At 39.1% G+C, this 121,896-nt stretch overlaps 1 protein-coding gene across 2 annotated transcripts; it reads right to left on the minus strand.

Moving 5' to 3' along the window:
• Nucleotides 1-53,472: 53,472 nt before the first annotated feature.
• Nucleotides 53,473-121,050, minus strand: GPR63 (G protein-coupled receptor 63). 2 transcript variants are annotated; one of them, XM_055259199.2, is made up of 2 exons: nucleotides 120,782-121,050; nucleotides 53,473-58,753 (listed from the first exon to the last, which is right to left on the minus strand). In XM_055259199.2, exon 2 carries the CDS (start codon nucleotides 58,601-58,603, stop codon nucleotides 57,344-57,346), a length of 1,260 nt encoding a protein of 419 aa, XP_055115174.1. In that variant the 5' UTR covers nucleotides 58,604-58,753; nucleotides 120,782-121,050; the 3' UTR covers nucleotides 53,473-57,343. The 2 variants fall into 2 exon arrangements, with proteins under 2 accessions (XP_055115174.1, XP_055115184.1); XM_055259209.2 differs by lacking the exon at nucleotides 120,782-121,050 and adding an exon at nucleotides 119,801-120,498.
• Between the last annotated feature and the right edge of the window lie 846 nt (nucleotides 121,051-121,896).

Raw genomic sequence — 121,896 nt, forward strand, 5'->3', positions numbered from 1 at the left:
AATGACTCTTTCTCTTCTATTTTTTTCTATTAATGTCTTCGCCTACCCCTACTATAAAAACCCATGAATCTCAGCCATGTTATTTTTTCTCAATTTTTAATCAAATACATGCTTACTTGCCATCATCTGATACATATTAAATAACCAATGCAATCATGCCCATTTGCTGTACTCAGCTCAAAGCAAACAAAAACAGTGATGCTTTGGCATTGTCTCTTCACAATATCAAAGTATGACAGTGTGACTTTATAGAGTTCTGTGAATAGTCACAGAATATCAGGTAGAGGTTGATCAGCCATGGGGTACTAGGTTGAATATTATTTTGGGGAGTGTCTATGAGGGTGTTTCTAGATAAGGTTTGAATCAGTGGACTCAGTAAATAAGATTGTCCTCTCCAGTGTAGGTAGGCATCACCCAATCCACTGAGGGCTTGAATAGAACAAAGAGACACAAGAAGGATTTACCCCCCTATTGCTTCCTGCTTGCCTGGTTGAGCTGAGACATCAGTCTTCTCCTGCCCTTTGACTGGGATTTATACCACTGACTTCCTCTGGTTCTCAGACCTTCAGACTCAGACTGGAACTACACCACTGGCTTTCCTAGGTCTCCAGCTTTGCAGATGGTAGATTGTGGGACTTCTCCACCTTCATAATTATATGAGCATATATCTTACATTAAATCTCTCTCTAGATAGATGTACAGTACATATCCCATTAGTTCTATTTATCTGGAGAAAGCGGACTAATACATGGTCTGTTCGAATGCAAATTCCATTCTCTTGAGAGTCATTTATTCATTCAACAAGTATTTATTAAGAGTCTAGGCACTGGGAATACAACAGTAAATAAAGTTCTTGCCTATAAAGAATATATATTCTGGTGGAATTCTATCTTAAGTGTGCTATTATATTGTATCCTAGACAAACATTCCTATCCCTACTGCTTGGAAGTAGCTGAGTATCAGCATTTTCATAGGAAGCACCAAAAACTGGAAAGTTTAACAGCATAAGCACTAGAGCCCGATGGAGCAATTTAGTTTTCATTTTGGTTCTGGACACGTCTCATGTTTGTGATTATCTTATCTTCATTGGAATCCAAATGGGTAAAGCTGATATCAGCCTGTGTAACGGGGATTTTCCTTCTCAGATTATTTTTTCTTCCCCTGGAAGAAGGCTAGGCTATATTAATATTCAGGGTTCAGAATACACTTTGGTTTAAAATGTATTCTGTCCGATTGAAATAGTGGAGCAAACCTACTTAAACCCTCCTTCCTCAGATGATATGGAGGAAGAAATCAATCAATGAAGAGTAAGCAGTCACTTCTTGCATATTCTCATACACTGAATGCTCAGGGGACAGTTGCTCAGTGGAGGGCTCCTCAAGAAGGCTGAGGCCCCATCTAGAGTGGAACTTGGAAACTCAACTTCCACCTGCCCCAACAGAATGTGATTAACTGAAAATAGGGGTCTCAGAAAGGAAGTGGTGCCCTGCAGGAGCCATCCTGTCCTGCTCACTGCCAGCACTATCTGTGCAAGACAGGAAGGTCCAGATCAAGTCAGTCCCAGGGATGAGCAGCCAGCAGGTGAAGTTTCTCTCTCCTCTCTCTGTTTCTCTCTCTCTCTCTCTCTCTCTCTCTCTCTCCCCACTGTAGTCTAGCATTCAGAATACATAATCTGTGGAAATATGTACTTGGATAAATGAAAGAGCTTGTCTGTGAATTAAGCCAGCCCAAAAGCCATTCTGCAATATCTCACAAATACCAATACTTCCTCTCACCATTCAACTCACAAGTGTATTGTAAAAATTTAATAAAATAATTTAGTCTTAAATGGTCTAACACAGACTATGTTTCCTAATATAAATATTCACTTAATGTTTTAAGAAAATATCAGTTACAGTTAGTTAATCTATATAAGTGGAAATGTCTGAACATAACATAGCATGGCACAGGTATGTTATGATTTCTAGGTTAATCAGGTATGATTTCTATGTTGTAGACAATGCTTAACCATCACTCAAGTGCCACCAGTGATAGGGATAAAAGGGAAAAGAAGCAATACAAGAATTCCTGATCTACATTCTGGTTATTCAACCTCTCAATTATAAAGATGAGCTAAAACTGCAAAGAACAAGATGGTTGAGTAGGTGGAACTGCCTTTACACAGGTTAAAAAAAATCACCTTCTGACTAGCTAACCACAACCTCTTTTTCTCATTTATTAATATTAACCACCACAATTCTTTAACTCTGGTGCAACTATTCTCAAAGAATAAATACATGTATAAGAATAAAATTACAATAATTACATTCATAATACAATCACAGTAGTAATTATGCTCAATTTATTTGGGAATATGGAAAGCAGTTCTGAAAAGAAATATTTTTAAACAGCTCAAATTCATTTCTGAAAATGAATCAAATGTTTAGAAGACATTTAATTGAGCAAGAAAGATCAAAGGAGCCCCAACACAATGGTGTTCTTTAATAACTGTTTTTAACCACCCAAGGGTATAATTCTCATTGTTTCATTTAATCCTGTCTATGATTTAAGTAGCTACTTTTGCTCTTCACCAGATTTATTGCCATAAGATACACTGCTTTTATTTTTACATCATGCTTTTGATTTAACCAAGGAAATTACTGGTAAAGGATTTAATTCTGATAAAATATGCTTTTTGAGGGGCATTTCTGGAGAGAGGGTTCAGCTTAAAAACAAAGCAAACACACCCAATTTACTGTTGCCAATCAATGAGCTAACCTTAAAATAGTTTTTAAATAAGGTCTGAAACTGTAATAAAGCAATGTGATGTGTTTAAATAGATTGTGAGATCACAATTCTCATGATTCCTAAAAATCCCTCTTTTAATGTTTAACACATTGTGTGCTTTAGTTGCTCTGTAATTGTAAAGAGTATATATGCTTAATTCTACTTAATTCCCAAGTTTCTTGAAGAAGTTTATTCACATAGGACATCTCTCTCTATTACAGATCAAGGACGGTTAAAGATATTCATTCAGTAATGTCATGTTAATAGATTACAAAAATCACATTGCTGTTTTATAAACACCCTTATAAACAATGACTTTTCCTTCTAAGTTTTAAAAATATGAAAATGTAAAAGCTCCAAGGCCATAACTATTCACTCTTAATCATGTGGCTTCTGAGAAATTTCCAACAGACCCTTTAAAAAGCGTTTAAGTAAATTTACTTACTAATTTTACACAGTCAGTGTTTTGGAGGAGGCTGTAGAGTTTTCAGCTCCAGTCAAATTCCCAATGTAGTCATTTCTGCAAATGCCCCTTGCTTACCCAAGCTTTCCAAAAACAAACCTCTGTCCTAAAAGACCTGGATTTGAGGTATGATCACGTAAAGAAGCTATAGAAAATGTTTTCCATATGAAACACATTTCATAAAGAAAAGTGTTACATTTCAAAAGAGTAGACAGAACAATGTTTGCCACCTACATTTTAAATTTTTCTTCTAATTCCAGATTCATACTATTTGATAAATTTCCTGTATTTTTTTTTTTTCGAGATGGTGTCTCGCTCTGCTGCTCAGGCTGGAGTGCAGTGTCGCGATCTCCGCTCACTGTAAGCTCCACCTCCTGGGTTCACGCCATCCTCCTGCCTCAGCCTCCCGAGGAGCTGGGACTACAGGTGCCCGCCACCCGGCTATTTTTCTTTTTATTTTTTATTTTTTTTATTTTAACAGGGTTTCACCGTGTTAGCCAGGATGGTCTCCATCTCCTGACCTCGTGATCCGCTGGCCTCAGCCTCCCTAAGTGCTGGGATTACAGGCGTCAGCCACCGCGCCCAGCCTCCTGTATTTTTTTTCTATCTCACTGCCTTCATATGTCCATGCAAAGGAAAATCACAAGACCTTACTCTTCATTAAGACTCACGGGTCATACCAATCTAAATCTGATTAACTCATACCAGGAATTCCCAAAATACAATTTCAATTTACAGAGAAACATTAAAAGGTACATTTGGCATTTGTACTACAGGAAGAAGTCAGTAGTTTGTGAAGGGCTATCAGTTTTAGAGTGTTATTCTTTCTTTTCTAAGCTTATATAAATTTTAAAAGGCTTATGAAGTGAGTTTTCTAGCCAAGAAATTAGAGAACTAATCAATCCCTAGAAATTCCCCACTAGAAAAGCTTCGAGCCCCTGCTGCCAGGCCCTTCAGCTTAATGAACCCACAAATACACATGTCGCAAAACACAGAGGCAGAAGTGGCTTGCTTGAGAGAATCAAAGTAGAACGTTTTAAAGGATGTAGCTAAAGGAGACCCAAAATCTAAGCATTTCCTTGTCTTCTGTCTCTTTCACAAACCCCATATCCAATCCATGAATAAGTCCTGTCAGCCCTTTACATTCAAAAACTGTCTAGGCCGCCTCCTTTTCCTGTACGTTTATGGTGGCTAGGACCCTGTGCACAAATCCCAAAACCAGCCATGAGCAAGGCTTTCATCACTGCTCAGTAATGTGGGGCTCTCAGCATGGTCACACTCAGCCTTGACTAAACCCACCTCACATCCGAATTTCCTTGCAAATATCCTTCCAGGGTATTATAATATTTGTCAGTGGTAGACTGTGTGGTTGAGAGCAAACTATCTGTTGAGCACTGAGTGCTTTGTTGCCCCTCTATTTGGTCCCTAGAATCTGGCCACCCTGAATATCAATAAGCATACCTCAGAGAATGCAGAGGTTGTCAAGTAAACCCTGGGGCTGCTAGAGGTTCATGTGAGGACTAAGAAGTTTCTGGTGAGTGAATATGACTCCCCAGCTATCATCACCATTGCCGGCATTCCACTGCATCTCAACAGGTAGCTCCTGGAGCATTCTTTTCACAAGGCCTTCTTCATACCAACCCTTTGTTTCTTACCTGCATCCATCAATCTCAATTCTGGACTGCCTTGAGGAAGTTGTAACTGCAAGAATATGGCCTGATTGATGCCAAAATGTTTGCAGAGAGCTCACCTAAGAAGGAGATCCCATGCAAAAAGAAGAATCATCAGGAGAGGGAAAGCAGAAGGCTGAAGCTCAGAAGGAAGAGAAGAAAGTAGGACTCCACTAGACTCTGGTCTGGAGGAGAAGTTGCATAAATGTAAATAGAAATGCTGCTGAGCCCACAGCTAAGGACACCTTTGTTCATCTTCCCAAGAATACTTGCATGTTGGATGAGTGTAGGTGCAAAATCTCCCACGAAAGCACCCTCCCTACAGTGCTATCATATTTCCAAGAGCGTTTAGTTGAGATGACTAGTACTTGTAGTGTGATGAACATAGCATACCCAGCACTCACCCCAACCCTTACGAGTCCTAACCTAATCACTGGGATGCTGGACAGTAGTTGGACAAACTGAGGCAAAAGCCTTCAGTAGTGTCTTCCTCTTTAGAATCAACTTTATTTTTAGACTCTGGGCCAGAAGATTGCCTTCCCACTGAGTCCAAGTTGGAAGATGTGCTGTGAGTAAAGTAATTGGCATGGTAGTAACTGAAACCTAGAAAGGAAGAGAACTCATCACCATTTGAAAGTGTCTTCCAGAATGTAGGCAGAGTCTTCAACTGGGGCAAGATCATCAAGTCAACATTTTTTGCATCACCTAGTGTAGTTACTCATTAAAGGAAACCAAACCCTGACAATTTCCAGAATTTGACCACTTTTCTCCATTACCATGGCTACCACCCTAGTACAAACCACCATCTTTTTTACCTCCACTAATATAGTAGCTTCCTAACTAACCTTCCTGCCTCCACATTTGTCCACTGTAGTCTGTTTCCAGAAGTCACACGAGGCAATTTTTTAGAAATATAAACCAGACTATTTCATTCCTCTGCTGAAAACACTTCAAAGGTGTTCCATCACACCTAGATAAAATCCAAATTTTCTATACAATGGAATGTATTTAAACAAAACCCTGACAGAGTGGGTTGAGGCCCTCCTTGCTCCTCACTGTGTCCTGTGTCTTCCAGGTGACAACTCCTCCAATTTCTTATAAAAGACTAAAAAAACCCTGCTCTCTGGGGGTCATTATTTCTACTTACTTCTTAATTGCTGCTGTCCCCTACAGACCTCCTTATTACTCTCTTTCTTTTGACAAAGACTTTGGCATCTGGCTTATGGTCTTCCTCTTCAGCCCAAGCCCTGCCATCACCATGAGGGACTCCAGTGCCCATCTTAACCCCTGGTCTCTGAGATTTCAGTCTCCCTATGTCTGGTTATTTTCTAGGAACTTTTGAACTCTAATTATATTACCTCCAAAATCAGTTATTGAAATATCCCACAAATTTTCTCTTTTCAGCTGGCTAAAGTATTCCCACTTAAACCTCACTGAGATTTCTATTTTATTAAGCAGTCTTCTTGCTTCCAAACTATTTTTTCAGTACTTTCTCCCTTAGCCATCTTTTACTCCATGACCTACAATTCAAGTAGGTTTTAAACACTTTAAATTTGTTTGTCCTCTTGTGACTAAAACTTCTATTCTTTATATAGAAAAAGTCACAGAATAAAATAGAATGATTCCACTTTAAATTCATGTTTACCAACCTTAACAGGCTTCCAGCATTACCTGGTATTCCAATTAATGATGCATTGTTCAAGTCACTCTTTCCCTCTCCAAAGTGGCTTCGATTCTCCTCCACTCCTTGAAACTCCAATCCTCTTCCTCCCCATGCAATATTAGCAGATGACTCTTAAATATTATTTGCATAAAATGTTAAAATGTAAAGGTTAATAGAATGTCAAAAATGTACATTTTTCAATTTAAAAAATAGAAAGTAAGTGTAGTAATCACAAGACAGTAGAGAGAAAATAGTCAAGTGACTAGCTCTATCTGACAGAAGGAAGAAACAAATTCAAAGAAAATACATAATAATTTACCATGGCACAAATAAATCCAAATATTTTGGTAATTTTACAAATACAAATAGATGGGTGGGAGGCAAGGGGAGGGAAATCATTAGGACAAATACCTAGTGCATGGGGGGCTTAAAACCTAGATGACGGGTTGATAGGTGCAGCAAAACAACATGGCACATGTATACCTATGTAACAAACCTGCACATTCTGCACATGTATCTAAGAACTTAAAGTAAAATAATAAAAAAAAAATAGACTAAAATTTCATTTAAATGACAGAGACTTCAGATTAGATTTTTAAAAATAAAATAAAATCTAGCTATGTGCAGTTTGTGAGATATACCTAAACCATAATGACACAGACAAGTTGAAAGTAAAATGATGAAAAAATGTACACCAGGCAAATAATAAACAAAAAAGGTGGTACATTTATTTCCATGTCATTCAAAATCAACCCTAAGGCAAAAATAATCACTGGGGATAGAGTCAGTACATGATAAAAGAACAATTCTCCAGGAGTATATAGTATACTACTATTGTTCACTCCCTTGCTCACATCTTTCCAAAACATGCTTAAATTTTACATTATGCCAACCATAGTCTGGTCCTGTGGCTTTTGCACTGGCTCTTTCCTCTGCCCACAACACTCTTGCTCCAGATATCAGCATGACTGGCTTCCTCAATTTCTCCAGGTTTCTATTCAGATGCCATCAGTTTGATGAGGCTTAGCATGGCCACCCTATTTAAAATTAGAACCTGACTCCTACCCGAACTTCAATTCTTCCACCCAAGATAATCTAAGTGTTAGGAGGGAAGGGATTTTTGCACACACCATTCACTTATATATCATGTGTGCCAAGAGCAGAACTGGCACAGAATAGGCAGTCAATGAATATTTGTTAAATGAGTATATGGATGAGCAATTCATTTTTCAATTCAATTTTGAGCAAAATAAATCACTAGCAGTAGATTACTTTATTTAGCATATCAATATTACAGACGAGGAAACAGGCACAAATAGGTTAAGTAACTTGTCCAAGTTCACACAGCTAGAGAGTGCTAGAACAGGGATTTTCTTTTATTTCCCCAACACACACATTTTTTAGACTCCTGTACTGTACTGACACTCAATTATTGCTCCTCAACCATTGAGAAATCAAGCAAACAATAACAACAAAAAGAGTGTGACTACAATATTTGAGTAACAAAGTAAGCAAACTAGGCATGTATGAAACTTCATTCCTAGCAAATAGAAAATTCATATTTTTAAGCAGATATAACATATTTCCAAAAACAAACCATGTAACAGATCAAGGAAAATTTAACATCAAAGACTCAACATAATACCACATTATTTTACTTCAAATGCAATGAAACTAGAAGTCAATAAATTAAACACAGTGTATTAGTCTGTTTCCATGCTGCTGATAAAGACATACTCAAGACTGCAAATAAAAAGAGGTTTAATTGGACTTACAGTTCCACATGGCTGGGGAAGCCTCAGAATCACTCAGGTGAAAGGCACTTCTTACATGGCAGCAGCAAGAGAAAATGAGGAAGATGCAATAGCAGAAACCCCTGATAAAACCATCAGATCTCATGAGACTTTTTCACTACCATGAGAACAGTATGGGGAAAACCGCCCCCATGATTCAAATTATGTCTCACTGGGTCCCTCCCACAACACTTGGGAATTATGAGAGTACAATTCAAGATGAGATTTGGGTGGAGACACAGAGCCAAACCATACCAGATAGCTTCAAAAAATATAATATAGAGATGGAACCTAAAAACCGTACTTCTAAATACTTCATGCATTAAAAAGCCATCACAGAAATTTGGATCAGAAAGAAACATAGGCTGGGCACAGTGGCTCACGCCTCTAATCCCAACACTTTGGGAGACCGAGGCAGGTGGATCACCTGAGGTCAGGAGCTCGAGACCAGACTGGCCAACATGGCGAAACTCCATCTCTACTAAGAATACAAAAATTAGCTGGGCATGGTGGCACGTGCCTGTAGTCCCAGCCACTCTGGAGGCTGAGGCAGGAGAATTGCTTGAACCCAGGAGGCGGAGGTTGCAGTGAGCCGAGATCGTGCCATTCCACTCCAGCCTGTGCGACAGAGCAAGACAAGACTCTGTCTCAAAAAAGAAAACAAAAAGAAAAAAAGAAAATAAAAGAAAGGAAACATAAAAAGCACTAGATATATAAACTTCTGGGAGTAGTTACATTTGCTTCCTTTAACGTCTTATATTTAAATGTAGGCTAGAAAACAAGAAAGACCACAAATATGTAAGCTATTTGTTCTCAAGAATCTGAAAACAGAATTTACAGCAAATATAAAAATGTAAAAACAAGAAATAAAAATTAGGGCACAAAGTAAAGAAAACAAAAATAAACATGATTCCCAAAACCTGGAGCTACTTCTTTGAAAAGACTGTAAAATACACAAGTCATTGGCAGTACTGATCAAGAAAATGAGACAGTAAAAATAAACAGTATCATGTATAAAATAAAGAATAATAACAGAGATACTAGAGATTTTGTAATATGAAACTACAATAATAACTCTATGCCAAAAATTTTTAAAACTTGGAAAAAATTGATCAAATGTATGGGAACTATGAATTATGTAAAATGACACAAGAAGAAATATAAAGCTTTAAGTGATTTATAACCATGGAAAAATTGGAGTCAATGGTTTAAAATCTACCCACAAAAATCAAAAAAGAAAAAAAACTCGCTGCAAGCAGAAAACCTTATACCGTATACATGTTCTTCAAAACTATCAACAAACATATAATCTCTAATCCCAACAATTTTCAAGGACAGAAAATAAAGAACACTTCCCTAACTCATTGTATGAGGCTGATAGGATCTTGATGCCAAATCTGGGCAAGACAGTACAAAAACAAAAAAAAAGGAAACCTGGAGGCCAATTTCACTTATAACCAAAAATACAAATATTCTAAATAAAATACTAGAGAACCAAATCAAGAATTTTTTATATATAATATATGAGTAATCTAAGGACTTTCCAGAAGTATGAGAGGTTTACCATTAGAAGACAGATTAATACACTTCACTGAAACATGAACAGAGGCATTTATCTCTACTCCTTCCTGAAACATTACTAAAATGACCATATGGTGATTTTATAAGCTATTAATCCAGAAGGCAAACAGAAAAAGAGAGCAGATGACAGTAGGTAACAAAGAGGCTCCCTCCATGCCCAAACCCCTACAATGAAGCCACCTCTGGCTGTGTTCCAACCACATACTCACAGAACATCCAAGCAGCCTGGTCAGGCCCCACTCTAAGGTAGGAACAGCCTTAACAGCAAACAAAATCCTGGCATTTGTGACAACATGGATGAACCTGGATGACATTATGTTAAGGGAAATAAGTAATGCACAGAAAGATAAATACTACATGGTCTCACTTATTTGTGGAATCCAAAAAAGTCAAACTCATTGAAACAGAGAGTAGAGTGGTTTGTAACTTTCCATTATGGGGATGGCAGGTGGAGGGGTGGACTGAGGAGATGTTGGTCAGACACAAAATTTCAGTTCAGAGGAATCAGCCCAGGAGATCTATTGTACAAGATGTATTGTACCATATGGTGACTATCATTAATAACAATGTATTGTATACTTGAAAATCACTGAGTACATTTTAAGTGTTCTCACCACAAAAAAAGATAAATATGTGAGGTGATACATATTTTAAATAGCTCTTTTTAGCCAATCCACAATGTAAACATATTTTTAAACATCATAAATATATATATTTTTTTCAATTAAAAAGCAAAAATATTTTTGAAAATTTTCAGAAAGAGTTGAAACTGTCTCAAAATGAACAGGTTTTTAAATGAGAAAAGAGATAACTCTATATTACATTAAACTCTAATGACATTAAAAATCTCAAACTATATCTCATTTGCACCCTTCCTCAGGGGCTACAATATTTAGATAGTATCTAAACATGAAAATATTTAGGCATAGTAGTAGTAGAGGCATATCATTAAGAAATATGGAGGTAAATGCCTGAACGGGGAGAAAAAAAAAAAAAAAACAGCTCAAATGTTTGAAGTTTGCCAGTCTTGCTACTGGTGAGCAGGATTTGGAATGGAAACAGTGGCACAAATAACATAGATTTGGGAGGATAAGTCTCGCAGTACAATTTTACTTTTTAAACAATGTGCCTTTATTCCTTTAACAATAATAAAGGTTCACTTTTTAAAAGGCAATGTAAATAATCACATTAACAATTTAAAGAAGAAACACCATATATTATTATTTCTATGTACAGAAAAACCATTTAATAAAATTCAACATCCAGCCACGTTAAAATGTCCTAGAAAAATAAGATTAGAAGATAACTTTCTTAACTTGATAAAACCCTGATATGGTTTGGATCTGTGTCCCCACTAGATCTCATGTTGAACTGTAATCCTCAGTATTGGAGGTGGGGCCTGGTGGGAGGTGACTGGATCATGAGGGTGGTCTCATGAATACTTTAGCACCATCCTCTTGGTGCTGTTCTCCTGGTAGAGTTCTTAGGAGATCTGGTCGTTTAAAAGTGTGTATCACCTCCCTTTTCTCTGCCTCCTGCTCTGGCCATGTGAAATGCTGGCTATCCCTCTGCCTTCTGCCCATGATTGTAAGTTTCTCCCCAGAAGCTGGGCAGATGCCAGCATCATGCTTCCTATACAGCCTGTGGAACCATGAGTCAATTAAAACTCTTTTTAAAAATATATTATCCAGTCTCAGGTATTTCTTTATAGTATTGCAAGAACAGACTAATACAAAGACATTTACCACAAACCTACAACAAATATCATCATATTAATAAAACATTATTGAGCATTTACTAAGTGTCAGACAATAACAACCCTTTGAGATAAACTTATTATACTCATTAGCATATGAGTATACTGAGGCACAGAAACATTCAGTAATTAACCCAACTGTTGCATAGGGAGTAAGCGGCCAAGCCAGGATTTAAATTCGGGCTGTCTAGATCCACCACCCACACTGTTAAGGGCTAAACTATACCATCTTTCATACTGGAGAGAAGTGAGAATCACATGCTTTGACGTCACAAAAAAAGCAAGGATGCCTGATTTCACAGCTTCTACTCAACATTACAAAGCTCCTACAGGGTGTTGTAGGAAAATAAAAATAAAAGTATAAAGATTTAAATGGAAAAAACAGGCTGAGGGCAGTGGCTTATGCCTGTAATCTCAACACTTTGGAAGGCTGAGGCTGGAGGATTACTTGAGCCTAAGAGTTCAAGACCAGCTTGGGCGACATAGGGAGACTGTGTCTCTACAAAAAATAAAAAAAAATAGCTGGATGTGGTGGTGTGCCCAGGTAGTGCTATCTACCAGGAACCCTGTCTCTATTCCAAAAAAATAAAAAGGATAAAAACAGAACTACCATTATTTTCAGATACGATTGTCTACATAGAAATTGAAGATAATCTACAAAACATTACAACTAAGAAAGTTCTAAAATGGGTGCTAAGTATAAAATCAATATAAAATTCAATTCATCTTTCTATACATCAGTGACAATCAGAAATGTAATTTTATAATATACCATAACCAAGAGAAATAAAATCTATAATTTATCTATTAGTAAATCCAAGAAAAAGGATGTAAGATCATTATAAAGAAATTTATAAGACTTTATTGAGAGCTATGAAATTGTTTAAATAAATGAAGCTATGCAACATTCATAAACAGGAAGAATTGGTATTAGAAAGATGCAAATTCAACCCCATATTGATCTCTAACTTCAATACAATAACAATCAAAATTCTCCCAGAAACTGTTATGGAGCTTGATACACTAATCCTATAGACCATATTATATACATTTATTTAATAAAAGTTAAAAATTCTGCATGGTAATGATAGACATCAACTGTAGGAATGATGAAGGCTTCAGTTAAAATTGTAACATTTCATTTCTTAAGAAAAAGGTTTAGCAATCTGAGGCAAATATGGCAAAATGTTAATGTATGTTAAATCTGTGTAGTTAGTATGTGAGTTTTTATTATAATATTTTCTGAACTTCTCTCATTTTGAAATTTTGCAAAATTTAAATACTTTCGGAAGGAAAGTCAGTGATGTCGAGTGCTGCTGTGAGAACAAATAAGATAACTGCTAAATCATCCTTTAGATTTGCTATCACAGACATCACAGCTGACTTTAGCAGGAGCTGATGATGTGAGATGAAGGGGCCAGAACATGACTGAACTGGGTTGAGAAATCAGTACCATAAGTAAATGGAGACAGTGAATATAGATCAGGTCATTAAAAAGCCCATTTTTTTTTTTTAAACTAATTCAACAAAAATGAATTGAAAGTTGTGTTTATGGCACATAAAGCTTTGTAAAACCATCCCTGTCCTCAAAGAGCTAACATTTTGGTGAGGCTGTTTTATCAGTCATCTTCTCACCCTTGGTGGCATGTCTACTCTGAAGGCTCTGTGGCATCGTGGTATGGGAGAGGGGTCTGGCCTGCAATGGTCCTGCACTGGCAGCAGAAGCCATGCTCTCTCGTTGCTGCCTTCAGTCCCACTGACATCCTTGGGACATTTGTGATTCTAGTACATTTCCAGTCTCATGGCTTATGCTGCCATCCACAGCTGAAACTTTTTATCACAACCACGAAGCACTTTGTCATCTTGTAGTCTTCTTTCATCCTTCGTCATTTCCCAGGATGTGGCAGGAGTCTGGGCAACTTTCAGGTGCTTTTTAATGCCACGGTGGAGCTTAGTAAACTTGGAGAGAGTGCTACATCAACCTAAAATGGCTTCCTTTCCATGTTACTGCTGTCTGGAGAGTCAGCCTGGGTGGGTAGAGGTGAAGAGGTCCCAGGTCTCCTTCCAATGGGCACTCACCTGCGCCAACCTGTCTTGCTTTTTGCTCCAAATATCCACTGTCCTTAACTCAAGGAACCTATTTTAGGTAAGAGAGAGGAGCAGCAAGGAGTCACTCTTTTTCCATTTAGTTCTGTATTCCACCAATATTAAGGCTGTTGAACTTCAGAGCTAAACATCAGTGTTTCTGTCCTCTAGTTCCTTCTCCCTACCATCATCAGTATTTTATTATTAAAATGTTCAAACATACAGAAAAGTTGAAAGAATTTTCCAATGGACACCCACATACTTACCATCTGGCTTCTACAGTTAACATTTTGTCCAACTCTCTTTATCATATATCTATCCTCCATCAGCCTGTCATTATTTTTTAATGCATTTCAAATTAAATTTGCAGAGATCAGTACACTTCACCTCTAAACCTGCAGCATGCACATCATTAACTAGAGCTTAATAATTATTTATAGTTATTTTAGGCAAAATTTTTACGTAATAAAATCACAAATATTAATGCACTATACAATGAGTTTTGACAAATGTCCATACCTGGATAAATACATTCCCTGCTCATCCACTGAAACAGCTACCTCATACCCATTCATAGTCGAAACCTGCCTCCTCACCAGACCATTTTTAAGAAGGGTCTAGAAAGTTCCTCTCCTGGAATTTTCCCACGACTAGAAACATGATCCCTTCTCTACTATAATCTCTCTTCTCATGATTCCTGAGCACTTCTAGTGGAGAGAGAAGATGGCTGCAAATGAAATTCTACGATTCCTGCAGAGAGCAGGGTAGTAAGCATGCCTCCTTCAGAAATTTCATTTCCACCCTCCCCAACTAATCCTTTGGCTTATTTTCAATCTGCCCCAGACCCAAAGTCTTATAGATTTTCTCACCTATATACCATTGCATACAAAATTTCATGTGAAGAGGTGAAAAGCCCACACTCTAAAAGGGAGTCTCCTTTGACTTCCTCAAGCTACACCATATCTGCAGAATATATAAATGTACAGCACATTTCTTAATAATGCACTTTCACTAGAAATTTTTACGTTTGTGGCCCATTCTCTGTCCCTAGGTAAATCAATAACCAAATCATCCACATTAGTGTTTATGTTACAGGATCTTCGGAGTGTCGCTTTTCTGGCCAGAATCCTGTGGCTCATGGCGCCTTTGCCCAAGTTTTGCTCATGCCTGCTGGGCTCATTCTGCCCACTCGGCCTAGCAGGCTGCACTCGGCTCATGCTACCAGCCTGGATCCCATGCCTCCAAGGAAGTCTGTGAGTCAGGCATGGAGCAGCAAGGGGTGGATGAGGGAGTGTGAGGTCTGGCCGCTGCGCAGTCAGATATGCCGGCTGCTGCCGCAGGGCAGTCAGCTCCAGGTCCCAGCATGGGCGCTGGCTCTCTGAAAGGCTGTGGCTGGACCAGGTGCACCACAAGCAGCTTCCCCAGCTGGCACTGGGGAATGCGGTGGCACCTGAAAGCTTGGAGATGCCAGGAACTGCAGGGCCCCAAAGAGGGAGTCACAGCCCTGGCTCCAGGAGCTCCCAGGTCTGGGCTCGCCAAAGGGCTGCAGCTCTTCTCTCCTTCTTTTTGCCCGCAACGTGGTGAGCAAGGGGCATGTTGCAGCACTGTTTGTGTGATAGCTCTTTTAGCTTCACCATTCGGCAGGTCCCAAGTTCTTGTCCTGCACCCAGGAAAAATGAGGTACACAGGCAAGTGAAGGGTGAGCAAGACGAAGCTTCTAGCAGAGAGGGTAGCTCCTCTTTGCAGGCAGGACGTCCCAACAAGTGTTCAGCTCCCAGGAGAGAGGGTAGCTCCTCTCTGCAGCTGGTCATCTGGTTGTCTGCTCTGGCTGAGGCTAGGGCTTTTATGGGCCTCAGAGGGGAAGAAGTGCATGCTGATTGGTCCATGGGCAGCCATAGGTGGGCCCAGAAAAGGCACCACTCTGGTCCACAGGACTGGCAGCCCAGCCCCCAGCCTTCAGGCCCTCCTTGGCATCCAGCTACCCTCAGTCCTCCCTCAGCTTCCCCCATACCCTGTGCTCATCAGCGCGCAAAGTCCAGAGAAGACTGAGACAGCAGAGGACTGGTATGTCAGCACTGCCCTGAGTGTGCACACACCCAGCTAGGCTGTAACGGTGCCCAGGCTTGGCCCCAAGTCTGCTGTAAGATCAGAGTGGGCACTGGGAGCAGGGAGAGGCCAGGCAGTGGGACCAGACACGCCAAGCCTTCAGGGTCAAGAGGGGTCTTCCTGGGCCCCCAAGGGTGCAGACTGCAGAGACGCCTGGGTCCTGTGCCTGGGAGAGTGAGGCTTCCGCCCACTCCACAGAGTTTGCAGGCAGCCCCAGCTATGCCTTCCCACTGCAGCCAGCGTGATGACAACAGCCACTCCAGACGGCCCACCACTGCCATCATTTACATCCTCTTTCTGGCCTGTTCAAGAATATGGTCATCTCGTTTCCTCCCAAACAAATGAATCATAGAATAAAAACGCAGTATGCTTTCTATTTAGGAGGTGAGGTAGCACTGAAGGTAGTGCCTAGCTCTACCTGTACTGACCTTGAAAGCTAGCAATTAAGCCCTTCTCCTGGCCAAGGCCACAGCTATTATTTAAAAGCCATCTGGCTCTCATACTCGCAGCTGAGTACAGGAGGAGGCTGAGGTGGGAGGATCACTTAAGTCAAGGAATTCGAGGCCAGCCTGGACAACATAAGAAGATCTAGTCTCTATAAAGAAAAAAAGCCATCTGGAATACATAAATACACATTTTTACAATGATGTTTTTAAAAAAGATACAAAAGCGCCACTATGTTTAGATCACTCATGTGTTCATTTTAAACTTAAGACTATGAAAATTAAATTACACTTACTGAAAAAAAGTAACTCTGTATATACAATAAGGTATTCACTTCTCTTATGAAATATTTTAAATAAATAGAAGTGTCCACTTAAAAACAAAATCATCGGGGCATTATATCTTTCAAAAATACTTTCTCCTATTAAGAAAGCAAATCCTTTCTCTTATGCTTTAGTAAATAAGAAAAGCACACTTTATGAGCTTCATTTCAACAGTAAGTGACATTTGGCAACAGTAGGAGCACAAATCTGTTAACCATGGTACTTTTGTAATAAACAAATAGTATTAAATGAATTTGTTTATTATATTAAACAAGTGTTCTGGATAATTAACATTTGATTTGTATTTATTCCAGGGTCTTTAAAGTGGTGATGGCCACACTTGTTAGGTTAGGAATACTCTTTAAAGAGAGAAAGCCTCAAAACGCTTGTTGTCAAGGATGTTTCACTGGAATTACAGAGTGCTTCAACAACAGTGAATGTGACTGTATCAACTTCAGATTCCCACCTTAAGTACAAAACAGTATCTGTCAGAATCATAAACTATCTGAAAAGAGAAAGAAAGGAGTTTTCTTGGGTAGGCTTTAAAGTCTCAAAAAATAATAATAATTTCCTTCTGTATCTCTCTGTTGCTTATTCAAGCTAACCTTCTTCCTAATCTTCTCCCATGTCACCACTAATCTTTATTGAACAACCCTGCTGCCCCTGAAAAGGTTATTCCAGGAACATGCTAAACTTGTGACTGCAAAGAACAACTGCCCAGACACAGTTCAAAAAGCTTACACAGATCTACACCCTCCACAGGAAATTAGCAATTCCCAATATTAAATTGCTTGCTTGTTATTGTATATCGTCAGTTTGGTTTTGACTCTGTTTGTTTTTGTGAGGAATGCTGAAAATTCTCTTGTATAATTTAGGAAGGTAAGAAAGAAAATGCCAAACTTAATTTCCAACCTAACTCTCCATTTTGATATTGTGGCCAACCAAAATTGAGACTTAGCATCTCCACACACTGACTACCACCCTATTATTCCTCTACCTTCTACTCTCCACCCAAGAAAAAAACAGGAACTACTAAACGAACTAGAGTGAATGTCCTTTAAGTCAATTAACATCAACTGTAGTATTATTCGAGGCAAGGAAAGTCCACGTATAAGAATATCAAAGGTTGCTCCTTTTCAAAAAATAATGTCAAATTGTTGTTAATAGGAGGAGCCACATGAATCTCTCAAGCAACTCAAAGTCTCGACTCAAAAATAACCAAAAATGTTAGATGTAATATTTTATTCCAATACTTTAAGAGGATCCCAGCTATACCTGAGGGGATGGCTATTACTACTACTACTACTACCACTGTTACACACGCACACACAGACACACACACACACACACACCCTTTCCACAATTCTCTCCACTAGATTTACATTTGATCCTCCTCTCTGTAAATCCACAGGACCCTAGAAGAAAAAAAAATTCATATTCAGGATACACTTGAATATCTGCAACATTAGAAAGACCTAGGATTAAATTATATCTGTAGAGAAATATAAACTCTGGAAAAATGGGGAACGAGGGACAGACAATTAGAGGAAAAGGAGTAAGAGAAGACAGTGAGTGTAAGTGGAGGAAGCAGTTCTGTGGCCACTCTAGGGAGGCCAATGTAGTGAGACTCAGTGCTTGTGAAGGACTAGGAACAAAGTGGCTACCCAAGGAGTACAATGCCTCATCTCCAGATCCGTATCTCGCCCTCTCATCTTTGGGGAACAACTTGGGCACAGTGACCTATGCTTTGCAGTAAGAAACTGTTTAGGCCTTCAGTGGTGACACAGGTGTGCTCAGTCACGGACACTGCTCTCAGGCAGTGTCTGGAGCTTCATATTCCAGGCTTCTGCCTCTTTCATTGTGGATCATCTGGCAGCAAGAAGTGTCTTCCTCCAGACTATAAGAAATTGAGGACAGGGGTTTTGTCGGTTTTGTTTATTGCTCTATAACATGGCCTGGAACATATACGTGCTCAATAAACATTTGTTGGATACCAGTTGAATACAGGCCAGTAAGAGGATCGCAGCACCTCGGTGGCAGACTCACGATTAGAAACTGTTAATGTCCAGACTTATTATGATTTTCTCCAAATATCATGTAGTTTAGAAACAATTTGGTTTGAAAAAATGTTCAAACTAATCTTAAGGAGTTAGGAGTTTTAACTCATAATTAAGCAAATATTTAATCCCTTTTAACTTTAAATATCAGAGAAAGAGCAAGTAACCTGGGAACACATACACAGAGAGGGACAAAAACTTTACTTTAATTTATTTATTTTTACTTTATCTTTTCTTTTTTTTTTCTTGAGACAGGTTCTCACTCTGTCACCCAGGGGTAAGTGCAGTGGTATGATCTCTGCCCACTGCAATCTCAAACTCCTGGGCCCAAGCAATTATCCCGCTTCAGCCTCCCCACTAGCCAGGACTACAGGTGCTTACCACCAGGCCCAGCTACTTTTTAAATTTTGTTTCATAGAAATGGGGCCTTGCTATGTTGCCCAGGCTAGCCTCAAAGTCCTGGCCTCAAGCAGTCCTCCCACCTCGGCCTCCAAAACTGTTGGGATTACAGGCATGAGCCACTGCACCCCAGCCTACTTGTATATTTAAAGGGAAGAGATTAAATTTTTTAAGTTTAAATTATACAAATCATAATTTAATGATTCCAAGCTCAGACTAATTATAAATAAAGTAAAATCTAGGAACAGAAGATTTGTGGTGCTTTGTTATTTTATAGAATATTTACGTTAAGCCAAATTTCCCCAAGGCATTTTCTTGGGCCCTGGAGAAAGAGACCTAAGTTTACATAGTAAAGGGCTAACTACTTTACAAATAATATTCACATGTAATGATTTCTGACTAGCTAATATTTTTACAAGGTTTGAAAATCAAAGCAACATTTTTTAAAAGTATACCTTGAGAAATCTTAGTCCCACCCCATTCCTGTCCACCTTGTCCCCACACCCATTACAGTAGCCATTTTTATTTGTTTCTTGATTATCATTCCAATGTGTCTTTATATAAATATAATTACAGATTTTTGTTTTTACTTTTTCGTCTTTCTTAGTTTAATATATACACAATGCTGCTCCTTGCTTTCTCCGTTAACAGTAATACAGCCTGGAGATCTCACACCAGCATTTTATGAATGTCCTCATTCTTTTCATAACTGCATAGTCCTCCACTATGTGGTGAATCAGGTCTCTATTGGTGGGCACTGGTAATATTTCCTGTTTTGTTCTATTGGAGATGACGCCATAATGAGTTTATACATACACAATTTTGTAATTGAGTACATAGATCTGTAAAATAGATTCCCAGAAGTGAGATTTCTGGAGCAATGAGTAAAGTGCAGCTATAATTTTTGGTGATTATTAGCAGACATTCCTCCACAGGAGTGGTATGCTCCATTTGCCACCAGCAGCAATATATGACTCACTGGCACAGTGTTGTCAAACCTTTCAGCTTCCACCAATGTGGCCATGAGAAACGTTATCTCATTTTTATTTCTCCTACTATGAGGGGGGCTGAGCATCTTTTCACACGCTTATGGACATTTCCATTTCTTTTTCTGTATCTATCCACTCCCGCCTTTCAGCCATTTTTCTGTGTAGTGGCTGCTCTTTTTCTTCACGGTATTAGGAGCTTTTTATATAGTAGGAAAGTTACATGTTTGTCTGTGATGTCAGTGGCAAATATTTTTTCCTTGTCTATCAACTGACTTTTGGCTCTGCCTATTGGAGTTTTCAGGTTTTTTATTTCCATTCAGAAAATATGACTACATTGTCCTTTCTAAACATTACACAACCCTAGAAGGTAGCACAATTATTTCCATTATTCAGAAGACACCAAACTATAGGAATATTAATTGTCCAAAAACATACAAATCTGACCACAGATTTAACACTGAAGATGATATAAAATTAATTATGCCATAGTGCCCTCTCACCATAAAGATAAAAAATGAGAAAAGTAGTAATATTAATATTTCACACTTTACATTGGTTACATTTTTATCCTCACACCAACGCTATAAAGAGATTATTTATTTCATTTACATTACAGATAACAACTTGAGACTACTAAAAGGGAAATAAATTTCCCCAGTTTGCATTGACTTTTTCCTCATCTTCATGGATTTATCTACCTTCGATCTTTGATGCTGCTGACCTTTGGATGGGGTTTAACATTAAGTGTTCCATTGAGGACTGAATTTTGCTTACATTGTGGACCCTGAAACTCTTATAAATGGCTATATGGCCCTCACTGAGTTGCATACAAGGGAGCTCAGACTTGAATCTGTGACCCCACACATGGAATTTGTGTGCTCACTACTCCAGATTCTTACTACTACTCTACCCTTCTTTTCTTTGTATTTCTTTAATTTATTTTCTCTTGTTGAATTGTGTATATTGTATCGTCACCTAAATTAATTTTAATAAGAGTGTAAATACATATTCGAATTAAGTATTTTATCTTCATTTTTGAATCATTTAAATATTCCAAAAATATTATGATTGAAACTCTACTAAATCCAAATTATGACTCAAATTAAATGGGTTAATAAAGTTTATTGCATCTGCACCCAAATTTCACTGAATTCTTCTTACTCTGCACTGACCCATAAAACTTCACCAGAGAAGAGCAAAAATGGCAAGTGAATCCTGCTCCGTCAACTGAGGTATGCAGGTTCTCTCACTGGGACTGACTAGGCAGTTGGTGAGACCCACACTGAGCAAGGAAAAGCAGGGTGGAGTGATGACCCAGGAGCCACATAGGATAAGGAGAACTCCCACACCCAGCCAAGGGAGGTGGTGAGTGACTGTGCTACCCCACCCAGGAAACAATGCTTTTTTCACGGATCTGTGCATCCTATGGATCAGGAAATCCCCTCATTAGCCCACCCCACTGGGGCCTTGGGTCCCAAGCACAGAGCTGTGCAACCTGCTTGGGCTGCAGCCAGCAGCAGCAGGCTGGACACTGCCTAAGGCTACCAAGTTCCCAGGCAGAGGGGTGGCCGCCATCACTGTGGCTCCAATCAGCCATTTCTCTGCTGGTGTCAGGAAGACTGGGCAGTTTGGACTGAGAGGAATTTCCTACAGTGCAGCACAGTGGCTATGGCAGATCATGGCTAGACTGCTTCATTAGGTGGGACCTGGATCCATCCCTCCTCACCAGGAGGGGCCTCCCTGCAGGAATTGCAGCAACTTTAGCCACAGGTTTACGGAAAGAACTCTGATATCCTGGAAAGGAGCCCCAACATGAGAACTTCACAATGCAACCATTGTGTCAATAGCTGAATAGACCAAATGGAGCAAAGGATCTCAGAGCTTAAAGACTATCTTGCTGAAACAACACAGGCAGACGAAATTAGAGAAAAAAGAATGAAAAGGAATGAACATAACCTCCAAGAACTATGGGATTATGTAAAAAGATCAAACCTATGACTGATTGGGGTACCTGAAAAAGATGAGGAGAATAGAAACAAATTGGAAAACATACGTCATTATATCATCCAGGAGAACTTCCTCAAACTAGCAAGACAGGCCAACATTCAAATTGAAGAAATCCAGAGAACCCCAGCAAGATACTCCATGAGAAGATCAACCACAAGACACATAACCTTCAGATTCTCCAAGGTCAAAATGAAGGAAAAAATGTTAAGGAGAGCCACAGAGAAAGGCCAAGTCACCTACAAAGGGAGGCCCATGAGGCTAACACCGGCCACTCAGTAGAAACCCTACGAACCAGAAGAGATTGGGGGCTACCAATATTTGACATTCTTAAAGAAAATAACTTCCAACCCAGAATTTCATATCTGGCAAAATTAAGCTTCATAAGCAAAGGAAAAATAAAATCCTTTTCAGACAGGCAAATGCTGAGGGAATTCATCACCACCAGGCCTGCTTTACAAAAGCTCCTGAAAGAAGCACTAAATATGACAAAGAAAAAACATTACCAGCCACCACAAAAACACATTGAAGTACACAGAACAATGACACTATGAAGGAGCTACATTAACAAGTCTGCAAAATAGCCAGCCAGCATTATGACAGGATCAAATTCACACGTAACAGTATCAACCTTAAATGTAAATGGGATAAATGCCCCAATTAAAAGACACAGAATGGCAAGCTGTATAAAAACACAAGACCCATCAGTGTGCTACATTCAAGAGACCCATCTCATGTGCAAAGACATGCATAGGCTCAAAATAAATGAATGGAGGAAAATTTACGAAGCAAATGGAAAGCAGAAAAAACCAGAAGTTGCAATCCTAGTTTCTGACAAAACAGACTTTAAGTCAACAGAGATCAAAAAAGACAAAGAAGGGTATTACATAATGGTAAAGGGTTCAATTCAACAAGAGGAGCTAACTATCCTAAATATACATGCACCCAATACAGGATCACCCAGTTTCATAAAACACGTTTTCAGAGACCTACAAAGAGACTTAGACTCCCACACAGTAATAGTGGGAGACTTTAACACTCCACTGTCAATATTAGACAGATCATCTAAACAAAAAATTAACAAAGATATTCAGGACTTGAACTCAGCTCTGGATCAAGTGATCCCGATAACTATCTACAGAACTCTCCATCCAAAAACAACAGAATATACATTCTTCTTGGCACTACATGGCACTGACTCTAAAATTGATCACATAATTGGAAGTGAAACACTCCTCAGCAAATACAAAATAACTGAAATCAAAACAAACAGTCTCTAGACCACAGAGCATCAAATTAGAACTCAAGATTAAGAAACTCACTCAAAACCACACAACTACATGGAAATTGAACAACCTGCTCCTCAATGACTCCTGGGTAAATAATGAAATTAAAGCAGAAATCGAGAAGTTCTTTGAAACCAATGAGAACAAAAAGACAACATACCAGCATCTCTGGGATGCAGCTAAAGCAGTGTTAAGAGGGAAATTTATAGCACTAAGTGCCCACATCAAAAAGCTAGAAACATCTCAAATCAAAATCCTAACATCACAACTAAGAGAACAGGAGAACTGGCTGGATGTGGCGGCTCACACCTGTAATACCAGCACTTTGGGAGGCCCAGGTGGGCAGATCACCTGAGGTCAGGAGTTCGAGACCAGCCTGGCCAACGTGGTGAAACGCCATCTCTATTAAAAATACAAAAATTAGCCAGGCATGGTGGTATGTACCTGTAATCCCAGCTAGTCGGTCAGCTGAGGCAGGAGAGTTGCTGAACCTGGGAGGTGGAGGCTGCAGTGAGCCACGATCATACCACTGCACTCCAGCCTGGGTAACAGGGCAAGACTCTGCCAAAAAAAAAAAAAAAAAAAAAAACACTCCAAAGCTAGCAGAAGGAAAGAAATAACCAAGATCAGAGTGGAACTGAAGGAGATAGAGACAAAAAAAAAAAAAACTTCAAAAAATTAACAAATCCAGGAGCTGTTTTATTGAAAAAAATAATAAAATACATGGAGCGCTAGCTAGAATAATAAAGAAGAAAAGAGAGAATAATCTAATAGACACAGTAAAAAATGATAAAGGGGATATCACCACTGACCCCACAATAAATAGAAACAACCACCAGAGAATACTATAAACACCTCTATGCAAATAAAGTAGAAAATCTAGAAGAAATGGATAAATTCCTAGACACATACACCCTCCCAAGACTGAACCAGGAAAAAGTTGAATCCCTGAATAGACCAAAAATGAGTTCTGATATTGAGGCAGTAATAAATAGCCTACTAATCAAAAAAGCTTAGGACCAGACAGATTTACAGCTGAATTCCACCAGAAGTAAAAGAGAAGGTAGTATCATTTGAAACTACTCCAAACAATTAAAAAGAAGGGACTTCTCCCTAACTCATTTTATGAGGCTAGCATCATCCTTATATCAAAACCTGGCAGAGATATAACACAAAAAGAAAATTTCAGGCCAATATCCCTGATGAACATTGATGTGAAAATTCTCAATAAAATACTGGCAAATCCAGCAGCACATCAAAAAGCTTATCCATTATGATCAAGTTGGTTTCATCTCTGTGATGCAAGATTGGTTCAACATACACAAATAGTAAATGTGATTCATTAGATAAACAAAACTAAACACAAAAACCACATGATTATCTCAATAGATAGAAAAGGCCTTTGATAAAATTCAACATCCCTTCATGATAAAAACTATCAACAAACTAGGTATTAAAGGAACATACTTCAAAATAATAAGAGCCATTTATTACAAACCCACAGCCAATATCATACTGAAGGGGCAAAATCTGGAAGCATTCCCCTTGAAAACAGTACAAGACAAGGATGTCCTCTCTCAACACTACTATTCAACATAACAATGGAAGTTCTAGCCAGGGCAATCAGGCAAGAGAAAGAAATAAAGGATATTCAAATAGAAAGAGAGTATGCAGCCAACAGACACATGAAAAAATGTTCATCACTGGCCATCAGAGAAATGCAAATCAAAACCACAATGAGATATCATCTCACACCAGTTAGAATGGTGATCATTAAAAAGTCAGGAAAAAACAGGTGCTGGAGAGGATGTGGAGAAATAGGAACACTTTTACACCATTGTTGGGACTGCAAAGTAGTTCAACCATTGTGGAAGTCAGTGTGGCGATTCCTCAGGGATCTAGAACTAGAAACACCATTGGACCCAGCCATCCCATTACTGGGTATATACCCAAAGGATTATAAATCATGCTGCTATAAAGACACATGCACACGTATGTTTATTGCAGAACTATTCACAATAGCAAAGACTTGGAATCAACCCAAATGTCCAACAATGGTAGACTGGATTAAGGAAATGTAGCACATATACACCATGGAATACTATGCAGCCATAAAAAAGGACGAGTTCATGTCTTTTGTAGGGACATGGATGAAGCTGGAAACCATCATTCTCAGCAAACTATCACAAGGACAAAAAAAACAAACATCGCATGTTCTCACTCATAGGTGGGAATTGAACAATGAGAACACTTGGACACAGAAAAGGGAACATCACACACCGGGGCCTGTTGCATGGTGGGGGGAGAGGGGAGGGATAGCATTAGGAGATATACCTAATGTAAATGACGAGTTAATCTGTGCAGCACACCAACATGGCACATGTATACATATGTAACAAACCTGCACGTTGTGCACATGTACCCTAGAACTTAAAGTATAATAAAAATATATATATTTAAAAAAATTTCATGAACTAGGAAAAAAAAATAGGAAGAGAGGAAATCAAATTGCCTTTGTTTGCAGCTGACATAATCCTATACCTAGAAGACCCCACTGTCTCAGCCCAAAAGTTTCTTAAGCTGATTGGCAAATTCAGCAAAGTCTCAGGATACAAAATCAATGTGCAAAAGTCACAAGCATTCCTATACATCAACAACAGACAAAGAGAATAAAATACTTAGGAATACAGCTAACAAAGGAAGTGAAGGACGTTTTCAAGGAGAACTACAAACCACTGCTCAAGGAAATCAGAGAGGACACAAACAAATGGAAAAACATTCCATGCTTATGGATAGGAAGAATCAACATCATGAAAATGGCCATACTGCCCAAAGTAATTTATAGATTCAATACCATTCTCACTAAACTACCATTGACATTCTTCATAGAATTAGAAAAAACTACTTTGAAATTAATATGAAACCAAAAAAGAGCCCATATAGCCAAGACAATCCTAAGCAAAAAGAACAAAGCTGGAGGCATCATGCTATCAGACTTCAAACTATACTACAAGGCTACAGTAACCAAAACAGCATAGTACTGGTACAAACACAGGCACATAGACAAATGAAACAGAATAGAGAACGCAGACATAAGACTGCAAATCTACAACAATCTGATCTTTGACAAACTTGACCGTAAAAAGCAATGAGAAAAGGACTCCCTATTTAATAAATGGTGCTGGGATAACCAACTGGCCAAATGCAGAAAATTGAAACTGGACCCCTTCCTTACACCTTATACAAAAATTAACTCAACATGGATTAAAGACTTAAATGTAAAACCTCAAGCTATAAAAACTCTAGAAGAAAATCTAGGCAATACCATTCAGGACACAGGCATGGGCAAAGATTTCTTGACGAAAATGGAAAAAGCAATTGCAACAAAAGCAAAAATTGACAAATGGGATCTAATTAAAATAAGGAGCTTCTGCAAAGCAAAAGAAACTATCATCAGAGTGAACAGACAACCTACAGAATGGGAGAAAACTTTTACAATCTATCCATCTGACAAAGGTCTAATATCCAGAATCTAGATGGAACTTAAAATACAAGAAAAAAACAAACAACCCAATTAAAAAGTGGACAAAGGACATAAACAGTCACTTCTCAACAGAATACACTTATGCAGCCAAAAAACATATGAAAAAAATTTCAACATCACTTATCATCAGAGAAATGCAAATCAAACCCACAATTAGATACCATCTCACATCACTAAGAATGTTGATTATTAAGAAGTCAAGAAACAACAGATGCTGTTGAGGCTGCAGAGAAACAAAGTGGATCTTTTGCTGCACTTGGTCTATTCAGCTATTGATACTAGTGGTTTTAGACTATTGGTGAGAATATAAATTAGTTCAACCATTGTGGAAGACAGTGTGGCAATTCCTCAAAGACCTAGAACCAGAAATACCATCTGACCAAGCAATCCCATCACTGGGTATATACCCAAAGGAATATAAATCATTCTATTATAAGGATACACGCACATATATGTTTATTGCAGCACTACTCACAATAGCAAAGTCATGGAATCAATCCAAATGCCCATCAATGATAGACTGGATAAAGAAAATGTGGTACATATACACCATGGAATACTACGCAGCCATAAAAAGGAATAGATCATGTCCTTTGCAGGGACATGGATGGAGCTGGAAGCCATCATTCTCAGCAAACTAACGGAGGAACAGAAAACCAAACACTTCTCACTTATAAGTGGAGGCTGAACAATGAGAACACATGGACACAGAGAGGAGATCAACACATACTGGAGCCTATGGGAGGTGGGGTGTGCGGGGAGGGAAAGCATTAGGAAAAATAGCTAATGCATGCTGGGCTTAATACCTAGGTGATGGGTTGATAGATGCAGCAAACCACCATGGCACACATTTTCCTATGTGACAAACCTGCACATCCTGCATATGTACCCCAGAACTTAAAATAAAATGAGAAAAAATTGAAAATGAAAATTTGTATCTCTGTTAAGGGAAGGGTCAAGGCACATCAGAATTATTTTTAGCTTATGGCAATTGTCTGACATGCTAATTGCTACCTGGTTAAATCAAACTTCTTAAAGATGATTTTTTTTTTTTTTTTACTAATAATTTCTTTGAAGCTAAACAGACATGGAGCTTTTAAATTAAAGTTGAAGTTGATACTCAAAACATAATCTTCCTAGAAATTTTTGGGCCCCTATTGCTGCAATCAAATCACCCAAAGAGGCTGGGCGTGGTGGCTCATGCCTGTAATCCCAGCACTTTGGGAGGCTGAGGCTGGCAGATCACTTGAGGCCAGGAATTCAAGACCAGCCTGGCCAACATGGCAAAACCCTATCTCTACTAAAAATACAAAAAATTAGCCAGGCATGTTGGTGCACACCTATAATCTCAGCTACTCAGGAGGCTGAAGCATGAGAATCATTCGAACCCGGGAAGCAGAGGATGCAGTGAGCCGAGATCGTACCACTGCACTCTAGCCTGAGCAACACAGTAAGACACTTTCTCAAACAAGAAAATAAAATCACCCAGAGAGCTAACTAAAATTATCTGAAACATTATTTTAAAATATTACTTTTTACAGAACAGAAAACTTATTATTATGTAAAAAAAATCCAAATGTACTCTAAATCATATCACTGGTATCCTTTTTCTATTCACCTTCAGTGAATTCCTTATACAGAACTATCTAGTACAATGGAGAGTTTCCCTCTGTTCTCAAACTTCTCTCTATATCACTCCACTCATGGAAGGCTGCCAGTGTATTCCACTTAGGAAAAGTGTATTATACAAAATGAAAACTTAGCTCATTGTGATTTTAAAAAACCAAAACTAAGATAACACAAATGTATATATCTATCTTAAGAATAAAAGCAAAAAGTTTTCTTCCTCTTCTTTTGTCTATTTGTTCATTTGTTTTTATTCTGTTTCTGATCTTGTTTTCAGTGGGACTGTGAGCAACTCAGTATTTACTCTCCCTAAGCCTTGGATCACTGTATACTTAGACAAGCCGAGTTGAGTTACCTTGAGAAAAATTGGACTTTAGACTTTTGCATTATTTTTAACCTCGGAAAACGACAGTGTTCCTGGAGTCTAAAATTACTATACCTGGAGGAGCTCATTTTCATCTGTGCTTTGAACTTAGACAGAAGCCACACCTTTATCTATCTGCCTTATAGGTTAATTTGCCACAGGATGTTCTGTCTGGTCCTCTCTGGTATTATTTAGCTGATAAAAACTGCTTGGAAATGTTGCGACTACCCACATTTTACCCTTGTTATATTGAATCCAAATTGATTCAGATCATCCCAGCTCTCTCTTTCTCTTTTTTGCCTCTGAAATTTGATTTTGCTGTTGCGAAGAATGAACTGTTCCTTAGGGAAACTGGTAAAAATTCTGATTGTATGTCACCTTGAACATAGGTGTCAGGTAATTTTAGTTTTTCCTCAATTTAAAATCACTGTTTTATCTTCTTATGTATCTTTGAAGGGAGGTAGGGAGAAGAATTGATCCTTATAAAGTCATTTACCACTCATCCTTTCAACTATAGCATATCTACTAGCAAGGAATTAAGCTATCCCCAATCAGCAAGAATTAGTATTTAATAGAGCTATCAAAAACAAAAGGTATATCCCACACTGATAATAAACAAATCAGTATACCTAAGAGTTAAATTTTCATTTCAAAGGAAAAACACCAGTCCTGATTTTCTGGGTTGGGATTAAAATCTTAGATCTTTCTGTTTTTCATCTAATTTCTGGGGCCCTTGTGAACCCATTACTTTATTACCTACAGCCAAAAAATCTCCCCTAAGGCTGTTCTACAGGTACGGTTTCTTGCCAAGGGCACAAAGAACAAATTTCAAGTTACTATAATAAGCATAAGAAAAAACGCCCTGCTTAAAAAAAAAAAAAAGAAAAAGAAATCTTAAATTTCAAACTGGTAAGCTAGATGCCTTAACACATTCTTCCCACTGCCTAAGTCACTTCATCAACCACTCTTCTCCCTCTCCCTCTTTGTTCTCCTTCTCGTTCTCCACCTCCTTCTCCTTCTTCGTCTTCTTCTTTTCTTCCACAAGGTCTTGCTCTGTCACTCAGGCTGAAGTACAGTGGCGCAATCTCGGCTCACTGCAACCTCTGCCTACTGGGTCAAGCAATCCTCCCACCTCACCCTCCCAAGTAGCTGGGACTACAAGCATGTGCCACCACCACGACCGGCTAATTTTCATGTTTTTTTTGTTTGTTTTCATTTTTGTTTTTTGGTAGAGATGAGGTTAAGCCATGTTGTGCAGGCTATCTACTATTTTCTTCTTATGCCACAAATTTGGAGACATAAAGTGAACAGTTAAAGGGGAAACAGTTAAAGTTTCAAATTTATATTTTTAAAAAGTATTGAATAAAACTCTGGGCCGGGTGCGGTGGCTCACGCCTGTAATCCCAGCACTTTAGGAGGCCAAGGTGGGCGGATCACGAGGTCGGGAGATAGAAACCATCCTGCCTAATACAGTGAAACCCCGTCTCTACTAAAAATACAAAAAATTAGCTGGGCGCGGTGGCGGGCGCCTGTAGTCCCAGCTACTCCGGAGGCTGAGGCAGGAGAATGGCGTGAACCCAGGAGGTGGAGCTTGCAGTGAGTCGAGATCGCGCCACTGCACTCCAGCCTGAGCGACAGAGCAAGACTCTGTCTCAAAAAAAAAAAAGGGGGGGACATGGATGAAGCTGGAAACCATCATTCTCAGCAAACTATCGCAAGGACAAAAAAACAAACACCGCATATTCTCACTCATAGGTGGGAATTGAACAATGAGAACACTTGGACACAGGAAGGGGAAACATCACACACGGGGACTGTTGTGGGGTGGGGAGAGGGGCGGGATAGCATTAGGAGATATACCTAATGTAAATGATGAGTTAATGGGTGCAGCACACCAACATGGCACGTGTATACATATGTAACAAACCTGCACGTTGTGCACATGTACCCTAAAACTTAAAGTATAATAAAAAAAAAAAAAGAAATTTGCAATTAAAAAAAAAAAAACCTTTGCGAGAAACATTTAACCAGAGCAGAAATGCAAAGAAATCAGCTATGGTATATAGTTATTAAGAAGAATGAGTTGTATCCAGGTAGACCAACCTATAAAAACAGCCATGATCTATTAATTTGAAAACAAAACAAAGATATTGTGCAACAATATATACACCATGACCCGATTTTTGTAAAATGAATAAACAAGTAAACAAAACTAAACACAATAGAAGTTTGTAAATCTCTATGAACCCAGAGGAAAATACACAGGTACATCCAGCCAAAGGTTAGCATTAGCTACCTCAGGAAAGCGTAATTAGAAAGAAGAAAGTAGAGATTAAAGTTCTCTGTCATATTTCTGTATTGCTTTGACTTTTGAAAATAAAAGTTTATTATCTTATAATCAAGCAAAACAAAAATGTAACGGATAAAAGGTAAACTAAGGAAGACACATACATAACACATGAGAAATAATTTTTGATTCAATTCAGTATTTGTTCAGTGTATGGACTGATTAGATATATATTAGATATGGTGCATTTTGCTAAAGTAATAGAAAATCTGATTCTAACTGGCTTAAACAAGGACATTTATTGGCACACATAACTAGAAGTCAGCTGTGATGTGGGTTTCAGGAGTGACACCTGTGCATTGATTTCATCCTCAGTCCAAAGAAAAAAGAGGCAGAGTTCTGAGATATATCTCCATGTCCAGAATATGAGCTACCTCCTTTTTGGAAGGTACCCCAGGAGATGAAGGAAATGCTTTCAGGAAATCTTTCCTTGTGCTTCATCAGCTCAAATTGTATTGTGCACCTAATCATGATAAACTCATTGGCAGAAAAAAAGAATATTTAGATCAATCAAGCTACTGTTAGAGTGGGCTGTGAGGATGGCCTCTTCTGAGGACCACAGGGACGAATATCTGAACAAATTTCCATTAGCAAAGAGAAAGAAGAAATTGTGGCTATGGTCAAACAACAGTGAACAATGGTGGCATGTCTTTACCCTAACAGTGTTTACACTGTTGCAGAAGGCAAGCAATAAAAAGAAATTCTAATTGTGAAGAGTGTTATGAAAAGGCAAGTATATACAGTGCTATGCTTTCAGAACAGATAGCGAGGATTTACCATTGACAAGTGGGGGTGCGGAAGCTTAGAGAAGACCATCCTGAGGAATGTTTAAGACCTGAGGAAGAGAGAGAAACTCTATTAAATCCAAATTTATGATTTAAATTAAATAAATAAAATAAAGTTTACTTCATTTGTACCAGAATTTCACTGAATTCTTCTCACTGTGCACTGACCCATAAAACTTCACTAGAAACTTGTGATCATTTGTATCTCTGTTAAGGGAAGGGTCAAGGCACATCAAAATTCTTTTCAGCTTAGGGCAATTGTCTGACATGCTAGTTGCTACCTGGTTAAGTCAAACTGCTTAAAGATGAATTTTTTACTAATAATATATGAAGACAGGAAGGCCAGTGGGTGTGATATGTTTAAAGAACTGAAAGCAATGCTGATGGCCAGAGCCTAGAGAAACCAATGCTAAGGGTACATCTGCTGCATGTTAGGAAAACTCCCACAAATTATCAAGCAAAAGACAAATGCCCCAATAGAAAAACGGGAAAAGTAGTTCACAAGAAATAGAAAAGGAAATAAACATGAAATATTGCTTGGTCTACTAACAATAAAAAGAAAAGCATTTTGAAATACGTTCCATTTTTCATTTACCAAAATAAAAATCAAAAACTAATTCTGGAGTTCAGTCTTCAATTAAGACATAGGCATTTGCTAGAGTGAATATAAATTCATACAACTTTTCTTTTTTTTTTTAATATTATACTTTAGGTTTTAGGGTACATGTGCACAATGTGCAGGTTTGTTACATATGTATCCATGTGCCATGTTGATTTCCTGCACCCATTAACTCATCATTTAGCATTAGGTATATCTCCTAATGCTGGACCTCCCCCCTCCCCCCACCCCACAACAGTCCCCGGAGTGTGACCTTCCCCTTCCTGTGTCCAAGTGTTCTCATTGTTCAATTCCCACCTATGAGTGAGAACATGCGGTGTTTGGTTTTTTGTCCTTGCAAGAGTTTACTGAGAATGATGTTTTCCAGTTTCATACGTGTCCCTACAAAGGACATGAACTCATCATTTTTTATGGCTGCATAGTATTCCATGGTGTATATGTGCCACATTTTCTTAATCCAGTCTATCGTTGTTGGACATTTGGGTTGGTTCCAACTCTTTGCTATTTTGAATAGTGCCGCAATAAACATAAGTGTGCATGTGTCTTTATAGCAGCATGATTTATAGTCCTTTGGGTATATACCCAGTAATGGAATGGCTGGGTCAAATGGTATTTCTAGTTCTAGATCCCTGAGGAATCGCCACACTGACTTCCACAATGGTGGAACTAGTTTACAGTCCCACCAGCAGTGTAAAAGTGTTCCTATTTCTCCACATCCTCTCCAGCACCTGTTGTTTCCTGATTTTTTAATGATGGCCATTCTAACTGGTGTGAGATGGTATCTCACTGTGGTTTTGATTTGCATTTCTCTGATGGCCAGTGATGATGAGCATTTCTTCATGTGTTTTTTGGCTGCATAAATGTCTTCTTTTGAGAAGCATCTGTTCATGTCCTTTGCCCACTTTTTGATGGGGTTGTTTGTTTTTTTCTTGGAAATTTGTTGGAGTTCATTGTAGATTCTGGATATTAGCCCTTTGTCAGATGAGTAGGTTGCAAAAATGTTCTCCCATTCTGTAGGTTGCCTGTTCACTCTGATGGTAGTTTCTTTTGCTGTGCAGAAGCTCTTTAGTTTAATTAGATCCCATTTGTCAATTTTGGCTTTTGTTGCCATTGCTTTTGGTGTTTTAGACATGAAGTCCTTGCCCACGCCTATGTCCTGAATGGTATTGCCTAGGTTTTCTTGTAGGATTTTAATGGTTTTAGGTCTAACATGTAAGTCTTTAATCCATCTTGAATTAATTTTTGTATAAGGTGTAAGGAAGGGATCCAGTTTCAGCTTTCTACATACAGCTAGCCAGTTTTCCCAGCACCATTTATTAAATAGGGAATCCTTTCCCCATTTCTTGTTTTTGTCAGGTTTGTCAAAGATCAGATAGTTGTAGATATGTGGCATCATTTCTGAGGGCTCTGTTCTGTTCCATTGATCTATGTCTCTGTTGTGGTACCAGTACCATGCTGTTTTGGCTACTGTAGCCTTGTAGTATAGTTTGAAGTCAGGTAGCGTGATGCCTCCAGCTTTGTTCTTTTGGCTTAGGATTGACTTGGCGATGTGGGCTCTTTTTTGGTTCCATATGAACTTTAAAGTAGTTTTTTCTAATTCTGTGAAGAAAGTCATTGGTAGCTTGATGGGGATGGCATTGAATCTATAAATTACCTTGGGCAGTATGGCCATTTTCACGATATTGATTCTTCCAACCCATGAGCATGGAATGTTCTTCCATTTGTTTGTATCCTCTTTTATTTCTTTGAACAGTGGTTTGTAGTTCTCCTTGAAGAGGTCCTTCACGTCCCTTATAAGTTGGATTCCTAGGTATTTTATTCTCATTGAAGCAATTGCGAATGGGAGTTCACTCATGATTTGGCTCTCTGTTTGTCTGTGATCGGTGTACAAGAATGCTTGTGATTTTTGTACATTGATTTTGTATCCTGAGACTTTGCTGAAGTTGCTAATCAACTTAAGGAGATTTTGGGCTGAGACGATGGGGTTTTCTATATATACAATCATGTCATCTGCAAACAGGGACAATTTGACTTCCTCTTTTCCTAATTGAATACCCTTTATATCCTTCTCCTGCCTGATTGCTCTGGCCAGAACTTCCAGCACTGTGTTGAAAGGAGCGGTGAGAGAGGGCATCCCTGTCTTGTGCCAGTTTTCAAAGGGAATGCTTCCAGTTTTTGCCCATTCAGTATGATATTGGCTGTGGGTTTCTCATAGATAGCTCTTATTATTTTGAGATACGTCCCATCAATACCTAATTTATTGAGAGTTTTTAGCATGAAGGTTGTTGAATTTTGTCAAAGGCCTTTTCTGCATCTATTGAGATAATCATGTGGTTTTTGTCTTTGGTTCTGTTTATATGCTGGATTACATTTATTGATTTGCGTATGTTGAACCAGCCTTGCATCCCAGGGATGAAGCCCACTTGATTATGGTGGATAAGCTTTTTGATGTGCTGTTGGATTCGGTTTGCCAGTATTTTATTGAGGATTTTTGCATCAATGTTCATCAAGGATATTGGTCTGAAATTCTCTTTTTTGGTTATGTCTCTGCCAGGCTTTGGTATCAGGACGATGCTGGCTTCATAAAATGTGTTAGGGAGGATTCCCTCTTTTTCTATCGATTGGAATAGTTTCAGAAGAAATGGTACCAGTTCCTCCTTGTACCTCTGGTAGAATTCGGCTGTGAATCCATCAGATCCTGGACTCTTTTTGGTTGGTAAGCTATTGATTATTGCCACAATTTCAGAACCTGTTCTTGGTCTATTCAGAGATTCAACTTCTTCCTGGTTTAGTCTTGGGAGGGTGTATTTGTCGAGGAATTTATCCATTTATTCTAGATTTTCTAGTTTAGTTGCATAGAGGTGTTTGTAGTATTCTCTGATGGTAGATTGTATTTCTGTGGGATTGGTGGTGATATTCCCTTTTTCGTTTTTTATTGCATCTATTTGATTCTTCTCTCTTTTCTTCTTTATTAGTCTTGCTAGCGGTCTATCGATTTTGTTGATCTTTTCAAAAAACCAGCTCCTGGATTCATTAATTTTTTGAAGGGTTTTTTGTGTCTCTATTTCCTTCAGTTCTGCTCTGATTTTAGTTATTTCTAGCCTTCTGCTAGCTTTTGAATGTGTTTGCTCTTGCTTTTCTAGTTCTTTTAATTGTGATGTTAGGGTGTCAATTTTGGATCTTTCCTGCTTTCTCTTGTGGGCATTTAGTGCTATCGATTTCCCTCCACACACTGCTTTGAACGTGTCCCAGAGATTCTGGTATGTTGTGTCTTTGTTCTCATTGGTTTCAAAGAACATCTTTATTTCTGCCTTCATTTCATTATGTATCCAATAGTCATTCAGGAGCAGGTTGTTCAGTTTCCATGTAGTTGAGCGGTTTTGAGAGAGTTTCTTAATCCTGAGTTCCAGTTTGATTGCACTGTGGTCTGAGAAACAGTTTGTTATAATTTCTGTTCTTTTGCATTTGCTGAGGAGAGCTTTACTTCCAACTATGTGGTCAATTTTGGACTAGGTGTGGTGTGGTGCTGAAAAAAATGTATATTCTGTTGATTTGGGGTGGAGAGTTCTGTAGATGTCTATTAGGTCCACTTTGTGCAGAGCTGAGTTCAATTCCTGGATATCCTTGTTAACTTTCTGTCTCGTTGATCTGTCTAATGTTGACAGTGGGGTGTTAAAATCTCCCATTATTATTGTGTGGGAGTTTAAGTCCCTTTGTAGGTCACTCAGGACTTGCTTTATGAATCTGGGTGCTCCTGTGTTGGGCGCATATATATTTAGGATAGTTAGCTCTTCTTGTTGAATTGATCCCTTTACCATTATGTAATGGCCTTCTTTGTCTCTTTTGATCTTTGTTGGTTTAAAGTCTGTTTTATCAGAGACTGGGATTGCAACCCCTGCCCTTTTTTGTTTTCCTTTTGCTTGATAGATCTTCCTCCATCCCTTTATTTTGAATCTATGTGTGTCTCTGCACATGAGATGGGTTTCCTGAATACAGCATACTGATGGGTCCTGACTCCTTATCCAGTTTGCCAGTCTGTGTCTTTTAATTGGAGCATTTAGATCATTTACATTTAACGTTAATATTGTTATGTGTGAATCTGATCCTGTCATTATGATGTTAGTTGGTTATTTTGCTCGTTAGTTGATGCAGTTTCTTCCTAGCCTCGATGGTCTTTACAATTTGGCATGTTTTTGCAGGGGCTGGTACCGCTTGTTCCTTTCCATGTTTAGTGCTTCCTTCAGGAGCTCTTTTAGGGCAGGCCTGGTGGTGACAAAATCACTCAGCATTTGCTTGTCTGTAAAGTATTTTATTTCTCCTTCACTTATGAAGCTTAGTTTGGCTGGATATGAAATTCTGGGTTGAAAATTCTTTTTTTTAAGAATGTTGAATATCGGCCCCCACTCTCTTCTGGCTTGTAGAGTTTCTGCGGAGAGATCAGCTGTTAGTCTGATGGGCTTCCCTTTGTGGGTAACCCGACCTTTCTCTCTGGCTGCCCTTAACATTTTTTCCTTCATTTCAACTTTGGTGAATCTGACAATTATGTGTCTTGGAGTTGCTCTTCTTGAGGAGTATCTTTGTGGCATTTTCTGTATTTCCTGAATCTGAATGTTGGCCTGCCTTGCTAGATTGGGGAAGTTCTCCTGGATAATATCTTGCAGAGTGTTTTCCAACTTGGTTCCATTCTCCCCGTCATTTTCAGGTACACCAATCAGACGTAGGTTTGGTCTTTTCACACAGTGCCAAATTTCTTGGAGGCTTTGTTCATTTCTTTTTATTCTTTTTTCTCTAAACTTCCCTTCTCGCTTCATTTCATTCATTTCATCTTCCATCAGCGATACCCTTTCTTCCGGTTGATCGCATCTGCTACTGAGGCTTCTGCAATCTTCGCGTAGTTCTCGAAACTTGGCTTTCAGCTCCATCAGCTCCTTTAAGCCCTTCTCTCCATTGGTTATTCTAGTTATCCATTCTTCTAATTTTTTTTCAAAGTTTTTAACTTCTTTGCTATTGTTTTGAATTTCCTCCCGTAGCTCAGAGTAGTTTGATCGTCTGAAGCCTTCTTCTCTCAATTCGTCAAAGTCATCCTCCATCCAGCTTTGTTCCGTTGCTGGTGAGGAACTGCGTTCCTTTGGAGGAGGAGAGGTGCTCTGCTTTTTAGAGTTTCCAGTTTTTCTGCTCTGTTTTTTCCCCATCTTTGTGGTTTTATCTACTTTTGGTCTTTGATGCTGGTGATGTACAGATGGGTTTTTGGTGTGGATGTCCTTTCTGTTTGTTAGTTTTCCTTCTACCAGACAGGACCCTCAGCTGTAGGTCTGTTGGAGTTTACTAGAGGTCCACTCCAGACCCTGTTTGGCTGGGTGTCAGCAGCGGTGGCTGCAGAACAGCGGATTTTCGTGAGACCACAAATTCAGCTGTCTGATAGTTCCTCTGGAAGTTTTGTCTCAGAGGAGTACCCGGCCGAGTGAGGTGTCATTCTGTCCCTACTGGCGCGTGCCTCCCAGTTAGGCTGCTCAGGGGTGAGGGACCCACTTTAGGAGGCAGTCTGTCCGTTCTCAGATCTCCAGCTGCGTGCTGGGAGAACCACCACTCTCTTCAAAGCTGTCAGTCAGACAGTGACATTTAAGTCTGTGGAGGTTCCTGCTGACTTTTTGTTTGTCTGTGCCCTGCCCCCAGAGGTGGAGCCTACAGAGGCAGGCAGGCCTCCTTGAGCTGTGGTGGGCTCCACCCAGTTCGAGCTTCCTGGCTGCTTTGTTTACCTAAGCAAGCCTGGGCAATGGCGGGCACCCCTCCCCCAGCCTCGCTGCCACCTTGCAGCTTGATCTCAGACTGCTGTGCTACCAATCAGCGAGACTCCGTGGGCATAGGACCCTCCGAGCCAGGTGCGGGACACAATCTCCTAGTGTGCCGTTTTCCAGGCCCGTTGGAAAAGCGCAGTATTAGAGTGGGACTGACTTGATATTCCAGGTGCTGTCTGTTACCCCTTTCTTTGACTAGGAAAGGGAACTCCCTGACCCCTTGCACTTCCCGAGTGAGGCAATGCCTCGCCCTGCTTCGGCTCGCGCACAGTGCACTTCACCAACTGTCCTGCACCCACTGTTTGGCACTCCCTAGTGAGATGAAACCGGTACCTCAAACAGAAATGCAGAAATCACTGGTCTTCTGTGTCGCTCAGGCTGGGAGCTGTAGACCAGAGTGTTCCTATTCGGCCATCTTGACTCCACCCCAAATTCATACAACTTTTCTAAACAGCAATTTGACAGTAAGTCCAAAATTTCAAGAATGACTGACTGCCTTCTGAACCTCACAATTCAACCCCTTGGAATTTATCTCAAACAAACAAAACCAACAAAACCCACAAATGTGAGCAAATATGTTCAGGGATGTTCATCACAGCATTTTATGTAATATTGTAAAGCAATACTGGATGGAATTGTTACTGACTTAAAAGCAAATTAAAATAGTATTAGAATCTGACTTCTCAGCCAAGCACAGTGGCTCACACCTGTAGTCGCAGCACTTTGGGAGGCTGAGGCAGGAGAATCGCTTGAGGCCAGGAGTTTGAGAACGGTATGGACAACATAGCAATAACCCGTTTCTACAAAAAATAAAATATATATAGCTGGGCATGGGGGCTTGTGGCTGTAATCGTAGCTACTTACTTGGGAAGCTGAGGTGGGAAGATGGCTTAAGCCCAGAGTTTGAGGCTGCAGTGAGCTATGATTGCACCATTTCACTCCAGCCTGGGCAACAGAGTGAGACCCTGTCTCTTTAATAATAATAAGAAGAAAGAATTTGATTTCTGTTTTGTATAGCAATGATACACATTCACAAAAAAAGAGACATATTTATAGGTTATTTATAGGTTAGCTGAGAATATTTATAGGTTAGTTCTCAGTGGATTTTTTTTAATATTTTGTGCTTTGCAACATCTTTCAGATTTTCTATATAATATAAATGTTTTCATTTTATAATAAGTATGGAGAGGTTTTTAAAAAGAAAAGCCAAATCAGCCCTTTTTGGAGGGACTTATCTCAGTACTCAAGGCAAAACTATAATTTTCCTTTATTTTTCACATCACTATATCAATTCCCAGCTTCTCAATAGAGAGAGGGCTCAGACACAGTGAACTCAAATCATCATGGTGAAAAAAGGAAGTAAGATCTGTCATATAATAACAGGGTAAGATATCCACATCTTGTCATTTTTCCTTTAAAGCAATTATTTATTTTATTATCAAATTATTGGAAAATGAGAAAGAATTGGGGGGAAAATTTATTAGTTCCATTGCAGCAACAGCTGATGAGATGAACAAATAAACTATCATATGGGATACAAGTCCATCCTTATTATTTATAATTCTAACTACCATTAACAGAATGAGCTCCGTCTGCCAGGTGCCTTACAAACTTCACTTTATTTCCAAATCTCTGAAGAACAATGAAGGATATGTTGTCTTTTCTTTCTTTCACAGATGAGAAAACAAAGGCTCAGAGTAAACAACTGGCCAGGTCAAAACTTGACTCCACATCTGCTGCAATTCAAAGCTTATGTTCCTTCCTCCACACTAATCTACTTCCCCGTAGCACACTCTACAACAGTAACTCATATTATGAACATTGTCCAATAGTTGTATTTCCATATTTCAGCAATTGATTCAATATTTATTGAGGGACTACATATCCCAGTGACTATATAAGGAGTAGGATATCAGAAAATGTTACTTGCCCTCATGGTGCACCCAGAGGCAAGGTTGTCTGCTGAAGCTGAAGGAGAGTTAGGAAGAACTGATGTGGGTTAAAAATAATCAGTTTTGGAGCCTATAAAAACAGCTGACCAGGGCGATGTAAAAAGTTTGTCAAGCAGTGCTGAGGTCCAAATAAAGTTGGAGAACATGAACTTGAAGTGGCACCAATTTTTAGGATTGTGCAATATTATAGTTTCCAGCAGCATTCATCGGCTTGGTTTGGAAACCAAATGTAATGGAAATGTGTTGTTTTTTGACGACCCAATATTTATAGACCATCATTTTAGTCATTGTGTTACAGTAGGTAGTCAGGCATGAACAGGAAAGGAGAGGGCTCCCCATCCACCAGGAATGTGAGGCAACCATTAGGTGATGGTCTAGCAGTTGTCACACTACCTCTCTAAAAATGATCATTGGTTGCAGCCAGTGCCAGGGAGATGGCTTGGTAGTTGTCACATTAAAATGATAGTTGGTCACAGGTGCTAGGGAGAGGCAATTTCTCAATAGAATAAAAACACTTGAAAATGGTAATCAGCAACTTCCAATAAAATCTCAGGAACTGGATGAGTGAGCTTGAGCATGAGTATTAAGAGATAAAATGGCGGAGTATGACCTTCCAGGGGCATTCCACTAGAAAAAGGAAGAAAGCCTCAGGTGAGTGTATGCACAACGCTAGTAAACGCACTGCACATGCTCACCTCCCAAGCACAAGGAGGGCATCGCGCATGCAGGCAGCCCACCCCAAGGGAAGAATCATGGGAAAAGGGACGCAAGATGACAGGAGGGGGGCCAGCATATAAAGTCCTAGGATCAAGGTTAAACAGGGCACATGACCTTCAAACTGCCCACTTGGGTCTCTTCCAAGTGCACTTTCCTTTCTTTCCTAATATAAAGCTTTTAAATAAACTTCCACTCCTGCTCTGAAACTTGCCTTGGTCTCTTTTTCTGCTTTATGCTCCTTAGTCCAATTCTTTCTTCTGAGAAGGCAAGAATTGAGGTTGCTGCAGACCTGTACACATTCGCTGCTAGTAACCCAGATAATCGTATTGCACCCCAACCTCTCTCTAAGAAGTCACCCACTCCTCCTCTCACTTTTAGCCCACGCACTTCTGGGATCCAGGGTGGAGCATGTTGTCTGGCCCAAACAGATTGGTCAATTTTCTGTTACTTACAATGGAAAGAGCCCTTCCAGCATGTTAAAAACAAAAGGGACTGGAAGTGGGGTAGTGTAAGAGATGAATTAAAAAGACGGAATTGGCAAAGTCGTGGTGAAAATAACAAGGACTCTCTGTCTTGGGCAGGGAAGCTGGCAATCCTTGCTAAGGAGTAGTGAAATATTTACTTGTATCTTAGGACTGAGACCATGTGCTTCCTAAAGCTTCCTCAATACAAGACTTGATAGGAAAACAAATGGGAGTTCAGAGTGTTATTTGTTATGGCCTTCAGTAAGGTCCTACCAAGAAAATATTGGATTTAGATTGAAATTGGCCTATCTTAAAAGAGAAAAGAAGGAAAATCACAAATATGCTAGTAGAGACCATTTCTGTTGAGGGTCCACAATTTGAGATGGCTAAAAATCCAATGAAATGAAACCTGGGGTAGAAAATGGCACACTATGCTGTCATTTAACAAACATGCCAGAAAGCTGGGAAGAAGTCATCCTCAGGGAGGAAATTGGGATGTGTTCCCCCTCAACTATCTGCAGTTATGCACTCCAGGACTGACAAATTGAACTCACCTAACTGCAAAGAAGAAGCTAGGATGGAGCCTAGGGGCAAGAGGAGAATTACTGGTGATGCCTACCGCAGCTGTTGCTTGATTTTATCTCTAGGCAGAAGCCATTCAGTTGAGGGGCAAGTATGTGAGCCAATGCCTGAGGCAAAGGCAAGGCCAGCTGCTTAAGAGATTGAAATTCCCATGCCCAGTTTCACAAGTGAAGAACTATGTCTTGACATAATGTTTGACCTTTAGTTACTAGCCCTTGGAACTCAGGGAATAGAAAGGGAGGCTGTGGGTAGGAGCCCTCATTAATTGATAAAGAAGTTGCTTTGCTTAAGCTCTAAATCAACTCCCAGAACACTGAAATTTTACTAACCCAAAGTAGACTCCTTAGGGATAACTCTTGGAAGGCTCACTCTCTCCAATATCCATCTGAGGTGTAGCCATGGAAAGCAATGGAGAAGAGAGAACCTTCTAGAAAGCAGAATAGGGATTATCCAACATTTATTAAACACACACAAACAAATATTTGGAATATAGTACTTTAGCAGTAAAAGAACCTGAGATATAGACAACTTAGGACACTTACTTTCATTGAGAGTTTGTCCCATTGATGCAAATGGTCTTTTCTAACTAATCCTAGTTCCTGAATCCCAGGGAGCCTCGGAAGGAGAACTGCAGATTAAGATCTGGGTGGTATATAGGAATCTGGAGGAAATCTTGGGCCAGGTCAAATATCTTCCCAGGAAACTCGCAGCCACGATTCCAGAGGCATAATTTGAATTATAGTCAAGAAAATACAACACATTTAGAGCCAAGCATCAGATCCTGGGAGTAAAATGAAATCATAAATGGAAGAATTAAGAAATGAGCTCAGAAGATGGGAAAATCTCATTTACGAGTATGTGAGGGTCCATGAGACACACAGGATTGTTTAAGGTGTACTTTTATATGGATGCCTGTTCATCACAGTTGACCTCCAGTACTAGTTCCATGTGATCCTCCACCCAAACATTTCTGAGCCATAAGCCCTTTCCTAGTATGCATCCATCAGTGGTAATCAGTGGTATTTACTCAGATTTAAACAAAGTAGCTGGACCTATGCACCAGGACCTGGAGGACAGGATTTTCTCCAACTACTATTCTATGGGACTGTGTCCAGCCTGCCTGGATTCTACGAGCACCCAGTGTTCACTGTCTTATTGGAATAGTTAGAAGAGGGAAGAGGACAAGAAGAAAAGAATGAGCTAGTAAAAAGAAGAAGAAAACTAGCAGTTGCACTTACTAGAGCAGACTACAGCATTTACAAATCATCAGATAAAGGGCACCTTGAATAGACAGAGGGGAATATTTACAGAAGCAGCTGGTTTCCCTAGGATGTAATTGTAAGTGTACCCTCTGATTGTGCTATCATATGGCAGCAGCATTCTTCCTCCACTCACATAGTTTATGTCCAGCCCTCCACCAATGAGAAGATATGGCTGGCTGGTCAGTTGACCTCCTATACACAGACAGCCGACTTTGTGGCCTAGAGTAATAAATCATAGACGTGTCTGGAAAGCCTTCCTGGTGTCAAACACTCTGGTTCTCACTGACCCTGAATAAAGCCTGTGCCAGCAACCAGAACTTCAAGATACAGCAACACATTAACTGATGCCCTGGTAAAGGCGGCAGATGGGTGTGAACGCACTTAGTGTCAGGCTGGGATGGCCTAACATGGCCTGAAATACTGTGAGAAATCCTCATGCTGATCTGGGGAAAGTGGTTTGGTCGTGAGTGCGGGATTGCTCATCTGTTTGTCTCTCTTCTCAACCAGGATATCAAGACTGTCAGTCATTCTGCCTCATCCATAAATTTCACAGCCTGGGATACGGAGCTCAGCAATGCCATAAGGAAGTTGAAGACTTAGACTCTGCCAGAGGAAATCTTTTTGGGTCTGAAAATGGAAGCTGGAGCTGTACACGGGCTAACTCTCCTGGGCTACTATCAAACAGTGAGGGAAACCCACAGTCTCGGGTGAAGGTTTTCTCTCTTTGGGATGCTGTGGCCACAAACAAAGTGGCCACTGTTGGCTCTACTGTGTAGAAATGACTTTGTTTTCACCAAAATTCATTTCCTTTTCATCTGGGGCACACAAGCTAGACCATATTTCTGCCTCCACTGCAGGAAGGTGTATCCACATAACCAACTTCTATCCACGGAAATATCTGTGAAAGTGATGAAGGCCATATTCAAGTTTGGCCATAAAAATCTTCCAGGTGTCCAGGCCTGGTATCTCTTTTATCACTGGCTTTATATTGGAATACAGCTGTATATTGGAATACTAGCTGTATATTGGAATACATTAGAATCTGCATGCTGAAGATACTAGAGCTTCCCACAGAAGGATTCCTGGGTGATTGCTTGGAGCCAACTGGGGACATTTGAATTGGATTGTTACATGAAAATGAAATCAACTATTCTTATATTAAGCTATTGATTTGAGGGATTTATTGACACAAAAGCTATCACTACTTTAATTAATACACAGATTGATTTTCATGTCACATTTGTGGGGTGAGGGTAATACACCCAGAATAATGTTTGGACCAGTGATTACCCAGGCAGCCTGAGGAAGCATGGCTAGGGAGAGAATTTTAATTCCTTTAAGAAGGAAGCAAAACTAACTGCTAGGAAAATAGCCCCAAAAGTCAGAGTCAATGGAGGAAGCCATTCACAAGAGATTAAGTAGTAAGACTTTAGCCAGGATGCCAGTGGGCGAATCAAGTTGCACAGCATGAAGACAATCAGAGCACATGGTATATAGAACAAGGGCAGAGGAGATGTGAGGGCAACAAAGGTCTATTTTCTTCAGATGACAATAGCGAGAGATCCGAAGGCATAAAAGAACTATGTAAAACCAGATAACTTCCGCCCCTACCTTTAAGCCAGCTCTGCACCCCATTAACTTCCTGAGGCCTTTACACACTGGCATCATTCTTGCAAAGTCCATTTCTTAAGGTTTATAAATTCTTGGGTCATTTCCCAAATTCTCTCATCTACCCTTGGTGTGCACTTCTGTTGTAATAGATTTTATTATTATTTCTGTGTAGTAAGGCCAACACATCAGGAGATGAGTGCCATTGAAAAGATAGTTTATGCTACTAACAGTTCCCAATAAAGAGTACATGTTACGCCACAGGAGGCTATACTGGGATCTGTCACAGGGCAGAAAGAGAAGGGGAACTGTGGGCTGAAGCTTCTATTGTGCATTGCTCAGGTGTGAGGCAGGGTATGCAGACTTGGGATTGGTTAGTGTGACTAATCCAGTGAGCTCTGGAGCCCAAGGGGCTGTTCCTAGTGTCTGACTGGGGGAATTAGGGTAGGTGGAGTATATGGCTGACTTAGGGAATAAAAGCTTTATAGGGAAGGTGTTTGTGGATATAGACTTAATCAGCTGCTCAAGAAGAGCAACTGGCCAGCCTCTAACCAGGGCCCCCAAACTAGGTCAAGACAGCATTTTAAAAGCTATATTATAGCCTGTCCCACAGTGACAGTATCTTCATGGTTCACTTCCTACCCCTCACCATACCCCATGTTCCAGATTTTAATTTTTGTCATAAGCGTGATTGCTGAGTATACCCTTGTAGGTAATGGTTTCCTTTCCAGAAGAGGAAGGAACTGCTGTTTCTACTCTAGTGTTACTCCTAACCCTTCTAACATCCATAGTACTATGTCAGCCACTTTGGGAATTATATTGAAAGCACCCAGATAAGCACCTAGGCTACAGAAAGGGTTAAATTTCCATGAGGCTCTGCTTCTGAGAATCAGGACTTCATGACCAGAGCCATGGGCCTCCAGATCTCCTGAGATCCCATGGTCAAGCTAGCATTCCTGAGAAAGGAGGTATTTGGCATTCAGTTAATAAAGACCTGAGTAGGAACTTCACCAGCCTGAGTCTCTCCTCACTACCTAAATCTTTTCTGCCTTTCTGATGGTCACCATGTCTGAAAATTTTCCGAGGAATAACCTAGCACAAAGAAACTACCATTGTTTGTATTATTTAGATCTCAAAAGTCTTCTGTTGCACTGGCCGCCAGAAGCTACATGCCTGCCTGGCCTGCCTAGATTTCTGCCTTACACTCAGACCTTCTCTGAAGGTATAAGGGCCAATAATGCTTAATAGGGATTTTGAACTCATTTGCTGTGTCTCTTGCTTGCAAATGAGAAACACATTACTTTAGGCCACAATGTGGATATGCGTGTTTTACCTATGTCAGAAATTGTGGGGTAGCACTGCTGCAAATTACCAGCACTGAGTAGTAATGCTGAACCTGGTATATACTGAGATGAAGAAGTGATGAATAATGTAGACAAATCACCAAGTTTAGAGCCAGCCAACCATGGAGGAGTTGAGGACAAGCTGAGCAGGGCCAAAAGCAACAGGATGAGTCAGGAGGCCCAAGTTAGGTTGATTGGGACAATCAGATTCTAAAGGAAAATCCTTCATGAATGAGGAAAGAATAAAGTGAAGGAAACAAAAAAGTACAGGTAAGAGGTTGGATAGGCAGTATTACAACGTAAACAACACATGAGTTTCAGTGTCCATACAGACACAGGTTTAAATTCTTGTTCTGAAACCAGCCCAACTGTTCCATATAACTGATGTTTACGGTTTCTTTTGAAAAAACCTAGAAATTGACCCTCCCAGTCTTAAAACCTGAGAAACTTGCATTGTCTTATCTGAGTTCCTTTCTCAGGAAACCAACCATCAGGCTTCCTAGATAGTGTCAAGAAACTGAAAGTTTCCAGTCAGTCACTGCATCTGGACAACGAGATGTCAGACCCAACACCTGTTATGATTGCCTAACCAACCACTTGCTGCCTGTTAACCAACTCCTCTTCCTTACCCCCTTCTCCAATTCCTGTTTTCCCATGTGGAGTTCCATTTCTTCCCTGCTATTTAAACCCCTAATTTTAGTCACTTGCAGAGACAGATTTGAAATTGATCTCCCATTCTTGGCTGCAACACTAGAAGCCTTCTTCCCTGGTGATACTCGTCTCAGTGACTGGCTTTCTCCATAGTGAGCAGCAAGACTTAGAAGGAATCCCTGGTGTTTTGGTAACAGTACCTCCACTTTATGAGTCCTGTACCCTCTTAAAATCCAATTAATCACTTGAAGCTTTAAAGATTTATAAATAATATCTACCTCCCAGTGTCATTATAAGGACTGGCGTTTATGTAAAGTATTTGCATCACCTAGCAGGCATCAAATAAATGACTTCCATTAATATAATTATTTGGTGGTGGACTTTCTATGGGCTTAAAACAGCAATAAAAGTCTTAACCAGGAACTGACAACCGAAATCATTATTTATAACACTTACCTTGCTTCAACCAACATTAAACCTTTGTTTAGTATTTACATATTTTAGAACTTATTCATTAAGCAAAGTAAACACCTTTTATATGTAAAAGTCTGAGCTAGTTGCCAAAAACACAGCATTACCCATCCCCATCGCATGCACGTACCATAATGTTTCCTGCCTTTTTTGGTTTTTTTTGGAGACGGAGTCTCACTCTGTTGCCCGTGCTGGAGTGCAGTGGTGCAATCTTGGCTCACTGCAACCTCTATCTCCCAGGTTTAAGCAATTCTCCTGTCTCAGCCTCCCAAGTAGCTGGGACTAAAGGCATACACTGCCACGCCCGGCTAATTTTTTGTATTTTAGTAGAGATGGAGTTTCACCACGTTGCCCAGGCTGGTCTGGAACTCCTGAGCTCAGGCAATCTGCCCACCTCAGCCTCCCAAAGTGCTAGGACTATAGGCATGAGCCACTGCACCTGGCCAGTGTTCCCTGTTTTTACAGACTATCCATCTTTGTTTTAAATGGTCAGTGTTTCAAAGATTTGTTACTAAATTTTAAGTTTTCCTCACTTCTATACAATAGTAGACTCATTTGGCTGCCTTTTTGTTCTTCTAAATTTGCTTTTTTTATTAAGCCAACTATTTGTTCTGGCACCACGTTAATGTATGTACCTTTTAGTCTATTTATACATGTCACATCTTGGATTGACTTTTTATTCCCAGTTTCTTTCTGGCAAAGACAATGAGCACAGTGAGCATACTTAATAAATGTTACATAATAATAACTATTAAATGTTCCTTAAAAAATCTCAAGCAGATTTTTTATCTTCAGCTTCTACTTTGGAATAATTATATCCTTCCTCAAAGCTATTTATAGCTCCCATCAGGAAGAACAACTGAAAAAAATGTGTTCACGGTCCTGCCAAAACTGTGGTGAAAGTGATTTAAACTCTGAAGATCTGTTGCAAGTGTTCAAAATGGCATTCGACATATGTATATCTAATTCCATCAATAGGAAACTTTTCCCAACCCAAATCTCCGTGACGGAGGTGGTCATGGAATATGACTTGTCCATATCCCCATCATCATTCATTCCGATTACCCAAAACAGTCACAGAAACGCACCTTACATGCTGTTGTTATCAGTCCATCTGCATGTGCACTCTTCAGCTGCATCATAAGTCATGTTCTCCGTCTACTCTGTGAAGAGCCTGAGCCCCAGCATATTTAGTCGAGACCACAAGATGCAGTCACAGGGCCACCTTATAAATAAGTGAAATGGAGGACCTCCTGCATGACGTGAATTGGAAATCATACGGCCAAAAAAAATATACATATGTTCAGTATTCAGGGCTGCCAGATTTAGCAAGTACAAATTAGCAATCTTATTCACTCTACACATTAATCTCCAAACTTGCCTAGATGGTATAAGAAAACCCCCAGATTACTTTCTCTCTTAAGTCCAGGAAGCAGGTTAGAATAGTAGGTGAGTCACCAGAGACTGAAGACATGGGCGTTGATCTCAGTTCTTGCTACCTAGAACTTATTTGGCTTGGAAAAGTCCATCCTAGTTTTTACCAGCAAGATTCTATTATCAAAAGGTCCACTTCCAGACTTTGAGAGGGTACTGCTCTCTGTGAGCCACCATGGTAGATGCTGGGGAAACCAGGAACAAGCCTAGTGCCCTGCCATCAGGGAGCTTAGCATCTAGTAGGAGAGAAAGTGTAATTAAAGGAGAAAGGTGGGGTTAGAAATAAAGATCTATGTGAGAAGTCTTGGGTAGGGGGTGTGTGGAAGAGGTGGCTGGCATCACATCTGTTAGATTAAATTTCTATATTTCCCTTCAGTATGCATCTTGTTTTACTGTATATTTGTTTTCATGAGAAGGCTTTTGCCCTCAGGAGAAATTAAATAGAACCCATTGCTTGGCAATAGCAGCCTTCACACAGATGCACATACAGTGATGTCTTGCATTCTAGGTTAATCATAGCCTTTGAGATTACCTGTGGGGAAATTGTGTAAGAAAAATCCTTTTTTCTCTCCTGTCAGAGAGAAATGTCTTCTGTGCCATTTGCAGTTACCTTGCTAATGAGATGAGTCCACAGAGGAGGTAAGTACAGAAAGGTATCTCTGGCTGACAGCTTCCCAAGGACTCCCACCATCCATGAACAAAGAGTTCTTCCAGTTTAAATCCAGCAAAAGTGATAGCAATACTTACCAGAGCAGGTGGGCTATGGAAGGCCAGCTTAGGTCCCCTCAGAAGTTTAAGTCCAGGCGGAGTAGATGAACTCCTTAAAAAATTGTTATTTTATTTAAAATACTATAGAAGTTCCATTATTATTGCTTCTACTAGTAAAAACATACCTATTAGATGAAGATATTTTCCAGAATCATTTGTCTGGCCTCTTCTTACTTGATAACAGGTTTTTCCAAAGCTTGCAACCCCACTATTCAGCCTTTTCCTTTCTGACAGTAAATATCTCACTGACTCAAGTGAAGTGGGAAAGAGCTCTAAAGTTGGGAGTTAAGGAGTCTGGTTTGAATCCCAGCTCTGTCTTTTTTTTTTTTTTTTTTTTGAGACGGAGTCTCGCTCTGTCACCCAGGCTGGAGTGCAGTGACGCAATCTCGGCTCACTGCAAACTCCGCCTCCCGCGTTCACGCCATTCTCCTGCCTCAGCCTCCCGAGTAGCTGGGACTACAGGCGCCCGCCACCACGCCCGGCTAATTTTTTGTACTTTTAGTAGAGACGGGGTTTCACCGTATTAGCCAGGATGGTCTCGATCTGCTGACCTCGTGATCCACCCGCCTTGTCCTCCCAAAGTGCTGGGATTCCAGGTGTGAGCCACCGCGCCCAGCCTCTGTCTTCTAACTGCTGCAAAAATTTGGTCCGGTCATTTAATTGCCCCAGAACTGTTCTTTGTCTGCTTATTAGGGCATAATGTATCCAAAAACCTCTAATGGAGGTTCTGTCACAGAACAGATGATAAGTTACATAATTTAAAAATATTCTGTCTCATTATTTTCAAATATATCTAACAAATTACAGTACCACAGTTTTTTGGGACAGTTTTTTATACAAATTACTCAATTGATTAAGCAATTCTAATTTTTGTAACAATCATGAGTTTAAGAGTATCTTAAAATACTGCCATTTTATGACATGTTGAAAGTTTGGTGACACAGCAAGAATTTCAAAGCTGGTGTGGGGACCCAAAAGCCCCAACTTCATGCTCAGTACTATCTGATTTATCTTTGACAGTTAAATATGTTCCAGTAACAATTTATATTATTAATTGGTTTAATCAACCTTAGATAAACTATCTACAAACCAGTGCCTAGTTATCCTAAATTCCAAACTGATGGGTGTTATTGTATTTATATATATAACAGGTAGTTTTGTTTTGTTGTTTTTTTTAAGACAGTCTTGCTCAGTCGCCCAAGCTGGAGTGCAGTGGTGCGATCTCAGCTCGCTGCAACCTCCGCCTCCCGGGTTCAAGCGATTCTCATGTCTCAGCCTCCCAAGTAGCTGGGATTACAGGCATGTGCCACCACACCCAGCTAATTTTTGTATTTTAGTAGAGACAGGGTTTCACCATGTTGGCCAGGCTGGTCTCGAACTCCTGGGCTCAAGCAATCTGCTTGCCTCAGCCTCCCAATTGCAGGGATTACAGGTGTGAGCCACCGCACCTGGCCAGAGATAAGACATTTAATGACACGCAGAGAAGTCCCACTGAGTCAGTGTATATATGAAGATGCCAATATCATTCCGATCCCCAAACACTGATCTCTTCTGAACATCTGTTTTCTCCTCTTCAGTTTAAAAAAAAAACAAAAATAAAAAAACAATGTCTACTAACAATATTAATTGAGTGCGTACCATGGCCCAGCTCTGACTCAACAGTGGGGATGCAGCAGTAAGTAAAACACTGCTTACTGGCTCAAGGGGCTCAGTCTGGTGGAGGAAATCACCACTTCTCAGGGTGAGCTCTTTCACAGGAGTTTTCCTCTGTGGAACTGCTGGAGTCCTTGGCAGTTCTTTATGCTTTGGGTTTTCCATCCCCAGGACACCTACGCAGGTGGCTCCAGCAAGGGTAGAGTACAGAGGATAACAGTGATCAGGAAAGTCTCACACTGCCTCCTCCAACATTTAGGCCCCACCCAGCCTTGCCAGACTTTCATCACCTCCAGCTCCTTTCCCTCATTCTTGGCTACTACAGATAACCCCCAGTATTTCAGACAAATTAGTACATAATGGAACCCCAATTATGCACCAGGGTGAGAGTCTATTGAAAAGGAGTTCTGGGATCCACGTGATCTGAGGAAAGTGGCTGGGTGCTCCAATATTTCTGCTGCAGTCAGCAGGTTCTGTGAATGTTCCATGACATTACAGATGGTGTGTCCCAGGCTCTCAGGGCTCCAGTGAGCCTAATAGTCTTATTTATGACTTAGCCAAACACAGTTCACAACTTAAAACCAAGACTAAACCAATCTCAGTTTAGCATTAATATCCACATCTTGGAATACAGATTTTGCTGCTGATTATCTGATGCATTAAGAGTAACACTCATTCAGTATGACATTTAGTAAGCTCCTCTCACTAGGGGCTTGGTTCAGTTATCAGAGAATAATAGAGGAAGGTGGCCTAGATGTGAATCCTAGCTATTCCTGAAAAATGTACTTAACTTCTTGGGAACAGTTACCTCAGCTAGAAAAGGGGAAATACTGTGCATTAAATAGATTGAAGGTGTATTTGACCACAATTAGTGGCCAAAATATGGCACCTGTTATTATTGGTACTATTATTGTACTTTCACGCTTAGAATACTGTTATAACTATAAATGCTTTCAAATTCCTTAAAAGTACTTGGGGTTCATTATTCTTATATTAGATGTGAATATTCTTTTAATTCAACTGTTGCTTTAATATTTATTTTGCTGTATCTTTCTTACCTTTTTTTGTCAGAAGGAAACATCGAATGTAAATTCAATAACAACCTGCTTTTGTAAATCGACCTTCTTTTGTGACTTAAAACCCTCATGTTTAACTGGCACAAAACTGAAACTCTTATATACAAATAAACGATGTTTCCTATGGATTTATAAGTACAGAAAGGCCTTTGCTTTTAGAAATGGAAATGCAGTATGAAATCATTTCATCAAAATAGAAGCAGACATTATCATTGCTTTGCCAAACTGACAATCTAATTTTAAATAATTCAGCAGTAAAATTTTCATCACTTTCCTAGACAGAATTGCTTAAAGCTGTTTAACAGCTTTATAACTCAACAGTTGTTGACTATACTACTAGTTTTTTTGTCATTTCATCTTGAACTACTCTGAGAACTTCTAAAACTAGAATATAGTTATATGCACACAGGCCATGAGGTCTAATTTGAAAATAAGAACCCAAAGGAAGCAGAATTTGAAGCTAAATTCAGCTTTTAACAGAAATTATTATTCATGATAAACTTTTCTAAATGAAATGCAGTAGTCCTTTTTTTAAAAAAAACTCCACTTTAGAAATGTTAAATATTTATTTATTTTCTTATCAGGAGCTTTTTTCTTGGTTGTAATAAGAATATGCACAAATAACCATATTTTTGATATTTAAATATTAGAACCCATGATTCAAGGTTTTTTTTTCTCCATACAGGTCAGTTACTATTGTAAAATAAATTAATTTTAATTACAAAGGTCTAGTACCAATAGATATCTAAGAAATGTATAATTTACCTCCAATAACAAACTTGTGCTTTGATATTTTTTATCATAAAAACTGAGTTTTCAATGAAGGCAGTTTAGCAGGACTATAGTTGTGAAAATAAATCTGAATGTAGCCATTCTTTAAACCTAAACTAAAAATCATTGTAGAATAAAATGTCAAGCAAGTGAAAACTTTTCTGTGATATATACAGAAATGATACATATGTAAATATTTTCACATAAAAACAAAGATCAAGAAAAAATTAAATATTTTTGTGGGCAACAGAAATACACAGATTAAAAAGGTTATTTTTATTTTACTTCAATGCTTGCACTGAACACAACTGGCAGAGCAATAGGAATTAGATAAATCTTTACATTCTCCAGGGAATTACATACAATAAAGACACCTCTCTAGAAGAAAATAAAATATGAGCATAATTAGACTGCTGAAAGTCATGACTTTCAATTAAGTCACCCATTTTGCTCTACCGTGAAGCTATATGCTTTATCAGAATTTTGCCAGTTGAAAGAAAATAAAGCTAACACTGGCAAGATCCAGCACAAACACAGGTGGCAGCAAATCAGGCACAATGTTGTGTGGGTTTTCCTCTCAATGTGGATTACCCATGCCTAGAAGATAATGGCTTGCAGCATGAAACAAACATGGTGGGATAAAACAGACATTATTTAAATAGATATATTTTCTACAGGAATGTTTCCTGAAGAGTTTCCCAGGGACTACCTGAGCCAGAGTCAGGCAGAGTGCTCAATAGAATAAAAATGCACATTCCTGGGCTCAACCACAGACCCTCTGGGGGCCCAGGAATCTGTACTGTTAACAAGCTCCCTTGGGGATGCTTAAACATGTATTAAAAGTTTAAATAACGTTACTCCATACTATTTGGAATTTCTCTTGATCTTTCTTTTGACCACAAATATTTTGTTATCTCTTTCATGTTTCTTACTAGCCATAAGGAAAAACAGGCAAACAAAAAATCATTTCTGATTATGCCTGTCAAAAGTGAGAATTAGTAGTGGTATCTTTCCCTGCCTCAAGAAAATATGGGGGAATAGGCAACATATGATTTTGCACCTATGTTTCTCCAAGGTGCTCCATAGTACTTATTTTTAAAGCTTTCACAATGTATACATAATAAAAATGTTCAAAATGACTTGTAAACTCTCATCAGATCAAGATAATCCAGTGTAAAAAGAACTGCTGTTCAGTGTTGTTGCTGACTTCTCACAAAGACCCCTTCGTAATCTTTGTTCGCAAACAGGGAGCGTCTCGGCAGGCACTCCATAGCTCTCACCAAATGAGGCACTGCCTATTAAGCAGCATGAAAGTACCTAAAGACTGCCCATAAAACAGGAACAAAGAAAACAAAGCTGTTTCAACTCCAGCCAAAAAGGAGTCTTCATGACCTACCAAGATGTAAGATGAATACAGATCATGCTGACTTTCCTCAGAGAAAGTCTAATAAAAAATGTCCTTATCAATATCTGCTTGAAATCTAGTTTATATGGAAAATGGAGAGCATAATACACTTCAACATGCTACTAATATCTACTACAGTGCTTATGTCCTATAAAATCCCTATGGACAAAAACAATTTTACCTGTGAATAAAAATTAGAAATGAAAGAGGTAGGTGACCATCATTTGAAGATAATCCCAAAACAACATGTTGAATAATATGCTTGAGTCCCCAAAGAGCTCTTTAACTGGACAATGAGTTCTAACATCGGTGCAATTTCCTTAAGAGCAGTGTTTCCCAGATATTTCATGATGTCATCAACCTTTCAATGCCCCAACTCCTGATACAGTGCCACACTCTTCAGACATTTAATATTAAGAAATAGCTAATGAAGTAAAATGTAAAGAAGTCATACTGGAGACCAAAGGGTGAGGTGATGCTGAAATCAGCTAGGCTCTTCAAAAATCTATACCCTGGTTTGGAGGAAAGCACATTTGAGTTGAACAGGACGTTAGAGATTCATCTAATCCAAGTCTCTGGTTTTACAAATGAAGAAATAGAAGCTTATTTTTTCCACTGGCTCACAAAGCACTAACATCCTAAAAAGATGCTATAAATCCACAGTTAACTTACTTAATTAGTCAATGATGTAGCCAAGTGGCTATACTTTCAGCCCTTATCCCTGTGGGATGTTTTATAAAGTGAGCCACTGGTACAGAGAAGCTGACCAAGGCCCTAGATGCACCTGGGGGCAGACTGTCAGCAAGAGAAAAATAATTTGAAATGTCAGACATGCCCTATTAAAACTTGTTCTAGGCTCAGACCAGGGTTCATTTTCCCTTCTTCGTAGGAGACACACATCTGAGCATGTTCACAAACTCCAGCTCTGCTAGGGCAAGCATTGGGGCAACAATACTATTCTGCCCAGAACACTTAGAACTAACACAGGTGGACAACTGGAAACCTCCAAACCCGCAGGGGCAAGACCTATACATAGCTATCTTTAATTTCTCAATAATTGTCAGTCACTTGTTTTGCAAATCAAAAACAAAAAAAAATCACTGGTTTTGCTTCATAGCCTTATTTATCTAAGATTTTTAAGTCTCATATTAAAAAGGGGTTGTAGGTCAGGTGTGGTGGCTCATGCCTGTAATCCCAACATTTTGGGAGGCCAAGGCAGGCAGATCGTTTGAGCTCAGGACTCTGAGACCAGCCTGGGCAACATGGTGAAACCTTGTCTTTACAAAAGAAAATACAAAAAAATAGCTGGGTGTGGTGGCACACACCTGTGTGTGCGTGTGTGTGTGTGTGTGGTTCCGGCTATTCAGGAGGCTGAGACAGGAGGATTGCCTGAGCCTGGGAGGTTGAGGCTACAATGAGCCATGATCATACCACTGCACTCCAGCCTGGGTGGCAAAGTGAGACTCCAAAAAACAAAAAGTGGTTGTAAGTGATTTTATTTTTTCTTTTCTATTTTCCAGTGTTTCTGTAATGCTTTCATATTTCTTTTGGCAGTAAGAAAATAAAGGCTAATTTTTAAAAACAATATCATAGTCTAAAAAATTAAAGGATGCATAGAGTTCCCTCTTGACTATGTGACATCTAGACTGAATGAACTGTCTGTGTGGCACAGTGGAACAGTGCAGCCTCAGGATTCTGACAGATTTTTGGATCCCAGCTCTACCACTAACCTTGGGCAGGATTTTAATCCCTCTGAGATCTGCTTTCTTCATCTGTAAAAATGAAAACAATAATACCTACCTCACAACATCCTGTAAGAATAAAATGATGCACAGTGCCTGACACATAGGTGTCCATAAATGTCAACCCCTTCTCCCTAAACTCCACAAAAACCCTTGAGTAAAAGGAATCACCACAGCCTGCACCAGCCACTTGCCATCCCCCTCACTACATTCACCTTTTAAATTTGCAAGGATCCTGTCTCCTCCATTTTGCGCTATTGCTCTGAAGAGTTGCTATTATGCTTAGAAAAATTTCTGCATTTTATGTTCTCTCTTTTACAACTGTAGATGCAGATAAAACATTTCTTAAAACTATCTTCCCATAAATGATAATGCACGTTTCCTAAAGCACGTATCATGTATAAAAACAATTCTGAAAAATAAGACTGAATTAATTTGTACATTGTCTCTTAAAGTGCACCAAAGTAAATTGTAATGACCTTTAAAATGTCACTAACCTTCTTGGGTTAGTTTTTAAAATAAAACTAAATATATATTGATTGAGATGTTTGGCTCCAATGTGATGGTAAAAAGCAGCAGTGTCTTCCAGAAAAAAAAAAGTCTTGATAAACTCAACTAAGCACACCTTAGCAGCACACAAAATGCCTACAATTCAATGTAACTGCAGGCTCAATAAAGCACAATCCTGATTCCCACTATGAAAACAAAATCAATCAAGGAAAAACCCCAAAACCAAAAAACATCCTCACCCTAAATTGAGGATTTCTACTGAACCATGGAGGTAACATTTGTAATCACTTTCCTATTGTTTATTCTTGGTAACAGAACTATAATTACCATTCTTTCTTTACACTGCTCACACACATACACACACAAACCCTATAAAAAACAATAAAATATAAGTGGAGAGGCTGTGAGAAAGAAAATTCAATGTCAATAAAGAACAAGCATCACCCAAAATGTCAGTCAGTTCCAATATTCACACCACCGTCCGATGTTCCCCACACACATAGACAGCACTGGGACGTATCCGTCGCCTTGTGTGACCAGGGAGCTGCGGCAAAAACTTGAAGGACTTAGGCATCATGTCCAGGCAAGCATCATGGAATTTCTTAATCCTCCAGTAGTAGATCAGCGGATTCAATGCAGACTTGAGGTAGCAGAGCCACAGTAGCCAGGTGCTAATCTCAAAAAAGTTGTGCTGATAGTAAAAGTGCTTACTGAATGTTGCCACAAGGCTGTAAGTGGTGAACGGGGCCCAGCAGACAATGAAGACAGCAAAGAGAATCAAAATAGTGGTGAAGGCACGTGTTTTAAAGCCCATGTCAATGCTCATCTGGAAAGGTCTCTGCAGACTCATGAGACCCAGTTTGCTGGCCTGGCTGAGGCATATACCTTCAGGGTAGCTATGGATCCTCAAGGCATTGTGCCGAAGGGTGTTGAGTATGCCCATAAATGAGTACAGTATTACCAGGAAGGGTATGAAGAAAGAAATGAGAGAAATCAAAATCACATAAGCCTGGTAGCCTGGATTGGTTGTGTACCCAAACACACACTGGGGAGCTCGGGAAGGTAGCTGCAGGTCAGGGTTTCCTACGGCTAAAGGAAAAGCCACACAAAAGGAAGTTGCCCAAGAAACTGCAATCAGAACCTTAGCTCTATATGGGTTTAGCTTATCCTGCCTCTGGACTATAATAAGGAACCTATCTATGCTAATGATGAGCAGGATGGCTACTCCTTCTATCACAAATAACCAGAAAAACATAGCAGATACCCTACAGAAGAATTTCCCAAAAATCCATCGGGTAGTAAGAATAGTTACCAGGGCAAAGGGCATGTTCAGCACTGCAAGCAACATGTCTGCAAAAGCTAGGCTGGCAAGGAGGATGTTAATTGCAGATCTCATGGCAGCTTTTTGGTAAACCATGAGGCAAACAACCAAGTTCCCAAGAAAAGACACAAACAGAATGAATATCATTATAGCAGAAAGGGTGATCTGAAGAGGCAAGTTTAGGCTCTTAAATGCTGCTGGTGTTGTGGGCACAGCTGTACTATTCACCGTCAAGGAACTCAAACCAGTGGGAGCCATGGTTTCAAAACTATATCTAAGCAATGGACTGATGTCAGGATGCTGGAATGGTGGAGGGAGTGTAATATTCATGTAGGTGTTTTCATACACGACAAATGTTGTGTTGGATGTCCCGGTATGGAACGCAGTCAACACTGCCGAGAAGACCATGGTTTCAGTAGGATGGAAGGTGCAAGCAGAGATGCAGGTGTTCTTCAAGCATTTCAACACAGAACAGCAGTATCAGGTTCCACTGATGGGCTTGGAAATGCATTCTGGAAAATGGACAATGAGTTCCATCTTCCACAAGAGTCCTTTTGCCTGAAAACAAAACGAAAACACAAAAAGTAAATGAGAAATGAGATTTGTAAATAACATTTAACTCCAGGGCTGCCTTTCATCATGAAGGATCAGTTTTGCCCTTTTTGACCCTTTAAAAATATTTTAGCCTCCAGTGTAGTCAACACTAAAATATTGTTCTGTTATTTTATCTTTAGTCAACCATGGTGGAAATTTCATGACATTCATATATAAAGCAAAAGTGCGAGGAATCTCAAAATGTATTACTGCCCCAAAGACAAAAATTATAATCTTACTGTTAATTTTTAAAATATTTCCAGTGCCTTTAATTTTAATTAAACGTTAATTTTAATTTTCCTGCTTTTCTATAGTCACTATTAATACAGATTTTTATTACCTGGTTCTCTTGAGCACTATTTTTTTTTAATTACTAGTTCTTTGGTACAAGTTCTTACTCTAATTTTACATTAGCACAAAACCGGATGACAAAGAAACCTAAAGCAGGTTTCCTATTTCACACATAACAATTACACACTTTAGTTCTAACATCCTTATAAGTACGCACTAGGTAATTGTCAATGAAGATCTGAAACATTTTCTTGGCTTGCTTTCTATTTATTTATCCAATAAATTCATTAATTTTTTTCATTTTTAGTTTTTGAATTAAAAATTCATTCATTTTTAATTTCTTTCCAGAAGTTCCACCACCAACCATACTGGAGAATTTACTCAAGAGGAGAAGAAAAATTCTAAGTAAGAAGTCTTGGTAATATTTTCAAAAGTTTTATTTTACTAAAGCTCTCTTTGCTTCTCATAGTCTCTCTTCTCTCCCAAGTCCACTGACTTTCATCCTTTCTTTTCTGAATGTATACATCTATCTTCTCTATTTTCTTCTCCCTAAAAAACCAATCTTATTTTGTGTTAGCAACTTGATCAGAATATGTCAACCAAATAACAAAGATAGAGATGTTAAAGGAGAGATGACTAGAAAAATATTCAGGTATGAAGAATCTATTCCAGAAAACTTACAAAGATATTTAGTTAGCTTGCTCCAAAAAGTTTCTTATCACCTTTCTCTTATCCTAACCCCCAATTTCTTACCCAGATTTCTGTAGCTCTAGAGTTTTCTGTAAGGGACTTTCTTTATCTGCTGTCTTACACATTTTGTGGTATGGGTTTTTCCTTCTGTAGGTCTTTACCGGAGAGGTAACCTCTTTATAGTTAGAAAGAAGTCTGAATTTCTGGCTAGATTCCTTTAATAAGCTCTTAAGAGACTGGGAAAACATACATGTACAGCAGTTTAAAACAAATTGCAGTTTACTCATTATTTTGACTTAGAATCAGTCATTGATTTTTTTTTTTTTCCAGACAGAGTTTCATTCTTGTTGCCCAGGTGGCACGACCTCGGCTCACCGCAACCTCCGCCTCCTGGGTTCAAGCAATTCCCCTGCCTCAGCTTCCCGAGTAGCTGGGATTATAGGTATGCGCCACCATGCCCGGCTAATTTCGTATTTTTAGTAGAGACAGAGTTTCTCCATGTTGGTCAGGCTGGTCTCGAATTCCCGACCTCAGGTGATCCACCTGCCTCAGCCTCCCAAAGTGTTGGGATTACAGGCGTGAGCCACTGCACCCAGCCTAGTCATTGATTTTAAGGGTCACTGTCAAAATTTCATTCATTCATTTACTAATGTATGATGGGTAGGGATATCACATTTCTAAGACCCAAGATCCAGCAATGTAGCCAAATCAGGGACTCTCTACATACCTACAGCTCTACAATCCCATCTTTTTTTGTCCAGGGCTGCCTTTATACAAAGAAGAATCCTGATCTATTCATTCAAAATAGCAACTTTACTACTTACGTTCACTTCTACAGTTTAATTTCTTTGCCCTTACTAGATTTTATCTATCCTCACATATTCACTTTGTAATACAAAACATACCTGGATAAGATGCCACACTAAGCCAGCTGCTCTTGAACTTCATTAACCACAAAGGGGCCAACGGGAAGAGAGCAGTGGTAGTTGGAAGATTTTACACCATAATCACCATCAGCCTCCATAGAAGTACCCTAAATACACATATAATTAAGACTAAAGGCTGTGCTTAATTATAAATTAACCTCAATACAAGTCTACCTCCATAGAGGTAGAGGTAATTTCTCTAAAAAAATTATAAATAGACAAATGTGTATCTTAAGCCTAACGTGACAGCTAAAATTGTGTTTGACAAAGTAAACTAACATATATCCATCCTGTGCTACTACACTGTTTAAAATATTTCATTTCCTTGACCATGTTAAGGAGCAAAAACAAAAAATGGAATGAAGCCAAAGTAAAACCATAATTTAAAAGATGCCTTTTAACTTGTTATATTTGCATAGTCATGGTATCTTTCTACCATAAAAGCTTCCCACAACTATAAAAACTTCTAACAATTCATTCAACATTTCATCAAATATCTATTTAAGAACCTACTACACGCCAAGTACTAAAAGGAAAATGGTGAGCAAATAAATGGTTTCTAAATTTCTGGTTAAAAATGCAGACTGACCACAGTCCACATCCCCAAAATACACTGAAATGACAGTAAAGGGATTTTTTAAACAAAGTATATAAACCAAAAGGACAAGAGGTATAAATGAAAAACACATCAGTAGATAAAAATTTTTTCTAATTTTTTTTTTTTTTTCGAGACGGAGTCTCGCTCTGTCACCCAGGCTGGAGTACAGTGGCACAGTCTCGGCTCACTGCAAGCTCCACCTCCTGGGTTCACATCATTCTCTTGCCTCAGCCTCATGAGTAGCTGGGACTACAAGCGCCCGCCACCATGCCCAGCTAATTTTTTTTTTTTTTTGTATTTTTAGTAAAGATGGGGTTTCACCTGGTTTGCCAGGATGTTTTTTAATGTTTTAAGGCAAAAAAAGCAAATAGTGTTGTAGTAACCGACTTAAGAAACCACAACAGAGAAGAATTTATTCTCAATACTTCCAGGGAAATATGCTTTGAAGAAACTGAAACAATCCTGTAGATCCCCAGAGAATCTCTGGATGCCAATTACCACAGAGTATATAGGCAGAGCTGAAAACTAGAAAATTGACTGAAAATCAGAGACACTGGAACCCCACTCCACACCTAGTTCTCCTCCTCTCTGAACAATCACATGAAAGCACGTATCTCCATTTCAGTAGCCCAACTCTGTGGCACAACTGAATCTGACAAGCACCACACTCGAAAATATCAGTACAAGGCTGAAAACAGGTGGACTGAGTGAATGCATATTCAATTTGAGAACCTAGCTCCTTTCGCCATCCTGCTCTCACACTGCCAGAAGCCAGGCACATATTGCCCATGCAGAAGACTGAAAGGCTGTAACTAAACTGCCACAGAGGAAAAACCTCTAGATACTAACATCTGATGGTAGCCCAAGAACAATGCCAGCTTGGTGACCAGTCACCTGTATATGGAAGCCCACCCACTGTCAAACCAGCCCATGAACATAGAGATTCTAATAAACTTTTCAGTGCCTATTAAATATAAACTGTCAAATTCTCTAAGAAATTAAGAGTTTAACAAAGAAATTAAACAAAAGCATTTTTGTAGTTAAATATTAAGGAAAATAACTTGAATTTAAAATACTAAGGAACATAGCATGAACAGACTTAATGCCTTTGCCTCGGTATCTGTACAGTGGTCTTCATTCACTTCACTCCTGGCTCACTGGAATGTAAATATTCCCTGGCCTTCCTTTTCTTATGAAGTATAATAACCAAAGCAGTGCTCTTGAATGCTCACAGTAACTACATTAAAGGATTCTTTCCACTAAGCATTTCTCATCAAATATCATTGTGACCTGAAGTTTCTTTGAATTTTATGTAAGAATAGGTTAAAAAGTTTCATACTTAAAATTTGTATTTCCAAATGAAATAGGACAGTAACAGCATGAGAGCAACAGACAATTAGCTTAGGTTGGTAACATTTACACAGAAGTCTTAATGTTAAATCCAATCTAGACTAGTCTTTATTTGCCATTTGTTGGAAATGTTTAACAAATCTTCCAAGTGAGAAAAATTTTAAATTATGTGTGAATGTGTGCACATGATATATGCATACATAATACACATATGTTTATACAAACACACCACATGTATGTGTACTTGTAAAACTCACATATGGTAGAAGTGACTGGATTTATGATTCTCTCTTATTGCATCTACAGAAACAATGCTGGGTTATCAGGTTAATGATATAAGCGGAATGTTTTATATTTGGAGTGTGCCAGAATGTCACATTTATAGGGCTTCAGTGGCTAGAATGGTCACTGGAGGTTGTGGTATTCTCTTGGTCCTCTTTCCTTAGTCTTACCTGCCACTGGAGTACTTATTTTATTTTTTTGAGACAGGATCTCACTCTATCACCCAGGCTGGAGTGTGGTGGCACAATCACAGCTCACTGTAGCCTCGACCTCCCAAGCTCAAGTGATCTTTGGAGTGCTTTAAGTACTTGTTTTATTCTCTGAAAAGGCTATATTCTCCTAGAAGGCAGCCATTGATTTTATTAATCCCATTGTTCCCTACAACCATTATGCTTTGCACACAGTCCAATAAATATTTAGATAACTAAATTCATTTGCGCTGTTTTGTGGGATCAATTTTTTGTTTACTCATTTTAATATTCATGAAATATGCACATAATTTTAAAAATAATTAGATAAGTTTTAAGGTGATCATCAAACACTGTCCCAATCTTCACTACCCCATTCCTGTTTTTAGAGGTACTCATTCTTAATTATTTTAAAGGTTTTTTCATATATTTATTCTTTATATATCTAAATAACATGAAGAAACTACTTTCTGGTTTATCACTTATATATATTAACTCCTGATTTCCTGTAAGTATAGATGTAGATTTAGCTGTCACAGCATTTCCAACTAATTTCTCTTCCCTTTGTACTATCAAAATCTTTATTTGAAACTTCTGCATTACAGTAGTGTATTAATGTAGTTATGTAAATAGTATATTTACTGATAAGCCAACAGTAGAATATTTTCCTTTCTTGTTTAACTTTTAGAAATCCTAAAATTAATAATTAACTTACATATTTATTCTCCATTTTTTTGTTTGTTTTGTTTTGGCTGTTGGGATATTTTTTGTTGAAGTTTTTATTCAAGTCCTTTGCTCATCTTTCAGCTGGGTTATCTTTTTCTTATAAATTTGTTGGCATTTAAATACACACACACACACACACATTCTTTTTTCCCAAAGGATGAAGCTGTGCAATTTATACGGAAGAGAGGTTTATTTTGTCTCACAATTCTGCAGGCTGTATGAGAAGCATGGTGCCAGCATCTGCTCCTGGAGAGGTTTCAGGAGGCTTACAATCATGGTGGAAGGTGAAGGGTGACAGCAGGAAAAAGAGAGCAAGAGGGGTTGGTGCCATACCCTTTTAAAAAACCAGATCTTGTGTGAACTCAGAGCAAAAACTCACTCACTACTGGGAGGACAGCATTAAGGCATTCATGAGGGATCCACCCCATGACTCAAATACCTCTCACCAAGCCCGAACCTCCAACACTGGGGATTCCATTTCAACATGAGATCTGGAAAGGACAAACAGCCCAACCATATCAGTATCATATTCTGCAGTACTGATTCTATTCAGAGCAGGAGTTTATGGAAATCACATGATTAATGAAGTTTGGGCTCAGTACAACTCCCACTCATCCCAGAACTCATGCCATGGTTATTCTACCAGTTTTGAAATGCTGAGTTACAACAGACAAACTCAGCAGATTCCCTCACTGGTTCTCTAATCTGTGGAGCAAGGGTATAATGGTAGGAAAGATTAACTGCAAACCCTTAGAACTATCTATTTCTACCTATGAAAATAAACCAAAAGCAACATTTCATTCTTGCAGAGATTGCAAAGATTAGAGTCACCATTAAGGACTTGGAAGAAGAAGGTGATCATTTCTGCCATATCTCTTTTCAAGTTGCCTCTTTGGCTTTGTAGAAAACAGATGGATTTTGAAGACTGCAGATGCTGTACCAGATGTGGTTTTACTGATGGAGCAAATCAACGTATTTCCTGGCATCTGGTACATGGCTATTGATCTGTCAAATTCTAGTTTTCTCTATATGTGTTGGCAAAGACTACTTGAAGCATTTGCCTACCCTACTATCCTACCTCAGGGCTCTGTCAAGTCTCCAGCATGCTATCATAATCTAGTCCACAGGGACCTTGGTTGTACTTCTAGTCCATAGAATGTCATGCTGTCCATTACATGCTGACTACACAGTAAGTGGTAAATACCCTATGCATGGTAAGACACATGTGCAACAGAGTGAAGAAAGAGTACTAAAAAAATTCAGAGGCCTGCCATCTTTTAAATTTTCTAGGGGTCTTAGTAGTATTTCAAGATATCCCTTCCAAAGTGATAGCTCTCTTGCCTACCACTAATACAGAGACGCAGCATCTAGCTGGCTTTTCTGGACTCTGGAGGCAACATGCACCACTTTTGGGTATGTTATTCTGACCTATTTATCAAGTAGCTTGAAAAGCTGCCATATTTGAGTAATCAGTAATAATAAGAGAAGGCTCCACAACAGGTCCAGGCTGCTATGAAAGCTGCTCTGCCACTGAGCCGAAAGATTTACTGGTGTTTTAAGTGTCTGTGGCACATATGGATTCTATATAGCATTTGGCAGGCCCCTTAAAGGTCAGACCAGATCTTTAGTATTTTGGAACAAAGCTATGGAACATGAGTGCTCCACATAAACTTAGTGTTGTCTGACTTTCTGAAGCCATACACTTGGGTTTGCATGGAGCATTTTAGCCTTATACAGAAGGGTATGTATGAAATCAGACCTGGCAGGTGCTCAGGGCACAGTTCAGTTACATGAGCAAGTGGCTGAGATTCCCACAGCTCCTGTGTTTGCTTTAAGGATCCTCTCTTTAAACTTCACCTGTGACCTCACTGAGAGGAGTTTCTTATGACCAGTTAACTAAAGAAGAAAAAAATTCAGGCCAGATGGTTCTGCACAATAAATTGGTGCCACTCAGGGGTGACGAGTTGTAGCATTACAGCCCCACTTGGAAGCCCGTAAGGGCACAGCAGAGAAAACCTCCCAGTGGGCAACATTTTGAATAGTATACTTGGTTGTTCATTTTGAAGAATTCATGCCAGAGATGAAAAACTACATTCATTCATAGACAGTGGCTAATGCTTTGACTGGCTAGTCATGTAAATGCTCACCAAATAGCAACTTTGAAAAGAAGAGCTTGATAATCAGGCAGTCAAGATGACCTATTCTATTGAGATCAATCAACCTCTCTCTCTAGTCACTCCTGTCCTTCCCTAAAGGGTTCATGAACAACATAGACATGGCAGAAGGGACAGAGATTATACATGTGCTCGGCAACATGGACTTCCACTCACCCAGATCAATCTAGCTGTAGCCACTGGATACTCACCATGGCAACACAGGGACCAAAACTAAACTTACTGAAAATGACATAATCTCCTGGAGACACTAACCAGCTACTTGGTGACAAGTGGATTACATGGACTACTTCCATGATTGGTGACTTTGTTTTTATTAGAATATATCCATATGCTGGATAATTTTACCAAATTAGGCCATCAAGCAAAATATCAATATGTTTAGTATCCTGTGCCTCCTTCCTTTCACACAATATCCTTCACATATCAGAGAAAAGTAATCAGAAAGCTAATAATCACCTCCACTGTGGTTACACATTTCAAATAAAAACAGTAGGAACTCAAGAACAAAACTCTTAAAATTGTTTTTTAAGTATCCAGAAGCATAAAGGAATAGACATATCAACATATTCAGTATTCAAAGGGGCAATCTGCATTCTTTTTTTTTTTTATTATACTTTAGGTTTTAGGGTACATGTGCACAATGTGCAGGTTTGTTACATATGTATCCATGTGCCATGTTGATTTCCTGCACCCATTAACTCATCATTTAGCATTAGGTATATCTCCTAATGCTGGACCTCCCCCCCTCCCCCAAACCCACAACAGTCCCCAGAGTGTGATGTTCCCCTTCCTGTGTCCATGAGTTCTCATTGTTCAATTCCCACCTATTAGTGAGAACATGCAGTGTTTGGTTTTTTGTCCTTCTGATAGTTTACTGAGAATGATGTTTTCCAGTTTCATCCATGTCCCTACAAAGGACATGAACTCATCATTTTTTATGGCTGCATAGTATTCCATGGTGTATATGTGCCACATTTTCTTAATCCAGTCTATCGTTGTTGGACATTTGGGTTGGTTCCAACTCTTTGCTATTGTGAATAGTGCCGCAATAAACATATGTGTGCATGTGTCTTTATAGCAGCATGATTTATAGTCCTTTGGGTATATACCCAGTAATGGAATGGCTGGGTCAAATGGTATTTCTAGTTCTAGATCCTTGAGGAATCGCCACACTGACTTGCACAATGGTTGAACTAGTTTACAGTCCCACCAACAGTGTAAAAGTGTTCCTATTTCTCCACATCCTCTCCAGCACCTGTTGTTTCCTGATTTTTTAATGATGGCCATTCTAACTGGTGTGAGATGGTATCTCACTGTGGTTTTGATTTGCATTTCTCTGATGGCCAGTGATGATGAGCATTTCTTCATGTGTTTTTTGGCTGCATAAATGTCTTCTTTTGAGAAGTGTCTGTTCATGTCTTTTGCCCACTTTTTGATGGGGTTGTTTGTTTTTTTTCTTGTAAATTTGTTTGAGTTCATTGTAGATTCTGGATATTAGCCCTTTGTCAGATGAGTAGGTTGCAAAAATGTTCTCCCATTCTGTAGGTTGCCTGTTCACTCTGATGGTAGTTTCTTTTGCTGTGCAGAAGCTCTTTAGTTTAATTAGATCCCATTTGTCAATTTTGGCTTTTGTTGCCATTGCTTTTGGTGTTTTAGACATGAAGTCCTTGCCCACGCCTATGTCCTGAATGGTATTGCCTAGGTTTTCTTCTAGGGTTTTAATGGTGTTAGGTCTAACATGTAAGTCTTTAATCCATCTTGAATTAATTTTTGTATAAGGTGTAAGGAAGGGATCCAGTTTCAGCTTTCTACATATGGCTAGCCAGTTTTCCCAGCACCATTTATTAAATAGGGAATCCTTTCCCCATTTCTTGTTTTTGTCAGGTTTGTCAAAGATCAGATAGTTGTAGATAAGCGGCATCATTTCTGAGGGCTCTGTTCTGTTCCATTGATCTATGTCTCTGTTGTGGTACCAGTACCATGCTGTTTTGGTTACTGTAGCCTTGTAGTATAGTTTGAAGTCAGGTAGCGTGATGCCTCCAGCTTTGTTCTTTTGGCTTAGGATTGACTTGGTGATGCGGGCTCTTTTTTGGTTCCATATGAACTTTAAAGTAGTTTTTACCAATTCTGTGAAGAAAGTCATTGGTAGCTTGATGGGGATGGCATTGAATCTATAAATTACTTTGGGCAGTATGGCCATTTTCACGATATTGATTCTTCCAACCCATGAGCATGGAATGTTCTTCCATTTGTTTGTATCCTCTTTTATTTCATTGAGCAATGGTTTGTAGTTCTCCTTGAAGAGGTCCTTCACATCCCTTGTAAGTTGGATTCCTAGATATTTTATTCTCTTTGAAGCAATTGTGAATGGGAGCTCACTCATGATTTGGCTCTCTGTTTGTCTGTGATTGGTGTACAAGAATGCTTGTGATTTTTGTACATTGATTTTGTATCCAGAGACTTTGCTGAAGTTGCTAATCAGCTTAAGGAGATTTTGGGCTGAGACAATGGGGTTTTCTAGATATACAATCACGTCATCTGCAAACAGGGACAATTTGACTTCCTATTTTCCCAATTGAATACCCTTTATGTCCTTCTCCTGCCTGATTGCTCTGGCCAGAACTTCCAGCACTATGTTGAATAGCAGCGGTGAGAGAGGGCATCCCTGTCTTGTGCCAGTTTTCAGAGGGAATGCTTCCAGTTTTTGCCCATTCAGTATGATATTGGCTGTGGGTTTGTCGTAGAGAGCTCTTATTATTTTGAGATACGTCCCATCAATACCTAATTTATTGAGAGTTTTTAGCATGAAGGTTGTTGAATTTTGTCAAAGGCCTTTTCTGCATCTATTGAGATAATCATGTGGTTTTTGTCTTTGGTTCTGTTTATATGCTGGATTACATTTATTGATTTGCGTATGTTGAACCAGCCTTGCAACCCAGGGATGAACCCCACTTGATTATGGTGGATAAGCTTTTTGATGTGCTGCTGGATTCGGTTTGCCAGTATTTTATTGAGGATTTTTGCATCAATGTTCATCAAGGATATTGGTCTGAAATTCTCTTTTTTGGTTATGTCTCTGCCAGGCTTCGGTATCAGGACGATGCTGGCTTCATAAAATGTGTTAGGGAGGATTCCCTCTTTTTCTATTGATTCGAATAGTTTCAGAAGGAATGGTACCAGTTCTTCCTTGTACCTCTGGTAGAATTTGGCTGTGAATCCATCAGGTCCTGGACTCTTTTTGGTTGGTAAGCTATTGATTATTGCCACAATTTCAGAACCCGTTATTGGTCTATTCAGAGATTCAACTTCTTCCTGATTTAGTCTTGGGAGGGTGTATTTGTCGAGGAATTTGTCCATTTCTTCTTGATTTTCTAGTTTATTTGCATAGAGGTGTTTGTAGTATTCTCTGATGGTAGATTGTATTTCTGTGGGATCAGTGGTGATATCCCCTTTTTCATTTTTTATTGCGTCTATTTGATTCTTCTCTCTTTTCTTCTTTATTAGTCTTGCTAGCGGTCTATCGATTTTGTTGATCTTTTCAAAAAACCAGCTCCTGGATTCATTAATTTTTTGAAGGGTTTTTTGTGTCTCTATTTCATTCAGTTCTGCTCTGATTTTAGTTATTTCTAGCCTTCTGCTAGCTTTTGAATGTGTTTGCTCTTGCTTTTCTAGTTCTTTTAATTGTGATGTTAGGGTGTCAATTTTGGATCTTTCCTGCTTTCTCTTGTGGGCATTTAGTGCTATCAATTTCCCTCTACACACTGCTTTGAACGTGTCCCAGAGATTCTGGTATGTTGTGTCTTTGTTCTCGTTGGTTTCAAAGAACATCTTTATTTCTGCCTTCATTTCATTATGTACCCAATAGTCATTCAGGAGCAGGTTGTTCAGTTTCCATGTAGTTGAGCGGTTTTGACTGAGTTTCTTAAACCTGAGTTCTAGTTTGATTGCACTGTGGTCTGAGTGACAGTTTGTTATAATTTCTGTTCTTTTACATTTGCTGAGGAGAGCTTTACTTCCAACTATGTGGTCAATTTTGGAATAGGTGTGGTGTGGTGCTGAAAAAAATGTATATTCTGTTGATTTGGGGTGGAGAGTTCTGTAGATGTCTATTAGGTCCGCTTTGTGTAGAGCTGAGTTCAATTCCTGGATATCCTTGTTAACTTTCTGTCTCGTTGATCTGTCTAATGTTGACAGTGGGGTGTTAAAATCTCCCATTATTATTGTGTGGGAGTTTAAGTCCCTTTGTAGGGCACTCAGGACTTGCTTTATGAATCTGGGTGCTCCTGTGTTGGGTGCATATATATTTAGGATAGTTAGCTCTTCTTGTTGAATTGATCCCTTTACCATTATGTAATGGCCTTCTTTGTCTCTTTTGATCTTTGTTGGTTTAAAGTCTATTTTATCAGAGACTAGGATTGCAACCCCTGCCTTTTTTTGTTTTCCATTTGCTTGATAGATCTTCCTCCATCCCTTTATTTTGAATCTATGTGTGTCTCTGCATGTGAGATGGGTTTCCTGAGTACAGCACACTGATGGGTCCTGACTCCTTATCCAGTTTGCCAATCTGTGTCTTTTAATTGGAGCATTTAGCCCATTTACATTTAACGTTAATATTGTTATGTGTGAATCTGATCCTGTCATTATGATGTTAGTTGGTTATTTTGCTCGTTAGTTGATGCAGTTTCTTCCTAGCCTTGATGGTCTTTACAATTTGGCATGTTTTTGCAGTGGCTGTTACCGGTTGTTCCTTTCCATGTTTAGTGCTTCCTTCAGGAGCTCTTTTAGGGCAGGCCTGGTGGTGACAAAATCTCTCAGCGTTTGCTTGTCTGTAAAGTATTTTATTTCTCCTTCACTTATGAAGCTTAGTTTGGCGGGATAGGAAATTCTGGGTTGAAAATTCTTTTCTTTAAGAATGTTGAATATGGGCCCCCACTCTCTTCTGGCTTGTAGAGTTTCTGCCGAGAGATCAGCTGTTGGTCTGATGGGCTTCCCTTTGTGGGTAACCCAACCTTTCTCTCTGGCTGCCCTTAACATTTTTTCCTTCATTTCAATTTTGGTGAATCTGACAATTATGTGTCTTGGAGTTGCTCTTCTCGAGGATTATCTTTGTGGCGTTCTCTGTATTTCCTGAATCTGAATGTTGGCCTGCCTTGCTAGATTGGGGAAGTTCTCCTGGATAATATCTTGTAGAGTGTTTTCCAACTTGGTTCCATTCTCCCCGTCATTTTCAGGTACACCAATCAGACGTAGGTTTGGTCTTTTCACATAGTCCCAAATTTCTTGGAGGCTTTGTTCATTTCTTTTTATTCTTTTTTCTCTAAACTTCCCTTCTCGCTTCATTTCATTCATTTCATCTTCCATCAGCGATACCCTTTCTTCCGGTTGATCGCATCTGCTACTGAGGCTTCTGCAATCTTTGCGTAGTTCTCGAAACTTGGCTTTCAGCTCCATCAGCTCCTTTAAGCCCTTCTCTCCATTGGTTATTCTAGTTATCCATTCTTCTAATTTTTTTTCAAAGTTTTTAACTTCTTTGCTATTGTTTTGAATTTCCTCCCGTAGCTCAGAGTAGTTTGATCGTCTGAAGCCTTCTTCTCTCAACTCGTCAAAGTCATTCTCCGTCCAGCTTTGTTCCGTTGCTGGTGAGGAACTGCGTTCCTTTGGAGGAGGAGAGGTGCTCTGCTTTTTAGAGTTTCCAGTTTTTCTGCTCTGTTTTTTCCCCATCTTTGTGGTTTTATCTACTTTTGGTCTTTGATGATGGTGATGTACAGATGGGTTTTTGGTGTGGATGTCCTTTCTGTTTGTTAGTTTTCCTTCTACCAGACAGGACCCTCAGCTGCAGGTCTGTTGGAGTTTACTAGAGGTCCACTCCAGACCCTGTTTGGCTGGGTGTCAGCAGCAGTGGCTGCAGAACAGCGGATTTTCGTGAGACCACAAATTCAGCTGTCTGATAGTTCCTCTGCAAGTTTTGTCTCAGAGGAGTACCCGGCCGAGTGATTTGCCAGTCTGTCCCTACTGGGGGGGTGCCTCCCAGTTAGGCTGCTCAGGGGTGAGGGACCCACTTTAGGAGGCAGTCTGTCCGTTCTCAGATCTCCAGCTGCGTGCTGGGAGAACCACTGCTCTCTTCAAAGCTCAGACAGGGACATTTAATTCTGAGGAGGTTCCTGCTGACTTTTTGTTTGTCTGTGCCCTGCCCCCAGAGGTGGAGCCTACAGAGGCAGGCAGGCCTCCTTGAGCTGTGGTGGGCTCCACCCAGTTTGAGCTTCCTGGCTGCTTTGTTTACCTAAGCAAGCCTGGGCAATGTCGGGCGCCCCTCCCCCAGCCTCGCTGCCACCTTGCAACTTGATCTCAGACTGCTGTGCTAGCAATCAGCGAGACTCCGTGGGCATAGGACCCTCCGAGCCAGGTGCGGGACACAATCTCCTAGTGTGCCGTTTTCCAGGCCCATTGGAAAAGCGCAGTATTAGGGTGGGACTGACCCGATATTCCAGGTGCCATCTGTTACCCCTTTCTTTGACTAGGAAAGGGAACTCCCTGACCCCTTGCGCTTCCCCAGTGAGGCAATGCCTCGCCCTGCTTCGGCTCGCGCACAGTGCGCTTCACCGACTGTCCTGCACCCACTGTTTGGCACTCCCTAGTGAGATGAAACCGGTACCTCAAGCAGAAATGCAGAAATCACCCGTCTTCTGTGTCGCTCAGGCTGGGAGCTGTAGACCGGAGCTGTTCCTATTCGGCCATCTTGGCTCCACCCCGCAATCTGCATTCTTAAGAATAACCTTTTATCTCCTGAGTTTTGTTAGGAAGTATAATATCAAAGAACTGTCTTTGAATATGTTAGCTTTAAAAATTCCATGGCAACTATGACATTACTACTGCTATAATATCCATTTTAAGGATGTTGGAACGATTGCACAGAATGGTCAAGTAACATGTCCAAGGTCATATGACTAATAATGGGCAAAGCTGGGAGTTAAACCCAGGAAGTCTGTTCTTAGCCACTATGCTATGCTGTAAAACAGAGAATACAACATACAGAAATGCCACCAGTACAAGAAAAACATAATACTTTGTTTTCTTTTACCTATCACTTGTATGTTTTCAAAAACATATTGCTAAATTTAAAAAGCAATCACAATAAATTTAGAAATTATATGGAAATGCATCAGGATTATATCTATATTTTTTACCAGAATATTCATGTAAATGTAGGACTCCAGCCATGATTACAGAAGTCTAGGTCTGCCAAAAATATATGACATATGGAATCTAAGTATGCATGAAAAATACAAATACTTTCTGTTCTTTCAAAAAATGAGACTCAGTAAAAAGAATCTTAACAGTGCTGAATTTGCTCAGTATTTCCCAATGCAGATGGTACAAATGTCTGGTAAAAATACAATAAAGCTCTAAAGTAATGAGATTAGTTTTCCCATGGGGTTGCTAAAACTGGAGTGACCACCTTTTAATCACAATTTCACATGAAACAAAGTGAAAATTCTACAATCCCAATAGAAGTGAATATTTAGTAAGTAAAAGGAAAGATTTATTCAGGCCAATTCTTTCAATGCCCAAAAGGATTTTCTGATGCTGCAGTAATATAAATGCTGGCTGTTTTTCAGAAGAGTTTCACAGGCTGAAGGGCTGAGGGCTTCCATAAAACTCTGCAAAGCAGTCCTCATCAAAACTGGGACTGCAGAGAAAAGGAGCAAAAAAGTGGGACACCTACACTGAACTCCAGTCAACTAAACAGGGCCAGCTTCTTTCTTTATCTCGTCCTGCCATCTCTAATTCTTCAAGATGGTTTTATTCTTTTTCCTTTCTGCTCCTTTCCTTTTTCTCTTCCGTTATATTATTTTGACTGTATCTCTACACTGAAAATTTTCAAAACCAACCTCCCTTTCTAATCTCCAATAAAAGACCATCCTTGGATCCACATACATTCTGGAGTACTCTAGCCTTACCAGCCCATTAGAATCATAGCCTCTCTTCTACAACTTCCATCTCTAACCCCTCTAGGAGAATCCTGCTATCTTTGCCTCACCAGTTAGGCCTTCAAATGACCCTGTATTCAGAGTGCATGTTAACTAATGTGTCTAACTGCCTGTTATCTCTACCATGACTCAGACTATAAATCTTGCAAAAGAGATAGGAGCACCACATTACAACTTAGAAAGAAACTCATTATACAAAATTCTGCCTTGATGTTAAAATTCATTGGGCTGCCTAGAGATATAAAGATATATGGATTAGATATAGATATAGGCATGTATCTATATCTACAGATAGATATAGATATCGTGTGTATATATAACCAAAAAATTATTTCATGGTTCAATAAATATGTTCTCTTTATATGCAATTTGATCTGAATCATTTTCTGTATTTTTCTCTTCCTTCAAATCCACAGTAACCCAGTACTACATAAAACCTATCAACTTTCACAAATGCTAAGAAAATGTCATCTAAATATGGCCAACCTCAAGTTTTTCCTAAATTATCTTACTATAAGGATGTCAAAAGTAGAGAAAAAATATCTGGGTAATAGTCTTGGCCCTTCCATTTATTAACTAAGATGTTCGGGCAAGTCAGTGAACTTTCCTGACTCTCAGATGTCCTTATCTCAAAGATGCAGATATAAAACCACACCATAGGTTGGTGAATTAAATAAGATAGATGAAAGTGAATTATAAACTACAAAGTGCTATCAAATTATAACATATTATAACCATAATCTTCTACAGACTTTGACTATGTTATGCAATCAATATCTCTATTATAGCCTATTGGTGGGAGTATGAACTGGTACAACATTTTGGGAGTAAGAGTAGGCAGTATTTCTTAATATTAAACAATTTAAATACTGTCTAGAATTCTACATGATAAAAACACTAGCATAAACATGCAGATAAGAATGTTCATTGCAGCATTACTTCATAGTGAAAAACTCAACATCTTTTTAATACTCATCAATAAGATAACAGTTAAATAAGCTGGGGCACGTTGGCTCACACCTGTAATTCCAGCAGTTTGGGAGGCTGAGGCAGGTGGATAGCTTGAGGTTGAGCTCGAGACCAGTCTGGCCAACATGGTGAAACTCCGCCTCTATTAAAAATACAAAAACTAGCTGAGTGTGGTGGCGTATCCCTCTAATCCCAGCTACTCAGTGGCTGAGGCACAAGAATCGCTTGAACCCGGGAGGCAGAGGTTGCAGTGAGCTGAGATCGCACCATTGCACTCCAGCGCAGGTGATAGTGCGAGACTCCGTCTCAGAAAAAAAAAAAAAAAAAAAAAAGATAACAGTTAAATAAAGTGTGGCACATACATACTAGGAATACCATGCAGCTATCACAAACGATAGGTTAATCTAGAATAGTGATATCAGAGAATGTTCATCATATACTAAAAAAAAAAAAGAAAAATTAAATGCAGAATGACATACAACATAGTCCCATTGTTATGTATGTATGTAGATGTGTGTGTATATGTATATACATGCATGTGTTTGTGCATATGTACATAGGTATAGACAAACACAGACCAAACGGACAAAAGGGATTTCTTTTCTGGTATGAAATTAAGGGAGTAAAATATTATTTTCCCCATACACTTACAGTTTTGTGTAATTTTTTTCACATTAAATCAATATTGATCTTGTACTATTCTGTCACACTTTTCTTCCTGTTTCCTGTATAAAATTCCTTGAGGATGCAAGCTGCAACCTATCTTATTTGTAACATATCTGACCTAACACAAAGCTGTATATCCTAGTGTTGCTTAAGATAACAATAACCATTTATGCCACTCTCTGTGGAAAAGAGGGTAAGAAGCAAACCACAGTCTGCAGATTCTGCAGGACCTGGGCTCAAGCTTCCCAGGGCTCCCAGCAGAGACCTCCCACCAGCCGTGATCCCAGTCCAATCCTCTAAAATGCTGTACTCATTGCATATGCTCTAAAGGTTGGCCTTGATTCCACTGTTCCCAGGATGCTGGGAAGAATCGAGTGGCACCACTATGAAAAAATTGCTGTTCTAAAACTATTCTATCCCCTAACAGATAAACAGAAACTGGCTGCTGGGAATAACCCACGCGTTCCAGCCAACTCATTACTGACAGGAGAATAAAACAGGTAGGAATCTGAAATACTGGCGTTACTCAAGAGTGTCTGCTTTTGTCTTGAACAAAATGAAAGTCTAAAAGAAAGAACAATGTCTAAGAGAAAGGAGAGCTCTTGTGACATTATGGAGCATCTCTCTCTCATTCTGGGTCAGAGGCTGCGCTTGAAGAGAAAAGATGTCACATCATGTTCTTCTGTTATTTGCCACACTCTTAGCCAAGAAGAATTCCACTTGGTCCTCCCTTCATTCCTATCTTTCCTCTTATCTAAGAAAGAAGTAAAATTGCAAACTAAGAGAGGAAAGAAAAAAATGTATCACATATAAATTTATATTCCTTCCTATATTAGGCCCTTGCTACATATCCAGAGATTCTAATTAAAACTGGGGGAATGGCAGTCGAAGGACACACCAGGATGGAAGTATACTCCTGAGTTCTGTTTTGAAAAAGGTGGAACCAGAAATAAAGAACCAACCATTTCACTTTAGAACTTTATTTCATTAAAAAAAAAAAGGCAATCACCCTCATTGGGCAACCTACTTTGCAATTAAAATGAATACTCTATAAATTTAGATCACTATAACAATGTCTGCATTTTTTTTGTCGTTAATTCTGTTATCCTCTGGTTTATCTGTAAGTAGAGTCAAAGGAAGCTTTGAAAACAAACCAAAAAGGAATATACAATAATCACATAGAGTGAGACAGGGTAGAGAAGAGCTTATTTAAAGTTATTTTTTATATAGGGCACATCATCATGGCATCAAAATTACCTTATTTGCAAGGCATATCTAACCTAAAACCTACATGCAATAAAGCTAAAGGAAAAAATGCTGTGTGTACATTTTAAGTATGAACCACAAGTAGTGTTCTATTTATAATGATGTTCCATTCCTAATATATTTCTAATTCTAACCACAATATCCACCACAAAAAAAGAAGAATTTTCTCACTAATGTTCAAAGGAACACTTAGTTTTTCCACAGACATTTAAAAAATGAGATTATTAAGCACAAGGACTTATTTGCCTTCCTGTTACTTTTCCCCATAAATACTAAAAAGAAATTAAACTAAATGTCAGGAAGGGCTCTGTTTCAGAGAATATGTTAAGTGACTTCTGATGACAATTAAAACTGAAACTCAAGTGGCAGGAAAGGTCAGCATTTAATAGAAGTGCAAATTAATTATAATTGAAAACTTTAAAAATGTATTTTTAAGTGGCTAATAGACTAACCTTTTAGAAACGCAAAAAGCAAAAGAAGTGATAAGTCCTATCGGTAATAGGTTTTGTTCATATTCCCTTTGTCTCCTACTTCTATTTCTTTTTATTTTTTTATTTTATTGATGCATAATATTTTGCCTGTTCGTGGGGTACATGTGAGCAGTTGTTACATGTATAGAATGTGTAATAATCAAGTCAGGGTATGTGGAGTATCCATCATCTAGAGTATTTAACATTTCTATGTATTGGGAACATTTCAAGTTCTCTCTTCTAGCTAGTTTGAAATATAAAGAACATTGTTGCTAACTATAGACACCCTACTCTGCTATTGAACATTCGAACTTCTACCTTGTATCTAACTGTATGTTTGTATCCATTAAACAACTCTCTTCATCCCCTCTTCCTCTTCTGGTATCTTCCTAGCTCCTGGTATCTATCATTCTATTCTCTACCTCCATGACATAGCTTCTTTAGCTCCCACATGAATAAGACATGTGGTACTTGTCTTCCTGTTCCTAGCCTATTTAACTTACCATAATGACCTCCAGTTCCATCCATATTGCTGCAAATAACATGCTTTCATTTTTTATGGCTAAATAGCACTCCACTGTGTACATATACATGTTCTTTATCCCTTTGTCTGTTGATGGACATTTAGGTTGATTCCATATCTTTGCTATTGTGAATACTGCTATGATAAACATGCGACCACAGGTATCCTTGGATATACAAATTCCTTTTCTTTGAATATATACCCAGTACTGAAATTGCTGGATTGTATGGTAGTTCTCCTCTTTGTTTTTAGAGAAAACTCCATACCGACCCAGTGGTCATCCACAAGCATGTTTAATTTCCATATATTTGTAAAGTTTCCAAAGTTCCTCTTGTTATTGATTTCTACTTTTATTCCATCGTCATCTGCAAAGATACTTGATATGCTTTCAATTCTGTTGAGATTTGTTTTGCATCCCAACACATAGTTTATCCTAGAAAAATGTTCCATGTGCTGATGAGAAGAATGTGTATTCTGTAGCTGTTGGGTGAAATACCCTGAAATGTCTGTTAGGTCCAATCCAAGGTTTCTTTGTTAATTTTCTGTCTAGATGATCTAATGCTGAAAATGGGGTGTTGAAGTCCCCTACATAGTCTTTAGTCTCCCCTACAAGTTTGTTTTACTTTTGAGATGTCTTCTATTATTTGATCTTTATCTCTTAGCAGTGGCTATGATTATATATTCTCTGTCTCTGAGGAATAACTATGGTTTATTAACATAAGGCTGAGCCATACAGATGGCATCATATGAACATCTGCATAAGACTACCTGATACTAAACTGGAGTAAAACAAAACCTTATATAAAAAGTGGTATATTTGAAATGTAGGATATAAAAAAACTACTATAAAAATGCAACAAAAAAGAAAAAAATTGTAGTACTGTTACTTCAAAGCAAAAGAAAAAAATATTTTTTGTAAATGACATTCAATGGTACTCAGAAAATAACCCATAGACTTGTTCAATCTCCAACTTTATATCTAATACATACAATATTATATACGTATAAAACCTTAGTAAGTTTTCAAGCAAAGGAGGAAATGTAAATTATAGATGAGGAAGCTGAGCCACAAGGAAACTATGTAACTTGCCCAAGGTCACATAGCTGGTAAACAGTAGAGCAAGGATTGGAACTCAGGTAAAATTGCCTCTTGTCTTTGAACCATCATTATATTAGGGGCAGAAAAAAAGTCTTATCCCAGAAAAAGAAAAAAAATTTCAGATGTGCAATTATTACAGCTACCAATTCTTTTTTTTTTTTTTTTTTTTTTTTTTTTTTTTTTTTTTTTTTTTTTTTTTTTTTTTTTTTTTGCAGAATTTCAAATAATTTATGTAGCTACTTCTCCCTCAAGGAGGTAAAGCATTACTCCCTACCTCTTTTTTTTTTTTTTTTTTTTTTTTTTTTATTATACTTTAGGGTTTTAGGGTACATGTGCACAATGTGCAGGTTTGTTACATATGTATCCATGTGCCATGTTGATTTCCTGCACCCATTAATTCGTCATTTAGCATTAGGTGTATCTCCTAATGCTGTCCCTCCCCACTCCCCCCACCCCACAACAGTCCCCGGAGCGTGATGTTCCCCTTCCTGTGTCCATGAGTTCTCATTGTTCAATTCCCACCTATGAGTGAGAACATGCGGTGTTTGGTTTTTTGTCCTTGCGATAGTTTACTGAGAATGATGTTTTCCAGTTTCATCCATGTCCCTACAAAGGACACGAACTCATCATTTTTTATGGCTGCATAGTATTCCATGGTGTATATGTGCCACATTTTCTTAATCCAGTCTATCGTTGTTGGACATTTGGGTTGGTTCCAACTCTTTGCTATTGTGAATAGTGCCGCAATAAACATACGTGTGCATGTGTCTTTATAGCAGCATGATTTATAGTCCTTTGGGTATATACCCAGTAATGGGATGGCTGGGTCAAATGGTATTTCTAGTTCGAGATCCCTGAGGAATCGCCACACTGACTTCCACAATGGTTGAACTAGTTTACAGTCCCACCAACAGTGTAAAAGTGTTCCTATTTCTCCACATCCTCTCCAGCACCTGTTGTTTCCTGATTTTTTAATGATGGCCATTCTAACTGGTGTGAGATGGTATCTCACTGTGGTTTTGATTTGCATTTCTCTGATGGCCAGTGATGAGGAGCATTTCTTCATGTGTTTTTTGGCTGCATAAATGTCTTCTTTTGAGAAGTGTCTGTTCATGTCCTCTGCCCACTTTTTGATGGGGTTGTTTGTTTTTTTCTTGTAAATTTGTTTGAGTTCATTGTAGATTCTGGATATTAGCCCTTTGTCAGATGAGTAGGTTGCAAAAATTTTCTCCCATTGTGTAGGTTGCCTGTTCACTCTGATGATAGTTTCTTTTGCTGTGCAGAAGCTCTTTAGTTTAATGAGATCCCATTTGTCGATTTTGGCTTTTGTTGCCATTGCTTTTGGTGTTTTAGACATGAAGTCCTTGCCCACGCCTATGTCCTGAATGGTATTGCCTAGGTTTTCTTGTAGGATTTTAATGGTTTTAGGTCTAACATATAAGTCTTTAATCCATCTTGAATTAATTTTTGTATAAGGTGTAAGGAAGGGATCCAGTTGCAGCTTTCTACATATGGCTAGCCAGTTTTCCCAGCACCATTTATTAAATAGGGAATCCTTTCCCCATTTCTTGTTTTTGTCAGGTTTGTCAAAGATCAGATAGTTGTAGCTATGCGGCATCATTTCTGAGGGCTCTGTTCTGTTCCATTGATCTATGTCTCTGTTGTGGTACCAGTACCATGCTGTTTTGGTTACTGTAGCCTTGTAGTATAGTTTAAAGTCAGGTAGCGTGATGCCTCCAGCTTTGTTCTTTTGGCTTAGGATTGACTTGGCGATGCGGGCTCTTTTTTGGTTCCATATGAACTTTAAAGTAGTTTTTTCCAATTCTGTGAAGAAAGTCATTGGTAGCTTGATGGGGATGGCATTGAATCTATAAATTACCTTGGGCAGTATGGCCATTTTCACGATATTGATTCTTCCAACCCATGAGCATGGAATGTTCTTCCATTTGTTTGTATCCTCTTTTATTTCATTGAGCAGTGGTTTGTAGTTCTCCTTGAAGAGGTCCTTCACATCCCTTGTAAGTTGGATTCCTAGGTATTTTATTCTCTTTGAAGCAATTGTGAATGGGAGTTCACTCATGATTTGGCTCTCTGTTTGTCTGTTATTGGTGTACAAGAATGCTTGTGATTTTTGTACATTAATTTTGTATCCTGAGACTTTGCTGAAGTTGCTAATCAGCTTAAGGAGATTTTGGGCTGAGACAATGGGGTTTTCTAGATATACAATCATGTCATCTGCAAACAGGGACAATTTGACTTCCTCTTTTCCTAATTGAATACCCTTTATTTCCTTCTCCTGCCTGATTGCTCTGGCCAGAACTTCCAGCACTATGTTGAATAGTAGCGGTGAGAGAGGGCATCCCTGTCTTGTGCCAGTTTTCAGAGGGAATGCTTCCAGTTTTTGCCCATTCAGTATGATATTGGCTGTGGGTTTGTTGTAGATAGCTCTTATTATTTTGAGATACGTCCCATCAATACCTAATTTATTGAGAGTTTTTAGCATGAAGGGTTGTTGAATTTTGTCAAAGGCCTTTTCTGCATCTATTGAGATAATCATGTGGTTTTTGTCTTTGGTTCTGTTTATATGCTGGATTACATTTATTGATTTGCGTATGTTGAACCAGCCTTGCATCCCAGGGATGAAGCCCACTTGATCATGGTGGATAAGCTTTTTGATGTGCTGCTGGATTCGGTTTGCCAGTATTTTATTGAGGATTTTTGCATCAATGTTCATCAAGGATATTGGTCTGAAATTCTCTTTTTTGGTTATGTCTCTGCCAGGTTTTGGTATCAGGACGATGCTGGCTTCGTAAAATGTGTTAGGGAGGATTCCCTCTTTTTCTATCGATTGGAATAGTTTCAGAAGGAATGGTACCAGTTCCTCCTTGTACCTCTGGTAGAATTCAGCTGTGAATCCATCAGGTCCTGGACTCTTTTTGGTTGGTAAGCTATTGATTATTGCCACAATTTCAGAACCTGTTATTGGTCTATTCAGAGATTCAACTTCTTCCTGGTTTAGTCTTGGGAGGGTGTATTTGTCGAGGAATTTATCCATTTCTTCCAGATTTTCTAGTTTATTTGCATAGAGGTGTTTGTAGTATTCTCTGATGGTAGATTGTATTTCTGTGGGATCGGTGGTGATATCCCCTTTTTCGTTTTTTATTGCATCTATTTGATTCTTCTCTCTTTTCTTCTTTATTAGTCTTGCTAGCGGTCCATCAATTTTGTTGATCTTTTCAAAAAACCAGCTCCTAGATTCATTAATTTTTTGAAGGGTTTTTTGTGTCTCTATTTCCTTCAGTTCTGCTCTGATTTTAGTTATTTCTAGCCTTCTGCTAGCTTTTGAATGTGTTTGCTCTTGCTTTTCTAGTTCTTTTAATTGTGATGTTAGGGTGTCAATTTTGGATCTTTCCTGCTTTCTCTTGTGGGCATTTAGTGCTATAAATTTCCCTCTACACACTGCTTTGAACGTGTCCCAGAGATTCTGGTATGTTGTGTCTTTGTTCTCGTTGGTTTCAAAGAACATCTTTATTTCTGCCTTCATTTCATTATGTACCCAATAGTCATTCAGGAGCAGGTTGTTCAGTTTCCATGTAGTTGAGCGGTTTTGACTGAGTTTCTTAATCCTGAGTTCTAGTTTGATTGCACTGTGGTCTGAGAGACAGTTTGTTATAATCTCTGTTCTTTTACATTTGCTAAGAAGAGCTTTACTTCCAACTATGTGGTCAATTTTGGAATAGGTGTGGTGTGGTGCTGAAAAAAATGTATATTCTGTTGATTTGGGGTGGAGAGTTCTGTAGATGTCTATTAGGTCCACTTTATGTAGAGCTGAGTTCAATTCCTGGATATCCTTGTTAACTTTCTGTCTCGTTGATCTGTCTAATGCTGACAGTGGGGTGTTAAAATCTCCCATTATTATTGTGTGGGAGTTTAAGTCCCTTTGTAGGTCACTGAGGACTTGCTTTATGAATCTGGGTGCTCCTGTGTTGGGTGCATATATATTTAGGATAGTTAGCTCTTCTTGTTGAATTGATCCCTTTACCATTATGTAATGGCCTTCTTTGTCTCTTTTGATCTTTGTTGGTTTAAAGTCTATTTTATCAGAGACTAGGATTGCAACCCCTGCCTTTTTTTGTTTTCCAGTTGCTTGATAGATCTTCCTCCATCCCTTTATTTTGAGTCTATGTGTGTCTCTGCACGTGAGATGGGTTTCCTGAATACAGCACACTGATGGGTCCTGACTCCTTATCCAGTTTGCCAGTCTGTGTCTTTTGATTGGAGCATTTAGCCCATTTACATTTAACGTGAGTATTGTTATGTGTGAATCTGATCCTGTCATTATGATGTTAGTTGGTTATTTTGCTCGTTAGTTGCTATAGTTTCTTCCTAGCCTCGATGGTCTTTACAATTTGGCATGTTTTTGCAGGGGCTGGTACCGGTTGTTCCTTTCCATGTTTAGTGCTTCCTTCAGGAGCTCTTTTAGGGCAGGCCTGGTGGTGACAAAATCACTCAGCGTTTGCTTGTCTGTAAAGTATTTTATTTCTCCTTCACTTATGAAGCTTAGTTTGGCGGGATAGGAAATTCTGGGTTGAAAATTCTTTTCTTTAAGAATGTTGAATATCGGCCCCCACTCTCTTCTGGCTTGTAGAGTTTCTGCTGAGAGATCAGCTGTTAGTCTGATGGGCTTCCCTTTGTGGGTAACCCGACCTTTCTCTCTGGCTGCCCTTAACATTTTTTCCTTCATTTCCACTTTGGTGAATCTGACAATTATGTGTCTTGGAGTTGCCCTTCTCGAGGAGTATCTTTGTGGCGTTCTCTGTATTTCCTGAATCTGAATGCTGGCCTGCCTTGCTAGATTGGGGAAGTTCTCCTGGATAATATCTTGCAGAGTGTTTTCCAACTTGGTTCCATTCTCCCCATCATTTTCAGGTACACCAATCAGACGTAGGTTTGGTCTTTTCACATAGTCCCAAATTTCTTGGAGGCTTTGTTCATTTCTTTTTATTCTTTTTTCTCTAAACTTCCCTTCTCTCTTCATTTCATTCATTTCATCTTCTATCAGCGATACCCTTTCTTCCAGTTGATCGCATCTGCTACTGAGGCTTCTGCATTCTTCGCGTAGTTCTCGAAACTTGGCTTTCAGCTCCATCATCTCCTTGAAGCCCTTCTCTCCATTGGTTATTCTAGTTATCCATTCTTCTAATTTTTTTTCAAAGTTTTTAACTTCTTTGCTATTGTTTTGAATTTCCTCTCGTAGCTCAGAGTAGTTTGATCGTCTGAAGCCTTCTTCTCTCAACTCATCAAAGTCATCCTCCATCCAGCTTTGTTCCGTTGCTGGTGAGGAACTGCGTTCCTTTGGAGGAGGAGAGGTGCTCTGTTTTTTAGAGTTTCCAGTTTTTTTGGTCTGTTTTTTCCCCATCTTTGTGGTTTTGTCTACTTTTTGTCTTCGATGATGGTGATGTACAGATGGGTTTTTGGTGTGGATGTCCTTTCTGTTTGTTAATTTTCCTTCTACCAGACAAGACCCTCAGCTGCAGGTCTGTTGGAGTTTACTAGAGGTCCACTCCAGACCCTGTTTGGCTGGGTGTCAGCACCGGTGGCTGCAGAACAGCAGATTTTCGTGAGACCACAAATTCAGCTGTCTGATAGTTCCTCTGAAAGTTTTGTCTCAGAGGAGTACCCGGTTGAATGAGGTGTCAGTCTGTCCCACTGGGGGGGTGCCTCCCAGTTAGGCTGCTCAGGGGTGAGGGACCCACTTTAGGAGGCAGTCTGTCCGTTCTCAGATCTCCAGCTGCGTGCTGGGAGAACCACTACTCTCTTCAAAGCTGTCAGTCAGACAGGGACATTTAAGGCTGTGGAGGTTCTCGCTGAGTTTTTGGTTGTCTGTGCCCTGCCCCCAGAGGTGGAGCCTACAGAGGCAGGCGGGCCTCCTTGAGCTGTGGTGGGCTCCACCCAGTTCGAGCTTCCTGGCTGCTTTGTTTACCTAAGCAAGCCTGGGCAATGGCGGGCGCCCCTCCCCCAGCCTCGTTGCCGCCTTGCAGCGTGATCTCAGACTGCTGTGCTAGCAATCAGCAAGACTCTGTGGGCATAGGACCCTCCGAGCCAGGTGCGGGACACAATCTCCTAGTGTGCCGTTTTCCAGGCCCGTTGGAAAAGCGCAGTATTAGGACGGGACTGGCCCGATATTCCAGGTGCCGTCTGTTTTCCCTTTCTTTGACTAGGAAAGGGAACTCCCTGACCCCTTGCGCTTCCCGAGTGAGGCAATGCCTCGCCCTGCTTCGGCTCGCGCACAGTGCGCTTCACCGACTGTCCTGAGCCCACTGTTAGGCACTCCCTAGTGAGATGAAACCGGTACCTCAAGCAGAAATGCAGAAATCACCCGTCTTCTGTGTCGCTGGGGCTGGGAGCTGGAGACCGGAGCTGTTCCTATTCCGCCATCTTGGCTCCACCCCCACAGCTACCAATTCTTAAATGTCTACCATGTACCAGACCTTAACATATATTATTGCTAATCCTGACAAACCACCACAAAGACAGAAGTTATGTTCCTCATTTTCAAGAGAATTAAACCAAGGCTCAGAGGGCGACGTGCTGCCAATCACACAGCTGGTGGGAGGACCGGGATTAGAACCCAGGGCGCCTGGGTCCAAAGTTTCTGCTCTTTCCAAAATCTTTCGCTGCTTCTCACATAACCTACAAAGGAGAACGGTACTTTTATTCCACTTAATATAGCAATTTGCAATGTTAAAAATGCTGTCCCTCATCCCTGGTCTAATACCTTGAGGGTTTTATTTTTAGACCAGCCTTCCCTAAAGGCTTCAAGTTTTCTACAGAACACCATTCCCTGAGGGCCTGAGGCAGCATGAGAGCACATAATGTGTTTTACCAAATGACCAAAAAAAATGAAGGGCAGTGACTAAAACAAGGACATTTCTGTGAGTTATATCATACTTTCACAATTAATAGAGCCAAAACGTGGATAAGGAAAATTGCATTATCCCTTAACCTCAGAAACAATTTTCACACTGCTGACTAAAACTTAAACTGGTTGGATGATTTCTTGAAATCCAAACACTTAAGACTTGGACACTGGTGGAGCCAAGATGGCCGAATAGGAACAGTTCCGGTCTTCAGCTCCCAGCGTGAGTGACGCAGAAGACGGGTGATTTCTGCATTTCCATGTGAGCTTTGAAGAGAGTAGTGGTTCTCCCAGCACGCAGCTGGAGATCTGAAAACGGGCAGACTGCCTCCTCAAGTGGGTCCCTGACCCCCGAGCAGCCTAACTGGGAGGCACCCCCAGTAGGGGCAGACTGACAACTCACACGGCCGGGTACTCCTCTGAGACAAAACTTCCAGAGGAACGATCAGACAGCAGCATTTGTGGTTCACCAAGATCCACTGTTCTACAGCCACTGCTGTTTTGCAGCCACCACTGCTGATACCCAGGCAAACAAGGTCTGGAGTGGACCTCTAGCAAACTCCAACAGACCTGCAGCTGAGGGTCCTGTCTGTTAGAAGGAAAACTAACAAACAGAAAGGACATCCATACCAAAAACCCTTCTGTACGACACCATCATCAAAGATCAAAAGTAGATAAAACCACAAAGATGGGGAGAAAACAGAGCAGAAAAACTGGAAACTCTAAAAAGCAGAGCACCTCTCCTCCTCCAAAGGAACGCAGCTCCTCACCAGCAACGGAACAAAGCTGGACGGAGAATGACTTTGACGAGTTGAGAGAAGAAGGCTTCAGACAATCAAACTACTCCGAGCTACAGGAGGAAATTCAAACCAATGGCAAAGAAGTTAAAAACTGTGAAAAAAAATTAGACGAACGGATAACTAGAATAACCAACGCAGAGAAGTCCGTAAAGGAGCTGATGCAGCTGAAAGGCAAGACGCGAGAACTACGTGAAGAATGCAGAAGCCTCAGGAGCCGATGCGATCAACTGGAAGAAAGGGTATCAGTGATGGAAGATCAAATGAATGAAATGAAGTGAGAAGGGAAGTTTAGAGAAAAAAGAATAAAAAGAAACGAACAAAGCCTCCAAGAAATATGGGACTGTGTGAAAAGACCAAATCTATGTCTGATTGGTGTACCTGAAAGTGATGGGGAGAATGGAACCAAGTTGGAAAACACTCTGCAGGATATTAATCAGGAGAACTTCCCCAATCTAGCAAGGCAGGCCAACATTCAGATTCAGGAAATACAGAGAACGCCACAAAGATACTCCTCGAGAAGAGTAACTCCAAGACACATAATTGTCAGACTCACCAAAGCTGACATGAAGGAAAAAATGTTAAGGGTGGCCAGAGAGAAAGGTCGGGTTACTCACAAAGGGAAACCCATCAGACTAACAGCTGATCTCTCAGCAGAAACTTTACAAGCCAGAAGAGAGTGGGGGCCAATATTCAACATTCTTACAGAAAAGAATTTTCAACCCCGAATTTCATATCCAGCCAAACTAAGCTTCATAAGTGAAGGAGAAATAAAATATTTTACAGACAAGCAAATGCTGAGAGATTTTGTCACCACCAGGCCTGCCCTAAAAGAACTCCTGAGGGAAGCACTAAACATGGAAAGGAACAACCGGTACCAGTCACTGCAAAAACATGCCAAAATGTAAGAAACTACATCAACTAACAAGCAAAATAACCAGCTAACATCATAATGACAGGACCAAATTCACACATAACAATATTAACTTTAAATGTAAATGGGCTAAATGCTCCAATTAAAAGACACAGACTGGCAAATTGGATAAAGAGTCAAGACCCATCAGTGTGCTGTATTCAGGAAACCCATCTCACGTGCAGAGACACACATAGGCTCAAAATAAAGGGATGGAGGAAGATCTACCAAGCAAATGGAAAACAAAAAAAGGCAGGGGTTGCAATCCTAGTCTCTGATAAAATAGACTTTAAACCAACAAAGATCAAAAGAGACAAAGAAGGCCATTACATAATGGTAAAGGTATCAATTCAACAAGAAGAGCTAACTATCCTAAATATATATGCACCCAACACAGGAGCACCCAGATTCATAAAGCAAGTCCTCAGTGACCTACAAAGGGACTTAAACTCCCACACAATAATAATGGGAAACTTTAACACCCCACTGTCAACATTAGACAGATCAACGAGACAGAAAGTTAACAAGGATACCCAGGAATTGAACTCAGCTCTGCACCAAGCGGACCTAATAGACATCTACAGAACTCTCCACCCCAAATCAACAGAATATACATTTTTTTCAGCACCACACCAAACCTATTCTAAAATTGACCACATAAAAAAAAATTAAAAAACTGGAAGTAAAGCACTCCTCAGCAAATGTAAAAGAACAGAAATTATAACAAACTGTCTCTCAGACCACAGTGCAATCAAACTAGAACTCAGGATTAAGAAACTCACTCAAAACCACTCAACTACATGGAAACTGAACAATCTGCTCCTGAATGACTACTGGGTACATAACGAAATGAAGGCAGAAATAAAGATGTTCTTTGAAACCAATGAGGACAAAGACATAACATACCAGAATCTCTGGGACACATTCAAAGCAGTGTGTAGAGGGAAATTTACAGCACTAGATGCCCACAAGAGAAAGCAGGAAAGATCTAAAACTGACACCCTAACATCATAATTAAAAGAACTAGAAAAGCAAGAGCAAACACATTCAAAAGCTAGCAGAAGGCATGAAATAACTAAAATCAGAGCAGAACTGAAGGAAACAGAGACACAAAAAACCCTTCAAAAAATTAATGAATCCAGGAGCTGGTTTTTTGAAAAGATCAACAAAATCGATAGACCGCTAGCAAGACTAATAAAGAAGAAAAGAGGGAAGCATCAAATAGCCGCAATAAAAAATGATAAAGGGGATATCACCACCGATCCCACAGAAATACAAATTACCATCACAGAATGCTACAAACATCTCTACGCAAATAAACTAGAAAATCTAGAAGAAATGGATAAATTCCTCGACACACACATCCTCCCAAGACTAAACCAGGAAGAAGTTGAATGTCTGAATAGAACAGTAACAGGCTCTGAAACTGTGGCAATAATCAATAGCTTACCAACGAAACAGAGTCCAGGACCAGATGGAGTCACAGCCGAATTCTACCAGAGATACAAGGAGGAACTGGTACCATTCCTTCTGAAACTATTCCAATCAACAGAAAAAGAGGGAATCCTCCCTAACTCATTTTATGAGGCCAGCATCATCCTGATACCAAGGCCTGGCAGAGACACAACCAAAAAAGAGAATTTTAGACCAATATCGTTGATGAACATTGATGCAAAAATCCTCAATAAAATACTGGCAAACCGAATCCAGCAGCACATCAAAAAGCTTATCCACCATGATCAAGTGGGCCTCATCCCTCGGATGCAAGGCTGGTTCAACATATGCAAATCAATAAAGGTAATCCAGCATATAAACAGAACCAAAGACAAAAACCACATGATTATCTCAATAGATGTAGAAAAGGCCTTTGACAAAATTCAACGACCCTTCATGCTAAAAACTGTCAATAAATTAGGTATTGATGGGACGTATCTCAAAATAATAAGAGCTATCTATGATAAACCCACAGCCAATATCATACTGAATGGGCAAAAACTGGAAGCATTCCCTTTGAAAACTGGCACAAGACAGGGATGCCCTCTCTCACCACTCTTATTCAACATAGTGTTGGAAGTTCTGGCCACGGCAATTAGGCAGGAGAAGGAAATAAAGGGTATTCAATTAGGAAAAGAGGAAGTCAAATTGTCCCTGTTTGCAGATGACATGATTGTATATCTAGAAAACCCCATTGTCTCAGCCCAAAATCTCCTTAAGCTGATAGGCAACTTCAGCAAAGTCTCAGGATACAAAATCAATGTACAAAAATCACAAGCATTCTTGTACACCAATCACAGACAAACAGAGAGCCAAATTATGAGTGAACTCCCATTCACAATTGCTTCAAAGAGAATAAAATACCTAGGAATCCAACTTACAAGGGACGTGAAGGACCTCTTCAAGGAGAACTACAAACCACTGCTCAATGAAATAAAAGAGGATACAAACAAATGGAAGAACATTCCATGCTCATGGGTTGGAAGAATCAATATCATGAAAATGGCCATACTGCCCAAGGTAATTTATAGATTCAATGCCATCCCCATCAAGCTACCAATGACTTTCTTCACAGAATTGGAAAAAACTACTTTAAAGTTCATATGAAACCAAAAAAGAGCCCACATTGCCAAGTCAATCCTAAGTCAAAAGAACAAAGCCAGAGGCATCACGCTACCTGACTTCAAACTACACTACAAGGCTACAGTAACCAAAACAGCATGGTACTGGTACCAAAACAGAGATATAGATCAGTGGAACAGAACAGAGCCCTCAGAAATAACGCTGCATATCTACAACTATCTGATCTTTGACAAACCTGACAAAAACAAGCAATGGGGGAAGGATTCCCTATTTAATAAATGGTGCTGGGAAAACTGGCCAGCCATATGTAGAAAGCTGAAACTGGATCCCTTCCTTACACCTTATACAAAAATTAATTCAAGATGGATTAAAGACTTACATGTTAGACCTAAAACCATAAAAACCCTAGAAGAAAACCTAGGCATTACCATTCAGTACATAGGCATGGGCAAGGACTTCATGTCTAAAACACCAAAAGCAATGGCAACAAAAGCCAAAATTGACAAATGGGATCTAATTAAACTAAACAGCTTCTGCACAGCAAAAGAAACTACCATCAGAGTGAACAGGCAACCTACAAAATGGGAGAAAATTTTCACAACCTACTCATCTGACAAAGGGCTAATATCCAGAATCTACAATGATCTCAAACACATTTACAAGAAAAAAACAACCCCATCAAAAAGTGGGCAAAGGACATGAACAGACACTTCTCAAAAGAAGACATTTATGCAGCCAAAAAACACATGAAAAAATGCTCATCATCACTGGCCATCAGAGAAATGCAAATCAAAACCACAATGAGATACCATCTCGCACCAGTTAGAATGGTGATCATTAAAAAGTCAGGAAACAACAGGTGCTGGAGAGGATGTGGAGAAATAGGAACACTTTTACACTGTTGGTGGGACTGTAAATTAGTTCAACCATTGTGGAAGTCAGTGTGGCGATTCCTCAGGGATCTAGAACTAGAAATACCATTTGACCCAGCCATCCCATTACTGGGTATATACCCAAAGGACTATAAATCATGCTGCTCTAAAGACACATGCACACATATGGTTATTGCAGCACTATTCACAACAGCAAAGACTTGGAACCAACCCAAATGTCCAACAACGATAGACTGGATTAAGAAAATGTGGCACATATACACCATGGAATACTATGCAGCCATAAAAAATGATGAGTTCATGTCCTTTGTAGGGACATGGATGAAACTGGAAATCATCATTCTCAGTAAACTATTGCAAGGACAAAAAGCCAAACACCGCATGTTCTCACTCATAGGTGGGAATTGAACATTGAGAACACATGGACACAGGAAGGGGAACATCACACTCCGGGGACTGTTGTGGGGTGGGGGGAGGGGGGAGGGATAGCATTAGGAGATATACCTAATGCTAAATGACAAGTTAATGGGTGCAGCACACCAACATAGCACATGGATACATATGTAACAAACCTGCACATTGTGCACATATATCCTAAAACTTAAAAGTATAATAATAATAAAATAAAAAAAAATCATATATTTAATACTCAATTTTAAAAAAAGACTTGGATAAACTATGGGAATGAAGAATGTTTTAGATTTTCTGAATTTTTATGTGCGTGCTTTAGAACTCTGAAATCAGTTTAAAGTGGTCTAACACTTCAACTCCTTCAAAATGCAACTGGTAAGGTTGACACTCACCATTTATATGAATGCTTACAGGAGCGAGATACTTTAACTTCATGTAAGGAAGCCAAGACATGTAATTCCCCTTTTAAATTTGTGGAGATTTATAAAACAGGTACTTTCTGATATATCACAAAGGAGAATTTGATCTTAATGATTTGCATGGATGTGAGAAAGACGATAACTCAAAATTGGAATGGCTCTGATTCTACTTATAGGAGGTATCTAAAATAGTCAAACTCATAGAAGCAGAGAATAGAATGGTAGTTGCCAGGGACTGGGGAGAGGGAGAAATGGGGAAGTGTTCTTCAATGGTTATAAAGTTTTTTATGCAGGATGAATAAGTTCCAATAATCTTCTGTACAACACAGTACCTGTATTAACAACAGAGTATTGTGTACTTTAATATACATTAAGAGGACAGATCTGATATTGTGTTCTTACAAGAACACACACATACAAAACAACATGAGGAAAATTTTGGAGGTGATAAATATGTTCAGTGCCTTGGCTGTGGTGAAGATATTGCAGGTGTACACATATGTCCAAACTCTTCAGGATGTATATGTTAAATATGTGCAATTTTTTGTATATCATATATATCTATAAAGCTAAAAAATGAGATGCATCATGAACTTAGACTTGAGGCAATGCTCCTAAATGAAATTATATAAATCAATAACTAGACAAACTTTCACACAGATAAGTCACTGAACACAGCGTGACATAAGAAAACATTCCTCAAGGGTTTCCTGCTCTTCTCTCTAAATTATTTTTGAAATGCAATCCGCTTCATGTTAATATGACCTGTACCACATACCAGATACCAAGACAGAATACAAAAGAAAAGGGGACAAAACCCGTGCCTTCAAAAATACTAAAACATTATAAAGATTAGTGAAAAAAATAATTATTCTGGTCTATTAATATAATATCTTCAAATGCATGGATTCTTATTTGTTAATACAGGCAATATTACACATTAAAAATTATTAAAAATCAATGAATAATAATGTATATTAGCAAGTAAATCATAAATAGAAGATGCAAAAAAAACAACCATTGTTTGAAACAGTGTTCAGTCTCACTCAAGTAAAAATGAGAATTCAAACATAATGGAATGTTAATTTTATGCCTAGCTTTTCAAAGGTTTAAACAAGATGAAAATAATTCTAGCAAGTTGATACTCCACCAATGGGAATGTAAGCTTATAGCAATTCAGGAAGCTATTTCAACAGCCTTAAAAACATTCCTAGAGACTTCCGCTTCCAGCAAATAAAGTCAAGCCTGTAGCAGACCAACACTCCCACCAAAAACAACCAAAAAAGCTGGATAACATTTTTAAATCTCTTTGAAGACATCTGAGAGCCACAAAAGCAGGGAGGCTACGATCTGAGAGAAATGAAGTATAGAAAAGTGAGGTGCTCTGCAATTCGGGTTATTTTTCACCTGAAGGCATGAGCTAATTCTGAAATGCTAGCTCAGAGGTTTTCTCAAGGCAGCTGAGAAACCGAGAGCCTGCAAAGTGGCAGCTGAAAGGATTAAAAGCTGCTGAAAAGCTTGAAAATCTGGTAAAAGAGGCAGCTGAAATGCTGGGAAGCTAAGCAGAGCACTGTTTCAGTGGGCTGGAAGCTGGCGTTCTGGGTTCATGGAAAGGTTGGGGGAAACAATATCTGAAAGATGTCACTCTTGGAATAGGCATGAAGAAAAAATTGAATAGCCCTCATAACAACCAAATATCAGCCTCTAATTAGCTCAAGTTTAAGTTTCTTAATATTTATTAAGTTTCCAAATCAAGTATATTTTTAAGGCACAAACAGGATGTCAAAAGCACCGGCTATAAACAGTGATAAATTCACCAAAAGGTGAAATTATAAGAACAGAAAGGCAAGCCAAAAGGCAGAAGACATTTGCAATCACTAATGACAAAGGACTCATCCTTTGAATATATATATTTAAATGCCAACAAATTTATAAGAAAAAGATAAACAACCCAGGCTGAAAGATAGGCAAAGGATTTGAACAAAAACTTCACAAACATATCCAAACGGCCAAAACAAAACAATACAAAACAAAATCCACAACATATGTAAACATGTTCTTCCTCACCACTCATCAGGGAGATGAAAATAAAAATCATAATAAAATAAAAATCCAACAGAATGACTAAAGTTAAAATATATATATATATATATATAAAATATACCAAATACTGACCAGGATGTGGTGAAAATGAAACTTTCATTCACTGGGAGTGGAAATGGGTAACTAGATAACAGTACACTGTCTATGGTAAATTTGTAGTTATGCCTGCTGTGTTACCCAGTAATCCCACTCCTGAGTAATGAACAGAAATACTTAGATTTGTACACCGAAAGTTAAATACAAGTATATTCCTAGAAGCATTATTTGAAATATTAGAACAGCAAAAATGTCCATCAGTAGAACTGATATATCAATGTCATTATATTCATATAATCAAATACTACACAGCCATGAAAATGGGCAAAACTACTATAACGCAACACATGGATGAATCTCACAAATAGAACATTGAACAAAAGACAGACACAACTATGTATATACAATATTATTCAATTTATATAAAATTCAAACACAGGCAAAATTCATCTATGTTAGTAGTTTATTGGTTACCTTTGTGGAAGAGTAGGAGTTATGACTGGGAAAGGATTTCTGGGAGGTTCATATATTCATTATTTTTCAAATTTCACTGAACTGTGCCCTTATGATTGGTGCATCTTTCTGCTTGTTATGTAAAACTTCAAAAAGTTTATGAAAAATATTAAAACTTCCTAGAAATTTTACTTCTCAGGATCCACACTTAAGAAATAATTTTATACTACCCAAAGCAATCTATAGATTCACAGCAATCTCTCAAAATGCCAATGACATTCTTCATAGAAATATTTTTTATAATGCTAAAATTTATATGGAGCCACAGAAGATCCCTTATAGCCAGAATAATCCTGAGCAAAAAGTTAAAAAAATTTCATGGCCAGGCGTGGTGGCTCAGGCCTGTAATCCCAGCACTTTAGGAGGCCAAGGCGGGTGGATCACCTGAGGTCAGGAGTTCAAGACCAGCCTGGCTGACATGGTGAAAACCCGTCTTTACTAAAAAATACAAAAATTAGCCAAGTGTGGTAGTTCATGTCCATAATCCCAGCTACTTGGGAGGCTGAGGCAAGAGAATCGCCAGAACCCAGGAGGCAGATGTTGCAGTGAGCCAAGATCGCACCACTGTACTCCAGCCTGGGCAACAAGAGTAAAACTCCCACTCAAAAAAAAAAATTTTCATGTACATCATAGTAAGAAATTTGAAGCAATCCTAAGGTTTACATTTAAAAAACAGATAGAATTATGTGATTTATAAAATAGAATGCTGTACAGCAACTAAAACTGTTTTTGAAGAGTATTTAATGACACGTGAAAATATTATGCCAGCATATTGAGTGAAGAAAAGGTGTATACATAATATGTTCCCACTATGTTTTGAAAATTTTTTCAGAGAATTAGAAGAGAACATATCAAAATATTAACAAACATCAGGGTGAACAGGCAACCCAAGAATGGGAGAAAATTTTTGCAATCTACCCATCTGACAAAAAGTCTAATATCCAGAATCTACAAGGAACTTAAACAAATTTACAAGAAGAAGCCAAACATTAAAAGTGGGTAAACGATGTGAACAGACACTTGTCAAAAGAAGACATTTATGCAGCCAACAAACATATGAAAAAAAGCTCATTATCACTGGTGATTAGAGAAATGCAAATCAAAACCACAAGATACCATCTCACACCAGTTAGAATGGCGATCATTAAAAAGTCAGGAAAAAACAGATGGATGCTGGAGAGGTTGTGGAGAAATAGGAACGCTTTTACAGTTGGTGGGAGTGTAAATTAGTTCAACCATTGCAGAAGACAATGTGGCGATTCCTCAAGGATCTAGAACCAGAAATATCATTTGACCCAGCAATCCCATTACTGGGTATATACCCAAAGGCTTATAAATCATTCTACTATAAAGACACATGTACACATATGTTTACTGCAGCACTATTTACAATAGCAAAGACTTGGAACCAAACCAAATGCCCATCAATGATAGACTAGATAAAGAAAATGTGGTATATATACACCATGGAATACTACGCAGCCATAAAAATGAATGAGTTTATGTCCTTTGCAGAGACATGAATGAAGCTGGAAACCATCATTCTCAGCAAACTAACAGGAATAGAAAACCGAACACCGCATGTTCTCACTCTTAAGTGGGAGTTGAACAATGAGAATACATGCAGACATGGAGGGGAACATCACACACTGGGGCCTGTTGGGGCATGGGGGGACAGGGGAGGGAGAGCTTTAGGACAAATACCTAATGCATGCGGGACTTAAAACCTAAGTGAGGGGTTGATAGGTGCAGCAAACCACCATGGTACATGTATATCCATGTAATAAACCTGCATGTTCTGCACATGTATCCCAGAACTTAAAGTAAAATAAAAAGAAAGAAAAAGAAAAACCCAACTAAATTGCCAAAAAAAATAACAACAAAAAAAAACGGGTAGATCATGAGGTCAGGGATGGCTGACTAACATGTTGAAACCCTTCTCTACTAAAAATACAAAAACAAAATTAGCTAGGCATGGTGGCGGGCGCCTGTAGTCCCAGCTGCTCTGGAGGCTGAGGTGGGAGAATGGCGTGAACCCGGGAGGCGGAGCTTGCAGTGAGCCGATATCGCTCACTGCACTCCAGGCTGGGCGACACAGCGAGACTCCGTCTCAAAAAAAAAAAAAAAAAAAAAAAAAAAAAACATATTTCTGACCAGTAGGACAGTCTGTGGTACATTTTTCTCCAGCTTTTCTTTCCCTTATTTTCCAAATCTTGTAAAATGAGTAGTTTTCTTATAGTCAGAAAATAAAATCTTCTTGAACATTTCATATATTATAAATATATGTTAATATTTGCTTTCAATGATCATAAAACATATTCCTTAAAAAAAACTCTGTTCCTTAGGAAATACATTAAGACAGCAAAATAAGCATTCTCCTGCCTATCTCATCATGCCTGTTGTCCATGGGTAAAACGAAATAAGGTATTTAGACATTTAGAAACTAGTGACAGGAGGAATTACTCAAATGTCAATTCTTAGTTAAGTGTTACTGTTATTATGCAAGAAATGTATTCTCATCGGTAAAGGGCACGTTTCTTATGAAAATAGGATTTTGTTATCCCCTAAAGAATAAAATTTAAATATGGTGCTTTACCTAGTCACTACTTTTAAGTGTACCCCATATTTCCTGCAATTACTTACCTAGTAATCTAAAAAAAGTCTTTATCTTTTCATATTAATCTCTAGGTCATCTTTCTGGTTTCCACAAATATTCCCTCAGAATCAATGCAATTTTTTTAAAAAAAAGCAAAACGAGCCAAAAAAGCATGCTTATTTTGTTATTTTCATGCTATTCCACTAGAATTTTTTTTTTTATCCAGCTTTAGCATTGAACTGAATTTCTGGGTAGAGCTCAGTATGCCACTCACTTTTTTAACCTGTTCCCTTAGCAACTCTGTACTCATCTGACCCCATATGCCTATCTTCACGATTAGACATTTAATTTTTCCTTAAGCTAGCACAAATTTCCAAGGACTTAAAATTAGTTTATCTAATCAAAACTAAATGTTTATACCATCATACTGGTGGTATTTCTTCTAAAAATGCTGGTACTCTCTTCACTGCCTCTCACTACAAATGATTTTGGCGTGTTCTTTGGAGGGAATAAAAAGTCAGTCAGGGAAACAATAGTCTATCTATTGAGCACTTCCACACTCTTCCTCCAGAAGCTCATTGTGCCCACCTTAGCAGTGGTCAGAGTGCCTGGTTGCTATTTACAAACTGTGTGTCACTGGGCAGGTTACTGAACCTCAGGTTTTTCATCAGAAAAATGGAGATGATCATAGTGCAGTTTAGCTCATGAAGCTATAGCAAGGATTAAGCGAGATAGCAAATGTTAAGTATTGACACATAGTGCTCAATAAATATGCACTAGCAGTTTCACTTAAGTCAGAAAAGAAAATCACATCCTCTACAACACCAACCCTTCAGTGACATTTAGGATTCTACTCCTTCATCCTTGCAAATGACTATTTTTCCATACTTCACCTCAAACTGAGTTTAAACCTCTTTCTCACTTCAAGATTCTGCACTGTGATTTTGATCAGATGCCTTCGTTTCTCTTCCTCTAACTTACCCTTTTATTTCAGAAAAGTGACTTTCAAGTATCCCTTTTCAGAACAAAAAAAGGTACACCTTCTTTTGTCTTTTCACTACTTTAAACAGTGGCAGAATTCTATATATTTCTTACTCAACTTTCTAGGAATAGTCTACTACAACTATGCCCAGATTATTCCTCTATCCCCAGATGCAACTGTAGTCTGGCTTACTTGTTTTTCATAATAACACTTTTTGTTGCTGACTGTGATTATCCCTGAGAGCTCCAGCCAAGTCAATTCAACAAATAGGTCTCAGGGAACAATCATGTACCAAGACCATATACGACACGGTATCTACTAAAAACAAGTGAAAGACACATATACATATACCATGGTCTCCTCTTTCTTCCCACACCAGACAACATCACTATCTGAGACAGTTCAAGCATAATCTCTTGGCATAACAGACACATCTGGTAGACTCCTTACCCTACCACCCTACCTCTCCATCAACCAGGTACCTCATTTCCAAGAGTATAATAGAAATTTCATAGAACGTAGAATCAGAAGACCTTCACGACACCATCAGATACCTCAAATAACCTCATAATTGTATATTCAACAGTCAACCATACACACACACTTAAAAAAAAAATCAAAGGATGGATCCTCAGTCCTTTGGTCCTGCACTATGTAAATGTAATGCATTACCACAGCAAATTCCAATAATGAACACAAAGAAAAATATAGAGTTATGAAATTTTTTCATGAGTGGGAAATTGGAAAATAACACAAGGGAAACATCACTGAAATAAAGATCATTCTGCTCTAACGTACACCATTTCAAAATAGGATTGGTGAAGCGCAACGTTGACTCATCCTCAAAAAAAACGGCGAATCTGTTTTGACCTTGATTCACTGCTATCATCAAAATAATTATGGTTAACTTGGGAAGGTTCCGAAAAAAAGGTTCTAAAGGTCATACTAAAAATACTTAGAATTTAAAAATCTATGAAATAAGACTCCAGTTTTAGTATTCAAAGTGGCCACCAGATAGAGACAAAAGAAATGTTAACAGCGTCATCATGCGCCAACTGAAATTACCTTCACTTGTCATCTTTTCCTGATACTCAGTCTTCCACCACGCTATCCATGTATACTATATAAATCTTTGGCATATACTTTTCAACTTGACTTACACACTTCTTTAAATACATTTCCATCCTTCCCTTAACAAACAGTTGCTAAGCACCTGCTCTAGGCCAGCTTCTGACTAAGCACTGCTTGCAATGGGAAACAAACTGGATATATCTCCTGATCTTATGTAACTTACAAGTTTATCAGGGAGACTCACACTAAATACATGGTAACTACTGGGTTATGCCATGATGTATGTTCTGTGAAGAAAAACTAAGGATGCTACAAGAGTGAAAAACAGTGAAAACATAATTCCTCATTTACAGTCATGTACTGTTTAATGACATTTTAGCAAAGGGCAGACCACTATATGACAGTGGTTTCGTAAGATTATAATGGAGCTGAAAAATTCCTTTCATAAGATTATAATAGAGCTGAAAAATTCCTATCACCTAGTGACATCGTAGCCATCATGGCTTTGTAGTACAACACAATATTCATGTGTTTGTAGTGATGCTGGCATAAACGAACCTTCTGTGCTGCCAGTTGTATAAAAGTCTAGCACACACAGCACATAATACTGAACAAACATAATAAAGGATGTTACTGCTTTATGTATTTACTACTCTATATTTTTATTGTTATTTTAGAGTACTACTTATTAAGATTTCTAAAAGTTAACATAAAACACCCTCAAGCACATCTTTCAGGAAGTATTCCAGAAGAAGGCATTGTTATCACAGGAGATGATGGCTCCATGTGCTATTGCACCTGAAGACCTTCCAGTGGGACAAACTATAGAGGTGGAAGACAGTCATATTGGCCCTCTGTAGGCCTAAGTTATTGTGTGTGTTTGTGTCTTAGTTAACAAAAAAGCTTAAAAGTTAACAAAAAAAAATTTAACAGAAAAAACATATAAAGATACAATGAAAATACTTGTATACAAATGTACAATGCATTCATGTTTTAAGATGTTATTACAAAAAATGAAAAAGTTTTAAGAAATTAAAAAGTGTATAAAGTAAAAAATTTACAGTAAGGTATTATTGAAGAAATTTTAAAAATAAATTTAGTGTCACCTAGGTATACTGTGTTTATAAAGTCTACAGTGGTGTACGTTAATATCCCAGACTTTCACGTTAACTCACCACTCACTCACTGACAGAGTAACCTTCCATCCTGCAAGCTCCATTCATGGTAAGTGCTCTATATGGGGTACCATTTTTTCTCTTTTACACCATATTTTTACTGTACCTATGTTTAGATATATAAATGCTTACAGTTGTGCTACAATTGCCTACAGTATTCAATACAGTAACATGCTTTACCGGTTTGTAGCCGAGAGGCAATAGCCTACACCATAATATAGCCTAGGTGTAGAGCAGGCTATACCACCTAGGCTTATGTAAGTGCACTCTATGATGTTAACACAATGAAGAAATTGCCTCAGGACTCATTTCTCAGAACATTTATGTGTCCATGTTTTCTTATAACACTCTCTAAATCTCATGCTCTATGATAGTATGGTATTATCCACTAAGATGAATCTCTAAGTAGTAGGCTAAAGACTAGTGTATTTTAGTTTTGAAGTTATAGTTTATTTGTTATAGTTTGGTAGGCAAAGAGTGGGAAAGAATAGGTCCTGGGGAATAAGAGCAGAAAGAAAATAAACAAAGACCAAAAACAGATGTCTTTCACTGTAAGAATAGATAAATTTTTACAATATGCATGTGGTCCTGAAAAAAAGTCTTCTAAAATCAAATTGCTGGCAAACCATTTTAAATTCAAGAATATTTAATGTTTCTTGAAACCTCACTAGCTGAAAGACTCTACTGAATCCTGTTATAAAGCAGAATTCATCTAACCAAAATCTAACTCCTCTAAAACAATCCCATTTCTACTATTTCTAAATTTTAATATTCAGTCAAGTTTTCTGTGCAACCAACAATTGGAAAGGACTACTCCAAGTAAAAGGGCTACATAATTATCATTCTAAATTCAAAGTACTGCATGTCACCTACCAACATAAACCCTGCTCACTCCCCACCAAAAATATGCCTTAGCAAAAAAAAAAAAAAAAAAAATGTCTTAAAGAAAATCTGCACTATTCATTTTGAACTTTTCAAAATGAAAAAAAAAATCAAAATAATAAAATGGCTGTGTTCCTAACACCAAAGAACAATTTATCATCATGCACCACAGTCACAAGGGAGAAAGGGTCCACTGGGAGGTTGTGGTGTTTGGTTGTTACTGGGTTTCTGATAGTGTTGCAAGTTATTGTCCCCACATAGTAAGACACCTGCCACTAGTCTTCTAGTTCTCTGCTCAAAGATTAAAGCATCGGTAAAAGCTTTGCTAGATTACAAAGAGCTGATGCAACTGATATCAAGGCTGGTAAGACCAAAGGCCCATAGGAAATTCAATGGCTCAGCGTTAACTGTGCACACAATAGTCAGAAACGCAATTCCTGGATTTTCTCTCAAACCAAAGGTGCAGAAAGAAAAGTATGAAATATTGTTTATAAATATCACTGCTTATACTTATGTAAAGTTTTTCCATTTGTATTATACCTCACTCATGCTCACTCCTCATTTTATTTCTTCTAGCAAATAGGGCCCATGAGAAATTGACTAACACCAGAAAGTGATGTGTATATGTGTATGTATGTGTATACTCAATATATATTCAATTAGGGCAAGAACCACTGCAACAATGTGGCCCAAATGCTGAGTTTGTATAATAGGTAATGAAACAAATGTGAAAATTCTTATATGCAGAATATTTATTACACTGGAATTGAGCAGGAAAAAAATCAGACTTGAACATAGGGTCTGGGAGAAACAACATTCAGTGAAATGATCAACTCTCAAGTTTGTATAAGATAAAAAAGAAAATCTCCCTCCTACAAGGGCCACAAACTAAACGGATTCTTTATAAAATGTGGCTTTTGATATGAGTGTCTTCTCTCTACTAAAAAAAAAATAGCTATTAGAGGGACTGTTTTCAGGAACTTTATTCCAACCTAGAATCTAGGTATGAGCAAAGATCTTACCAAAGTGAGATTCTTTTCTGCATGCTTCAAAGATTATTTCCATTTTTGGTGCCTGTTTACTCAAGGTGAGGAAAAGTAAAAGGACAAAAAGACTTTAAAACTGAAAATGTAAAAAGAGCACAGAAAATAGTAAAAGCTTAATTTTATGACATGGAAGCTTAATTTTATTCCATCATCACCTGATGAATGGAATCATTCTCCATAGATAATCAAGCTGAATACCTTAGTCTTTTTTTTTATTTATTCAGCTTCATTTACTACTATACCTGCTTTTATTGTTAACTTATAGCAACTAAGTATTGAGAGATATAATGCTGAAGTTCTTCAACTCTTTCTAGTAACTAACTGTTCCTCACAACCAAGGCTGCATCCACATTACCCTATCATGTAGGATTAAAAGTAAAAATTTAAGGACGTTATAAAAACTAAAATATAAAAAATAAAAAGAATAAAAACAAACATTTCTTTAAAATGTTTACCAAGATGTACCATTTCAAATAAGCATAAAATAACTACTCATTTTTAAAAGTGAAGTACCAAGAAGAACCCTGCAGTCTGCCATCTTTAACTTGCTTTTGAGAATATAAACAAGGAATCTGTGAACCATGGGTGGCTTTTTAACTTTACCTACTACCATTTTAAAGGCAAAGACTAGATATATGAAGGAACAGAAAGCTAAATGTGACTGGCAATGTCTTTCCAGCTGGAAGATGAAACCAAACTTAAAACAAGGAGCTGGTAATAACTTTCTAAAAAACAAAATACAAAACTAAATACCAAATGACTGTAAACAAAATGAAGTCTGAGACTGAAATACAGAAAGTGCTGACAACAACATCATATACAGAAACTTCTAATTTATTGACAGAGAAAAATGTCAAATTAAAAATTGAAATTAAAAAGAGAAAGGTATTTTGCTATCATATTGTAATACATTAATGTCTGCTTTTTCTTTTCAAAAGCAAACACTCTACAGTAAGATTAGTTAAGGTCTGCTTATTAACCTGAATAACAAAGATATTCTATTTTATACATGTTTATGATCCCAGAAATCAAATAGTGTCTTTAGTATAGTCAAATTAAAAGCATTTGAGTTGCGATTACAGAATTAGAATATTTGTCAGAAGATCTTAATGGCAACTAGGGACTTCATGGGGCCAACATTTGCTAGAGTAAAAGTGAACAAAAAATAAACTCTACCATGTCAAAAGAAACGGAAATAAAAATTATATTTTATTGCATGAAGAAAATACATCATGGAAAAAAGAAAATAATCTCTCCCAAAAGATCTGTAACCACAAGGTACTTTTTTTTTTTTTTGAGATGGAGTCTTGCTGTGTCCCCCAGGTTGGAGTGCAGTGGCGCGATCTCGACTCACTGCAAGCTCCGCCTCCTGGGTTCACACCATTCTCCTGCCTCAGCCTCCCGAGTAGCTGGGACTACAGGCGCCCGCCACCACGCCCAGCTAATTTTTTGTATTTTTAGTAGAAACGGGTTTCACCATGTTAGCCAAGATGGTCTCGATCTCCTGACCTTGTGATCCGCCCGTCTCGGCCTCCAAAGTGCTGGGATTACAGGCGTGAGCCACCGCGCCCGGCCCACAAGGTACATTTTAAGAAATAAAGCATCATCAAACAGAAATCTGATTTAAAATGTGCCGAAGTCAGTACACCACCCAAACTAGTAGGCAACAGCAAATATATTTCCCCTCTGGAGGAACTCACCTTCATCACAGGCCTGAAATAATTACCACAAAGTTCCAAGGCAAGTGAACACAGTCTAAAAAAAAAAAAAAAAAACAAAACACAAAAACCTCAAAATAAAGCAACATGAGTGATTTAGAGCAAGGGGAAAAAAAGACAAACTCACAAAAGACTTCAGTTATAAAAATTATTAGACAAAGAACATAAATGGCTCACGCTTGTAATCCCAGCACTTTGGGAGGCCGAGGCGGGCGGATCACAAGGTCAGGAGATCGAGACCACGGTGAAACCCCGTCTCTACTAAAAATACAAAAAATTAGCCGGGCGTGGTGGCGGGCGCCTGTAGTCCCAGCTACTCGGAGAGGCTGAGGCAGGAGAATGGTGTGAACCCGGGAGGCGGAGCTTGCAGTGAGCCAAGATCGCGCCACTGCACTCCAGGCTGGGCGACAGAGCGAGACTCCGTCTCAAAAAAAAAAATAAATAAATAAATAAAAAAAATAAAAATAATAAATGGGTAGAATTATGACCAGAAGACAAGCAGATTTGAAAATCAAGTTCTATATATGAAAAATATAACTGATATTAAAAACTAAATCAACAAAGTGGCATATTAGACATAGTTGAAGTGAATAAACTGCAAGTTAGAACAGAAGAAATTTTTCCAAATACAATCAAGCAAAAACAATGAAAGATAAGAGATAAAAGAGATGAACTAAGGAAGAAAAATATAGAAAGTCTACCAGACATGGAATTAGAGTTCCAGAAGATCATAAAATTAATGAGAAAATATTCAAAAGGATTGTAAATAGAAGTTTCCAGAATTCCTGAAAAATGCTAGTCCTCAATGTAGCCTATCTAATGTCAAATAAGAGATGTTAAAATTCATACCCAAAAACAACAGATCAAAAATTCAGAGGGGGTGGAGCCAAGATGGCCGAATAGGAACAGCTCCGGTCTCCAGCTCCCAGCCCCAGCGACACAGAAGACTGGTGATTTCTGCATTTCTGCTTGAGGTACCGGTTTCATCTCACTAGGGAGTGCCAAACAGTGGGTGCAGGACAGTCGGTGAAGCGCACTGTGCGCGAGCCGAAGCAGGGCGAGGCATTGCCTCACTGGGGAAGCGCAAGGGGTCAGGGAGTTCCCTTTCCTAGTCAAAGAAAGGGGAAACAGACGGCACCTGGAATATCGGGTCAGTCCCATCCTAATACTGCGCTTTTCCAACCGGCCTGGAAAACGGCACACTAGGAGATTGTGTCCCGCACCTGGCTCGGAGGGTCCTATGCCCACGGAGTCTCCCTGATTGCTAGCACAGCAGTCTGAGATCAAGCTGCAAGGCAGCAGCGAGGCTGGGGGAGGGGCGCCTGCCATTGCCCAGGCTTGCTTAGGTAAACAAAGCAGCCAGGAAGCTCGAGCTGGGTGGAGCCCACCACAGCTCAAGGAGGCCTGCCTGCCTCTGTAGGCTCCACCTCTGGGGGCAGGGCACAGACAAACAAAAACTCAGCAAGAACCTCCACAGACTTAAATGTCCCTGTCTGACTGACAGCTTTGAAGAGAGTAGTGGTTCTCCCAGCACCCAGCTGGAGATCTGAGAACAGACAGACTGCCTCCTAAAGTGGGTCCCTCACCCCTGAGCAGCCTAACTGGGATGCACCCCCCCAGTAGGGACAGACTGACACCTCATTCAACCAGGTACTCCTCTGAGACAAAACTTTCAGAGGAACTATCAGACAGCTGAATTTGTGGTCTCACGAAAATCCGCTGTTCTGCAGCCACCGCTGCTGACACCCAGCCAAACAGGGTCTGGAGTGGACCTCTAGTAAACTCCAACAGACCTGCAGCTGAGGGTCCTGTCTGGTAGAAGGAAAACTAACAAACAGAAAGGACATCCACACCAAAAACCCATCTGTACATCACCATCATCAAAGACCAAAAGTAGATAAAACCACAAAGATGGGGAAAAAACAGGGCAAAAAAACTGGAAACTCTAAAAAACAGAGCACCTCTCCTCCTCCAAAGGAACGCAGTTCCTCACCAGCAATGGAACAAAGCTGGATGGAGGATGACTTTGATGAGTTGAGAGAAGAAGGCTTCAGACGATCAAACTACTCTGAGCTACGAGAAGAAATTCAAAACAATAGCAAAGAAGTTAAAAACTTTGAAAAAAAATTAGAAGAATGGATAACTAGAATAATCAATGGAGAGAAGGGCTTAAAGGAGCTGATGGAGCTGAAAGCCAAGTTTTGAGAACTATGCGAAGATTGCAGAAGCCTCAGTAGCAGATGCGATCAACTGGAAGAAAGGGTGTCGCTGATGGAAGATGAAATGAATGAAATGAAGCGAGAAGGGAAGTTTAGAGAAAAAAGAATAAAAAGAAATGAACAAAGCCTCCAAGAAATTTTCGACTATGTGAAAAGACCAAACCTACGTCTGATTGGTGTACCTGAAAATGATGGGGAGAATGGAACCAAGTTGGAAAACACTCTACAAGATAATATCCAGGAGAACTTCCCCAATCTAGCAAGGCAGGCCAGCATTCAGATTCAGGAAATACAGAGAACGCCACAAAGATACTCCTCGAGAAGGGCAACTCCAAGACACATAATTGTCAGATTCACCAAAGTTGAAATGAAGGAAAAAATGTTAAGGGCAGCCAGAGAGAAAGGTCGGGTTACCCACAAAGGGAAGCCCATCAGACTAACAGCTGATCTCTCAGCAGAAACTCTACAAGCCAGAAGAGAGTGGGGGCCGATATTCAACATTCTTAAAGAAAAGAATTTTCAACCCAGAATTTCCTATCCCGCCAAACTAAGCTTCATAAGTGAAGGAGAAATAAAATACTTTACAGACAAGCAAACGCTGAGTGATTTTGTCACCACCAGGCCTGCCCTAAAAGAGCTCCTGAAGGAAGCACTAAACATGGAAAGGAACAACCGGTACCAGCCACTGCAAAAACATGCCAAATTGTAAAGACCATCAAGGCTAGGAAGACACTATAGCAACTAACGAGCAAAATAACCAACTAACATCATAATGACAGGATCAGATTCACACATAACAATATTAACGTTAAATGTTAATGGGCAAAATGCTCCAATCAAAAGACACAGACTGGCAAACTGGATAAGGAGTCAGGACCCATCAGTGTGCTGTATTCAGGAAACCCATCTCACGTGCAGAGACACACATAGACTCAAAATAAAGGGATGGAGGAAGATCTATCAAGCAACTGGAAAACAAAAAAAGGCAGGGGTTGCAATCCTAGTCTCTGATAAAATAGACTTTAAACCAACAAAGATCAAAAGAGACAAAGAAGGCCATTACATAATGGTAAAGGGATCAATTCAACAAGAAGAGCTAACTATCCTAAATATATATGCACCCAACACAGGAGCACCCAGATTCATAAAGCAAGTCCTCACTGACCTACAAAGGGACTTAAACTCCCACACAATAATAATGGGAGATTTTAACACCCCACTGTCAGCATTAGACAGATCAACAAGACAGAAAGTTAACAAGGATATCCAGGAATTGAACTCAGCTCTACATAAAGTGCACCTAATAGACATCTACAGAACTCTCCACCCCAAGTCAACAGAATATACATTTTTTTCAGCACCACACCACACCTATTCCAAAATTGACCACATAGTTGGAAGTAAAGCTCTCCTCAGCAAATGTAAAAGAACAGAAATTATAACAAACTGTCTCTCAGACCACAGTGCAATCAAACTAGAACTCAGGATTAAGAAACTCACTCAAAACTGCTCAACTACATGGAAACTGAACAACCTGCTCCTGAATGACTATTGGGTACATAATGAAATGAAGGCAGAAATAAAGATGTTCTTTGAAACCAACGAGAACAAAGACACAACATACCAGAATCTCTGGGACACATTCAAAGCAGTGTGTAGAGGGAAACTTATAGCACTAAATGCCCACAAGAGAAAGCAGGAAAGATCCAAAATTGACACCCTAACATCACAATTAAAAGAACTAGAAAAGCAAGAGCAAACACATTCAAAAGCTAGCAGAAGGCTAGAAATAACTAAAATCAGAGCAGAACTGAAGGAAATAGAGACACAAAAAACCCTTCAAAAAATTAATGAATCCAGGAGCTGGTTTTTTGAAAAGATCAACAAAATTGATGGACCGCTAGCAAGACTAATAAAGAAGAAAAGAGAGAAGAATCAAATAGATGCAATAAAAAACGAAAAAGGGGATATCACCACCGATCCCACAGAAATACAATCTACCATCAGAGAATACTACAAACACCTCTATGCAAATAAACTAGAAAATCTAGAAGAAATGGATAAATTCCTCGACAAATACACCCTCCCAAGACTAAACCAGGAAGAAGTTGAATCTCTGAATAGACCAATAACAGGTTCTGAAATTGTGGCAATAATCAATAGCTTACCAACCAAAAAGAGTCCAGGACCTGATGGATTCACAGCCAAATTCTACCAGAGGTACAAGGAGGAACTGGTACCATTCCTTCTGAAACTATTCCAATCGATAGAAAAAGAGGGAATTCTCCCTAACACATTTTATGAAGCCAGCATCGTCCTGATACCGAAGCCTGGCAGAGACATAACCAAAAAAGAGAATTTCAGACCAATATCCTTGATGAACATTGATGCAAAAATCCTCAATAAAATACTGGCAAACCGAATCCAGCAGCATATCAAAAAGCTTATCCACCATGATCAAGTGGGCTTCATCCCTGGGATGCAAGGCTGGTTCAACATACGCAAATCAATAAATGTAATCCAGCATATAAACAGAACCAAAGACAAAAACCACATGATTATCTCAATAGATGCAGAAAAGGCCTTTGACAAAATTCAACAACCCTTCATGCTAAAAACTCTCAATAAATTAGGTATTGATGGGATGTATCTCAAAATGATAAAAGCTATCTACGACAAACCCATAGCCAATATCATACTGAATGGGCAAAAACTGGAAGCATTCCCTCTGAAAACTGGCACAAGACAGGGATGCCCTCTCTCACCGCTCCTATTCAACATAGTGCTGGAAGTTCTGGCCAGAGCAATCAGGCAGGAGAAGGAAATAAAAGGTATTCAATTAGGAAAAGAGGAAGTCAAATTGTCCCTGCTTGCAGATGACGTGATTGTATATCTAGAAAACCCCATTGTCTCAGCCCAAAATCTCCTTAAGTTGATTAGCAACTTCAGCAAAGTCTCAGGATGCAAAATTAATGTACAAAAATCACAAGCATTCTTGTACACCAATCACAGACAAACAGAGAGCCAAATCATGAGTGAACTCCCATTCACAATTGCTTCAAAGAGAATAAAATACCTAGGAATCCAACTTACAAGGGATGTGAAGGACCTCTTCAAGGAGAACTACAAACCACTGCTCAATGAAATAAAAGAGGATACAAACAAATGGAAGAACATTCCATTCTCATGGGTTGGAAGAATCAATATCGTGAAAATGGCCATACTGCCCAAGGTAATTTATAGATTCAATGCCATCCCCATCAAGCTACCAATGACTTTCTTCACAGAATTGGAAAAAACTACTTTAAAGTTCATATGGAACCAAAAAAGAGCCCACATCGCCAAGTCAATCCTAAGCCAAAAGAACAAAGCTGGAGGCATCACGCTACCTGACTTTAAACTATACTACAAAGCTACAGTAACCAAAACAGCATGGTACTGGTACCACAACAGAGACATAGATCAATGGAACAGAACAGAGCCCTCAGAAATGATGCCGCATAGCTACAACTATCTGATCTTTGACAAACCTGACAAAAACAAGAAATGGGGAAAGGATTCCCTATTTAATAAATGGTGCTGGGAAAACTGGCTAGCCATATGTAGAAAGCTGCAACTGGATCCCTTCCTTACACCTTATACAAAAATTAATTCAAGATGGATTAAAGACTTACATGTTAGACCTAAAACCATTAAAATCCTACAAGAAAACTTAGGCAATACCATTCAGGACATAGGCGTGGGCAAGGACTTCATGTCTAAAACACCAAAAGCAATGGCAACAAAAGCCAAAATCGACAAATGGGATCTCATTAAACTAAAGAGCTTCTGCACAGCAAAAGCAACTATTATCAGAGTGAACAGGCAACCTACAGAATGGGAGAAAATTTTTGCAACCTACTCATCTGACAAAGGGCTAATATCCAGAATCTACAATGAACTCAAACAAATTTATAAGAAAAAAACAAACAACCCCATCAAAAAGTGGGCAGAGGACATGAACAGACACTTCTCAAAAGAAGACATTTATGCAGCCAAAAAACACATGAAGAAATGCTCATCATCACTGGCCATCAGAGAAATGCAAATCAAAACCACAGTGAGATACCATCTCACACCAGTTAGAATGGCCATCATTAAAAAAGCAGGAAACAACAGGTGCTGGAGAGGATGTGGAGAAATAAGAACACTTTTACACTGTTGGTGGGACTGTAAACTAGTTCAACCATTGTGGAAGTCAGTGTGGCGATTCCTCAGGGATCTCGAACTAGAAATACCATTTGACCCAGCCATCCCATTACTGGGTATATACCCAAAGGACTATAAATCATGCTGCTATAAAGACACATGCACACGTATGTTTATTGCGGCACTATTCACAATAGCAAAGAGTTGGAACCAACCCAAATGTCCAACAACAACAGACTGGATTAAGAAAATGTGGCACATATACACCATGGAATACTATGCAGCCATAAAAAATGATGAGTTCATGTCCTTTGTAGGGACATGGATGAAACTGGAAAACATCATTCTCAGTAAACTAGCGCAAGGACAAAAAACCAAACACCGCATGTTCTCACTCATAGGTGGGAATTGCACAATGAGAACTCATGGACACAGGAAGGAGAACATCACACTCCGGGGACTGTTGCGGGGTGGGGGCAGGGGGGAGGGACAGCATTAGGAGATACACCTAATGCTAAATGACGAGTTAATGGGTGCAGGAAACCAACATGGCACATGGATACATATGTAACAAACCTGCACATTGTGCACATGTACCCTAAAACCCTAAAGTATAATAATAAAAAAAAAAATTATTTGCTTTATTTAAAAAAAAAAAGAAAAAAAAATTCAGAATAAACAGAGATAATATCTTTAAGGAGAAAGAGAGTATCTTCAAAAGATCTTAGAAGGAACCAGAGTTTGGAAAGATAGATTCCCTGACAAAGAAAAAAATCAGCTTGACTGCTTAATTCTCAATGATAATAATAAAATTCAGAAGACAATGAAATGATATTTTTTGATACTTCTTTTCAGCAAATTAAATTAAAAGGATTGTCACAAACAAAAATCTCTCTCTCTTTCTCCCTCTCCTTCTCTCTTTCACACATACACACACTCACTCAGTAAAGGAAAATTAAAGGATGTATGTCAGGCAAAAGAGAAATGATCCCAGATAGAAGGTCTGATAGACAAGAAGAAACTGGGTGGAAAGATATTAATGAATAAAGGACTAAATATAACAGACACTGTATAAAGCAATAAAAGTAATTTCTAACTTGAGAGAGAAAAAACAGGCTAGAACTAAAATACTCAACAACAATGACATGCAAGTTGGAGGAAGGTATCATAAGAGTTAAACAATTCCTAAGAAATAAAATGCCACAGACTGGGTGGCTTGAACAGAAATTTATTTTCTCACAGTTCTGGGGGCTAGATGTCCAAGATCAAGGTACTATCGGGATGCGTTTCTGGTGAGGCCTCTCTTCCTGGTTTGTAGACATGTATGATCTTACATGGCCTTCCTTCTGTGTATGCAGAGGGAGAGAGAGATCTCTGTATTTCCAGAGAGATCTTATTGGATCAGGGCCCTACCCTTATAATCTCATTTAATCTTTATTACCTCCTTATAGGACCTATCTCCAAATATAGTCATATTGGGGATTAGGGCGTCAGCACATGAATTTTGGGGGATACAATTCAATTCCGTAATAGAAGGCAAAGATATTAACTGTAGACTAGATAAAGATGAGTATATATTAAAATTGTCTGGGTAACCACTAAAATAATAGATGTAGAACTTACAGCTAATCTCCTGACCCCCCAAATAAAAATAGTTAAAAAAAAAAAAAAGGTGGGGGCAGAGGGTCAGTCTATCCAAAAGAAAGCAAGAAAGGAAAGAAGACAAAGAAAAAGCAGAATAGAAAATACATAATAACATGATAAATAAATCCAAGTCAGTCTTCATTCTAAATATAAAGACACTAAACTCTCCAGTTAAAAGCAAAGATCCAGCTATATGCTATTTACAAGAGACACATCTAAAATCATAAGGATATAGATCCAACTTTAAAGCCAACAAGTAGGGAAAGGTGTGTCAAGCCCATCATAATCTATAAGTGACCCTTTATTGTTGTATTACTATCAAAGAAAAAGAGACTTTAATTCAAACAATACTATTAGAGATACAGAAGGTATGATATATGACAAAAGGGTTAATTTCCTACAAAAATATTTAAAAATCTAAACTTGTATGCATCTAATAATAAACCTCAAAAACATATAAAGTAAAAGGTGAATTAACCAGATGAAAATAAATCCATAATTATAATCTCTCAGTAATTAAATGATCAAGTAGATAAAAACATCAAGAAGGATAAAGGTTTAAATAGCACATTTAAAATTTTCATCTTATAGAGATACACATGAAACTGCATCCAGAAACTAGAGAATACACATCGTTTTAAAGCTACACATGGAACACTTATTTGTAGAGAACACCTTCCGTTGCCCATGGAGCCAACCTTAACAAGCATCAAAGAACTGGTAAGATACAGACCACATCCTCTGACCATGTCACAAATAGTTTAGAGATCACCTACAACCACAACAAAATACACTTAGAAATTAGGAAACATGACTCTCATTAACTCATGGATCAAAGAAATCATAGAAAATACTTAGGACAGGCATGGTGGCTGATGCCTGGAATCCCCACACTTTGAGAAGCTAAAATGGGAAGACGGCTTGAGCCCATGAGTTCAAGACCAGCCTGGAAAACGTTGCAAGACTTCATCTCTACGAAAAATAAAAATAAAAAAAATTAGACAGGCATAGTGGCATGCACCTGTAGTCCCAGTTATTCAGGGGGCTGAGGTGAGGGGATCGTTTAAGCCCAGGAGGTCAAGGCTACAGTGGGCCATGATCACACCACTGCATTCCAGCCTGGACAAAAGAATGAGAACCTGTCTTAAAAACAAAGAAAATACTTAGAACTGTATGAAAACAAAAAATTCGATAAGCAGCTAAAGTGATGATTCAAGTGACATTTATACTCTGAATAAAGCAAGACTCACAACTGAGCTAAGCACTCAACCTAAAAAATTAGAATAAAGGCAGGAATAAACCTAAAAACATTGAAAAAAAGTAAAAATGAACATGTTAGAAACAAATATATAAATATTTTCAAAGAAGCAACTTTTGGCTTTGCTGATCATCTCTACTATATATTATATATCATATACAATAAATTAACAAACAAATTACAGCTTTAAACAACACTGATTAATCTAAAAAATATAACAGTGAGTAAATGAAGCAAGCATAAAAGTATAAATATTTACAGTAGTGAAATTCCCTTTATGTAATAAAAGGCCAAAAACAACCACACAAAGAAGGTTGATAAAGCAAGAGTTGCCTCCATGTGAGGAATGAGTAGACAGAGGAATTCTAGGTGTATTTCTTAACTTTAGTAGTAAGTCCATGAGTATTCAATTTTTTAAACTTAAAGGTATGTTTTATGCAATTTTAAATGTACAATGTACATTACAATAAACATTCTTTAAAAATAACACGGCAAAATCAGTTTCTAAAGGATATTCTGAACTTTCCTATAAACAGTGAACATCCACAAGACCTCATGAAAAAAAATTTACCTGTTTAACCTATCCATGCCTGTTACATTCCACACTGAAAATATAGTTCCTGTTATTTGAGATAGTAAAAAGGAAAATGATACTTACCTAAACAAAAAACGTATTTAGCACTTATCCAAGTGCTAAAACAGAGGTAAGTACCAGGTATTAAGGGAGCAGATAACCTAAGCCTGACTTAGAGAAAGGAGGAAAGGAAACTATTCCACAGTGAAGAAAACAATGTCTGGAAAACAGTAACTGTCCCAGAAAGCATGTTTGGGAGTACGTGTGTGTTTACCTTCTACATCCAGAACCAAATTCTAAAAATGAAAAATGCAAACATAACTGCATTCACTTGGAACACGTTTAATAGCTAAAGATAATTTTAGTTTCAAAAATAAAAGACATCAGTGTTTAAGTTTCTACCTTTTCCTGACTTTTGCTCATTTTATAGCTCTAGTTTTGTTACTAGAAGTGACCACATGCTTCTGTAGTAGCCAGAGTGACACTCAACTGATTTCAAAAGGTAATTTCTGCCAAAGATGAAGTTTCGTATTATTGACAGAAAGGAAGAAAGATACAAATATATAGATAAAATATAGATGTAAACAAACACATGCGCATACACATACACACATAGCTCAAGGCTAAATTTTGTAAATTTAAACCTTCCAAATTTATTTTAAATGTTAAGAGTCCAGGAGTTGGCAGCAAAGTGCAGAAAACAGAATATTTTTACATCTTAGAGATGACTATACAGGAAATGACATTCATTCACTCTGTTATTCCACAATTATGTATCAACATGTGTGGGCAAGAGGGCAGATGGCAATACACTAAACTGAAATTGAAAAAGGGACAGCATTCTCATGACACACTCAACTACTCTACCTGTTTAGCTGGAGGTAACATTTACAGTTATAACTGAGCACTCATGAATGGTTTTGGATTGAGGCTAAAATCTCTATAAAATACTAGGGTTATTTCATTTGGAAAAAGCACTAGACAATCAGGTCTGGGTTCAAACCCTATCTGACTTGACTCTTTCATATTACACTTACCAAAAAAAAAAAAAAAAAAAAACTGTAGAAGATAAACAGGGAAGACAATGATTAGCTCTACAGATTTTATATTGGGAATAATAAAGTGCCTTGAGTGCAATGAAAAATATCAATGCCCTTTTATTCCTCCCCAAAAATTCTATGTCTAGGGATTTACCCAAAGGGAATAACCATAGATACGTATAAAAATTGAGCTATAGCCAGGCACAGTGGTTCACACCTGTAATCCCAGCACTTTGGGAGGCTGAGGCAGGCAGATCACTAGAGGTCAGGAGTTCAAGACCAGCCTAACCAACATGGTGAAACCCCCATCTCTACAAAAAATACAAAAATTAGCCAGGCACAGTGGTGGGCACCAGTAATCCCAGCTACCCAGGAGGCTGAAGCATGAGAATCGCTTGAACCCGGGAGGCGGAGGTTGCTGTGAGCCGAGATTGCGCCACTGCATTCCAGCCTGGGCAACACGGTGAGACTCTGTCACAAAAAAAAATAAAAAATAAATAAATAAAAATTATTTTTAAAAATTGCACTGTAAGTCATTATTGTACAGCTGAAAAAAAATTATATCCGCAATAAATTATGATACATCCATAGAATAATATTATTCAGAATTCAAAATGTTACAGATCATTCCATGACAAGGGAAGTGGTTCATCTTTACGTGAAATTACAAAGCTATATATATACACTAAGGGCCATTTTTAGAAATTAAAATATCATAGCATTTTTCTATATGTATATAAAAATAGATACCAAAATGCTAATAAGTTATATCTGGGTATAATTCTTCTTTTCTTTTCTTTTTGCTTGTCTGGATTTTCTAAATTTTCTTTTCCTTCTTTTTCTTTTTGAAGACAGGGTCTTTCTCTGTGGTCCTGGCCAGAGTGCAATGGTATGATCATGGCTCACTGCAGCCTCAACCTCCAAAACTCAAGTGATCCTCCCACTTCAGCTTTGCAAGTAGCTGGGACCACAACCACGTGCCACCATACCTGGCTAACTTTTTTTTTTTTTTTTTACTTTTTGGAGAGACAGGGTCTCCTCACATTTCCCAGGCTGGTCTCCAATTCCTGGGATCAAAGAATCCTCCCGCCTCAGCCTCCCAAAGTTGTGAGATTACAGGCATGAGTGGCCATGCCTGGCCCCTAAATTTCCTATAATGAACCAGAAAAACTTCTAAAGTAAGAAAAAAATCTATTATATCATGAGGGTGGAGGGTAGGAGGAGGGACAGGATCAGAAAAATAACTAATGGGTACAAGGCTTAATACTTGGGTGATGAAATAATCTGTACAACAAAGCCCCTCAGCACAATTTACCTATGTAACAAACGTGCACTCATATACCTGAACTTAAGTAAAAGTTTTAAAAAAAAACAGATTTGAAACCTTGAAATAGTAACTATACATGAACTATAGAAACAAAAATGAGAAGTTCCCAATATCACCAAACCTGTAAGTGGCTGCAAATTTATCCAATTTATAGAAAATGGAGAAACCTGATACTCAACTTATACTCAAAACCCCTATCATTCAAGAAATGAATGATGCAAAAGAAGGAAAAACATCTGAACAAGTGCTGAGTGGGAACAAGCTGAGAGAACAGACTTTCTGCTAGTGATAGTGTGAAACTTTAGAAGGTATCATGGTTTATGCAGGGTTAATCAAAATGGAGTAGGAAGACCATGTGCTTCAAATACAGGGGAAATGGAGTAAGTTAAAATGATGAAAAGAATGGATCTTATTACAAAAACACACTTACCTGAACATTTTTCCCCCTTGAAGACAATGGATGTTATGCCTACATCCCAACTCCCTTTGTATCCACATCCCCCCAGGATCAACTTAGAGCAAAAAATCCTGCACCAGACAGCCTCAGCCAAATACCATACCAAACGCATCGGATAGATTTAATTGATTCTTAAATAATTTTCAGTTGAAACTCTTACTCTGATCTAAACTTCAGGCTTCTTTAAATGCCTACAAATGTTCTCTCTCTAAAGTTACCTATGCATTTGTTTTTGTTTTGTTTTATATTGTATAAAGTAGGAAGATGTAAAGATGCCTCACTTTAGGAGAAAGGTAACAGCTAGAATACAGAATCATGTCCCTTCTGCACCAGCCTCCCCAAGGCAGATCCTTAGAAGTTTCCACAGAAAAGAATTTGCCTAAAATATTTTTCAAATGCTTTAATAACATAGACTGAGCTAAGTCAATTGAGAGAAAGAAGTTAACCAAGAAGCTTTGCTCAAAAACCCTAAAAGGTATGTAAAGCTTATAACTATAATAACACATAAAGGTTTAAATTGAAAATGATGTAAGAATTTGAAAATGATCTAAGAATCAATTAATATATATGCCAGGTGATTGGTACAGTATCTGGCTGGGGGTGTTTTTAATCTAAATTGTATCTGGGAAGATGTAATTCTTTAGCATATCACTCAAAGGAAATGCTGATAATAATAACCCTATTATTAATTTCAATAGATGACCACTAGATTGCCCCCATACCTGCAAATATACCATCTATTCCCCAAGACCCGAGAGCTGTGTTAAAATTCAACTTTTCTAACTCTTCATTATGTTTGTAACGAACATGAATGAGCTTTCCTGTGCAGTAAGCTAGAGTTTCATGCTTGAGTTTTCTGAATCTTCTGTCATACAAACAGAAGTGGATACAAATCTTGTCCATATTTACTGGTGCAGAGGCTAGAATGCATTTTATCCTATGTGTCAAACTCAAAGCCTGAAACAGCTTGCTGTCAGCTTCAGAAACCATTTTTACAAGCATGGCATACCACCTCAAGCCAACCAAATCCTAAAGCATGTTGGGCTGCCCACACTTCAAATCATTTGGAATGTTCTCATGTTTTGTGGTTGCAAAAGTACCAATTTTGTGGATCATCTGGTTCAAATTAAGGGCACATCTAACCTTAAACAGAAAATTCCCAGGAAATTGAAACTATAATTGACCAGGATCACATCAGCTCTTACGATCTATGATCTCAGGCTGGTAGTCAAACATCTCAAATGTTATGTTTTGAAAGTTGAAGAAATGCAGCATAAACTCTGTGAAACTCATTAATGTGTTTTCAAGGAAACACTAAGAACTCATCCTAAATACACATGTCATAGTTGCAAAAAAAGGAAAAAGTGCCACCTGCAACAAAGTAAAGGTGATTTGCAGCAAATATAAACACATTTCTGGTCAACAGCTAGCAAATAAAAGAAAAAAAACCGCCTAACAGATTACTTCATTTCATTTCTAATTTTCATACATAAGCTGAAATATAGCAGCTTCAGCTGTGAAACGTGGTAACAAATATAACAAAGGTGAATGAAATAGTTTTGCTTGTAGTAACTGGAGCACTGTATTTATACATATTGTTTTTCCAAGCATTAATGGGTCCCTCTCTCAAATCAAGTGCTTAAGACATCATTTCACAAACTGGAGTACCAGAACTTCCCCAAGGTTTGCCTCTCATGCCTTTGAGGTCTACTCTCTAAATCCCAGACCTATGAAGAATGTCCTAAAGGTTATTTTTGAAGTATTAAAAGAAGAAAACACTATACTGACAAACTAAATTTTACCTAGAATTTGCCTATTGAAGCTTAAGAAATGCCTGGTTCAATTATCCATTGGTGGGGTAATTCAATCCATTTGAATAGATAAATGTGGTTAGGATATGGCTCCCTGATCCAAGCCTTGTTAAGAGTTCGAGAACATACTGAAAACCAGTGCTTTTTAACTTAACTGATATTGACTAAAATGCTGAAAAGATAACAAGCCCTAGCAATAACTATTTTTAGCTGATCTTTCAGACCTAGTGTTCTTGGTGCACATGTATTATTAGGTCCCTAAATGGTTTTCATGTTTTTTATATATACAATAGCATATCTAGATATGGTATATATAGTTATACTATATATAGTATGGATACATAAATATTGATATATGTGTGATATGGATATATACATATATAAATCCACATGTGTGTATCATTTTCAAAATACTCATTCACAAAACAATCATCCCAAATTAAATAAACCATATATAAAATCTCAAGGTGCTCAAATAACTCTAGGAACTAAGTCACATCCACTTAGGAACACTAAATTCTTACTTTCTTGCTTGTAGTCCAGCAAACTTAAGGTAAAATAGTAACTACATAGGGGTTTTAGTTATGTTTATTTTTCCTAAGCAAATTTTTCTCCAAGAATGTTCAGTTTGCTGAAATTTTCAGAAAATGCTTGAGATGACAGGTTCTTTTTTTCAGTTTCGGTACTGGTATATTTTACAGCAAAGTGACAAAACTGTACTTAGAGATGAAAATCTATATCCCAAACAAAATTTTACAGTATTACTGGTTATTCTGGGATGATTTTCTTCGAAAACTTCCCATTACAAACAATATGTTTCCTACCCTATCCCCTGTCTGCCTTGGTAATATACTTTTCACACACAAAATTGTATGTAACGCATATACCAGAAATACGTCAAGACACTCTTTTATTTAAATAAGCTCCCACATTCTGTTTTTATTGTTCAAAATGATCTGAATGCTCATAATTGATGTAATCAATTATGTCACTAAAATTTTGGCTATGCAACATTTTACAAAATATAGAGACTTTTCATCAGCACCTTCGATTTGTAGTTGGCAATGTGAGTGAATAAGGCAAACAGGAATAGAGATGTGGCAGAGAATCTAGGGGTGTGAGAAAATGGGGCTTCCTTTACCCATAGGACACGTGGAAAAAAAAAACTTATCCACGTCTGCAATAAATGTACTTTCATGTTAGGTTTCATTAAATGAAACACGTATTACATACCTCATCCATGGATTAGAATGTCTGAAGCAGTATCAGCTTATGCAAGAACCATGAGGTTTTTATCCATGATTCTTAGAAACACTACTCCTAGAACTGTTTGAAGGCTTCTTAATCTAAGACATAATGAAAAACAAGCTCACCCAATAAACAAAGAGAAATCCTATTTTAAAAACATATGGTTTAAACTCCATCCTACCTCACTAAAACCTGCATGCTACTACAGGGATGCCTGTATTCCCTAAGTGTCGAGACAGTCTCATCAGACTAAACGATCTCTTTGAAAATTTGGGCAAGCCCTGGGGGAAATTTTCATAAAGATATGTTGTTGGGTTTTTTTTTAAGCACTCTGAGCCTCCACGATATATTTTATTATTAAAAAGAAGAATGTTTCCGAAAAGGGGCAGAGGAGAGAAGACTGAAATCAGGGCGACGTTGAAAACCGGCCAAGAATGAAACACACACAGCGCCGCAGGCTGAACCACATGGAAGAGGGAACCTCTCCTAACTGTTGGAGCGCGAAGGGACCTTTCGCTCTCGCAAACAAGGTAAATTTCAGCCCTCAAGCAGCGAGACCACCGTGTAAAAGTTCAAGTGGAGCCCATCTCCTTCCTCTCACTCCCAGCACTGAATTCTCAACCACAACAGCCCAGCAGGGAAGGAGCCGGCATGGGGTGCCCCTCTGCAGCCGACCGTTTTCCTAGAAGGCCTACCCGCTCAGACGGGCAGGGGAGGGGGGCGGGCGGCCCGGGAGAAACCGAGTCCCCGCCGGGCCCCCACCATGTGGCGCCGGCTAAAATAACTCCAGTCCAGCTGCAAAAATCCTCCCGAAAACCCAAGCTTCTCCGGCACAACTTCGGTCTCTCCAGCCTCATTCCCCCCACGCACTCCGCCAAACCGCTCGCCCTGCCCAGCGCGGCGGATGCAAGCGCTCCCCGCCCCGAGCGGCTACCTGTCCCGCGGGCCGGGGATCCCGAACCTCACCTCAAGCGAAGGGCAGCGCGCCGGCGCCCGCGGAAGAGCCCAGGGAGCATGGCCCCATGTAGTCCCTCCCGGAACTTTCCTGACATAGCACTTCTCTCCTCCGCTGCAGAGAACAACGCTGCCAGGCGTGGGGAGGAAGGAGGACGGTGAGGAGGAGGTGGTGGCGGCGATAGAGGCGGCGGTGGCGGGAGCTGGAGCTGAAAGTGAGGAGCATCGCGGCCGAGCGCCGCCGCCTTGCGAGCCGCCGAGGGGTTCCCGCCCCCAGGGTAACCAACGCTCCCTCTTAAAGGCGCCGGCCCCGGTTTTAGACCGGGAGGTGAGTGGGAGAAGAGGAGAAAGAGGGAGGAGGCAAGTAAAGAGGGAGGAGGCAAATAGAGACGGAGAGATCCCCGGAGACCACGCCCGAGCTGCCCCAGGGCGGATCGCCGGCCCCTTTCGGCCGCTCCCCGCCCTGAACCCCTCTACACTCAGGTCGCGTCGCTCCTCCGCCTGGGCAAAGGCATCGAGGGTACCTCAAGTGCGCCCACCCGGCACTGGGGCAACCCTCGCCGTTGGCCTGCTCCCTGCACCCCGCGGCTGGCTCCCAGACGGTCGCCCCGCCCCTAATCGCTGGCAGTCCTTTTAGGGTCCTGGTTTCCCGCTCCCACGGCCCCCAAAGTGCACCTCCAGTGGCGACTGCCCAGTGGAATTGCGTTCCCCGAGGCTGCTCGCGTTTTTTCTTTGGTTATTCTTCATTTCCAACACAATGATGAGGGTCTCACCCAGGCGCCCCGAAGACTGAAATAACTGAAAGCCAGCTGGGGCCCCTAGACCGACGCTTGAAGGTGTCCCTGATGTGTGGCATGGGAGACTTGCCAGGTATCCTCCTTTACCCGGTGCTCTGTTCTCTTCCAATGGCCAATTGCCAGCTGGCCTCCCCCTGGATTTCTAAAACGATTCACTTTCATCAACAGATGGGCTGTAAAGATGCCAAACAACTCAGGAAGACCCCCCAGAAAAAGTATCACCTTGAGACAGTAGAAAATGCTGCTTTCAGTGACAAGTGATATTTTCAGCTATTATCAACATACGTGATCATTACTGAGGCCACAGCCTCAGGTGGTGATGCCCAGGAG

This window comes from Symphalangus syndactylus, chromosome 2 (genome assembly GCF_028878055.3).
Source record: "Symphalangus syndactylus isolate Jambi chromosome 2, NHGRI_mSymSyn1-v2.1_pri, whole genome shotgun sequence".
Lineage (NCBI taxonomy): Eukaryota > Metazoa > Chordata > Mammalia > Primates > Hylobatidae > Symphalangus > Symphalangus syndactylus.

Excerpts from the sequence above, each read along its gene's own strand:
- GPR63 (XM_055259199.2), bottom strand. The coding sequence starts at position 58,603 with ATGGTCTTCTCGGCAGTGTTGACTGCGTTCCATACCGGGACATCCAAC.